Source organism: Meles meles, chromosome 20 (genome assembly GCF_922984935.1).
Source record: "Meles meles chromosome 20, mMelMel3.1 paternal haplotype, whole genome shotgun sequence".
In the NCBI taxonomy this organism is placed as follows: Eukaryota; Metazoa; Chordata; class Mammalia; order Carnivora; family Mustelidae; genus Meles; species Meles meles.
In genome coordinates this window covers 16,198,141-16,320,330 of record NC_060085.1, presented here as the reverse complement: position 1 = coordinate 16,320,330, position 122,190 = coordinate 16,198,141, and the positions used below count along the sequence as shown (strand labels likewise).

General features: G+C 49.2%; 2 protein-coding genes and 1 non-coding gene across 4 annotated transcripts; 2 read left to right on the top strand and 1 right to left on the bottom strand.

Moving 5' to 3' along the window:
• The first annotated feature begins 17,071 nt into the window (after nt 1-17,071).
• On the top strand, nt 17,072-50,587 carry SLC6A20 (solute carrier family 6 member 20). The gene is made up of 11 exons (XM_045991616.1): nt 17,072-17,518; nt 31,122-31,262; nt 33,017-33,108; nt 34,451-34,678; nt 37,378-37,488; nt 38,210-38,451; nt 39,321-39,483; nt 42,630-42,834; nt 44,495-44,654; nt 46,222-46,387; nt 48,044-50,587. Exons 1-11 carry the CDS (start codon nt 17,251-17,253, stop codon nt 48,191-48,193), a joined length of 1,926 nt encoding a protein of 641 aa, XP_045847572.1. The 5' UTR covers nt 17,072-17,250; the 3' UTR covers nt 48,194-50,587.
• A 4,362-nt stretch (nt 50,588-54,949) lies between these two features.
• Nucleotides 54,950-116,177, bottom strand: SACM1L (SAC1 like phosphatidylinositide phosphatase). Of its 2 annotated transcripts, XM_045991618.1 has the most exons (20): nt 116,064-116,177; nt 96,715-96,812; nt 93,556-93,630; nt 92,186-92,313; nt 89,533-89,682; nt 86,828-86,887; nt 85,912-85,945; nt 81,527-81,628; nt 79,116-79,201; nt 78,220-78,306; nt 77,644-77,712; nt 71,210-71,289; nt 67,376-67,474; nt 64,638-64,776; nt 62,400-62,469; nt 62,206-62,278; nt 61,395-61,488; nt 61,187-61,279; nt 60,202-60,259; nt 54,950-56,255 (listed from the first exon to the last, which is right to left on the bottom strand). In XM_045991618.1, the coding sequence occupies exons 1-20, from the start codon at nt 116,093-116,095 to the stop codon at nt 56,119-56,121; spliced, it is 1,764 nt and encodes a 587-aa protein (XP_045847574.1). In that variant the 5' UTR covers nt 116,096-116,177; the 3' UTR covers nt 54,950-56,118. The 2 variants fall into 2 exon arrangements, with proteins under 2 accessions (XP_045847574.1, XP_045847575.1); XM_045991619.1 differs by lacking the exons at nt 92,186-92,313; nt 116,064-116,177 and having other exon boundaries at nt 96,715-96,789.
• Nucleotides 116,178-116,514: 337 nt separating this feature from the next.
• On the top strand, nt 116,515-116,587 carry TRNAR-ACG. The gene has a single exon. It is a non-coding gene; the product is annotated as a tRNA-Arg (tRNA).
• Nucleotides 116,588-122,190: the final 5,603 nt, after the last annotated feature.

Sequence of the window (122,190 nt, the reverse complement as noted above, 5' to 3'; positions counted from 1 at the left end):
CTGGCCCAGCAGCACACTGGCATCCATCACCTCCACACTCAACACCAGGAAGGGGATCCTCTTGTCATCTGGCGGGCATCCAAGCCCAGTAGCTGGGCTCCCCTAAAAGCAGGCCCTGAGATAAGGGTTTGGGATAATTAGTTTGCTTGGGAGGGGACCCCAGGAAGCATGGTGAGGGCAGGGGGGCAGAAGACAGAAAAGGGAGGAAGCCGAGAAAGGGCGTGTTCACGTGCAGGCGACTGCTGTGGGCCACCAAGCTCCATCCCACTCAGGAGCGAGGAGGCCGGGGCGCCCTCCACCAGCTCCTTTATCAAGTTGAGCGTTGCTCCTGGGACGTGAACTCCAGAACCTTCCGCCGGCCACCTCCTGGCAAGGATAAGCAGGATGTGTGGGGCACTGCCAGCACCGGGTCCCATGATGAACCGGGAGGACAGAAGCTCCGCGCGCAGTGGACGTTCTTTACATGCTGTCGGTCCTTCCCAAAGGCTGAACTCAGATGAGGAATCACAGCCCTGCTCAGCCTTTCGAGCCCAGCGTGTGCTCGCGTGGCCAGACCACAGCCACCTCCCCATGGCCATGGCTCTGAGGAAACGCGTATCCCTGGACTGAGCGAGCCCTCAGCCCACAATGCCCCTCGGTGACTCAAGTGTGAGGGCCCGGGACAGAAGCTCCGTGCCAATGTCTGTGAAACCGCACCCTGCGTCCTGCATAAGCACTGCGTAAGCCATGAAAACCTTGGGTAGATTGTTCAAAATTAGATATTACCTCTAAGTTAGCTTTCTGATAACGAAAATTTCCCCATACCAATGACCAAAATTGTTCGAAAACCCGGCCACTAGAAAAAACCTTTCATACACAACATAATTCCCATCCTTTTAAGTGGTGAATCACAAATATAATTTTATCTTTTCCTGACGATCAGAAGTCAGTGCCACAAGGGTCAATGACTGTCTAGCGACCATGGGCTGCTGAAGCGTGGAGTGCTGTTTGCCCCAGTAATAAGTGGTTTGCAAACACTGGTTTGTTTTTAAAAAAAAAAAAAAAGAGAGAGAGCGTGAGTCGGGGGAGAGACAGAGGGAGAGAAACTTAAAGCTGACTCCCTGGCGAATGTGGAGCCCCACGCAGGGCTTGATCCCGTGACCCACAAGCTCACAACGTGAGCCAAAACAGAAAGCTGAACACTCAAGAAACTGAGCCACCCAGGGGGCCCAAGCACCATGTTTTTTGAACGACTGCCTCTTTTCTTAGGGTTTCCCCACGTCCACTGGTGTCCTTTCATCAGGCTGGTAGCTCACATTGTGATTGTGACCTGTGCCTAGCCTCTGCTTTTAAGTGGTACGGGCTTGGAAAAGCTTATTAGAATTATTCCTATCCCCAGAGTGAGGGCTGAAGGGACTCCTCTTCTATGGGTGATGTGCATAGACTTGGCATCTTGGCAGCTCCAAGACCTTTTCAGGTGCTTTATAAGACAATGTTCACTGGCCAGGTTATCTGTGTTGTTACATAGTTGCAGTTTGCAGGTAAATAATTCTGGGTAAGTGGGATACTGTATTATTTCTTTATTTCTCTTGCCTTATTACACTGGCCAGGACCTCTAGTACAGTGTTAAATGGAAGGTGATAGAGGACAGCTTTGCCTCATTCCCAGTCTCAAGGGGAACCCTTTAAATACTTCACAAATAATAATAATGTTTGTTTTTGCAAGGGGCGCCTGATGGCTCAGTCAGTTACGTGTCCACCTTTTGATTTCGGCTCAGGTCATGCTCTCAGGGCTGGGAGAATGAGCCCCACGTCAGGCTCCATGCTGGGTGTGGAGCCTGCCTAAGATTCTCTCCCTCTCCCTCTACTTCCTCCCCAACCAAAAAAAAAAAAAAAAAAGAATAATGTTTACAATATTCTGTATTAGATTAAGGATGTTCTTGTCTATTCCCAGTTAGCTGAGAGCATTTTTTTTAGATTTTTATTTATTTATTTGACAGAGAGAGATCACAAGTAGATATAGAGGCAGGCAGAGAGAGAGAGGAGGAAGCAGGCCTCCTGCTGAGCAGAGAGCCCGATGCGGGGCTCGATCCCAGGACCCTGAGATCATGACCTGAGCCAAAGGCAGCGGCTTAACCCACTGAGCCACCCAGGCGCCCTAGCTGAGAGCATTTATAAAGATTATAAATGGGTATTGAGTTTTGCCAGATGTTGAGATGATACGTCTTTTTCTGTTAAGGTTGCAAAGTACAACACTTAATTTTCTGATATTCAACTATCTCAGTGTCCTGAAACCACTCCTCTCAGTCAGCTGCCTATCCTTTGCTGACTGCCCAGCTAAAGAGAACTGCCTTGGCCAAGTTTGCACGCCCCTCCAGGTGACAGCTTCTGACAAGGGTCAATGCAGAGGTATAAAGACCAGGCCCTCTTGCCCCCTTCACAACCCCCCACAGGGTTGAGAGCCTTTCCATGGGGCCTGTCCAGCCCTGCTCTTCCCCTTCCCACGGACTCCCCCCAACCCCACCCATCTGGGGTCCTGCACACCAATCTGTATGTCATCTGCTTCCTGAGGGACCCCACCTGCAGCAGTCCTGATACTATCCTTTTATATCTTGCTGGTTCCAATTAGTTGACATACTCCTTGGGGGTTTTGCATCAATATTCACATCAGACTTTGCTCTGGAATTTCCTTTCCTTGTAAAACAGCTGTTATTTGAAAGCCACCAACAGTACCTCTGAAAGCGATCACTGGTTCACAGTGAACTAAACCTTTGAATCCTTGAACCAGTGCCCATCCCACTTGGTAACTAACATCCATGATCTGTTGTCAGAGTCAAGCCCGCCCGAAAAAGAACATACATAGATAGGGAGAAGCCTGAGGGAGCCAGGTGGGGGTAACAGGCAACCCCTGGTGTCCCCCAGGACAGCTGCCCGATTAACTCAGTCAAGGGCTCCTCGCTCCTGGTGGAGGCAGCTGGTGGGTTCCAGAGGCCCGAGCTGCAGGTGCCAAGCTGGAGCATTGGGGTTACAGATGGGGACTCTGCCGACAGCGCCGTCTTTCAGGTACGCGCCCTCGGTCAGGCTCCCGACAGTCAGCACTGTCTGTTCTCTGTCCCTTTGGTTTTACATTTTCTGCTTCCTTCTACATTCCGGCCACATAGAGTCTTGGACTCTAAAATCACATCTTCACACCTCCTTCAGGGTCCACAGTGGGGATTTGCTCTAGACAATTATGACATTATTCTAGACAAACCACCTGATGACACCACCTTTTTTGAGATATAATTTACATAGAGTTACCTGCACCCATATCAGGGGTCCGGTTTGATGAGTTCGGACAGACGCAGATGCCCGAGTGTCCACAATGAGGTTGGGCCCTTTTCACCGCCCCCCAAAAAATAGCTCGTGTTCAGTGACCCTCCCGTGCCCTGGGCTCAGAGCCATACTCGTCTGCTTTCTCTCGGGAACGCTCAGCTCGTTTCACACAGCACGCTTTCTTTTATGGCTGGCTCCTTCCACTCATCCAAATGTACTTGACCTTCATCCACACTGCCATGGGCAGCGTCCATTCCTGTTGGCACTGGCCGGCCCTCCAGGGCGCCATGTGTCAACCATTTGTTTAATCGGCTAAGTCTTCGAATACTTCAGCCAGGACTTAGCACGCTGAAATCAATACATCAGTTCCTTTTCAGACTTGAGTGCCTACTAGGTGCCCAGCCCTGGTGTTTGAAACGCATCACGCACAAAATAGTCATTTGTGCCCTCAGGGAGCCAAGAGTGAGAGAACACAGAAAGTAATAATAATAAATCCATGATATGGCATATACATGATTTTCCTAGAGTTGCTGGAGCAAATTACCTCAGCCTCGGTGGCTTAGAACAACAGAGATGAATTCTTGCCCACATCTGGACATCAGGCATCCAAAATGAAGGCGTTGGTAGCCCTGGTTCCTTCTGGAAGCCCGGAGAGAAAATCCACTCCCTGTAGCTCCCGTTGCTTCCCATGGCAGCCAGCAGTCCTTGCTGGTGGACTCATCACCCCCCACCTGCACCCCCGTCTTCGCATCCCCTGGGCCTCTGGGTGTCTTCTCCCCTTCTCTTCTCTTCTGTGGACACTTGCCGTTGGAGTTTGTGCCCTCCCTAACCAGGATGTTCTCATCTCTAGACTTTTAATTATACCTGCAAAGTCCCTTTTCCAAATGAGGTCACACCCATAGGTTCTGGGCGGCGGACATTTCTGGGGGGCTACCCTTCAAACCACGCAGTGTTTTGGAGGAAGAAGTTGCTGGAGTAAAGTCACAAGAGTCATATAGAATGAGGAGGAACAGGAGTGCCGGGGGTGTTGCGTGCAAGGTCAGTAGGCCAGTCAGAACAGTCCTCCTTGTTCCCAGGCTGAGGGAACAGCAGGCAAAGGCCTGTGCCGAGAGTGGCCAGGCATGTGGGAGGGCAGCGAGGAGCCCCGGGACTGGATCCTGCCGGCCATGAGGCTGACTGGGAAGAATCTAGATTTTACTCAGAAGGAACCGTTGCAGAGGTGAGCCTCAGAATGATAAAACCCGGCCACTCTCTGGCCGTGTTGAGCTCAGACCTCCTTGGACAACACTAGGAGCAGGGGCAGCACGGGAGTCACCCAGGTGAGTCCGGGGCTTGGATCAAGGGAGGAGCCGTGCAGGTGGGAAGAGCGGTTGAGTCTGGGTGTTTTGAATCGAGGGAAAACTTGGCAGCAAAGCGCACAGACCCTAGGTGTACACTCCCTGCACCCCCACACGGCAAGCACTTTGTGTAGCCCCCAGATGAAGACTCGCCCGTGATCGGCTCCTGGAGGTCTTCAGTGCTGCTCGGGGGCAGCCCCGCGTCCGCCCAGGGGCAATCGCTCCTCCGCCTTCCAGCCCCTGAGGCTCCTCGTGGCTGCTCTTGAACTTGACACACATGAACTCACCGCGTACCCTGTGTGCTGGTTCCTTCCACACCATGCATGCGATTCCCGTCCCGCCGCAGTCCGTCCTCCTCGTCCTGCCTCCCGTCTGCTCACCTGCATACTCCACGGTTTCCTTACAGTCTCACCGCTGCTGGACAGTGGCGGCTGTTCCAGGGCTGGATTCCAACACGCTGCTGGGGGACTTGCGGTGGAGATCGGTGCATATGGGAGGGCCACTGCCAGATGGTGCCATGCACCCTTGTTCGGCGTGAGACGTTTCCACGTTGCCGGCTGCCACGCCTGCCTGACACTAGGAGAGTCTGACCCCAGATCTGTGTTGAGGATGAAACCAACAGGACATCGGGGAGGATTGGAAGTGCTGTCTGAGAGACAGGAGTCCAGAATGACTCTAGAGGGTCTGGCCTGAGCGACTAACTGCTCGGTAACAGTGGTGAGCAGAGATGAGAAGCAGGTCCCGGGAGGTGAAAGTTGGGAAGTCTGTCTGCGCCTCGCAGACATCCCAGGGAGGACGCTCGAGACACGGCAGACACCCAAGTCTAGACATCTGGGCTGGAGAGATAGCGGTGTAGATGAGATGGCTGTAAACCAAGAGAGAGGAAATCACACCAAAGAGGTGAGTATGGGTGAGAAGCATGGGTGCTGTACTGTATAGTGAGAGCAGGGAGAAGAGGAAGACTCAGCAGAGGGGACAGGGAGGGGGCTGCAGAGAGCCAGAGCCCAGGCCAGAGGAAGGAGCAAACAGCAGGGGGGTGGGGGCCTAGGTAAGGAAGGGACACTGAGGACTAACCTTCAAACTAAGCCATGTGGGGTCACTGGTGACCTTGACCAGACGGTTTCCTTAGACTGGTGGCTGGGAGTGCTAGGTCTGGTGCGGGTGACTGTAAGTAACAGGAGGAGAGAGACTTGGATCTCACTCTTGATGAGTGTTGCTATAAAAGAGCAAATACAAAACCAAAACCAAAAAGCAACAGGGCAGGGGCACCTGGGTGGCTCAGTGGATTAAGCTGCTGCCTTCGGCTCAGGTCATGATCTCAGGGTCCTGGGATCGAGCCCCGCATCGGGCTCTCTGCTCCGCAGGGAGCCTGCTTCCTCCTCTCTCTGCCTGCCTCTCTGCCTACTTGTGATCTCTCTCTCTGTCAAATAAATTAAAAAAAAAAAAAATCTTAAAAAAAAAAAAAAAAGCAACAGGGCAGAAGCCTGAATGGAAAGGGGTATCAAGCGAAGGGACCGTTTCCCTGAGATGGGAGAAGCCCAGAATATTCTGTCTTCCTCCCCACTAGAACATGCGCACGCCGCCGGAGATGGTTTTGTTGACTCTGAAGGCATTTTCGTGAAAATGGGAAAGGCAGGAGAGAGAGTGGGCAGAAGTGGGCAGTTCACCAGGAGCCCCGGGAAGGGCAGGAAAGGGAAGATGTGTGTTAAAGCCGCACGGAGGGTCCTGCTGTTGCAGCCAGGTCTACGACCCCCGAACCCCGTGTGCCCTGCAGGCGTGAACAGGCCTACAAACCCCCCAGGTGGGGGAGGCCACAGCATGGGATTTGACTTGAGGGAGCCTTGGAGGGTGGGGCCCGCATGAGTCTGCATTTCTCCCCGGCTCCCCGGCAGTGCCCACGCTCGGCCCCAGACCCCATTTCCAGGATCGACAGGGGAGAAAGAAATCCCAAACAATGAGACCTGGGGAGCTCTTGCAGAATGACGCACGTGTGTTTCCTGGCAGAGCGAGGTTCACAGGGCTTCTCCCTTCAGGCTGTGCGAGCACAAGCCCAGAACAGCACCGCAGGCACAGTGGGAATCCTCAGGGGGTCCCCGATGGGGACAGCGCGAGCCCCACGGACACTCTGACCCTTGAAAATATTTTCACAGAGCCCCATCTGTTCTCCCTCAGCGGATCAGGCCTTTTAGCTGGTCCGGATTGTTTGTTCCCTGCACAAGTATGTGGGGCCAGAAGCACACGGGCCAACACCAACAGAAAGGACGGAGGGGTTCTCTGTGGCCCGCTGGGCCCGGTATTTGCAGAGCACGCAGCTGCGGGTCCTCAACAGGGATCAGCTGAGTGGCCCCAGGGGGCAGCTGAACTATTTTCCCAATAAACCCATTACTGCCGTGTCTGTTCACTGGGGCCTGTGAAACGTCTGTTTGTTCCCCTCAGGCCTTTCTGAAGGATGCCCTCCCGGCAGTGTCCATGCCCACGAGCCCAGCAACATCTGCGGCAACTTGCAGAAAATCCTTTCAGGTGACTTGGCTGAAGGGGGTCGTTCTTGGGAAGGGGTCACGTGGACAGGAGGACCCCCCCGATGTCGCCTTTGTGGTTTCCTTATATATATATTTTATTTATTCATTTGACATAGAAAGAGAGAGAGACCACAAGTAGGCAGAACGAGAGAGAGAGAGAGAAGCAGACTCCCCGCTGAGCAGGGAGCCCATTTGGCAGGGGGCCTCCATCCCAAGACCCTGAGATCATGACCTGAGCCGAAGGCAGAGGCTTTAACCCACTGAGCCACCCAGGCGCCCCTTTTGGAGGCCCCGGAGTTCGTCCAGGACAGACTCTATAATAGAGTCTGTATATAATAATATATAATAATTCAAACATTCGCTCTAGCGTTTCCCGGCATCGTTTTCCACTTAGGCCTCCTGTGCTGGCAAGCCTTAGACTTCTTTTCATTTTCTTTCCTCCTGTGTCCGTGACTTTGTCACGTCCCTCAGTGGCAGGAGGGCCAGAAACAGTCGCAGCCTGCAGCTGCCCCCTCCCCACCCCGCCTCACCCCCGCCGGGCTCTGTGTGGCCGCCCCGCCTTGGGTCCCAGCTGGCCACTCTCCACCGGCCTGGGGCTTGCCGCTGCTGCACTGGGGTGGGCTGCACAATCCGAAGGGCTCAGCAGGGTTCGGGGAGGAAGGCCAGCAGTCTCTCCCACGCTGCAAATGTAAGACGCCAGCTCAGAAAGGTCACATGCTCACTTTTCTCCCCCAAAGCCCATCCATCAGTACACAGTCTAGTGTCTCAAGTGCATGAGCAGCGCTACCTGTCACAGGTGCTGTGGGAAGACCAAACTGACACATTTTCTACAAGTTAAGAAAAAAAAAACGGTGTTCAATGAGCCCCAGTGAAACCATCTGACAAATCCTAAATGTAGGCCATTCTGCAATGGCCTGCAATTCGCCCGGTCTCTCCAGAAAGTTCATGCCACGAAAATAAAAATGTGGGAAAACCATCTGAAAAGCAGCTCCGGGGACACCTGGGTCGCTCAGTTGGTTAAGCCTCTGCCTTTGGCTCAGGTCATGATCTCAGGGTCCTGGGATCGAGTCCACATCAGGCTCTCTGCTCAGCGGGGAACCTGCTTCTCCCTCTGCTCCCCCTGCTTGTGCGCTCGCTCTCTCTCTCTCTCTAACAAACATATAAATAAAATCTTTAAAAATAAAAAAATTTAATTAAAAAATAAAAGCAGCTCCATTTGCAACAGCCAAATGCAAGGTACGAGTCCTGATTCGCTCCTGGATAGCCATAAAGGGCCCTAGGGACAACCCCCTGAAATGTTCACTTTGGGTATTTTGATGAAGCCAAAAGTTATGTCCTTAGAACATTTTAGCTCCTATCTGGCTTCCAAGTTACATGCCTCAGATTTAAGTTCTACCTTTTTATTTATTTTTTCAAAATCCCACAAAATAAATGTTCCTCAGCGGTGAGATCTTGGTTATGGATTACGGGCTCACTGTGCCGTTCTGGCTCATCCTCTAGTGTATCCTGATACCTATTCTTTTTTAAAATCCTACCTGGGAGTCAGTGGGCTGTGGGAATCTGTAGTGGGAAATGCTGAGCTCTTAGCACTGTAATTATTGCTCTGTCTCCATTTCTCCCTCTTCTCCTTCTAGAATTCTAAGGAAACATATGCCACTTTCCTGCTCTACGTACCGTAACCTTTGTCTCTCTGTGCAGTGTTCCAGAAAATTCCTTCTGATGGATCCTTGAGTTGGATGACTTGTCTAATCCATTTTTTAAAAAGGATTTTATTTATTTGACAGACAGAGATCACAAGTAGGCAGAGAGGCAGGCAGAGAGAGAGGTGAAAGCAGGCTCCCTGCTGAGCAGCGAGCCAGATGCGGGGCTCGATCCCAGGACCCTGAGATCATGAACTGAGCCTAAGGCAGAGGCTTAACCCACTGAGCCACCACTTTTAAACCCATCCACTGAGTTTCTGATTTCCATTACTGCGTTTTTTCATTTCTAGAAATTCCACTCGATTCTTATTGTAATATATCACTTATACATATACATATATATACATATAAAATGTATCATTTTCCAGTCTCCGCTCTTTCTGTTTCCTGCTCTGCCAGCCACAGACAGACGGGCGCGTAGAAGTCTCTCTCGTGATGGCAGCCAGCTCCGGCTCTCCTAGCTGTCCTACCGACTTTTGCTTCCAGTTTCTTAAAGCTGTTTTATTCATTGTATTCCACTTTGAAAACGTCCCATGTTTCTGGTGACAGACATCCATTCTGTCACTAATAACACGTTTTGGGTTTCAAGTCTGTTCTTCTGAAGTAATACACCTCTCCGTGGCTTTCTTGTGGATACTATTTTCCTGGCATTTCCTTTTCATCAATTCACCGTAAGTTTTTCTGTGAGCTTACGTTTAGTATGTGTCTCCTAAATGAAAGTTTTATCCCAGTCTTTGTCCTAGTCCATTTAAGTCACGTATATGTGCCGTAACTCCTGCCACACTGGGATGCATTTCCCCATCTTATTTTTTGCTTCCTCTTTGTTCTGAATTCTTACTCATGCTTCCCCCTCCTTTGTTTGCTTTCATCAGACCATGCAAGAGTATAAAGCAACGAGAACTGCAGGCTGGCGTAGAGTAGTGACGCAATGACCCAGATGCAACCACGGTTAGGGATCGTCTGCCAAAGCTGAAGATATGCACACGGGCGTCCGCGTTAGCAAACGCGCCCATAGAAATGCGCACATGCACCCAGACACATGCACCCGAAGGCCCTGGCAGCTTTCTTCACGGCAGCCAAGCCCAAAGATGATCCAAATGTCCACTGAGAGTAAAGTGGGTAACCGATCTGTGGTTATAATCATAGAGAAAATACAACAGAGCATCCAAAAAAAAAAAAAAAAAAATCAACTACAGCTACACTTACCAACTTGGAGGAAACTTAAAAAACAATAATCAGGTGAACAATAACGAAACCAACCCCGGAAGGATAGCCGCTGTATTTTCCATACTATAGAGTTCAAACACAGATAAGATGAAAGTGTAGTGATCCGCGGATTCACGCCTTAGGAAGGAGGGGAGTAAAATCATAGGGAAAAGCAAGAAAGGCGCCGTCAGCAGAGGGTTCCCTCTGCAAGGAGAGTGGGGGGTCTGACGCGCAGGATGGCTGAAGGGGCCACTTGGGGCTGGCAATCCAGCTCTGGACCTGGGCGAGACGATCATTTGTGAGCCGTAGATCTGATGTGCGTTTGTCTGCCTGGCTGTTCTATTTCACCATGAACGGGGAAAACAGGATTAGGATCCATAAGTATCTCTTTTTCTACTCATTACCATCTTTTGCCAAACTCCCACACTCACTGACAAGGTCGATGTCTTTCCATTGAGGTGTCTCGTCTTTGAAGTCGCTGTACACTCGGTGTTGGCCTGGGGATTCAAGGTCCCAGGGGAGCCTCATTCTTACCTAGGTCACTCCCTGATCAGAGAGAGGTAAAGGAGTGAATGGGTGGATGAGGGACAGAGAATGGGGGACACACACACACACACACACACAGAAGAGCTATCTGCCATGTCAGGGAGAGGAGCAGCATGGCCAGTGGGACAGACATAAGCCCCAGAGGCACAAGGAGGCAGTGGGAGCCCACGCTCAGGGAGGCAGGACAGGAGGGAGAGGGGCAGGAAGGGTCCCACGCTGGAGGGAGAGCCCTCAGCTGGCCAAGGGCTGCTCAGGACCTGGGTTAAGTCATCAGCGGGCTGAGGGGGGGATGGAAAGAGAGGCTTGATAGGCGCCCAGAGAAGATCCGGGACACCGACCCAGGGCCATGAGACAGGACAGAGATCTTGGAGCAACGGCAGCATCAAGGCCCTGCTGAGGATTCACAGCCCGTGGCTGCCGCAGACCCAGTCACAGCTCTGCGAGATCTTTCCAGAAGCACTCACCAGCAGTCTGGTGAACCCCGAGAGGCTCGAGTCTGGGTGGCTCAAGGCCGAGAGACAGCAAAAGGCCTGGGAGTCAAGGGAGTTAGCAGGGCGACACGTGGAAATGGGTGCCCATAAAGTCCAGGCCAGAGACCGTGGTCCCTGGAAACAGAAAGGCCGTGGGAAGGGTGGGGGTGGGGTTTCCGCTCTCGCAGCTGGAGCGGCTTCAGGTGACAGAGCCGCCCAGGGCGTACCCAGCCTCCCAACGGGAAGATGCAGATGCGGGGTCGCATTCAGCAAAAGAAAGTCCCATCTTTTCTGGGGACAGGACGGCATTCAGACATGGGTGCGTCCCACTTCCTTGCTCACGGTCCGGGCCCAGCAGGCGGGAAGCTCTCGTGGCAGCAATTAGCACAGAAACCCCTTTTCAGGTCCCCCAGGCCCCCATCAGGAGTGTCCGGCGGGGCTTCCTGCAGTGATGGGGACACTCCTTGTCCGGCTGCCCAACACGGCAGCCCCCAGCCACACGTACTACCCGACTCTCGGAGCATGTCGAGTATTTAATTCCCATTAGCTCATTTAATGTTAAGTAGGGGACACCAGAGTGGCTCAGGCGGTTAAGCGTCTGCCTTCCAGCTCAGGGCATGATCCCAGGGTCCTGGGATCGAGTCCTGCATCAGGCTCCTTGCTTGGCAGGGAGCCTGCTTCTCCCTCCCCCTGCCAGTGCGCACGCGCTCTCGCTCTCTCTCTCTCGCTCTCTCTCTCTGACAAATAAATAAGATCTTTAAAAAATAAAATAAGGTTAAACAACGGCAGTGTGGCCAGTGGCTGCTCCGTCGGACAGTCCAGCTTCAGCTCCCCTGCCTGAAAACAGAGGCCTGGGTTTGGCAGTGTGGCCCCAGTACATCTGGGGACCTTAACGCTTTTGTCCCAAGTTCTCCACGGAAACCCTGTATCTAGAAACGTGCTGGCGGGGCTGCTCCACGCAGGTCCCACTACTCGGGCTCCCACTACTGCCTACCAAGTCCCGGGCACACCGTGGAATTCTGGGGCTTCATGGGCGCCATCTGTGGGCAAGGGGTGGGGTGCCCTCACTGCACACACAGCACCGGGGAGGATGCGAGGTGGCTCACCGTGGACAGACATTCTGCAGCTGGAATATTTACCAGCTTGTCTTAAAAGCATTAGACAAACAGTAGCCTCGCCCATACGGTAATGATCGAAAGCTTCCTTTGAAAATGCATTTACGTGAAACAGTGAATTTCTTTTAAAGGAAAACGATCCATAGAGAATAGTCCCCATGGTTTGCAAATGGGGCACAATATGGGCTCAAAACCCTGGCAGATGTGGCCGCGGCGTGGGGAGCACTGAAGGCTCTGATCTGGGGGTCCGGGCATTTGGACCAGGGCCAGCGGCGTGCCCTGGCAGCTTGTCAGAAAAGCACCCTAGGAGGCCCCACCCATTCTGGACCTACCAAAGCAGGACCGGCCTTTGAATGAGCCCCCAGGGTATCTATGGGCACACAAATGCTTGAGGGGCATGCTCGAAGGGGCTGGCGACACTAAGAGTTGGGGGCGGGGAGAGGCGGGGGGGGGTGGTGGGGGAGCCGCACAGGAGCTCCACTTGCAGCCAGAAGAGGCTCAGGTCTCCTAGGAGCTCCTGCCTGCTCAGCACGACACACACACACACACACACACACACACACACACACACACACGTGCACACTCAGCCCTAATGTCGGGGGCCCCCAGCCTGGCTCTTGGGAGGACGCTCCCCTTCACCCCCTGACAGCCCCCGCCCCCCGCCGGCCACCCCCAGCAGCTCCCTGGGGCTTCTGTGCTCCCATCTGGGCTAGGCAGAGAGAGCAAGCAGGTACCTCGCGCAGCAGGGTGGGGGCGCTGTTCTGGCCCCGGGTGTGCCTCCAGTCCCCCAGCCCCGCAACCTGCCGGCACGTGGTGCGTGAGCCACAAAAACTCAAATGTCTGAAGAAAACTTCTGAAATGTGGGCACCTCGGTTATCGATGCTAGAGAGCAATAATGAAGAAATGACCCCGAAGTGCTCATTTATCCGCTGGACTTTACGGACACTCAATGTCAGGAATAGGAACAGGGAGAAAAAGATGAATAAGACAGGACACCGGGGCACCTGGGTGGCTCAGTTGGTTAAGCGTCTGCCTTTGGCTCAGGTCATGATCCTGGGGTCCTGGGGTCGAATCCCCATTGGGCTCCTTGCTCAGCGGGGAGTCTGCTTCTCCCTCTCCCTGTGTCGTCCCTCCCCCTGCTTGTGTTCTCTCATGCTTGTGCTCTCTGTTAAATAAATAAATCTTTAAAAAAAAAAGATGCCACTAGCCATGGAGCAGAGGAGACACATATCCTGCTCTCTTCGTGACAAGGCTGCCCAGCCAGTGGACAGGACAGCATCAGAAACCAGATCTGCAGCCCCAGGCTTGGGGCAGGGGGAGGGGCAGGGAAGAGGGAGCAATGTAGCCGGGCCAGGGGCAGGCGTGGTGCTGGGCTTCCAACAAAGGGTAGGGTTTCATCTGGGTCAGGAAGAACCGAGAGGAATCTCTCCCAGGTCAAGAAGGCAGAAGGTGTTCCTGGCTGAGGGAACAGCCCAGGAGTATAAAAATGCACAGCATTGTTGGGAAGGTGAAAAGTCTAGGTGAACAAGGGTCAAATTCCTCTTGGCCCAATTAAAAAATAAATTCCTCAGGGCTGTCGGGACCAGGCTCCGGAGTTTGGACTTTATCTCACGGGGAACTAGGGATTGATGCGGTGGGCAGGGTGGGGGTGTGTGTTAAGTAACAACATTATCAAGCAGGCGAGCCCATTAATTATTGACAGCCGCGTGGCTGGAATTGGTGGGAAAGACCTGGAACCCCCACACAGGGCCATGGCCACACCCGTGCAGTTGAATCAGGACTGTCCCTCCTTCCCCAAATCAGATAACTGGAGCCCGCTGACCCTTGGACCTGATTGACAGGGGGCCTGATAAGACCCGACGGGTGGAAGGGGAAGATTCTATCCTGGCAGCGGGAGCCCCCAGGGAGCACTCAGGGTGGGGCCTCCCTGGCCCTGCCTCCTTGGCCCCCACCACACAGAAGTTGCTCCCCCAGCCCCGGGGCCCTGCGGAGTGCTGGCTACCTGCTCCCACAGGCTTGGGAGGGCCGCCTCTTCCAGAATCTTGTGAGCTGATTGTTAAAGGCAGCCATGATTAAAACTTCAGTTACATAAACCAACAGGGAAACAGCATGAAACAGAAGTGACAAATGCCTTCAAACCCCACCACTTCCTAATGATTTCACTAATTCTCTAATTCGCCAATGATTCCCTGCACCTCAGTCCTGCTCTCCAGGCTATGTCTACTGCAGGTGTCTAATGGAGATCCGGACAACGGCAGGCTCCTCTGCGCCTCTGCCCAACTCCATGTTCAGCGGCAACGTGTTGGAAGCTTGGACTTGGCCACAGGGGGAGTATTTACACCAGCGAAATTGGCGAGCGCTACAACCCAGAGTTCTGTGGAGAGCTGGTCCCTTTAGCATTTGCCGGGGCTCACCTCCACCCCGAGCTTTGCTAGTTCCCCAGGGAAGAGCACCTGCCCCTCCCAGGCCTGTTCTCCCAGCAGCACGACTGGTCTCGTCAGATTAGAGGGAGCTGTCAGAAGACACCAGACGTCAGAAGACACCCTCACCAGGAACCCTGAGCCATCTGTCCCTGAGGATTTACTTAGTCCTACTATGGGGTGTCTCTGTGCACTCCGCCCGGAACTCCCTCCCACCCTGATCAGGCTCCTGCGGGGTCTGGCAGTGTGACCGTTGGGACCCACAGGCCTGACCCCTGGGGCTGGGGAATGGAAGAGGGACCTTGCCTTTGTCACACCAACCCCCTGCAAGCAGGTGGCCAACAACCGTGCTGGACAATTGTCCAGAGTGCCCAGCTCCTGAATGCCACCGTGGGGCCCGCCGCCCTCTAGGGAAAACTCACCCTCGAGAGCTGTTTGTTAAGAGTTTGTTAAAATCAAGAACGTCCGTTCATCCGAAGACACCACTGAGAGAATACAAAGACAACTCGCAGGGCGAGGGAAGGCATTCATCATACCTAAAACTGACACGGGGCTCATATCCAGAAGGAGTAAGGAACTATCAAGGTCAGGAGGAAAAGACAAGTCAATTACAAGGGGGTAAAAGAACACACACTTCATGGCAGAGGGTATCCAGACGACCCAGTTCACCTAGGGAAAGGTATGCAGCCTCCTTCGTGTGCAGGAAATTGAAATTTAAATAAGTCACAGCGAACCATCGCGACACACCCACCAAACCGGGAAGCGCTTTTAAACCAGAATGACAGATATTGCTGAGGATACAGAACAACCAAAACTCTCGTGGGAGTGCAAACTGGTCCTACCTCTCCGGGCAACAGTTTGGCAATATCTGCTCACGCTGAACCTCCAGTTACCGTCCAGCCCAGGAGTTCCCAGCGATGAGCGGACTCGTCTCCCAGTGGCACTAGGATGCTCACCACCGCCTTATTCACGATAGCTCCAAACTGGAGATGGTACCATGTCCTTGAGGCAGCACCTAGAGTCGGTTCATGGCATGGAGGGCTATGCAGCCGGGAGAACAGCCCAGAGAGGCACTCCCTGAGCAGAATGACTTGCGCAAGGAAGCCGGGCATGAAAGTGCACGCGCTGCCCAAGTTCGTGTGCCTAGAGGTCCAAGCGGTGGAAACTAACCCATAGCCATAGACCCCAGGATGATGAGTCCCTCTGGGGAGAGGGCAAGTTGTAGGAAGAACACTCACTAGAATCCCAAAGTTTAAAAAGCAGCAACAGTCGTCCTTGCTGCATTGTAGACCTCCGCTGCTTTGGCTGTTGGAGGTGGAACGTTCAAGGACAGGCTGCCCATCTGAGGAGCCTCCACCTTCCTCGGGAGGCACCGGCTGGCCAGGCAGGGACTCAGGGGGAAACCAGAGTTGTGATCTCATTTTGACTTCAAGGAAGATTTCCACTAGCAATTCCGCTTCTCATCTCTTTATATGTAGGTATCAAGAATTTTCCTACCTGACACCGTTACCAGGCACTGTTCAAAGTCTATCATTATTATTAACTAATTTAGCATGCTACCTTTTCCATTCATCCACACCTCTGGGGACGTCTACCAGCGCCCCCTTTATCGAGCACTTACTATGTGGCAAATAGGAAGCTATCACTTAATTCTCACATGAGCCCATGGGAGGCTGATACGTTGTTTCCATTACAGATTAGGCAACAGAGGCTCAGAGAGGTTCAGTGACTTGTCCAAGGGCACACAGCTCAGCGGTAGAGCTGAGCCCTGAAGCCAGCTTTGGCACTTCTCCAAGCACCAGGCTGAGACAGGTGTAGTGACCACCTTGAACCAAACAACCTTTCCAGACAGGTTTTTTAGGCTTCAACTCCGGCATAATGAATCAGAATCTCTAGCCCTTAGACCCAGCTGAGCAGCGGAGTATCCCACAGAGGTTGTTCAAAACTGGAATCCTGACCCCAGCTGGTACCACAGAGCCAGACTCCATGCTCTGCACACAGTAGGCGGTAGGGCCGGCGGTAGATGGAAGGAAACCTGCCTGCCTGGCTTGCTCTTCCTCCAAGACGTGTGTGTCTGCGCAGGAGTGGAGGCGCCACCGAGTCCCTCCCTTCCTTCCAGTCTCAGGGCAAACTGTTTGTTTCCTCCTCCGGGAAGCCCTCCAGGACCACCCCAGCCCACCCCCGCGGTACTGCTCACCCTTTTGCTTTGCCTTAGTTGCCTTCCTCGTGTCTCAGTCTTTTTTATGGACTAAAATGAACCATAGGAAATTGTCTTCTCCGTAGGTCAACAGTAGTTGAAAATGGGACCTTTTATCCCGGCCAATTTAAGCATTTTCCTCCCCGGAAGTCAGTCCCCACAGGGGTTGGGGATGTGTGCGTGCGGCTCACAGCCGGTCCCCAGACGAAGCCCTGCACCCAGCAGGCACCCAGGAAACGATGGGAGATGGCTGGGAGAACCTGACGGCTCCGAACAGCCGCGCAGCAACACGCGGGCCCCGAACTCGAGCCCGAGGGCCCCGGGCACCACCCCCTGCCCCGCCGTCCCAAGCGCAATCCCGGGCGCCTTCCCGGCGGCGGCGGCCGGGCGGGGTGGGGCTCGCCGTCATCCATTTACCAGCCTCGCCCCTACGGCGGGCGCACGTTAATGAGATTAGCAATTAAAAAGCGAGCGCGCAGCGGCGGCGGAGGCGCGGGGCCACCCCCAGGCCGAGCGGGCGGGTCGTCCGGGCTGCGGCGCTCCGAAGCAGCCCCACGCGGCGCCCGAGGGGGAGCCGGCGCCCAGCTCGCGGCCATGGAGAAGTCGCGGCCGCTGTGGGCCAACCCGCTGCAGTTCGTCTTCGCCTGCATCTCGTACGCCGTGGGCCTGGGCAACGTGTGGCGCTTCCCCTACCTGTGCCAGATGTACGGCGGAGGTGAGTGCGGTCCGTGCGGGAGCCCGACTCCAGGCCGGTGCCCTGAGGCTCGCCGCGAGCGAGGGGCGCGGGGGTGCAGAGCCCGCCGTCCCGGACCCAGCACATCCCTCTGCGCGGCCGAGCTGTGAGCCAAAACCGCCCTCCCGCGGCCTCTGCAACGCCCCAGCCCCAGCCCCAGCCCCGCGGCCAACGAGCCTCCTCCGCACCCGGGCTCAGTGGGCCTCAGGAGGCTCGGGACGGTTTCCCCCTCCCGGGGCAAGAGGCTGACTTCTAGTGAGTAAAGCTGACATTGAAGTGTAAAAAGTGAGCAGGGAATTGTCTTGTTCAACAGAAACTGCTGCTACAGTTTTCAGATACGAAACATATTCCCAGCCGTTTGGTTGGAAACCGGTTCAAAGGGTCTTCAGCAATTCTTCACGTTTTTTTTTTAAATTAAAACACTGGTTTGGATTTGGAGCCGCAGATGGCAGGAAAGGCAAATCGTTCTGTTTCTAATTTTTTCTTGTTGTGTTTTTTGGTTTTGTTTTCTTTTTTGTTGTTGTTTTTGGTTTTTGGGTTTGGTTTTACAAATGTTTCCTCTTTTCCTCTGAAGCATCAGGGCACGTTGACTAGACAGACCCACCCACGCCCATCCTAGTCCTTTAACATTGTGGGGAGCTTGGGAACACCTTGGTGACATGCCAGGGAGCCTCTCTGCAGGACAGCCTGTCATTTTGGAAGGTACTGTGGCGAGAGGGCTTGAAGTCTCAGCATTAAACAAGAGTTTTTTTTTCCTTGGTTCCATTTCTAGAATTCTACCGAAAGGAAATTATCAGAGGTCTGACCAAGGGTGGCGATGGAAGAACAGTCTCAGCCTTTTAATAAGAGTAAAACCGTAGGGGCGCCTGGGTGGCTCAGTGGGTAAAAGCCTCTGCTCAGGTCATGATCTCAGGGTCCTGGGATCGAGCCCCGCATTGGGTTCTCTGCTCAGCGGGGAGCCTGCTTCCTCCTCTCTCTCTGCCTGCCTCTCTGCCTACTTGTGATCTCTGTCTGCCAAATAAATAAATAAAATCTTTTAAAAAAATAAATAAGAGTAAAACGTTAGAAACTTCCCAAGCCCTCAAGGAAAGGGATTTAGTCCAATAAGTTATGGAACGTTGGTGTGCAGCCGCTGGGATGGAGTTTTTGGAAACTTTCATAGGCGTTTTCTCCTATCGTCTATTCAGTGGAGGGAGGGGAAGTTAGATTCAAAACTGTACATAAGGGGTGGTCTCCGTTATGTTTAGAAATAGGCCAGGAAAAGAGAATGAGAACAAAAAATACACCAAAATGTTAACAGTAGTTAGCTCAGGGTGCTTTTTCTTTGCCTTGGACTGTGTGTGTGTGTGTGTGTGTGTGTGTGTGTGTGTGTGTGTGATTATGATGTTTTCTATAATCAGGAATGTTTTTTCACCATAAAGGACAATAAAAGATGTTAGACCAAAGTATTAACAAGATTTAACCCATTTAAGAAAGACCAAGACCTAAAGTACTGCTCCCCTTTGCCTACCCCCACCTGTTCAAAAGAAAAGAAAAGAACAGAACAGAAAAGAAAAACTGGCAAAAGGTTAACTCTCTGATTCCTTTTTTTATTTGAAGGGCATAAACACATCATAATTATGGGAAGGGTATGCTCTACCATGTTGTATAAAGGCTTCATAGCTGACTTTTCAAAGAATTGCTTGTCAGGATGAGATTTCTGGGTCCTTCTGTGCTCAGCACACGTACTGCCCACGATACCTTTGTCCTGGCTGCGTGGTTTCCACCCCTTGGGCCAGGTGAGCCCCACTGTCACATGACCGTTAATTCCTTGTTTCTAACAACACCATCCCCTGACAGCCCGCAGGTGACGTGGGTTGGGTGGAGTAATTTCTGAAATTGTATATATGTAGGGAGTTGCTAGGGGAACCACAGGACCTTCAGGACCCGGAAGAGAAAAGAAGAAATCCTGTGCCTGGTACAGAGTATACTCGGGCTGGCTGGGCTGGGTGGATGGAGAGAGATGGGGGGATGGCCGATGGATGGGTAGACACCAAGGAGAGAGGCAGGATTGGTGGCTCGCTGGGTCCGGGATGGGCAGAAATAGGCTGGGCAGGCGGCACGTTCTCAGGTGTAAGTGTCTACAGAGTAGAGACTCAATAGCTTATCCTGGCCCAGCCAGGGCTTCATCACCTGACACCTGCTCCTCTTTCCACCCCATCTGCCAGCCCCACCGAATGTTCTAGACTATTCTGGACAGTTCTCTGTCAGTGAATGGCTACTCTCTGCCTGCACACTTTCCACGAACTATTTCCTCTACCTGGGAAGCTGTCTGTAGCCTGGAGGCCTCCTTTCTCTGCCTCCCACCGGCCCCTGTGGTGGGGTCAGAGGAGGCACCAAAGAGTATTGGTTGGACTGCTGAGCGGGATCTGTTAGAAACGCATGGGGAGGGGCACCTGGGTGGCTCAGTGGGTTGAGCCGCTGCCTTCGGCTCGGGTCATGATCTCGGGGTCCTGGGATCGAGTCCCGCATCAGGCTCTCTGCTCAGCAGGGAGCCTGCTTCCCTCTCTCTCTCTCTCTCTGCCTGCCTCTCTATCTACTTGTGATCTCTCTCTGTCAAATAAATAAATTAAAAAAAAAAAAAAGAAACACATGGGGAATGTGAGGTGGGGATGTGGGTGCTTTTCCCTGAGCCTTTCCCTGTCCAGGGGTGTTGCCTATTAATAAGTGATTTATGTGGCCCAAAAGCCGGGCCATGTGCCGACCCATTCTTCACCTAAAGCTAAAGGGTAAACCAACCACATCATGAAAGTCTCCAGAGGAGGGTTTTTCTCAACAGCACCATGACCCGCTGCCTACAGCCAACAAAGGGCTTATTTATAAACTACAGGGCCGAGTTGTGCCAAAATACTTCCCAGAATAAAGCGGATTAGGGAATCTCTGCTCCTTTCCACGGGCCTGGCTCTGCGGGCCTGGCTCTGAGGGGAAGGTGGGTGGGGGCTGGGGGGGCGGGGGCTTGTGTCCTTCCTGCTGTCCAAGCCAGGCTCAGCACAAGGAATGTTAATTCTGAAGATTACGTTTCGGGTACCAGCCGCCTCTGTGCAGCATGCCGGCACTAGAGGAAAAATAGCCCAGAACTTCTTCTGGAACGAGTCAGCAGCCCTCAGTGACCGTGTCAGCGTCCAGGGCACTGTTGTTCTATAAGAAATCTGGGATGCGAATGCATGGGTTCGCCCATGTAGAAAAGAAATGGACCAGTAACTGCTTTTTATACAGACGTGCTGGAGTCATGGAAGAGACGCCGACAGATGGGGAACAGTTGTGTGGCTCGTGGCAACGTGGATGGTTTTCCTCCTAAGTTTTCTCTCTGTTATATGGGATCTGTGAAGAGGAGGAAGTCGGAGGACTCCTGCCTGTGTGGGTTCGATGACTCTCAGACGGGATGTCCCACTTCCCCCTCAAAGCCCCCTCTGCTCCTCTCTGGTGCTTATCAGGCTTCCTGGGGAGCCTGATAAATGGCAGGTCTCTGGCCTCAGCCCCCAGAGATTCTGACTCAGGCACCTGCTGTGAGGGGGGGCAGGATCTGCCCTTCTAGCAAGGTCCTAAGTGGTGCTGATGCTGCTGGTCCTTGGAGCGCACCTTAGACAGAGGTCAGGGGTGTTCTCATGCCGCCCCCAGGCCAGCAGCTGCTGGGAGTGAGGTAGCAGTGTGCTGGGAAAACATGGAGCCCCCGGCTTTTAATAGGAGAAGTAAGACCTAACTTGGAGCATCTGATGATTATCGCCGTGCAAATACCCCCACCATGGCCGACTTCACACTCTCATGTCCCGGGACACGGTCCAACCTGAGGTCCCGGGATGCAGGGCTGGCAGCAGTGGGCACAGCCGGCTCCCGTGAGCTGGTCTGAGCTGGCCCTGCAGCCACAGCCCTCCCAGCCAGCGCCTGCCCCCGGACAGAGCCACAGCAGCTCAGCGTGCAGATGGACAGGCAGACGGCACCGCCTTGGCTCGCCATACAGCGTGTGTGTGCATGCGCGTGTGCTCTATAAATGCACATTTGTGTTTCTACAGTTCTCCTCAGTGGGATGGAAACCTGAGGTTCGGAGGTTGTAGTGCATCGAGCCCATAAAATTTCCAAAGTCAACTCCAGATAGTAGATGAGAGCATGTGTTCTGTGCGTCCCTTGAGAAACCCTGTCTGCTGCTGCTGCTGGTGCTGCTGCTGCCACCGCTGCTGGGGCTTCTAGACAAGGTGCTGGGAACCGGCTGGTCTGGGCTCTTGGCCACAGGCCCTCAACATCCTCCTCCCAGCACCCCTGCAGTCTGTCCTGTCTGCCCCACTCAGAGATGGGAGACAAGTCCAGGGAAGAAAAGGGGGCTCCTGGAGGTGGAGCTGGGGCTTGGGCCATTTCCTTCAGGAAGCCTAACTCTCCCCAGACCCCCTGGGGTTGGGGTTTCCTGTTCTGATAAAGGCAAGACGGGAAGTGACTCCTGCAGAGGCCTGGGCCTCCCCCCCCCCCACCCCTCCCCAGGACAGGACTAACCCTGGCTCAGGGCCCTTCCCCACATGGCCTGCTGTGACATTCAACCACAGCTTCCCCTGCACACCAGAGGGGGTCTGGCCAAGCACCTGCTGTCTGCTGTGTCCACCCAAGAGAAGCCCTTGACACTTGCAGGCCAGCCCTCTCTCTCCACCCCTGCCCTTCCCCCAAATGTCAGCGCCTCCCCCCTCCCAGGGGGGATACCCACACTCCTTGCCCTTTCCAGGACACCCCCTACTCCTTAATTTAAAAGTGTCTGTAAAGCCATGTCTTACCATGCACAGCACCGTGGACTCGGACGTGGCTCACGCTGGTCCCCGCCCCACCTCCATGGGGAAGAAAGGCCCCCAACCAGATCACAACGGCCACCTGCCAGTGGGGAAGCCTCTAGCAGCACCCCCCACCCCGAGCTGGACCGCATGCTGACGTCCAGGTCCCACCCCTAAATCCTGAGTTGGTCTCATTCCTGTCCTCACCAGGAGGCATTTTAAAGCTCCGCAGGGGGTCCTACTGTGCCATAGGAATGAGAACCACGATCTGAGATCCGTCCCCAAACAGGCAGGAGCCTAGAACATTATAAACAGTCAATGAGACAAACCTTTTAGGAGTTTAATTTCAGTTCTTCAACAAGCACAGGTCGAGGCTCTGCTGCTGCCGGGGACAAAGATGGTCATCACCCTGGAGGAGCGACAGCATGGGCGGCTTGACCAAGTGCCTCAGGAGGAAGGACTAACCGCCCAGGAGAAGCCAGGAGGGCTTCCGGCTGGACAGTCTGAGCTCATCGGGTAGATTTAGGGACAGGATCATTCTTGGCAGAAGAGACCATGTGTGAAAACGACGCAGGAGGGTGTACATCTGAGGGGAATGGCTGGAAACTCCAGGTGGCTGGGACGTTGGGTGGGGGCCAGGGCGGGAGGGCACATGAGGAAGGGTCCAGCAGGAATACAAACAGAAGGGCCTTGACGAGCAGGTTGGCAAGATGGAACAGGCATAGCGAAGCCGGAGTTCCAGCGGGGAAGGGGCGCCTTCAGACCTTACGGAGCCTGCGGACAGACAGACTGATGGATGCCAGGACCACGTTCACCAGGGAGGGGGTGACTGAGGAAGAGACAGGCGGTGGGGTTGGGTGTGCAGAGAACAGGACCACGCTCCTCACAGGGTGGTCCCTGGACCAGCAGCTTCCGCATCACCTGGGAAGCTGGGCTCTGTACTCCTTAATCACGCGCGCACGTGCACACACACACACACACACACCCCAAAAAAGAAAAAATCAGGGTAAAAAGTCCCTGTGTGGTTTTGGAGAAGCAAAGGCATGGAAGTAGAAAGATGGCATGAGTTTGAAATTCAAGCCTGAGTGAATTTTCCCCTGTAAGTGGCCACCTCTGGCTGTTTGGTGTCTTTGTGGGTCTCAAAGGACAGAGCCAAGATTTGTGGAGATAAATTTCATACAGAGAAGAGTTTCTCTTGTAGGGAGCTTTTTGGGTGTAGCAAACAGATAAGGTACTGGCTGTGATCATTAGAAAAATAAGTAGCGGGTGCCTGGGTGGCTCAGTGGGTTAAGCCTCTGCCTTCAGCTCAGGTCATGGTCTCAGGGTCCTGGGATCGAGTCCTGAAGAGCCCCGCATTGGGCTCTCTGCTTAGCAGGGAGCCTGCTTCCCCCGCCACCACCCATCTGCCTCTCTGCCTACTTGTGATCTCTGTCAAATAAATAAAACCTTAAAAAAAAAGAAAAATAAGTAGCAACATGTTCTAGAAGACGTATTCGTGTGTGTGTGTGTGCACCCGCGTGCATATTGGGGTGTCAAAATGAAGAATACGTGTTCATGGTAGAAAATTTGGAAAACAGAGAAATATATAAAGAAATGAAATACAAAGTCACCCCAATTCCAGTAGCCAAAAAGTCATGACTGTTCTATCTGGAGGCATATTTTATATCTAATTCCATGTCTTAATGATTTTACTTTCCCTGTGACAATCAGCGATTGTTTCCAAAATCATTTAATATTCTTTGAGGCCGTGAACTTACACGGCCCTTCGAGATTCCGTTCACAGACGTGGCACTAACTAATTTGCCCATTCCCCAGAGTGGTATGGGACTTGATCTCACAAACCTTGCAGGCTAGATGTCTGGGTAGCGAGTACATTCTCAACAGTTTTGCCTTGGAGTAGTAGGGCTCCCGACATGGAGGGTGGAGACCCTACCCCGCATCCCCCGCTGATTACTAACATCTCCAGCCAGCAGTTGACCCTCCGGAGGGGGCACCAGAGCTCCTCCTGGGAAGTCAGTCCTTTTTGCAGACATTAGCCCACTTATCCTTGTGAATGGGCTGCTGGGGCTACCCGATGGGCTGGCTGAGGAGGTGAAACCCTTGGGGGTGGGCTTCCCGGGTGAGAAGGTCCAGGCGTCTCCCCTGCTGTCAAAGGCTGCTGTGTCCCTGGGTCCTCTCCTCCCCGCCTTTCTCAGGATCTGGCAGTCAGGTCCGGGCCGGTCACCTGCAGACGGGGCTGAACGACCCGAGTGTTCTGCGGGGCGAATCCTGCAGGCAGGGACACTCAGAGCTGCACGGTTCCCAGGAGCCCACCACTGTGGCTCTCTGCTCTGTGGGACGTGGTAACTCACAAAACTTTTTTCTTTTTTCGCTTACAAAAGTTTTAAAAACATGTTTACTGGGAACTGGTTGGTGAGCCCTTTCTGGGACACAGCTAGGGAAACATCTGGTAGAATTAGTTGTTCCAGCTGCTCTGTCCACAGCCTTCTCTCCTGCTTGGTTCTTTCTAGAGACCCAGGAGATGCACTTGCCGTCCCTGCCTCATCCTCTGTCATTTCCGCTGTATCCTCTTCCCCTGGGCTACGGGGTCATTTTTCACATTTTACTTCTTACAACCTGCATTGGCTTTAAGTTCATCTGCCCTATTTTTTCATCCTCATAAAATCTTTTTTCTCCTTAAATTGTCCTTTTTTCTTCCTCATTTTGCCTGACACTTCCGTAAGTGCCATGTTCTCTTGGCTCTTAGAGACCAGCTCCTAGAAGTTGGCTACAGATTTCTCCTGTGCGTCCTGGCAGATTGCTTCCGGAGGAAGGCAATTGCTCCAGAAGCCTTTAGAGGAGCCCTTGTGTCTTGATCTGCGGCGTATTATCCGGGGGCCAAACTGCCTTCTGAGCGCTCACCCTTCTTGAGGGAGGTGCAGGCCAGTATAGACTTGCCCCAGGTCCGGATGACCTAATGCAGTCACAAAATAAAGTGAGAGTTCAAAGGAACCTTCTATGAAATTTTACGGTTTTAACAACGTGATGGTTTTAGCAACAATGATGAACTTTCCCAGACCTCTCCTGTCATCTCCCTCTGGTAAGAGCTTCACAAATTGCCCACCCACATTGAACCCCCTACAAAACCACTTACCATCAAGTGGCCATTCAGCAAACACTCACTGAACGTGCATTTACTCTGTATCGGGCCCCATGGTGGGAACTGGAGATTTAGCGGTGGGCCAGACAGACCCTGTCTCCGCACTTGGGAGCTGTTTTGGGGAGTGGGGGTGGGCGGGGCAGTAGACTGTGACGGGGGCACCCCCACTTAGCTTCGGGTGATGTGGAGAGGCTCCTGAAGGAAGCTATGTGCGTAGAAGGTCCAGCGAACCTGAGGGACTCCGTCCAGCATCCACCAGACACCCCCTGTGCTGGGCTCTCTGCTCTGTTCCGAGCGGACCAGCGAGCAAGGGCATCCCTGCTGTGGGGAGCCAGGCAGCAGGCAGACGCTAGAATTACAGCATCATGTCACAGGAGTAATTGCTCGGAAGGTCCAGTGGGGTGAGAGTTTGAAGGGTCTCTCTGGTATGGGGGCCGTGGTCGTTAAGGCAGACCAGGAAGGCCCCTCCGAGGGGGGGGCAGGGTGGGCAGAGAAATGAGAAAAGGGAGAAAGCATTCCAGGCAGAGGGAACAGCGAGGACAAGTGGGTAGAGGCTGGACCAGCAGGAAGGGCCACGGGGCTGCAGGAGTGTGAGGGAGGCCACCAGCTTGGAGAGGAGAGTGGAGCCCTGGGTCTCAGAGCCTCAGAGGCCACGGGAAGGAGTGTGGGTGTTGTTCTAGGTGTGCGGAGAAGCCAAACAGGCTTTGACCAGGTATGTGTGGGAAGGGCAGAGAGGGACACAGTTGGGCGATCAGCTGTCAGGGGGCAACTGTGGAGTGGACGGACCAGGAGGACCAGCCGCGGGACACAAGGATGCTCACTGGGGAGGTGGCAGTAAGAGCCCTCCAGGCTCGGAGCTGTCTTTACATCTCAGAATAGAATTGTCCTCTGTGACTGTAACCATTCCCCACGCCCAGGGTCATGCAGACGCACACAAGCCTGTGCCACCTGACCTATCTCGGCACCCCAGAGCCCTCTGAAGCTTAAGGACGTAGAAGGAATGATGGAATTTGAGGGTCGCCATCGGCAGCCAGCACGACGATGGGTGTCTCCTGCAAGAATTCTTAGGGGCCGCTCAGTCTGATGGGCAGGGTTCTGATGGGAAACAGGAGGGCGATCTCAGCTCAGAATACCTCCCAGCAAAGTCACATGCATCATTTCCAAGGGGGCAAACCTGTAACTTTCTGCAGAGAAACCTGGCAGAGCCCACCTTGACCAAGTGAGCCAAGTGATCCCAGCCGAGAACGGGGCATGGCGGCATCAGGTGCCCCTGGACAAAGACCCAGGTGGCTTCGGAGTTCCTGCCAAAACCCAAAGCAAGAGACATTCCACAGAAGAACTGGTTAGGATTCTCTCGCAGGTCAAGGTCATGAAGGACAAAGAGAGCCGAAGAGGCTGTCCCAGGTTGAAGCTGAGTGAGGGGATGTAGCCCGAGACGCCACGCGTGATGGTGAGGCCGGAGGGAGGACGGGGTGGGGGAGTTGGTCAAATTGCAGGAAGGTCTGCGGGCCATGTCACTCTCCTGGTTCTCCTTGCCCTGGGATTATGCAAGAGAATGTCCTTATTTTTAGGAGCTGTGTGATGAAGTATTGAGAGGTTAAAAAGGGGGGCAGGAACAAAAAATGAAGTGGTGTGTAGAGCAGTGAATTCTTTCTCACAGTTCTGTGAGTGCCTGGGGATTTCTCCAGGCTTCATCAGGCCTGGCTATTGTGGGGGTGTCTGCCTACAAGTCTCCCATGTGGGCACTCGGCATGGAGTTCGATGGGCCTTCAGTTCTCCTCCCGTGGCTTCTCATCCCCAGGTCATGGGAGCAAAGGATTTTCATCCATCTCTCCCCGACGATGGGATCTGCTCATACTAAGGCAGGATCAGAGGAGAGAAGTCCGTGGAAGAGGGTTGGCCAGTGGACTCACTTTCAAACTGATCACAAAACTAATTTTTCTTTTCTTGAGATATGCAGGAAAGTACACTTTTTCTGGTGTCCCGTTCTAAGAATTTTGATAAACGTTTGGTTGTGTTACCACCATGGCAGTAATGCCCCTTAGAGTCAGCCCTTCCCTTCCTGACCCCCGTCAACCACAGATCTGTTTTCTGTCCCTATGGGGTTGCTGTTTTCCAGAATGTCCTATAAGGGGAACATACAGTGCGGAGCCTTTCAAATCAGGCATCTTTAATTTAGCGTAACACTTCTGAGAGTCTGTGGTGCTGTAGCATGGATTAGTAGTTTGTTCCTTTTTGCTGGCTGAGTAGTATTTCATTGAATGGATGTACCACAACTTACCCAATGGAGAACCACTAAGTTGTTTCCAGTTTCTGATAACACTGAACGGAGCTGCTATAAACATTCTTGCAGAGGTTTTGATGCAAACATTGTTGCTTCTCTAGAGGAAACACATAGGGGCATGATGGCTGGGGCAGACAGGAAGAGTGTGCTTAACTGTATGAGACTGCCAAACCCCTTTCCAGAGTGGCTATACCACCTTCCAGGCCAGCAACGATGCCCAGGAGTCTCCCCAGGTCCTCATCAGCACTCGATATTGTCAGCCTGGTTTATTTTAGCTGTCCTGATAGGTGTGCAGTGGCATCTCATAGTGGTCCGTATGCTTGTTTTCACAATGAACGCCGACATTGAGCATCTTTTCATGGGCTCATTTGCCATTCATGTATTTTCTTTGCTGAAACGTCTGTTCAGATCTTTTGTACTTTTTTTGAATGGGTTCTTCGTTTGCTCATTGTTCAGTTTGAAGAGTCCTTTACAAATTCTAGATATTGTCTTTGTCAGATACGTGTTTTGCAAATGTTTCTCCCAGTCTTTAGCTTGCCTTTTTCATTTTCCTACCTGTATCTGTCACAGCACAATTTGAAAATGAAATCTGACTTATTGATGCCATCCTTCATAGATAGTGCTTTTGATGGGGTAGATGAGAAATCTTTGCCTAGACCTGCGGTCAGAAAGTTTTTCTCCTGGGCCATATTCTAGAAGTTCTATAGTTTTGAGTTGTGCACACGGGTCTGTGATCCATTTTGAGGTATTGGGCAGGGGGACGTCTAAAATGTGAGATATGGGTTGAGATTCATCTTTTTCTGGATTGGTGTTCAGTTCTAACACCACTTTTTAAAAAGATTTTATTTATTTATTTGATGGGGGCGGGCACAACCTGGGGGGTGGCGGCAGATGGGGAGAGGAAGAAGCAGACTCCCAGCCGAGCAGGGAGCCCGCCCAATGTGGGGCTCGATCCCAGAACCCTGGGATCATGACCTGAGCCGAAGGCAGAGGCTTTAACCCACTGAGCCACACAGGCATCCCTCTAAAACCATTTGTTGAGAAAACGGTTGCAGAGTGAACCCACGGGGATCATGTGTTTGGATAGTTGGTGGATGGGAGAGGAGATAGAAATGTCTGATGGGCAGACCCCAAGTGCCCCTGTGACGCCGCCTGGGCACCAGGTCTTGGATTTCCAGCCTCCCCATGGGCCGTGGGCCATCAGGCAGGCCCTGTCAGAGAGAAAATCCTGCCATGGACCTTGCCAGGCCTCGTGTGGTTGCTGTTTAACACCTTGGGTGCAAATGAGCTTTTCTGATGACAGCTGAGGGTTTGAATGCTGTTCCAAGCAGGTGCTGTCCATGCAACCTTTGTTGTTAGGTTTGTGGTGGGTGGGGACCCCCCCAACAGCCCCCGCCTCTTGAACTCCCTGCTCCAAGAAGAACCTGGGGAGATGCCAAAACACATTTCTGCAGGGCAGGATGGGAGCAGGGCCTGGCAGAGTCGCCAGCGCAGAGTCCAGGAGTGAGAGGGGAGCACGTGTCGTGGGCCCCAGTGTAAGTGGGGAGGACGGAGCCGGGAGGGCGAGGCCTGGTGGTAGTGGCATAGTAGGGGCCTTTCTCTCCATGGTGGGAGATGGCCCTGCTTGGTCTCTGCTTGGTCTTGGTGCCAGCAATCCTCTTTCTGGGATTTCTGCTCCGAGGAAAGAACCAAACACGTGGGCCAGAGTTTGTCCCACTGCTCTGTTTAGGATGACAGAGGATGAAATGAGTCTGGGCACATTTTCCTAGCAGAACACCAGGCAGCTACTGGGGCCGGGGGGTGATGCACACGGACATGTTGCGGTCAGGAGAGGGATCGTGAGATCCCGCCGGGGGAGAAGAGGGACCTCAGGGACTTTGTATGTACAGTGAAGGCGTTGTTGCAAACATTAGACATTCATGTAAGCATCTATATTTCATTCTTTTACCTGAATACTTTTGCAACCGGCTCCTTGTGTAACCAGCCCTTAATCCCCGCAGCTGTAGTGTGAGGGTTTTATTTTAATCAGGAGTCCTGCCCTCTTCTCCTCCTGGAACCTTTTGTCAGGTCCACTGCCAAGGAGCTGGGATCCTAGGGGGAGAGATGAGCAGGGCTTCAGAGAAGGAGGGAAGGAGGGGCAGGTCTTGAGGGAGAAGCAGCAGGGCAGTGCCCTGCAAGCAGGGGTGGAGGGAGCCCCCAGCAGGTGCCAGCAGTGGGGAGGGCTTCCAGAGCTCCGGCCACACCCCTGGCTCCCACTGACAGCTACTCAGGGACCCGTGGGTTTTAAATTTGTATTGGTGATAGTACTCTTCATTAAAATAAAATTTTAGACTGAGGCCCCCCACGTAAAACAGATACACATACAATAGAGGTACTCTGTCGATGAAGATGGTGGCCTAGGCTCTGTCTGTTGGGGACCTCTTGTCTCCCCACACATAGACACCAGGCCCCCGCCTATGTCATTGGTTGGTGCAACAGAAGATGGACTAGGGTTTCTGGCAGAGGAGCTGGGGCAGCTGAGGCATTGAGAAAGGCACTCAAGGGGCTTGGGACAGTGGCAGTTTACTACCCGGGATGGAAGTATTTCAACATTTTAACTAACAAGTCCGCATGTCATCCATGGACAGATGGTTGAACAGATGGATGGATAAGTAGAAAGATGAAAAGATGGAAGAATGGATGGATGGATGGATGATGGATGGTTGGATGGGTGAAAGGATGAGTGGTTGGATGGTAGATGGATGGATGGTAGATGGATGGATGGGCAGGTGGATGGTTGGATTGGGTGGATGGATGGGTGAGTGGATTGATGGATGGATGATGGATGGTTGGATGGGTGAAAGGATGAGTGGTTGGATGGTAGATGGATGGATGGGCAGGTGGATGGTTGGATTGGGTGGGTGGATTGATGGACAAATAGAACACAGATGGATGAATGACAGATGGGTGAGAGGAATGAAAGAACACTGTGTTGGGGACGCCTGGGTGGCTCAGTGGGTTAAAGCCTCTGCCTTCGGGTCGGGTCATGATCCCAGGGTCCTGGGATCGAGCCCCACATGGGGCTCTCTGCTCAGCAGGGAGCCTGCTTCCTCCTCCCTCTCTGCCTGCCTCTCTGCCTACTTGTGATCTCTGTCTGTCAAGTAAATAAATTTTAAAAAATCTTAAAAAAAAAAAAAAACAGGTTGTGGAACAAGGTGGGAGAGAGTGAAGGCAGAGGGTCGGAGGGTGGATGGAAAGGTGGAACGATGAATGCATATGTGGAAAGACTGAAGGAAGGAAGGGAGGGTGGCTGGAAGGACACGTGAATGGAGGTCCTGCAGGCTCCAGAGTGAAACCCGTCAGTGATGGCCTGGTCTTGGCCCTGGATGCCTGCAGGCAGCTTCCTGGTGCCCTACCTCGTCATGCTCATTGTGGAGGGCATGCCTCTCCTGTACCTGGAACTGGCCGTGGGGCAGCGCATGCGGCAGGGAAGCATCGGCGCCTGGAAGACCATCAGCCCCTACCTTGGTGGTGTCGGTAAGTGGGTCCTCTCCCATCTGGAGACCCCCTGCTGTATCCCGGACACCAGGGGGTGGGGGTGGGAGCCCACGGGCAGAGCAGCTGGAGCAAGGAGACTGCACAGTTTCTGAGAGCAAGCCCTTGAGGGTGGACACATGGCCCGGGTTGGGGGGCTGTAGAATGGGCAGGATTTCTTAACTCGTGTGCCACTAAGAAAGGGGGGATGCGTACCCACTGGGGAGCGGATGCCACATTGCTTCTCTTCTCCGGGCCTCCGTTTGCTCTTCGGTAAAAGGAAGCTAGCTGCTCCATCAAGGAGCTATAACGTGGGGTTCAGCTGGCTTCCACTCCGGGAACTCATCTAGGTACCTGTGCCTGCTGATGACTGGGAACAACGTCTCCTCTCCCGCTCCGTGAGCACCTGCTCCGTGCCAGGTGCCTGCCGGTACCATAGATGCTCACGGGCCCACACGCGCTGGGTCATAGCACTGAGAGCCTGCGGGATGTATTGGTCCCTCCATGCACGGAGGCAGAGCCTGCATGCCCCCCTCCCCTGAGCGACTGCCAGCGGGCGTCCGGGCACCTCTCGGAGATCGTTAACCTGCCCTGTGCAACCCTTACGTTTCAGGGATGCCTGGGCACCGCGGGAGGGACTTTGGCCCACATGGGCCATGGTGTCTTGGGCTCCACCCTCTTGCCCCCAGACAGGAAGGCAGGCAGGGGCGCAGAGTGGTGTTTTTGGAGCAGCGGGGACATACATGGGCCTGGGATGTAGCCTTTGTGTGGAAGCGATGCGTCCGTGCCCTCCCAGACCATCTCCAAACACCAGCAGCCTCCTCATCCTGAAGGGCTGTTAATTTTTAACAAGGAAGTGTGCGGTTTTACAGTCGGCCCATGTCATCAATTGCAGAGGGCTTCTCCAGGGTGGCATTTGCTGCCTCAGAGGAAAGCTACCAGATACTTGTGCCAAGCCTGGGTGCTGGCGAATGTTTAACCACTGGCCCTTGAGGAGGGGCGGGGAGGTGGGGGGGGTAGGGAGGGTCTGGCTGTAGCGTTCACCTGTGCCCCTGGTGTAAACATTTGCACTGGGCGGCGGGTGGCGGGGGGGACTGCAGACCTTTCACGCAGTATTCCACAGGGCAGGGGTGCCTCTGGGGGGCTGGTGTGGGTGGGTGTCATGCACCCCTGCCCCGGGCCCTGCAGGCTGGCCAGTTCAGCGCCAACCTGTCCCTTCCCCTCCTCACATACCGTCCCACACCCCTGCTTCCTGCTGCCATGAAGCTGGGCTGGGCATAAGGGACCGCACTTGAGGGGAACCCCAGGGGACATCTGTGACCTCCAGCATCGGGGTGGCACTGGGCAGGGTCAGCAGGCCACTCACACTCCGTGCTGAGCCCATACCTGCCACGTCACAGCTGAGCGCTCTCGGGCCATCTCCCTGCCTCATTTTCTCCTCTGGGAAGTGCAGGTAATAATGCCCACCCCCCCCCCAACCCGTGACCACATTGTTGCCAAGACCTAAAAGCCCAGCAGGTGCTCGACGTCTCACCTGCCACTGAAGTGTGGCAGACTGGCATTGGACTCACGTCCTCAAGGCCGGGGAGTGAGGTTGTGGGGACAGACTGGCTCTTAGGGGCCCATGGGCGCCCAGCCACCGCTGGCCCTCCCGCAAAGTGGCCCGAGGAGGCTTTGCTGTCCTGGTGCAGTCACCGGGGCGCGTCCGGGGCTGGCGGACACGGGCCAGGCCTCAGCGCCCCTCTGCCTCCTCCCAGGCTTGGCCAGCGTGGTGGTGTCCTTCTTCCTGTCCATGTACTACAACATCATCAACGCCTGGGCCTTCTGGTACCTCTTCCACTCCTTCCAGGTGAGTCAGCCCAGGTGGGAGCAGGAGCCACCCCCAGGCGGCAGCCTCCGGGGCTGGGGTTGGGGGCAGGCGGAACACCCCACGCCAAGCGGAGGGCTCCTGCCGTGGTGTGCACGTGCGCGTGTGTGGCTCCGCGTTCCCTCTGAAAGATAGGACCCCTCCACCCTCCACAAAATACTGAGCAGCACCTCTGGAAATCTATGGAGAGAGCCCCTGGGGAGGGATTCGGCCAACCCAGCAAGACAGGAGGGGAGGCCTTCCTCCTCCTCCCGTTCACCCTCCCCCTCCTCCCTGCTCCGGTCACTCGTCCTTCCAGCTTTCCGACTCCAGGCCGAGCCCCCACTTTTCCCTGCAGACCCGAGTTCTCCTAGAAGGACCATTGGCCCCCCTGTAACACAATAGGGTCTGCTCCCAAAGATAAACATTTTAAACACGTACTTCTGAAGATAGTCGCAGCGGATGGCGGACGCTCGTGGTAGTGAGTGGGAGGGGCTGAAAATCACAGAGAAGAGAGAACCCCGATTCCTTGTGAGGTGCTCCTTGTGTCCAAGCCATTCTGCCGCCCGTGCTCAGTGCCTTTCGTGACTGCCTGCCCTTCACTCTCAGGGACCCCCCCCCCCCACCCTGCCAGCCTCTGCCCCCTCTTGCCCTCCAGCAGCCCCTTCTGTCTTGGACAGAAGGTCACTGGGCAGATGCCACACCCTTTGCCCCTGGCCCAGGCCTTCACAGGACAGACACTGTTCCCAAGTCCCAAAAGCAAGGCAGGGCTGGCCATGCACTGTGGACTAACCCCAGCTTGTCGGGCCACTCTCTGGAGCACAGGGGCACAGCCTTGAATCTTTGGCACCCCAAGTAATGCTTGGGTGAATGACCTCAGTGAGCGGGACTTGGCATCTACACTCGGAAGTTGATAGTATGTCCACACCCCACTCTGGCCTCCCCAGTCACCCCGCTGGAAAATTCCCTGTGTACAACCTTGACAGGAAGGACTCCCTGCTCTGAGCTTAGTTGCAGCGGCTCATCATCCTGACTTCACAGCCCTGCCTGTCCTCCACCTTCTGGGTAGAAACAGCAACCGCTTTTACTCTCCCCGCAGGTGACAATTCCTGCTCCTCTGTGCAGACCTGTCATGTGTAGTTGGGCAGGTCACGCACTGCACAACAACCCTCCAGCTAAAGATGTGTACGTTGCCAGTGTTGCAGATCTGTACTGAGCTTGTGATGCCCGTCTGTGCCCCTGACCAGCCCTCCCATTCCCTGCCCAGAGCTCCCTACCAGGGCCATTCCCATCCTTCCCACTCAGTCCTCACCTGTCTGTATAAATGCTTCTTTTGATCCCAAAGGATCCCCTGCCGTGGTCCGTGTGCCCGCTGAACGACAACCACACGGGCTACGACGAGGAGTGTGAGAAGGCGTCCTCCACCCAGTACTTCTGGTATAGGAAAACGCTCAACATCTCCCCGTCCATCCAGGACAGCGGGCACGTGCAGTGGGAGCCGGCGCTCTGCCTGTTCCTGGCCTGGCTGGTGGTGTACCTGTGCGTCCTGCGGGGCACCCAGTCCACTGGCAAGGTGGGGACGGCAGAGCCCCTGCCCGGGGCTGGGCACTGCCAATGGCTGCCTTCTGCCCTCCGGGGGTGGGGCTGGGGGTGCGGGGGACACTGGGTTTGGGGGGGGAAGGGTACCGACATGAATCATCTACCAGGCCACTAGGCACATGGCCAGTGGTGCTCCAAGTTGCCATCTCAAAAGGAGGACTTCGCTGCCTAAAAAGATGAGCGTTTCTGTGCCAGCCAGCCCCACATCCATACCACCCAAGGGGCACCAAGCAACTAGGCAGTGAACTTTCCCTTCCCTGGAGATGTCTCCATGACGCCCTCGCCGCCGGCCCTCCAGTTTAGCGGCACGGTTGGTGTCACCCGGACAGCTCCTAGATCTCTGAGGTCTCCCTCCTCCCTGCCCCCTACACTCCCCTCCCGGGGAAGTCCTGGAGTCATCGGTGTGGAGAGGAACCCGAGCATGGGGTTGATGAAAGCTCCCCCAGGTGATTCTGATCTGCAGCTGCGGCTCAGAACCTTTGCTCTAAGCTGCTGTCAGTGACCTTGCAGAGCTGTCCCGCAGGATGGATGAACCTTCCCTGGTTGGTGCCTCCCCAGGTTTATTCTCCCGCAGGGGCTCGGATGCTCTTTGATCTGCCCCATGGAGAAGGTGTTCCTACAGTCTCTCCAGCACCGGGCATCTTTCTGGAGCTGCAGCAGATGCCTTACCCTCCCCCTCCCGGGGCGTGCCCCGTCCTCATACTCAGGTGCTCGTCCTACCTGATCCCTTGTGGGTTGGGTGTGCACCTTGTCTCCATCTTGGGGAGCCCTTCAAAGTAGGGTTCATCATCCCACTCACGTGAGGCAGCGAGGGGCAGAGGGACCAGCCCAAGGGCACCAACCAGTGAGGGCGGAGCCTGGGCAGACCCAGCTTTGCCCCTGAAACCTCTTGGTTTGGTGAGCTACCTTCTGTTTGTTCTTCCCATGCCTTTCGTGACATAATTCACCCCAACTTTTCCCTTCAGAAGGTCCTAAGAGGCCACCAGTCCTCATCCTCTTGACCACTGGGTTGCCTCCTGAAGCCCCGCCATGTTTCTCTCGAGGCCGCAAGACCAGAACTGCCCGTGATATTTTAGGTGCCCTGCGATGACCTCAGGGCCATGCCCATCCCACGGCCAGGCTGAGGGACTAATGAGTCCTCTCTGGAAGAATTTAGAACCTGCAGCTATCACGTACTCACGCCGTCCCATCTTGAAGCTTGGCTCGTATTTTATGCTCATAAAAAAAAATGTTCTTTGCAGTTTTTCTTTGCCAGATTATTATGAACGCAACAAAGATCTGAGGGCAGCGTCTGTAAACTTGGAGATTTAATGAGGCCATCTCTTTTCCAGATCATTTGTAAATGTGTGAAATGAGGTCATGTCCTGCCATGAACTTTTACTATTTCCTCTGCTCAAGCCACGTCCCCTCTCCACGCAAAAGTACCCCAGCAGCTCTATTTATGGGGGAGTAATTCGGTTAAAAACTGTGTACTATTTCCTGGCCTCTTCTCTTGGAATCTCCTTCCTCCCCAACCCCCAATTTCAAGAGTCGTCATGGATGGGTCAGAAATGGTCTCTCCCCATGGTGTAGGCTGGGTCACCTGTCCAGCTTCCCTGATGGGGGAGAAGTGAGCCCAGAGTGCTCCTGGGAAACTTACTGACCTGAGGGGAAGGAGGGAAGTTCCAAGGGCCTGCCCTCAGTATCCTGGAAGTGTCCACCAGTTACGGACATTGGTTACCCCTCTCCAATTGTCCACAGTGGTCTTCAGCTCACTGGCCCCCTGTCCTCACCCACATCTGTCTCCATCTTGCTCCTGGGTTATTTTCCTATCAAGTCCGTTGGCTTGATGGCTCTTCTCAAATTACAACGGCCTCCTGAGAAGAATCAGTGATGAGACAGGCCCCACCTCTGCCTGCTGTCCTGGGGGATGAGAGCGTGCGAACCGCTCCTCTGGTGGCCTTGGAGGGTTCCGGGAAAGATGGCGCCACACCTCAGTAGGAAATGGAGGCTGAGTGCGAGCCCATCTGGACATGGACCTCCAACCAGATGAACCCAACCTTCAAGCAAACTGCTTTCGCCGAAAGAATTTTGCAAAATACCTCTGTGCTTTCCGTAAAGAGACTCTGGTGCCCATATGAGTTGATTCAGAGAAAAAGCCCCGGGTCTGGATGGACAGGCGTGCACCTGCAGGTCCCGGTTTGAAGGTCGTGTAAGAGTTAGTGTCAGCAGGCCCGGGGCACAACACTGTTGCCGGAAGCACCATGGAAACCAAGAATAAAACATCACTGAGCTCGTGATGCCTGTCAGCAGGGAAGGACTTGGTTGATGAAAGATTCGGCTCATGTGCACTAACAACAAAAAAAGTCAGATGGTTGAATTTCTGTTGATAGGGACTTTGTCCCCACACCAACATCATCTCCTTTCCAGGAGCCCCCATGGCCAAGTTTTTCTTGGGTCTCAGTTCTGAAGAGACATGCCATGAGGTTTGGTTTTGTTTTTTTCCCCAGCCCAAACTCAGAACCATTCCAGCTGTCGATAGCCTGAATGCCCGAGACAGAGTGGCATGCTCTATGGGGACCAGGGGCAAATTCGGGGACATGCTCTATGGGGACCAGGTCGGGCAAAGGGGCCCGATGATCGCGGGTCCCAGCGAGGCTGACGCTGCCCTCTGCCGCCCTCTGGTGCCCGCAGGTGGTATACTTCACCGCGTTGCTGCCTTACTGCGTGCTCATCATCTACCTGGTCCGGGGCCTCACGCTCCATGGAGCCACTAACGGCCTAGCCTACATGTTCACGCCCAAGGTACGGGCTGGAGGGAGGGGGACCCGCCGTCCTGCAGGGTGGGAGGAAAGGTGGGGGAGACCCAGGGAGGTGGGAGCAGTGTGGATTACCTATGCGCGCTGGGTCCCCTCCTCAGCCAGGTGGGGTGGCCTGTTCATGCTGGGGACACTGAGTCTTGTCCACCCATCCCCCTCATTCTCGCTGCACCCCCACCGACTGGCCCTGGCCTCATGTCTGGCCTCGCACCCATCCTCCCAGCAGCCTGTGGACCGTGTGATTTGTCGTCCAACTGTCTCCCGCACCCCTTTCCCTGCAGGGGTGAATCCACACTCTGCAGGGTATTCTGTGATCGCTCCCCTGCGCCCCGCAGCCAGCGCTCCTTTGTCGGCAGGGTGTGGGGAGGTGGGGGGTACTATTGCCTTTGGGACAAAACACGTTCTTCATTTAGCAACTCTGGCCCCAAAAGGACTGGCAGCGCCCCCACCCCGAAATGACCCCCCCCATTCCAGATGGCCCCCAGTGTCTTAAATTAACTTCACACTGGACTTTTCAATTGCGCACATCTGCTGGGAAGGGCGCCACAGGGGACCGGACAGGAGCGATGTGTGCGTGTCAGCCACTGGGGAGTGGACGGGCTCCGGCCGGGGGCACAGGTGCGGTGGGTCCCCTGCTGCCGGGCCTCCTGCCCCCTACCGGCAGGTCACGGGTGGTTCAGTGGCCCCCTGCCCTGCCGGCTTTGCAGCTGGAGCAGCTGGCCAACCCCAAGGCCTGGATCAACGCGGCCACCCAGATCTTCTTCTCCCTGGGCCTGGGCTTCGGCAGCCTGATCGCCTTCGCCAGCTACAACGAGCCGTCCAACAACTGCCAGAAGCACGCCGTCATTGTGTCCCTCATCAACAGCTCCACCTCCATCTTTGCCAGCATCGTGACCTTCTCCATCTACGGTTTCAAGGCCACCTTCAACTACGAGAACTGCTTGAACAAGTAAGCCCACCTTGGGCCACGTCAGGTGGGGGGGGCGCGTCCCCCCAAGCTCCCAGGGCCGCTGGAAGAGGTGGACGCCAGGAAGGCAAGGGGTGAGGGGCAGAGGGCCCCAGCCTGGGCACCCCTGCCTGAGGGTCTGAGGGCAGTTCAACAGACAAGCCTTCGTTTGTTCTGCCTCATCCCCCTGATCTCGGAAGTAGTCGAGCGGCTCTGTGGGTGAGCCCTGAAGAGGACAGAGTCTGCTCTCTGTCTCCCCCTACCCAGAACATGACCACCCTCATCCAGACCCCACGTGGGAGTCACCGGCCACAGCAGGCTACTCATAGATTTAAATGGGGATGGATTAATATAATTAACTCAACTTTTAATTAAATTAATTAGTTGATAAATGTTAATTAATCAAAGCAGTTGTGATTTTAAGTTAAATTAAGTCAGTTAAATTTCTGTTTAAATTGATTTCCACTTACGTGTAAATGAATTCAGGTCGGTTCTCCGTTAGACTCACCACATTCAAGCGCTCAGCCGCCACCACCCCCCCCCGCCCCGTGGTTAGTGGGGGCCCCAGAATATTCCCATCATCCCAAACATTCTGGAGGACCATGCTGACCCAGAGGTGAAGGTGGCTTAGCTGGGTGGGTTGGTTTCTCATCTCTGGTCCTACTTGAGGCTCCTGCAAAGCCATTCAGAATCACACACCCGCCCCCCCCACCCCTGCTAAACTTTAAAAGGCCACGGATCAACAGATTCCCTTTGTTGGAGAAACCCTGCCCCATCAGAGGGGAAGGACCCCCAGCAGCCCAGCTTCAAGAGGGTTCCGTGACCGTGGCCTTTCTAATCAGCCAAGGTCCGCGTGGTCCTCTGCTCTGCAGGGTGATTCTGCTGCTGACCAATTCCTTTGACCTGGAGGATGGCTTTGTGACCGCCAGCAACCTGGAGCAGGTGAAGGGCTACCTGGCGTCCACCTTCCCCGGCAAATACAGCGAGGTGCTCCCCCAGATGAGAAACTGCAGTTTGCAGGCAGAGCTGGCCACGGTAAGGCACGGGCAAGGTCTCGGCCAGCTTCCCTCCGCCGAGAGCCACCCGCCGGGACAAGTGCAAGCTGGGGGCGGCGGAGGGGAGGGGTTCGGCAGTCAGCCACAGTGTCATTTGCCAGGTGGAGTGACACCTTCTTTGCAAATGCCCGTGAGTTGGGGGGCACCTGCCTGTTCATACCCAGCAGGAAGCCTTTGTCATTAAGTTTGGTCCTCCTGAGTCCTTCCCACGGATGCCCCCGCAATGGAGGATCCTGGGTCCTGGAGCTGTTTCCGTCACCGTCACGCTGGGCCTTCTGGTCTAAGCCGTGGTTAGAGCTGCCTGGCTTCTGGCCAGCCGTAGCTAAACAGCTTAAAGCAACTGGGGTATAAGCCCCCAACCCCAGACCCCTTCTCCTGTGGCTCAAGAGCTGGCTGGGCCCACGTCATGGTGGCTGCGCTTGGTGATTGGCCCCTGGCACCCTGTGAACGTGGGCCATCTTCCCGGGGATCCTTGGCTCTGGCTCCGGCAGTCGGCTTGCATCACTGTTCCTGATCAGCTCATTTCGTGCACGCGGCAACACTGTCGTTCCTGGCTCTCTGCTCATCCCGGCCTGTGGCCTGACACCCCCTTCCCATCCCCCACCCCCAGCTCCCCAGACCCCAGCCTTCGAGGCCTTGATCTGTTCCCTTTGGGCCTCAGCTCCTGTTCCATGTTCTCATTTCAAAGTTCCTTTTTGTTTGGGGACCCCTGGGAGCTTTCCTCCCTGACTTCTGGGCTTGGCTCAGTGTCTGGGAATGAAGGGTTGACTGATGGATTCAGACTGTCTTTTTCTATTGCATTCGTTGCTGGTTTTTCCCTCCCCTGGGCTGCCTTATTTTCTGCTGTTTGGAACTGATCTAGTGAATTTCTCCTCTCGAATTTGTCCTCTGCCTTTTTAACTCACCCAGGTCTGAAGTTCAACAGGGTCTTGACTTCCCGCCCAACCGGAACAGGGACCATAGCGCGCATCCATCTCATCCCTCCAGTTTTATCACCTATTCCGCCTCTGTCCTTTCCTCGGCCCCTGTGTTGGAGGCTGTGCTGTTTTACACGATAGTGTGTATCTCTCCTCGCCTTTGTGCCTTTTTAACCTGTTCACCATTTCCTCCAGCACCCCGGACATCTTCCGGGATCGTTTTCTCCCTTAAAACGCATTCCTTTTGAGCAGCTTGCTTTTTTCCCCTTTAGTTTTAATTCCGGTATCACTCCCGGACTGTATTCATTTCCGGTGTGTAGCACCTGCTTCTTGATAAATGTCCTTGGATGTCGTCTGTATGCTAATGCCGATGCTCAGTCCCCTCTTTTTAAGGACTGTCTCCCCTGTGTGGAAGGTCCCAGGTTTATAGTTATCTTCTCTGGACACTTTGGAGACGTTTGCCATGTGATTTCGGTTGCCTTGAAATGTCCTGTCCTCCTTCGAAGCTCTCGGCTGCCCGGTGCTTTCGCTCTGATTTCTCTGGGCCCATCCTTTGGACTCTGGCCTTAGTGACCCAAGCGTGGATGTATTTTTTATTCATCCGACGTGGGTTGGATGAACATGCCAGGACGCCCCCAGCCCCAGGATGGGTTGGGTGAGGTTGGGGCTTCCTGGATCCACAGATCCACATGTCTTTACCTGTTCTGGGAAATTTACACCCCTGACCTCTTCAGCATTGCCTGTACTTCTATCTCTTTGCTCTGGAATTCCTTCCAGACCTCTGTATCCCACCACTGCATGTCCACTCGCTTCTCTTTTATGTTTTCCCAGCTTATCTTTTTTTTTTTTTTTTTTTTCATTGTGGATCCATTCCTGGAATGTGCCTCCCACTTCCCTAATTTTCCCTTCAGCTACAAGTGGTATTTAGCTGTTGATGGAGATTTTTGGTTCGGTGATTTGTTAGACACGATTTTTTTTTTTTTTTCTCAAATTTGCTCCCCAGGCTGAGTTTCCTGTGATATGTTTATCTTTGGCAATTTTATCTTCTGCTTCTTTGAAAAGGTCCTACCTAGCTGTTCCAGGGGTGGCCTTGGGCAGGAGAGTGAGGGCAGTAGGTTTCCTGACTGACACCATGGAGAATTTGTTGGCTCATGATAATGATAAAAAGCAAGCCAACTTTAGCAGGTTTTGTTACTGTTTGTAAATTCTCTACACGGGACCACCCCCTGTTGTCTGCACACAGAGCTGGCGAATCCCACTGTGCTCATTGGTATGCCAGGAGTCTGCCAACCCAACCAGCGTCCGCCATTCTGGGGGAATTATTCCTAACTCTTTCCTCCATGGCTTGTCGTCTTTGGGTTTATGTATCTGTTTGCAAGCTTGCTGCTTGATCCCCTCTGGTGGTTCTGCGGGTCTAAATTGCAGGAGCTTGCCCCAAAGAGGGTTTGCTTCTGCTGCTGGTACCCAGGGGGCACCCCCTCCAACCCCAAGACCTCAAGACCTCTTCCAACCCTCTTGGAGGGTTTGTCTGTAAGCAGGAGCTCCAGGCTCTGGTTCCATAGGTTGCTGTCCCCGCAACAGCGGTATCCCTGCAGGGCTCCAGTGACGGAGCAACCCTGCCCTCCCAGGCCCCGTGGCTTCACCCACCCACCTCGCCTCCCAGCCGCTGGGGCCTCAGAACGCCTTGGCGGCCATTCTGTTAGAAGCACAAATTATCTGAAGCTTGTCTGATTTTATTTCATCCCGAATGGATGTGAGTTGAGGCAGGAGATGGGAGCATTGTTCCGAAGCGATGAAAGTGGCTCCTGACGGCTCATGAGTCTACCCAGCCCCGCTAAGCCCGAGGGGCCCGTGTGCAGATGGCAAACTCTAGCTTGGCCCGTGGCTTCTTCTGGCCACCTCCCAGGTCCCGCAGGTTGCTTTGCATCGGGTGCGCTTAAGAAGTCCCAAGCCCAGGGCGCCTGGGTGGTTCAGCGGGTTAAGCCTCTGCCTTCAGCTCAGGTCATGGTCTCAGGGTCCTGAGATCGAGCCCCGTGTCTGGCTCTTTGCTTGGCAGGGAGCCTGCTTCCTCCTCTCTCTGCCTGCCTCTCTGCCTACTTGTGATCTCTCTTTCTGTGTCAAATAAATAAATAAAATCTTAAAAAAAAAAAAAAAAAAGGAATTCCCAAGCCCCTTGGGTGGGTAACTGCCGTCTTCTCACCATGGGCAGGCGGTCCAGGGCACTGGCCTGTCTTTCATCGTCTACACCGAGGCCATTAAAAACATGGAGGTGTCCCAGCTGTGGTCAGTGCTCTATTTCTTCATGCTGCTGATGCTGGGCATTGGGAGCATGCTGGGGAACACGGCGGCCATCCTCACACCTCTGACCGACAGCAAGGTCGTCTCCAGCCACCTGCCCAAGGAGGCCATCTCTGGTGAGTGGGCCTGTCCATGGGGAGGGCCAGGCATGGGGCACAAGCAGATGGACGAACCTTGTGGTCTTTCGGGGCCGTGTGGGATTCGGAGTGTGTGACTCGCCTGTGCCTCTGGTTCTCCATCACGGGGAAGGGCGGTGGCCACCCCAGCCTTGGGGAAGGCCAGACTTACCAGCATGGTGCTCCAAACTCTTCAGTCTAGGAGAAAAATCTGTTCTGGTCTTTGTTTCAATCGAAGTGTAACACTTAGAGCATGTACATTTCCTAAACACAATCTCCGTGATTTTTACATGTAACCACCCAAGTAACCACCACCTAAGTCAAGATTCAGACCTTTTCCAGCACCCCTGAGAGCCCCTCCCCACCCCTGCCCAGTCCGTACACTCCCAGCCCCAGAAGCCACCTCTTCGTGACTGCTTCCGCTTTAGGATCGTTTTTCCCGCTCTCGAACTTCATATACATGGAATCATGCTGTCTGTGCTCTGTGTGTCTCTTGTCTTCACCAAACTCGGTGTGGCTGTCGGTCTGTCCCTTTCCCCCCTGCGTGATAGATGATCGCCTAGAAGACCACCCAGCACTGTGTATCTTCCCTTCTGCTGTCGGGGCCTGTTTGGGTTGCTAGGGAAGGAACGTGTTCTTCCCTTTCCCCCGCTTCACTGCACCACCCATCTGCTCCACCATCATACCTGGTGGTGTCTGGGGAACCCAGTGGTCCCCACTCCTGCCCACGATGACACCATCCCACCACATCTAGGACGTCCCTTCTCCCAGCCTGCATCCCACCCAGTTCCCATCCCATCCCCTTAAAGTCCTGGCCAGCCAGGTGGAGCCGCCCACCCCTTGTCAGAACCTTCTAGCACTGAGCATCGCTCTTCCCACATGGTCTCTATGGCCGCATGCTACGTGCCGTTAGCTCCCAGCCAGCACATAGTCCCTTTCTCGAGGTGTGTCCCCTCAAGGTGGCATGGGGGCTTGGTGATGGCTGGGACATGGTGTGGCGGTGGGAAGGGCAGGCGGGAGCTTGAGGGTCAAATACTTTGTGGGGTCTGGGACAAGAACATGGGTTCTGGAGGCAGAAGGGCCTCCATCTGAATCCTGACTTCACCTCTTAGATGCTGTGGGATGTTGAGAAAGTTCCTGCATATCTTTGAGTCTTAGTTTCCCCAACTGTGAAAGGGAGCTCCCCAGGCTATTGGATCCAATGCATGAGACATGCAGGGGCACATACAGTGGGAGCTGGGTAAACATTCCTGTCTTCCTCTCCCTTCCCTAGTCCTCCTTCTGGCCAGACATGAGGGGTGCCCTGATTCACCTCCCGTGAGCTCAGAAGCTGAGTTGTAGGGGTAGAGAGCATCACCAGACCCACAGGCTGGGTGGGACCCCCCTCCACCCCCGCAAGACAGCAGTGCCCACAACTTTCTCTTTTCTGCTGAGCTTGGCGCCCCCTGCGGGACAGCTCCCTGAATTAACATCAGTGACTTGTGCAGACACACACTTCTTGGGACACCTTTGTTGTCCCCTGAACACACACACCTGTGGCATACAGAGGCAGAGAGGCCAGTCCATGGCTGAGTCCCCTTGGGGTCCGTGGCTCCACATAGGAAACTGGATGAACGGGTAGGCGTCTCAGGCAAGTGAGCGTGTGGTCTTGTGGCCCCAGGTCTGGTGTGCCTCGTCAACTGTGTCATCGGCCTGGTGTTCACCATGGAGTCTGGCAACTATTGGTTCGACATATTCAATGACTACGCGGCCACGCTGTCCCTGCTGCTCATCGTGCTGGTGGAGACCATTGCTGTGTGTTATGTGTATGGGCTGAGGAGGTAAGGAGGCCCCGCCCCTGACACCTGCTGGGGGAAGGGCCCATGAAGACCACGCCCCCACGAAGCCCTTGCCCCACAAGGAAAGCGAGTCCCTTTCCACAGTAAGTCCCTTACTTTTCTCCTCCAACTTGGCACTGTTTTTCCCTTGGCCCAGCTAATTCTCTGCCTCGCTCCCATCTTCAGCCAGTATCTCGTCTTTCCGCTTTCTGTATTGCAATGGGAGTGGGGAGGACCAGCCATGACCCTAGAAACCAGACCCGTTGAGCCACGTTTCCCTCTGTGTCCCTGGAAGCTCTGGGGTCCCCTGTCACACCAAGGAACTTACATGATCAAGTAATTTCAGGACGTCACAAATAAGACAGAGTCAACATTTCTTTCCTATAGGACTTCTTGGAGCCTCAACGACCACTGTGAGTCTCAAAGAGGGTATAATGTGTAGCATGTCCAAAACGTTTTCGGTCAAGAAAGACTTCGATATCTGTCCCTCCATTTGCTCTCTGTTGAGGACATTCGGGTTAGAGTGGCCCACTCTCCTTGTTTTCCCAGGACCAAGGGTTTCCTGGGACATTTGGTACGAAGACTGGGGTCCTGGGTCAACCGGGACAAGTGGGTCACCTAGATGTGGTAGTCTAGAGGGAGAAACAGATCGGTCCCTGAGAGGGTAGGTGTTCCCAGGAAGAGAGAAGGTTGCGGAAAGAGGACCAAAAGGCAGTGCCCAGGGGAGATGCTGGAGAAGGGACACAAGTCCATGCAAAGGGGTGGTACTAAGTGGTTAGGGTCAGAGGGAGGGAGAAACCAACGATGCCTCGCAGAGCAGAGTTTGTAAGCAGCAGGACCCAGGAATGGCCAGGGGAGGGGAGTCCCTCTGCTCGCCCAGGGGACAGCGCCATCTAGCGACCACTGAGCCACAGTGCCATGTCACCCTTAGTTCCGCAGCCAGCTAGCTCTTCCCACATCTCTCTATCCAGGCGAGTTGGGGGAGGCGGGGGGCGGGGTGGAGCGGGGATGAGCAGGGGATGTGAAGGGACAAAAGAGCATGTCATCTTGAAAAATCTCAGGCATTCACATGAAGCACAGGAGGCTTCTTGGCCTGAAGTACAGCCAGGTCAGCAGCAGCATGGAACAGGTGGCTATCTGCAGGCTTCTGTGAGAACTCAGCACAAGCCACAGGCCCAAGCGTGGCAGGTGGCTGTGGCTGCCGCTGGTGATGGTCCGGCCTCACCCCACTTCACCCCACCCCTTTCCATGCCTGCTTCTCCCACCAGGGGGAGTGGCCCCCTGGTCTACCCCAGCAGCCTTCATTTGAAGGTGGCACCAGGAAGGTATCTTCTGATGTCCCCGTAACCATGAGGTGGTTGCTTTGCCGCCCTGCTCTGTGGCGGCCTCAGCCCTTCTCCCCTCCCCACCCCGCACACCCTCTCCCCAGGTGTCAGAGAGAGGGACCCCAAAGAGGTCATCATCGGTGGTGCTCAGAACGGAATCTTTCTAAGCAAAGGGATATGAAAGCTGGAGCCCTCTTGCCCCAACAGCATGGATAATCCTGACTTTCTCCGCATCTTCCAAACAGATTTGAAAGTGACCTTCAGGCCATGACTGGTCGTGGCCTGAACTGGTACTGGAAGGCCATGTGGGCGGGCGTGAGCCCGCTGCTCATCGTCAGCCTCTTTGTCTTCTACCTGAGTGACTACATCCTCACAGGGACCCTGCAGTACCAAGCGTGGGACGCCTTCCAGGTACCCTCCGGCTCCCAGCCCCCTGGGCTCACTCCCAAGCACTGGCTTTACATTCACTGAAACCAAAGACGCATTTCCCTGGGGTGGGCAGGTCAATTGTCATGACACAGAAACACCACCCAGGTGATGAAAACACTCAGCTCAGGACAGAAGTGGGCTCCGGTTTTGCGCTGCGTACTCCAGTGAAGAGAGTAAGATTCCCTCCCAGGACTTCCCAGGGGGCCTCTGGGGGCCGGTAGAAGGTCTGCCAGGTGCTGGTTCCCGCCCCTGACCTCTGTCCACTTAGGCCTCCTCGAGGAAGGCAGAGGAGCCTGGAGGGCCTGGCCCCTGACCCCTGGAAAGCATGGCCCCTGGAAGGGACATTGCAGGAGCCCGAGGGGACCTGTATCAGCACTTGGGGGCCGGATCCTGGCAGGGTCTGGGTTCGGATGCGGCCGGGACAGCCAGAACAGGCTCCCTTGGGGCTCCATGCAGCTGCTGTGCCCCAACCAGAAGCACGGCGTGTCAGCATGTGAACAGCCAGAGGCCGTACGGGAGCCCTCGGCCTCGCAGCCAGGCCGGCTGTCCCGATACAGACACGCTTTCATAGAGAACGTGACCGATGGTGGCCGGAGGCGCCCCCACCCCTGGTTCCAGCGGCTGCGCTTCTCCAGCCGTGGCTGGGGGACCGGGGTGTATCTTCCCCAATCCACAGCAGCCTGATATGTCCATAAAATGCAAGGACAGTGAAGCACTTGAAAAGTGACATGAGGAGAATATCTGTAGAACACAAGCTCCCATCACTTCTGATACCCAACAGACAGAAGACAAAGCAGTCAAATTGCTACAACAGCTTCTCAGTGTCCCCTGCTCCCCACCTCCCCGCCCCGCCCCAGTTTCTGCACGGGTCAGGATGGAACAAAAAAAGGGAGTAGCCGAGCAAAGAAAGTTCGCGGGCTGGTTTCCCACACCACACCCTAAGCAGTACTGGGTTCACAAACCATGCTTGGGCGACAGCAAACACCTGCTTCCCCTGGACGTAGCTATTCCGTGGCTCCCTCGTGGAAAGGCGGCCTTTACAGACTTTTTGGCCTCGTTTCTCATCAGCTTTAATTCATGTGCATTCAGGGAAACGTCCAGCAACTGAATCCAAAGGTCCCTCAAGGCTTCTCCTGACCAGGGCTGTGCCGTTCAAGATGGCTGCCAACAGCCACATGGGGCTATGCCCATCTGAGTTCACCGCAACTGCATACAATTTAAAATTCAGTTCTTCACTCTCACCGGCCACATTTCCGGGCTCAGTAGCCCCCTGTGTCTGGTGGCTGCCATGTTGGACAAACCATCAGAGAACGTTGTTCTGTCATCACAGAACGTTCTGTTGGGCAGCACTGGGCTCAGGTTAACCCCCTGCACGTAGGGAAGGCCCTTGATTATTCCTGTTGGTGACCCTTCAGAGGCAGGGCCAAAATAGTGGCTGTATGCACGCTAGCTCAAGCTCACAGAAGAGAGAGAAGGCAAGGGGAACAGCAAGGGGGGCCGGTCTATCCAGCATACTTGCTGGTGAGCTGCAGAGCAGGTAGCCCCGGACACCCCCCCACCGCCCAGCACACAGCCTCTCTGCCAGGCCAACCTCTGCCTGCAGCGGTTTCCTCCTGCTGACCCTGTTTCCCCTTGCAGGGTCAGCTCGTGACCAAGGACTACCCCCCATACGCCCTGGCCGTCATCGGGCTGCTGGTGGCCTCCTCCATCATGTGCATCCCCTTGGTGGCCCTGGGGACTTTCATCACACGCTGTCTCAAGAGGGGAGATACGCCCCCTGTGGCCTGAGGACTGGGCTTCCCAGAGACCGTGCTCAGCTGCTCCCTGTCTGGCAGCTACGACTTACAGACGGAATCTCCTTGGCTGCTTGGGACAGTATTTGCTCCAGAAACACTCGGCCTGTCATCTTCCTGAGTTCGTCAAGAAGGACCGTGGAGGAAGGAGGTTCCCTTGAGAGGACCCACACCCCACCCGCGGAGCAGCGCCTGCTCCCCTGTGTGCCCCTCCCTGTGACCAGAGACGTGGGCTTTTCAAGGCCAGTCTGGAAGACAACTGCTTTCTTGACTCTAGGGAAGTCCTAGAATGAGGCCACACTATGAGCTGAAATTTGACTATAATTTTCATGGAATAAAATTTAAGCGACGTTTTTTTCTTCTGAAGAAATCCCAAAACAGGAGAGGGCAGTTGTTTTTTAGATCAGCTGGAAGAGGTTTTCCCCAAGTGCCTGAGATGACAGCCGAATATCCCTGGTACAAAACCAGGTCTTTTTGAGTCCCCGTGAATATGTAACCACTGGGTCCTTCACTAACATGACCGACTGGCCACGTGGAAGGAGGCCTTTGCTGGGGTCCACAAAGGGGCTCACATCTGTGATCTGAGATCTCTCACGGTGGGTCCAGGCCCGGTCCTCCCAGTGACAGTGCGCAACCCCAAACCACCCGAGAAGTCCATGCAGACGGCCCCGACCGCCGGGTGTTGGAAAAGGTGCCAGAACCACTTGTGGGTGAGGGCACAGCCAACTTGGTGTTCTGTTTGGACATGGCGGCCAACTCATTAGAGCAAAGACCATGAACGTCACTTTGTCGTTAGTCCATCTTAAGTTAGTTTAGTCCACCTTAAATTATTTGTACATAGGTTTTCTAGAGTGTATAAAACAGAGCCTCTTGGAACTGAAGACACCATATTTATGATACAGCATCAGTCCACAGTGCCAATGTCTCCTGTCTTTGACCGCAGTAAGTAGGTCAAGGTTATCCCTAAGCGCGGAGAGGGCCGCTTCCTGCCCTAACATTCTGTACTTCCCCGACATAGAGGAATTCAGGGAAGTTTCTTTGGGTAGATTTGTACAAACATCTTCGCAGACACTTAATTGGGGCATCAGTTGGAGGGTTTTTGTTGGTGGTTTTTTGTTTTTTGTTTTTTGTTTTTAACTTCATCTTCATGGCTCTAAGTGTCCTACATAACAAAAATAGGCATTAGGAAGGTCTTTTTCCTTCTTTTATAGCCATCCTATCAATATTTCACAACTTCACCTCATGGCCAGTTATTAAAAAAAAAAAGTCACTTGCCTCTAGAATGCACCAGCATTTCCTAACCACAAATACTCAGTCCTCTGATTTTTTTCATCAGAGGGTTTAGGGCCCACAAACCTTACCTACCAGGCTTGAAGAGTGGGCACGCTCCATGTCAAATGCACAGCACAGTCTGTTCCTGAATCCCTACAGGGAGGAACCACCCCCCCCCCCCCGCCGCAAGCTCACAGGCACAGTCATGGTCTTGTAACATGTGCCACCCCTCCTGGGGTCTGGCGTCAGTGGGGTGTGTCAGCCCGAAATGCCAAGTAGCCTCAGGACCATGGGGGCCGACGCCGTCCTCATTCCTGTATTGAGTTACTGTATGTCCCTGCCGCTACCCCTGGCCGCCCATCCGAACCACCTGGGAGCGAGGCTTGCTGTCTCCCCGTGCGTACGCAGGCCCCCGCCCGGAGCCAGCCCAACCCGAGGGGCCAGGGCCCCAGAATGGGTCGTGCATTTGGGAATACTTACATCAAAAAGAACCTTCAGACGTTTAAAAGCATTTTTGAGTCCTTCGATTGTAATGGAAAAGTCACTTCTACAGAATATTTGCACCCCAAGCTGGATAGATGAAATCCCGCTGTTCTAGAATAATGTGCTTGAGCTAAAGGCCTCGGGTTTGGGTTCAGTTTTATTCTGGTTCCTGTGAACTTCATGAAGGGCAGAACAGTTCTCAAGCATCCTCTTGAAGACGTAGTTAAGTCCTGTCTCAAAAAAAATCTTCGGTTGACCGTTTTCAGGGTATTGCACGGAAGTGGTCATCTGCCGTTTGTCCAGCCGCCTCCCAGAGAGCTGGAGGGAAAAGCAACGTTCCGTCCCTGTCTACGCGACAGTCACCTAGACGCCACAGCCAGCTCGCAGGCTCCAGGGAGCTTTCTGTTAATGCTGGAGACATAATGGCCCTTGTCTTAGCTCTAATAAATCAGGGAGGGAACTATCTGGTTTTTAGCCATTGTCCCCATAAACAAAACCCTAGACAAGTGTATCTGTAAGGTTTTGGTTATGTGCTGGCTGCAGTTTTAAGAGCTCTCCACACAAGAGTTTCCTGCATTATGTAAAGAGACAAGTTGATCTGGGAAACATGACAAATAAAGGAGAATCCAGCCAACGTCTTCTTTCTGTTACCTTCTCCGTGTTTCCCCCACACAGCCAGGGAAGCCACACTGCTGCAGTGTACAAAGACCCTAATGGGATGGTCAGATTCCCTAAGAAAAGCCAGAAAAATGATGTCTAATTTGCTGCATGTAAAACAGGGTGTGACCTCAGAATCTTTTCAACCCTTCTGCTGGGCGGCCTGGGCAGCCTGCCTGTCTCAGGCTCTGGCTGAGGCCATAAGAAACCGCGGTAGGCGTGAGTGTGCCCTTAACCACTGCGCTGGGGGCAGAGGGGGCGTATGCAAACTGCTGTGTTCGACTTCTGTCTGCGTTACATAAAAGATTAATCTGTGGCTGTTCCACTTGATTGGCAGAAAAGCTGGGACAGAGAATTAACTCCCTGATCAGTTTTTACTTGACATTACTCAGGGGAAGAAAAATAGATAACAGATTCAAACATCCACTTGTAAGGCTAAAACATCATTGACAAACAGGAAATTCTCAACCAGAATGCCTTGACCAGTCCCTGACATGGAAACCACTTCTCTTCCTGACTGTGGCTCACCTGCACAGTATCAGTGTTTATTAAGAGCACCAACTGGTGGGTTACACACCAGTCCCGGGGTAGGTGCTGGGGATCGTTTTGAACACAACAGACATCGTCCCTGGCCTTCCTGGCACTTACGTTCTGGGAGGGAAGAGAGACAGTCATGGGCAACAAATGAGTACAGACTGTGATCGTTTCTACGAAGGCAAGAAAGTACTTCAATCAGGTGGTTGAGGAGGAGCTTTGAGGATGGAATGTCTGTCTAGACAGAGTCAACGGCATGTGCAAAGGCCCGGAGGTGAGAAAGAGCAGAAAGGAGGCCAAGAGCTGGAATGGGGAGAGTACTCGAAGGTGGGCTTGGAGGAGTAGGCAGGGTCGAGTCAGTCAGGCCTTGTGGGCCAGGCAAGGGGCTTAAGATTTTTCTTCAAAGAGCAACAGAACCCCACTGAGGGTTTAATGTGGATACCTTGCCCTGTGTGATCTGTGGGAGAAGATTTATATAGCACATGCGACCAACAAACAACTCTAGAATATAAAGAAGTTCAAAACAAATCAAGAAGGACAATCTAACAGAAACCAGCAAAAGACGTCAGCAAGGCACAAAACAGAACACTGATGACCAAAGAAAGAATGACAAAAAGATGGTCAGGGTCATCGGTGATTGGAGAAATGCCAGAATGAGATCGGTATCTCATCCTTACCTGCTAGATGAAAAAAATCAGGAAGTCTGGCATAACGAGCACTGATAGTCACATGGAACCACTCGGCACAGAACTGGCACAAGCCCATTTAGAAAATGATTTCATGTTGTTCTTGTGTTTCTGGCTCCTCGTTCTCCTACTGGGGAGACGGCAGGGAGAGACACACTCCCACGGGAGCCAGGAGGTGTGGAGAAGGTGCACAGCTGCACCGAGTGCGAGAGACCAGAAACCACCGAAATGCCCATCAGCATCAGACCGGACCGGATAAAAAGGAACATGTGATCTATTAAATCCGAATGGACACAGAGACTGTCATAAATTCATTCACTATAAACGAGCTGACAGGAGGGGATGACAGCTGGGACCACCGACGCGGAGGAGTCCTAGAAACATCACGCTGAGTGCGCACACCACGATATTAAGGATATACAGATGGACTCGACTAGTAAGGCAGCAGGAAGAGCACACAAGGCCAGTGGAAAGCTCTCTGGGAGGACGCAGGGGTGGCCCTGGGAAGAACATGGGCCTCCCCAGGGGCAGGGTCTCCTTGACCCCATTCTGTTACGGGCCCCAACAGCACAGGAGGGAAGTCGCGAAACTTTAGACTGAGCTGAGGTACTGGACTTGTCCAGTGAGACACCTTCTTCCCCAGTGCTCCTCCCACAGAGGGAAGGGAGCCGGGAGCTATAGGCAGCACTGGGGAGGTCCTTGCACACCGCGGTGTCTGTCTCCTCCTCCTCCCTCTCCCTTCTCTCCTGCCCCCGGTCCCCTCCTAGGTGAGCGCAAGCTGCTGGTGACGGAGGGCCCCAGGCTCGGAGCCACACAGCCCATGCCCAGTGCAACAGAGATGAGCACTGCCTGCCAGGCCCAGCCCAGACTGCAGGGTTTGGGGAGCAAAGCAAATGGTATTGCTGTTCTGTGCCACTCCAGGGGCTAATGTGGCACGCAGAGTCTAGTTACCAGAACTCGTCGGTCCTGGTCTAAGCTGCACCACCTGGCAGGAGGCCACTGACCTCTCTGGGGCACTAGCCCAGCGTCTCGCTCCTCCCTGTCTGCAGGGGCAGGCCTCCTAACACGGCCCCAGGGAGGCCCACCTCCTGGCACTCATGCCCCACCCCTGCATGAGCTGGACCCAGGGACTGGTTTCGAACCCACGGAGAACAGCAGATGTGATGGGACGACGTTTCTGAGATTCGGTTATGAGAAAGACTGGCACTTCGGTCTTGCTGGCTTCCATGAGCCAAGCGGCCGTGCTGGGGAGCCCACGGGCAATGGACAGGGCATTCTAAAAGCTTATCGTAACACGTCCTTATTGGGCTACTTTCTTCTGACATCGGGACTTTTGGACGATAAAACCCCAAGACCTTGGTTTGTTTAAGCTGCTTCCCGCCACCGCCACCCCCGGCGCACCTCCAATTCCAGTCCGAACTGACCCCACAAGTACAGCCCAGGCCGTTAGAACCGAGGAATCTGGGTCACATGACTCTGGGGACCGGCGCCCCCCTACCCCTAGTCCCAGAATCCTCAACAGGACAAAGCTGGTCATTCTGGAGCGGCAAGTAAGAGCACAGTCACCGTGGCTCGCACACGGACTCACGTCTCACTTGTACTGGATGTAACCAGGCGATGAGAGCACCTCTGACCTTTCTTTTCACCGCACGGAAGCAAGGAGCTAGAGATGAGCCGGCACAGACACCGATTAGTGTATCAGAGGAAGGACAGACGGTCACAGGGGTGGGTGCGTGGGAGAGAATTCCTGAAAACCCCTTGGCAGGAAGCTGCTGGGGCGGCTCACTTCAGCAGCCTGGGCAGGAAAGGCAGCTGCTGGAGCCCAGAGAGCAGACGCCGGGACGGGCACGACACAGCCCGAGGCGGCTCAGCTCAGCTCATGGCAGGGACGGAGGACCCCACAGCCCATCTCCAAGGCCCTTCACGTCACTCCCCACGTGGGCAGGGGGCGTCCAAGGTGCATTCCCACCTGTCATGGACACATTCCCGTGGCCCAAGAGATCAGTTTAATAGGCAAGGCTGTCGCTCTGCGCTGGTGAGACCTGTTATCATTTTGAAAAACAAATTAACTTGGGGGGGGGGAGAGTGCAGGGGACATCTTTTTATGGACAATTACTTCACTAAATAATTCTCTGGTTTTACCTTTAACTAAAAATTCATTATCCACACGGACACAACTTCTCAAGTGATAACTGGAAAGCAGGTTTCAGAAGCTATGAATTTTTTTGCTTCCTTACGCTGTCTACTTTTCTAGAAAGCCTCTGCACGCACTGCTTTGTGTGAGTTCTAAAATTCTAAAACAAAGGGGCGCCTGGGTGGCTCAGTCCACTAAGCATCTGCCTTGGGTTCAGGTCATGATCTCAGGGTGCTGGAATCAAGCCCCGCATGGGGCTCCCTGCTCAACGGGGAGTCTGCTTCTCCCTCTCCTTCTGCTGCTGCCCCTCCATGTGTTCTCGCTCGCTCTCTCTCTCAAATAAAATCTTTTTTAAAAAGCTGTAAAATAAAAAAAGAACCTCCCTTTTAAGACAAAGTATAGGAGTGATACCAACAGTGGTTAGAAAAGAGTATGACATTTATTTTCACTTAAGGATGTACAGTACATGAATTTAGAAATAAAATCACGGCAGGGCTCTGGATATGGACACTTTAGGCGCTGACACACCGGCCTGGTCCCCCCGCTGCAGTGCAGCCACACGAGCCACACGAGCCACACAAGCGGGACAGCTCTCAGTGGGTCTTTGCTGTGGTTGAGGAAGTCAGTTCTTCATGGGAGATGCCCAGGAGCACTTGACTTACTATATTACAGTAGACATGAACCGAGTTTCAAACATTTCATCTTTGGAACAAATTATGTTTATTTACATGTTAAGAACAGGTAGCTGATCACTTGCCCTCCCGGGAGTTTTAATGACTGATTTTAAGCTACAGAGGGCTTCCAGCTATTACCTCCGTTAGAGTTTCTAGAAGCAACGACTCTTATTAATGTTTGTAAAAGATAATGTTGGGAAATAAGAAGTCATGTTGAAATAAAGGCGCTCTGAGAGATACTGAAGGACCACAGAAGGTCTTACTTACTATTGAAAAAAAAACTGTACATATTTTCAAGCACAACACAAATATCGTAGCAGGATTTAATCGAACGGTTTTAAAACAGTGGCAAGAATACTACCCTACACACTTTTCTAATATTTAAACCTCATAATTACAGTTTGAATACACAGTCCAACTTATAATCAGAACTATGCACAGCTTCTAAAGCATATTTTTCAGGCTTGTTTTTGCACATAAATAAACATTGAAGTTGGTCCTTGATTTGGAGAACTCCAACTATGTGGAAGCACGAAATTTCAGACACACTTATTGACACAAACCTTTCCGGAGTGAGAAGGGTTGATGGTGCCATGCGTGGAAAGCAGCTGCTGCCTCCAAGGGCAACACCACGTCCCGCCAAGAGTCTCCCCGAGGCTCACATGGCTCGATGAACGGGCCCGGGGGGAGCAACACAGCCAGGAGGGAGAAGCTGGCCTACCGAGGGGCTTCTCCACGTTGGGGTAAATCCTTAAAACAGAGGTGGCTTTGGACCTTTAGCATAAGACACAGACTTTACATTCTTTGATTTCATTTACACCTTTTAAAAAAGATAAAGTCTATCGGAACGTCCTCCTCTTTACACTCAAGTTCAAGCTGGACTCACAGGGCGGCCCAACCGAAACTCCACCGGAACGCCAGGCCTGGCTCCCCTCCACCCGACCGGGAGGTCACGGACTTCCCCGGCTAACTACCTGACATCTGCGAGAGACTCACGCTGCGTGAACAGAGGTGCGTTAGCTCATTATTCACCTTTTAAGAAAAGTCCAAAGATGTGTGGGGAAGTCTGCTGGCGAACAGGAACCGCCTTTACAGTGACAATAAGGAAACTGAGCTAGAAAAATAATTTTACCATTTTAAATACGGAAAGAAGCTAGATCTCTTAAATATATTACTTATTCAGCAAGAGTTGATTAAATCGACAAGGAACAGATTCCTTCCGTTCCTGGAGCTGGATTCAGGTTACCTTTTAATTACAGAAGAGCTTCCAATTATTACTAGAGCCGTCCCAGTAGTGAAGAGATGGTCAAGGCAGGAACTCTGGGCCGATTGTAGGTCCTCCCCTCAAACGGAGCACAGGGCAGGCTTCTGGAGAAAGGCTTTCGAAAGACCTTGGGCCCATGTGGAAAGCGGGTCAGTAAAGACTCCAGTTCTGCATAATGGAATCTTCCAAGCCAAGCCGCTTTCCACAGACACAAATTCAGTCCATCTTTTCTTTCTGGACCAATCTGGGAGCATCAACAAAATCCTTGCCGTTGTAAAGAATAATGAAAAATGTTCCAATGCTTGCAACTCCCCAGAAGAGCACGTAGGCCAGTGTTTCTGTCCAAGTGTCACCTGTTGATATAAAAAAATCAAAGAATTGGGGCACCTGGGTGGCTCAGTCAGTTGAGTGTCTGCCTTTAGCTCAGACCATGATCCCAGGGTCCTGGGACCAAGCCCCACTTCAGGCTCCCTGCTCGGTGGGGAGCCTGATTCTCCCTCTCCCACTCCCCCTGCTTGTGCACTCTCTCACACTCCCTCTCTCCCAAATAAATAATCTTTTAAAATAAAAAATAGGAAAAAAATTTTTTAAAAACAAAGAGTTGGTAAATAAAAATCATTTTATTGAGGGGCGCCCAGGTGGCTCAAAAGGTCGAGCATCTGCCTTTGGCTCAGGTCATGATCTCGGGCTCCCCGTTCAGCGGGGAGTCTGCTTCTCCCTCCCCCTCTGCCCCTCCCCCACTCGAACGCGCTCTGTCTCTAACGAATAAATGGGATCCCAGATCCAGCTTTCAGCTGCTTAGCAACATTAAAGTCTAGTGTTTAAACATTACAATTTAAAGTTTAAGCTTGAAAACATCAAAGTTGATCAGCACATCTACAGGAAAAATACAACCACCTCTCAATTAAGGTTTGAACGACTGGATCTTGAACTTGGCCGGCATCAGAATCCTTTCCAGAGCTGGGTAAGACATCAGCTGCTGGGCAAGCCCAGAGAGTCTGACTTGGGAGGTTGGGGGCTGGGGGGGGCCCCCAAGATTCTGAATTTCTAACAAGTTCCCAAATCATGTCAAGGCCACTGGCCCAGAGGCCACAGCATGAGAGCCACCTGACTAAACTGTGTGGTATCACACGAAAGATTGTCTACTTTAAGATCAGGTACTTTCCTCTTACAAGAAGCTATCAGTAATACATTCGCCACAATCAAAATGCCTACACAAAAACTAACTTCACAAAACACACGCTTCAGAAAAGCTCTGTATGAAAGCGTATAAGATAAAACTCAGTAACAGATTTTAATGACCTATTGCACACAACACTCCTGATGGGCACTTTTGCAACATCTAGAGTTCAGGAAGGTTAGCAGCCGCGGGAAAAGATCTACTTTGCCCTACTCCTTGCCGAGTTGAACCGAGTGCTGCTTTTCTCCTGCGACAGGACCGGCCGGAGCCACAGATGGGGAGCCCCACGGAGCAGTAGATGGTGGGGGCGCTCGCCAGGGGAGAACAGGCTCCAGGCTCCTTCCTCATCAGCTGTGGGAGTTCACAACACCCTCATCCCCCACTCTCTAAAAACCTGAAGTACAGGCTACTCAGACACTATCCTGTTCCTGTCTAAACATCGCAGGGCTCATCACTTCACGGCGATGAACTGACAGGAGAGGTCGCATCCATCTCTTTGTGCTTAAAAACACACGCAGGGGTACCTGGGTGGCTCAGTTGGTTGAGTGATTCCCTTCGGCTCTGGTCATGATCCTGGAGTCCCAGGATCGAGTCCCCCATAGGGCTCCCTGCTTAGTGGGGAGTCTGTTTCTCCCTCTGACCCTCTCCCTCCTCAAGCTCTCTCTCTCTCTCTCCTCAAATAAATAAATAAAATCTTTAAAAAAAACCCACAAATTTATGTGAGCACTAATGTTCACTACCTTTGAGTTTTAAAATTCTTCTCTGATAAAAAAGAAAGGCAGTCCCTCACAAGCCCCACCGGGGACCATCCCCCAAAGGAACTGTCCACCTGTTCAGGCTGAGCTCTCTGTCTTTTGACTTGCCTGCCTCTCCAGAGGCTCCAAAGGGAAGTCAAGAAAATACAGAACAGATCGAAGTAACGAAACGAATTCAACAGGACACAGGCTCTCAGAAAACGGCATCCGTTAGACAGTGTTTTAAAGAAGTCAGGGAGTCGGGGGAGTGATGAGCGTGGGCCTCAGAGGAATCGTGGCGGCAGGTGCTGGCTGGCCCTGTCCTCTTCCTTCCTGGCCCCGAACTGGACCCAGGACCCAAGTTAGGTCACACAGCTCTGCCTGTGCTCTAGGGCCCCTCAGCCTGTTTTGTACTCAGAGCTAAGAATAGTTTTTACATTTTTAAAGAGTTGTAAAAACAAACAATGGCAACAGAGATGATAGGCAGTTTGGGAAGTCTAAACTAGTTATTATCTTGCCCTTTACAAAAAATGTTTGCTAACTGCTGCCCTAGAGTAACAACAGGATGGCTCCTTCCCCATGTGGTGACTGTCTACAATGCTGAATTCCCGGGGATTACAGGGTTCCAGAGACCAACAGGAAGCCACGGGAGCTTCCTCTCCAGAATGCGCATGGCGGGTGGGGTTAAGGGTCCCTAGCTCAGCAAACCTGTGCCGAGGGCTTACTATATCCTGGACACTGGAGACAAAACTATGAGAAAGACATGGTCTCTGCCCTCAGAGAGTTGCTCATCCAGTGGGAAAGACAAACAAGTAGGCAAATCATGACACGCAAGGAGAAGTACACACAGGGGATGCTGGGGACACCGGAGAGGGACACCACCTCCGAAGAAGAGATCCCCAGGTGCTCATGCGGTCAGAAGACAAAGTGCTGTAAGAAAGGGACACAATGCTATGGAGATGAAAAGGGGGTAAGGTCCATGTGGGAGAAAAAAGGGTCATGGTGAGAGGGGCGCATGGGAATGGGGCCCGGCCAATGGATGGGGCTCAGACAAGACAGCCCCTAGTGCACAACACAGCCAACTCAGACTCCTAGCCCACAGCCCTGGGAAGTACTTAATGCAGACACTTTTATCCTAAATGCTTATTAGCTCAGTAACACAGGAAAATACTGAGAGAAAAACAGAAAAACAGTGAAGACCTTGTTAACACAAGTTCTTATCAATCTACTAAAAAAAAAAAAAAAATTTTTTTTTTTGAGACGGGGAGAGAAAGAATCTTAAGCAGGTTCTGTGCTCAGCATGGAGCCAGGTGTGGGGCTCGATCTCAAGACCCTGAGATCATGAGCTGAGCTGAAATCAAGAGATGCTTAACTGACTGCACCACCCAGGCGCCCCTCAACCTACTAAAATTTGATGGTAAGTAGTATGTTCCTCTACTAACAGCATTTCTTTGTGCAATAACAGGTGGCTGGTTAAATAAATATATATCCATAAATGGATTTTAATGCAGCCATTACAAGTAAAGAACACGGGGAAATGCTTTTATTGCTCAGCGAAAACATTACAAAAAATGTGTATCTCAGGGACGGCTGGGTGGCTCAGTGGGTTAAAGCCTCTGCCTTCCACTCAGGTCATGATTCCAGGGTCCTGGGATCGAGCCCTGCATCGGGCTCTCTGCTCGGCAGGGGGCCTGTTTCCTCCTCTCTCTCTGCCAGCTTCTGTGATCTCTGTCAAGTAAATGAGTAAAATCTTAAAAAAAAAAATGTGTATCTCACTTGTGAAAAAAAAATCCCACACACTACAAAGATTAAAACGTCAAAATGTTAAGAGTAGTTAGCTCATCTCTAGAAGTCAGGATAATGAATAATGTTTTCCTCTTTCTTGCCTAACTGTATTTTCTATAATTCTTATGTATCACTTGAGAGGTAAGAAACGAAAAGTTTAAACGTTAGGTAAAAAAAAAACAAAAAACAACTAAGGGTTGCCAGGGGAAGGGGGTCGGGAGAGGGTGGCTGGGTTGTGGACACTGGGGAGGGTATGTGCTATGGTGAGTGCTGTGAACTGTGTAAGCCTGGCGATTCACAGACCTGTACCCCTGGGGATAAAAATACATTATATGTTTATTAAAAATTTTAAAAATAATTTTAAAAAAGAGTATTAAAAAAACAAACAAAAACAAAAAACAAAAGGACGATTATCAGTATTTGTGAGCCTATGTTCTTCCTCCTGTCACATCTAAGGACTAATCACACCTGCTCACTCTGCTCACAAAATTTAACAGGGAAACAGCAAATGCCGTGTGAACTCGCCATCTCAAGGCGCCGCACAAGGAAGTGGCGCGTTCTCAGAACTCAGGGTGAGGCTGTGAAGAAGAGCAGACTTACCGGCCATCAGCAAACAGATAATGCACATGGAGAAGGCAACAACCATGATAATAGGCAACTGAAAAGAAAAATGAAGAGACACGCCATCACTTAAGAACACTACTCGAAGGCTGTGAAGTCAGCTGAGCTTGGAAAAGAATAAAACCCTTCTGCAACCTGATACACACAATATCTTTTCCCAACAAAACATCATTATTTGGTGGGGTTCAATCACAGCTGCCCCAGTCTTCAGACTGATTAGGACACATCTGAAGAAGCCTGGCTCTGGTCCACACCCGGGAGGGCTAAGTGAGGGGGGCTGCCCATGTGAGAGGCCGGGAGCCAGCCAGCTCCATTCGGGGAAACTGTCCACTGGATGGGACCTCAGAGGGGCTCCTGCAAAGTCTGGTGAGCAGAGGAGTCAAAAAGGAGAGAAGTGTCAGAAACACACTCTTGCCTTCCATGTTACTGGGCCCCAGCAACCCCTGATCGTGACGGGGAGTGGGGTTTTCTAGAAACGAGAAACCTTCCATGCTCCCCAGGCTCCCTTTTGCTCACGTGTTCTCGCATAGCAAGACAATGAAGTGTAGCAGAAAACAAACGCCCCACAGTTGTTTCCCTCCTTTCCCTCATCTTCTCCTTGGGGACACGAAGTTTTTACAGTCCATTTAGAACAACTATGATTGAAAACAGTATGAAGTTTTCAATCAAGGGGAGTCGGCACCATCTACACCTTCAGACATAATGCTTTTAAAAACTTGAAAAACGGGGGCATCTACTTGGTGCAGTCGGTTAAGCATCCGGCTCTTGATTTCAGCTCAGGTCATTTTTTCAGGTCATGGGATCGAGCCCTGAGTCGGGCTCCATGATCTGCGGGGTGGTCTGTTTGAGAGTCTCTCTCGCTCTCCCTCTGCCCCTCCCCATAGCTGCTTGCACACACTCTCTCAAATAAATCAATCTTTAAAAAAAAAAAAAAAAAAAGGCTTGAAAAACAAAGGTTTCTTACAGCCAGGAATTTCAAATCCCGTGGAACACTTAAAGGACTATGAGATTCTAATTCATCCACTGAGTAGTTCCCAAGAAATAAGTCTATGGAATCCTAGAACAGAGGAAGAAAATCAGTAACTTTCAGTGTGATGTAATTCCATTACTCAAGAAAAATACAAAGACAGGACCACCCAAGGCACAAACATGAGCACCAAACACAAACCCACCTGCCTAAAGCCGTCCGAGAAGTTGTTCTTGTAATACCGTATCAGAGAGTTCCAGCCGTCCATCAGAAGTCCCAGCTGGGTTCTCTTCCCGGTTCTGGTTAAAAGACGTGAATTCTGAGTTACAGATCTATATATTAAATTCTCCCACGGTTTTGTGGCCAGTAAGTACGGGGTATGGAGATCAGTGAGTTACAAAGATTTTAAAAATCAGCCCTGAAGGTACAAAGGAGATACTTCACAAAGGAAACCTCTAGCGGGTCCAAGAAATACACATTCTTCTTCTAAAATATTACCTATTATTAGGCACAACAAGAGAAACACTCGGGGGCCAGCTGCAAAGGTAAGAAATGTGAAGAGAAACACCCAGCCCAGATTAGGTGGTCAGAACGCAGCAGAGACTACGAATCCTAGTTTGCTCCCAGGGAATCCCTATGGCAGAGAAAGACCTGCACCTGTAACAAATCCCCAGTGCCTTGACCTCTCCCTGACCAGTCCAGTCCTGGGAAGCCGCAGGGGCAACACCTAGCTGCTTCCCCGAGGTTCAGATCCTCAGCCCCACCAGGAACCACAGCGATCCGGGTGCACCGCGAGCTCCGGGAGGGGTTGTGGGGCCTTGGGTGCCTCCCACACAGTGTAACCACCCACGGAGGCTTGGAACCCTCCAGCACCTGGGCCTCCCCTCCCAGCAAGCCTGACTTGACCACTGTGACCCCAGTCCCTGGGGCTCTGCGGCAGTCCAAAGGCTGCTGGGGCTTCCTGATGGGACGCGAGGCCTGTGGACCTGCAGCGCTACTAGAAAAGCATGGCTTGCCTGGTGAAGTCCGTCTTCAAGGCACCGGTGCCCGCGTACTGCTTGGCACAAGCATTTGCATTGTCAGCCCAGGCTGTGAAAACACGGAGAAGTCAACGGGCAGTGATTTATGTGACAACTAGCGTTCCTAAATCCAAACTATTAATTTATTTCACCATTTGAGTAACTTTGCCTCTATCAAGGAAATTACCTACCGTTTTTGTAGATCTTCTCAAATTCATTTTGTTCTTCAAGCTTCTGTCCCACATGCAGAACTCCTAGTCTCTGGAATAAGAAGCACACCACACGCAAGTGTGACCGATTGCAGCACGCGTGATTCAGGACCAGAGCAGACAGTCCCACACGGTAACACTCGGTCCCTGGCTGCAGGCGGGAGATGCAGTCCTTGCCTATGACACAGCGGGCGGGGGGGCAGCAGCTCACCACGGCCTCCCCTGAGGACTCCTCCCCCTGCGCCCACCTTGTGCCCCAGCCCCACAGGAACAGAGGGGCCAAAAGGAGAGCGGTGGTAGGACCCCAACCGTCACCTCCTCCTTCCCGGCCACCCCCTAACCTCTCACTGCCTCCACCCTCCAGCGTCCCTACCACGCCTGGCCCCAGGCTTCCCTCAGCCCCAGACCCACCCCTCCTGGGGCCTCAGGCCACATGCCCACAGCCACCTCCCCACAAAATGCACACACACGGCACCCCTTGCACATGACCTCAGGACTCCTGGACACGCTGAATCCCCCTGCAGACTCCCCTTCAGGGGTCACTGGGCACAGATTAGGAGCCCCAGCCTGGGTCCTCATCTTGGACCTCAACCACCTCAGAGTCCCCATCGTCCCTGTGCACCTCAGGTGACAGCTCACGATCTCTACCTCAGAGCCACACTCCCACCCAGACAGTGCAGGAACCCCCGTGGTGACCCCCAGCTGGCGGGGGAGGGCACGGCTGGAGGCCCCCCACCAGCTGGCACCAACACCCCAAGACTCTCAGAAGGTTGCTCAGATGTTACAACAGCACATTCAGCCTGTGGAAGAGTTAAGTATAGATTACACAACCCGGTTCAATAGGCTTTTGTTTACTGGGCTGGGAAACCATTCAGGATTTTTTTGCTACTATCATTTCCATTACAAAATATACCCTGACGTCAGTCCCACAGCACGAGGAGGACGGCTACAACACGAACTAGAGCGCGCTCAAGCCGGGAAAGCGCTCGTTTGGCCTGGGCTGCTTAGGAGTCAAGGGCACTTCATTTTAAAGGAGGTGTTCTACCTCCGTAATGGCTTCCTGGTGTCACAAAATGATCCTAAACAAAGCTGAACTGTCATAAACAAAGGTTAGCATTCAGGCAAGAAACCATCTGGCGGGCGTTTTGTGCGCCCCCCGTGATAAAGGCCAATGTGACCTGGAAATCCGGGCTTTACGTTTTTAATTCCAAGGATAAACACAAGAAAATATTTATAGCTCCTCTTCTCAACAGCCCAGTCTTGGTGGTAAAGCAAAGTTGTGCTGGAAACTTCTCACCTGAAGGTCAGTACTGCTAGCCAGTGATAAAACAGATGCACACGAAAACCACCCTGAGGTGCTACTCTGTGCTAAAAGGAAAGAAAGTTTTAAATAAAAACAGCTCAGCGGGCCAGAGTTTGATGAAATGGACTCACTTATCGTGCTCGCTGGTGTCGGGGGGACTGCTACGACCCTCTTAGAAAGTGTATTCTCTTTAACGCAGTAAATTCCACTTCCAGCCGATAACCCAAAGGAAGAATTCACGTTAATACTAACGTGTGCAGATTTGGTCTCTACAGTACAATTTATAAGCCAAAAACATAGCAACTTAGTAAGTGCAACTCTTAAAACAACTATGGCTCCTCAAAATCCTGCAGGAAAAGGCAGAATTAAAACTCTGGAAATGGGCGTCTGGCTGGCTCGGTCGGTGGAGCATGCAGCTCTTGATCTCAGGGTCGTAAGTTCAAGCCCTGTGATGGATGGAGAGATTACTTAAACATAAAATCTTTAAGGGGCGCCTGGGTGGCTCAGTGGGTTAATGCCTCTGCTTTTGGCTCAGGTCATGATCTCAGGGTCCTGGGATCGAGCCCCGCATCGGGTTCTCTGCTCAGTGGGGAGCCTGCTTCCTCCTCTCTCTCTGCCTGCCTCTCTGCCTACTTGTGATCTCTCTCTCGCTCTGTCAAATAAATAAATAAATAAATAAATAAAATCTTTAAAAAAAAAAAAAGCCCCCAAACTGCGTACACATACGCTGACCACAGGTATGGAGACGTGTACACCTATGGACGGGAAGACAAAAACACAAAAGCTGGGTCAGTGTGGGCAGCACTGTGAATGTTTTCTGTCCTTTGCTTCTGTAATGGTTCTTATTAAGATTTTTAAGGATGCCTTCTTTTATTTTGGGCTCTACTGCAGACCGAGAAGAGATAGGGCGTGCGCACCTGGAGCTGGGCCTGCAGCGAGCGGCGCGCCAGAAGGCTCTGGATCACATTGGTTCTGTCCAGACAGTCCATGCAGTTGCTGCGGAACACGCCCTCCTGGCTCGTCACCACCATGCCGGCCGCATCCACTAGAAAATAACTACAACATATTTGTATAAACACCCTCATACCACAGTCAGTCTGACGTACTGACAACCACCTCTCACGTCACGGCTCCCGTCGGAACATCAGAGAAACCGGCACAGTCAAAGGTTGGACGGGAAGCGCGTGGCCCAGGGGTGCGGGATGACCGGAGAGTCGAAGAGAAGTTGGAAGAGCTGAGGCCAGAAGCAGGACCCCCTCTGCCACAGCTGTTCATCCTCGCCCCGTATATCGAGATTTCTCGAAGCATGACCCTACACAGTCCGTATCAGAATTCCCTGAGCTGTTTGCCAGAAATGAACACACTTGGCCTTGAGATGAATTCAAGTCAGAGTCTCTGAAGCATGGAAGGGCTAGAAATTGTGCATTAAGAACACTTTTAGGGGCGCCTGGGTGGCTCAGTGGATTAAGCCGCTGCCTTCGGCTCAGGTCATGATCCCAGGGTCCTGGGATCGAGCCCCACATCGGGCTCTCTGCTCAGCGGGGAGCCTGCTTCCCTTCCTCTCTCTGCCTGCCTCTCCACCTACTTGTGATCTCTGTCTGTCAAATAAATAAATAAAATCTTTAAAAAAAAAAAAAAAAAAAAAAGAACACTTTTAAACCCTTTCTTAAAATGGGTCAATACATGCAAATACTACAAAGTTGAAAAGATTCAACAGGGTATTTGAAAAATCAGGTTTCCTTTCTCCCCTTCACCACTCAGGTGTCTGCACTGGAGGCAACCATGGTCACTGGTTTCTGTGTTTTGTTAATTTTTAACATTTCCCCAGATAATTCTATGAACTAAAAAACCGGACAACACACCCTCTGGCGGAGAAAAGCCAAGGCCCCGAGCCTTAGCTCCTGGGGCAACTTAGCAGCTGGGTAACTTCAAATCATCACCCTCATCTCGCTGAACCGAAGTTTTCATCCACAAACCTGAGGCGGCACTGCCCCAAGGTTGGAATAAGGTCATGCACCATGTGCAAGTGCTCAGCAGAGCTCACGGGACAGAGCACGCCACGAACAGCAGGTAATAGTAGTTTCACTGCAATCACTCCCCAAAATCAAAATGGGCAGGGAAACACAAGAGATTTACCAGGGGCCAAATAAAAATCATGACCTTAAAAGGGCGGGCCCCCAAGAAAGTGCCAAGGCTAAAAATCTAGATGAGGGTCACGCAGAGTTGGTGAGGCTCATCTGGAGCTGGTGTGTGTAGTACGTTTGTGGCCGTGAGTGCAGGGCACCCCATGGGGACCTCAAAAATACATACTAGGTATTTTACAAATATTACTTCTTCAACTGTACATGGAGCCTATAAGGTGGTAATATTATCTCCACTTTGCAAATGGAGAAACCAAGGTTTGAAGGTAACTAACTCGCCCCTGGGTCACACAGCTAAGAAGAAGCTCACAGATTTTGGGGATTTGTGGGTGGCTCAGTCAGTTAAGCACCTGACCATTGACCTGGGCTCAGGTCATGAGCTCAGGGTCATGAGACAGAGCCCCAAGTCAGGCTCCATGCTCAGCGGGGAGTCTGCTTGTCCCTCTCCCTCTGCTCCTGCTCTCGTGTGCTAATACATATAAATCTTTTTTTTAAAAAAGCAGCAAATTTCAAAATGAGATGTGTAAAACCCCGAAGCCCAGATTCTTTCCACTTCCCCAAAAACCCCTGGGAAAAATGTGCAGAGAGGTCATGTGCAGGTCACTGGTGAAAGCTCCACTGTCCCATGGAACACAGCGGGTGGGGAGGGAGAGAGATCCTGGGGTCAATCCTCCTTTCTCACACTCTTGCATGGCAGCAATTAAGGGACAAACCAAAGGAGCCCCCCACCCCCCGACAGTGTCCCAAGTCCAGCTGGTGTCACTCTAGCCCAGTAACAAAGTCAGTCAGTCCCCATTCACTAGCTGCTCCGGACAAAACCTCGTAGGAAAAGAGCAGATTTAACTAACCCTAGTCTACTACTTAATATGCACAAAATATTATTTCTAAAAACAGAAATGCCTAGGGAAAAAGCTCTACTATGTTACTGTGCAACTAACATGAAAAAGTGCCCGTGGGTTGCCAGGGATAGAACTACACACAGGCAGAACAACACGACTTCTTCTGGCTTTAGAGGAAGTGAAGACATGTGCAGAGGCGACCACAAACCCGGGAGCCAACGTGGTAAATAACACGGTAAACACGCATGGAAAGTACCATAAAGTTATTCAGACCCTTTGAACCATTAATCCTACTCTCAAGAATCTATTTTAGGAAATAATTTTCACAGAAGTAAGAATATACATGCCCAGAGTGATTCACTGCGGCTCAATCTTTTGTGGTAGGAAGAGGAAAGAAAACAAGCCAGAAGCTTAGTATGAAAAAGAACACTTAACTGAACCTGTATTATGACACAGAAAAGCCATCAAATACCATCCCTACAGAGACGAAATCAGAGATCTACGACAGAATGCTCAGTGAGAACAACTGAATATAAAAATACTAGTACATGAACTTCAATTAGGTAAAGCTTTGTAAATAGGAGGCAGCTGATTCGAAAAACGTGAAAATACCTGGCTTTGGGTTGCTTTTAAGAATTTAAAAATATTCCTCCACGGGGGAATGATATAGCTTACCTTAGTTCATCCTGTATTTCTGCTACCTGATCCACGAGAATACTTAGTCGATCCCATCTCATATTTTTACATTCTTTATGGAAGTCGAAGGCAACATATCTACCAAAAGAAAAATATGGAGAAACTGACCAAAGAGTAGTCACTTTCCTTCTACTACCACACTCATAAGCTGATTTGCCTCTGTTTGAGCATACGGATTTCTTCTTCACTGCGTGTGGGGTTTACACACACACACACACACACACACACACACACACTCTCTCTCTCTCTCTCTCTTCACATGGTCTTCTACATGCCCTGAGACAGGAATAGAGAAGAAGCCCAGCACAAAGCAGAAGTGAACTCCAGTACGGTAATCGGGTATATAATATAAAGGAGCCGTAGCCAAATGAATAACCAGGGTATATTCCCTACCCTCAGGGACCCCAAGGTCCCTTTTTATTATTTTTCAAATCGGTTAAATGTTCAAAAGGGTCAAACTCAAATCAGTGCGAGGAGGACTTGCCAAATGTCAGATCTGTATTGGGGTTTGTCAGATGCACCGAGGAAGCATGGCCCCCACTCTGGTCACTTACTGTCCATCGCCTTCTTTAACAAACCAAAACATCCGCTGTCTTTGGCACTATGTGTACATCTCACACGGATGCGGCAGAGGGACTCTTCCTGCCCATCGGCAATGGGTTAGTTAACTGCTTTGAGCTATCTGGTATTTAACAGGTCCATTCTGAAGGTCAGAACACATCTGACAGTGAAGGTGTCCTACCATGAGCTGGAAAATGTTGCCAACTGAGAGCGGGGGGAAAAGAAAATCATGAACCCATTCCTGAAAGTCAAGGGAGTCAGGAACCAGGTCAGGTCATACCTAGGAGGACTAGAAGGACAGCGAGCTCTGGCCTACACAGTGAAATTCAGAGAAGGCATCTGCCCTCGTGTCGCTCCCCACATCACTCCCGCGGCTCCGACAGACCGAAGGAGCATCAGGAGGGTGTGGGCTTCTAAGCAGGTCCAGTAGCTCCTGCCACCTTAATGGTTATCTCACTGATGAGGTGAGAACGGTCTCCTTAAAAATCAGTAAGAAAGCAGAGGTTAGAGAACCCCGAGGCTAGAGCTGGTGAAGCTGGAGTGGGGCAAGCTCTTCCAAGAAGCCACTCCCACAAGCGTGACAGAGGTACAGTCACTTTGGGGTACTCCCACAGAAGCGACAGCCTTAGACTGGCTTGAAGGACGTAAGCAGCTAGCCAGCACCTAAATGTGTTGGGATTCTTAGCGACATTCTAAATCTGTGTGATTCTAAAATCACACTGGTATCTCCTAAGAGTGAACTGTGGAGTTACATTTTGGCAATGCAGGACTATAAATATATTATTTTGCTTCTGACCCCAACAGTTAAGCAGTTCTGCTTCTTTTCGAGTTCTAGGAAGAAATGCTCAGAGACACGTCAGCTTACACGGCTCATTTTCTCATTCAGTTCCCAAAAGGAAAACTTCCCATTGCTAAGAGGCTCACATTCCTCAGAAGCGCAACCACACGACCTTTCTCCTTCTGGTCATTCACTTAATTTACTCAAAGTAACAACCACTGAACCACTAAAAAGTGAATCAATCCATATCTGAAACATGACAATAAGTGTACCATTTAATTTCCCTTTAACCAACAGACTAATCTCCCCCCTGCCTTCTAGAATATGGACGTACTAAATTAAGAAATCAAAAATTATTTACTAAAATAAAAAATATACTTCTTTAATATGCTCCTCTGTCTAGTGGTCTTTCGAGCTCACAGAAGGGAAATGACAACAGCTCTGGGTCTTCACTCTCTAGGTGAGGGCTGTGTGTGGCCTCCAAGCTCCAGGAAACACCAAGGGCATTAACTCTAGACCCTGACTGACACTGCACGTTCTCGAAGTCAGCGGCTGCTACAACCCAAGACGACTCTGAGACAAGTGTGTCTCGGGAAGCCCCGGGGGCAGACAGAGGACCTTCACAAGGGCGTACACAGCAGCCAGCAGACAAAGTGCTCTCAGAGTATGCACGCTGGACCCCAAACCCAGAGATTCTCATTTTTCAGGTCTAAGGTATATTCTGAGTTCCTCTAAGTCCTCCAAAGAGTGTTTAAGAAAGTTCCACTGTGAGAAAGCAGAAGTATGCATGGAGTGGGGATCTGATGAATTTGCTAGAGCTTTTGAGTTGGAGGAAAGACACTTAGATTCTTCCCCAAAGGTTCATTATATCATTCTATTTTTGTGGATGCCTAAAATCTCTCATAGGTTAAAAAAATTTCTCCCTAAATAACCCCAAACTATTTCTATGGAAAGTTTCCCCCCCGTGCCTATGACCACTTCCTACCACAGCACCTCACCTCCTGCCCAGTTTCCTGCTGTAGCAAACTCCAAACGGGCTGACTCATGACCTCGCACCTTTCCACAGGGCAGCTGTGGGATGTTTTAGGATTCCCCTCTTTTGACAAGGCCACGCAGAGTCTGCAAGTACAGCCTGGTGACGTACAGAGGCCAATCTGTCGCTCCTGACAAGGCCTCCACGCCAGTGTAAACTTCTCCAGCTCATGTGGGGGTCAGGACCACAGAGATCACACCAAATGATCACGAGGAACCCAAATTCATGACCATGTGGCCACGCGACACACAGCCTCACAGAGGAGATTTTGATCAGGGACTAAACTTTCACAAAATTCAAATTAAAATCTGACCCTTAAGAAGTTATTGGGCAATGTAACTGTGTCAGAGAGAAATTTCATGCCAACAGAATCATGCTTTGATCTAGTAGTGCTCGGGGGAAGCTGAGCTATAATTCAGGACTCCACTACTACCGGAAGGTGGAGTATTCCAATGGAACTTTTCATGAGCTAACGTAACATAAACAAAGAGCGCCCCCTGCTGTCCAAACGTCTGCCTCATGCCACAGGTCACTCTGCTCTTACAAAGACCTCCCCCTCCATCAGCTTGATAATGACCTTCTCAAAAATAGTGAAAAATCAGGGGCACCTGGGTGGCTCAGTGGGTTAAGCTTCTGCTTTTGGCTCGGGTCATGATTCTCAGGGTCCTGGGATCATGCCCCACATCAGGCTCTCTGTTCAGTGCGGAGCCTGCTTCCCCCTCTCTCTGCCTGCCTCTCTGCCTACTTGTGATCTCTCTCTCTGTGTCAATAAATAAATAAAATCTTAAAAAAAAAAGTGAAAAATCGTCTTTGGCTTTCTTTCGGTTGGCGACAACAGGAGGCAATGTGGGTCTTTTGTAAAAGCAAAGCAGTGTGACACAGACTTCTGGAAAGTGGGGGGCACCATATGTCTAGTGAGATCTACGTACTGGTGTATACAGTAGTCTCCCCTTATCCACAGTTTCACCTCCCACAGCTTTAGCTCCCAGTCAACTATGGTCTGAAAGCAGTCGGTCTCCCAACATGCAGTCAGGCTGCCAGTGGCCTGACGCTCCATCACGGTGCCCACGTCACTGGACTTTCTTCATCACATGGGCACCTAGCCCCTTACATCATCACAACACACACAACTACAGTACGGCAAGGTAATTTGAGAGAGACCACATTCGCACAGCTCTTCCTACAGTATATTGTTTTAATTATTCTATTATTATTGTTATTATTCTATTATCAGTTTATCTGCTACTGGGCCAACATTATGTATTAAACTTTATCATAGGTATGTGTGTCTAAGGAAAATCATGGTAAACGTAGGCTTCAGGACCATGTGTGGTTTCGGGCATCCACTGGGGGTGTGGGAACGGATGCCCGTGGGTGAGGAGGGACCCCGGATATGTAAGCGCACATCTAGTCTGAAAAGACCTGATTTGGAGGGAGGTACCTGATCATTCCACTGCCCAAGGAAGACACCATTGTTGCAAACGCCTGTTCAAGTGGTTTTTCTGAGCCCTTCTGATTCACCTGTAAAAGATGAGAAACACCACAGCTTTAAGTTCCTTTAAAAGGAGCAAGCGACATCAGCAAAATGGTGGACCAGGAAGCTCCAAGCTCTTGTTCTTGCACAGAAACACTGAAAACAACAGAAGCTATCTGAGCCAACTTCGTAGGAGCTCTGGAAAACAATCAAAGGTTTAAAGCAATGAAGCAAATGCCCGACTGAAAAAAAAAAGCTATCTTCAAAACTGTAGGACAGTTCTGTGACATTTTTACTTGCCCTTACCCCACCCAGTCCCTGGGGCAGTGATGGTCTCAGTCCTAAGCCACAACCAGGTTCTCCGGTCACCTCCTCAAACCAGAGAGAGGGCCCCAGACCTTATCTGCAAGTTATTGCCTATGTTTTGTTCTGACCTGAAGGATGGGTTTGTCTGTCTCTGCCTTGCACAACTCTGAACACGAGCAGGGCACGACATGGACATGGCTCATACACGCCACAAGAGGACTACAAACCAACAGCCACCTAGAGCAAGGGATCTCAGGAAACATAGAACAAACCATCTAGAGGCTATAGGAGAAGCCAGGGTGATACTCTGGGAAATGAGGACATTCAGAAGCAGCCACATGTAAGGAGGATTCTAGAATGCCACATGTACACCCAGGCAAGAGGCATGTCTGGAAGCTCCTGAGAAGACCTGGAGCCCTGCCCTCAGGCTGAGTGGTATGCTCGGGCTAGCCTGGCCACCCAGAGAAGAACTGCTCCAGCACAGAACCATCTGCAGAGGCTCAGAGATAGGGCTGTTCTCTCTTTTTTGGTTTTTGCCTTTGTCTGTTTTGGTTCCTGGCATTCAAAGAAATCTCTGTCAAAACATTAGTTGAACATGAGCTCAAAGAACAGAGGCTTCATTGAGCATAAACAAGGGAGCCTTTACAAAAATGGCTGGGAAACATCTGAAAACAAATGGATTACTACAGCCTTCAACAATCGAAACAAAAACACCATAAAATCCAGGGAAGGGAGAATGTGACTTCAGAGTTACCGTATCATAACCACCCAGTGCCTGATTTTCAACAACAAAAATACCAAGGCATAACAAAAGACAGGTAAACAAGGCTTATTCCATTGAGAAGCATGAACTGACAGAAACCATCCCCGCAGAAGACTTATCAGAAAAAGGGTTTTAAAAAAACAAGTGTCTTAAATATCCTCAGAGCTAAAGGAAAACACAGGGTACAAAAGGAAAGCAGGAAAATGGTTATGAACAAAATAGGATTACAGCAAACAAACAAAAATCATTCAAAGGAACTAAAGAGTAAGTCTGGAGCTGAAAAGTACCAAACAGAAATTAAACATTCACTAGCAGAGTTTCAAGAGCACATTTGTGCAGGAAGAAAATCAAATCAGCCCACTTCTAGATGAGACGAATGAACTAGCCAAGTCTGAGGAACAAAAGAAAAATGCATAAGGAAAAGTGAGCAGAGCCCTGGAGATGTCTGGGACATCACCAGGGGACAAACACCCATTCTGGGAGTCCCAGAAGGCAAAGAGAGAGAGAAAGGCTAGAGGTCTTTTTTTAAAGGAAAAAAAAAAAAGTCCCCAAACTTCCTGAATTTGATGAAAGACATAAATCTTCAAATCCAAGAAGCTCACCCAGTTCCAAGTATGATAAAAGAAACTCACACCAAACACATTCTATTCAAATTACTGAAAGACAGAGAGGATCTTAAAAGCAACAAGAAGTAAAAAAAAATATTATATACAAAGAATTTTCAATAGGACTACAGGCCCGTTTCTCTTCAGAAAACTTGGGAGGCTAGAGGGCAGTGGACTGATCCATTTAAAGCACTGAAAGAAAAGAACCCTAAACCAAAAATTCTGTATCTGGCAAAACTATCCTTTAAAAATGAGAGAGAATGGCACCCCTGGCTGGCTCAGTCAGTTCAGCGTCTGCCTTTGGTCCCAGGGTCCTGGGATCGAGCTCCGCATGGGGCTCCCTGCTCGGCGGGAAGCCTGCTTCTCCCTCCCCCACTCCCCCTGCTTGTGTTCCCTCCCTTGCTGTGTCTCTCTCTGTCAAATAAATAAATAAAATTTTTAAAATAAATAAATAATTAAGTAAAATAAAATAAAAATAAGGAGAGAAATTAAGACGTTCTTAAGCTGAGAGAGCTCATTATCACTGGGCCTCGGCTACAAGGAAAGCTAACAGGAATCCTTCAGGTTGGAATGAAAGAATGCTATAAACAGCCTGAAGCCATGTGAAGGTATTCAGATTTCCTGTGAAGGTAATATAAAAGGCAGCATTACTATAATCTTGATCCATACCTCCATTTTTTTATATTCCATAGGATTCAGAAGTCAAATGCATTTAAGAAATTATAAATCTATATTACTGGGAACAAAATGTATAAAGATGTAATTTGTGACATTAATAACATAAAGAGGGACAAAGCTTTACAGGAATCAAGTTTTTGTATGCAAACTGAAGTTGGTTGGTACCAATTGAAATTAAATATTACAACTTTATTGATTTATTTTTTATTAAGATTTTATGTATTTATTTGACAGAGAGGAACACAGCAATAGAGGGAACACAAGCTGGGGGATTGGGAGAGGGAGAAGCAGGATCCCCTCCTGCTGAGCAGGAAGCCCGATGCAGGGCTTGATCCCAGGACCCTGGGATCATGACCTGAGCCGAAGGCAGACATTTAGCAACTGAGCCATCGAGGTGCCCCAAATATTACAACTTTAATTAAAACATTATATGTGGGACGCCTGGGTGGCTCAGTGGGTTCAGCTGCTGCCTTCGGCTCAAGTCATGATCTCAGAGTCCTGAGATCGAGTCCCGCATCCGGCTCTCTGCTCAGCAGGGAGCCTGCTTCTCTCTCCACTTCTGCCTGCTTGTGATATCTCTCTCTCTCTCTCTCTGACAAATAAATAAATAAAATCTTTAAAAAAAAAAAAACAAAAACAAAAAAAAAACATTATATGTAACCTTCATGGTAACAGAAAAGAAAATATCCACAGAATATAAACAAAAGAAAATGAGAAGGTAATCAAAATATATAACTACAAAAAAGTTCAACATAAGACAGTAATAGAGGAAAACAAAGGGAAAAAAAACCATAAGACGTACAGAAAACAAAGAGCAAAATGGCAGAACTAAGTCTCTACAAAGAAGTAATTACTTCAAGTATAAATGGATTAACTCTCTATAATCAATAGGCACAGACTGACAGAATGAATTAAAAAACATGATCCAGCCATATGCTGTATAAAACAATCCCTTTAGATCTAAAAACACAAGTAGGGGCGCCTGGGTGGCTCAGTGGGTTAAAGCCTCTGCCTTCAGCTCAGGTCATGATCCCAGGGTCCTGGGATCGAGCCCCACTTCAGGGTCTCTGCTCAGCAGGGAGCCTGCCTCCCCCTCTCTCTTTGCCTGCCTCTGCCTACTTGTGAACTCTCTGTCAAATAAATGAAATCTAAAATAAATAAATAAATAAAAATAAAAACACAAGTAATCTGGAAGTAAAAGGGTTGAAAGATATTCCATGCAAATAATTAGTAATCAAAACAGGGCAGCGGCAGCTCTAGCAACACAAGACAAAACAAACTTCAAGCCAAAAACTGTTACATGGACAAAGAAGAACATTATACAGTCATAGAAGAGTCCACTCACCACGAAGGTAAAATAATGAAGATACACACGCACCAAACATCAGAGCCCAAGAATACAGGAAGCAACACTGAAAGAACTGAAGGGGGAGAGAAACATTCTACAATAGCTGGAGATGTCAACAGCTCCCTTTTAGTAATGGACAGAAGAGACAGATCAGTAAGAAAACACAACCTAAATACCACGAACAAATCAGACCCGACAGACATAAACAAAACACTCCACCCAACAACAGCAGAACACACATTTTTCTCAAGTGTGCACGGAACAGTATCCAGTATCCGAGACAGAGTAGCTGTTAGGCCACAAGACAAGTCTTCATAATATTCAATATTCAAATTCAATAACTGTCATACAAAGTATCTTTTCTACTCACAGTGGAATGAAGCTAACCCTCCATAACAAGGAAAAACCAGAGATTTTATAAATATGAGGAAATTAAAGAGCACATTCTTTTTTTCCTGAAGATTTTATTTATTTATTTGAGAGAATGTCCCAGCGTACAAGTGGGGTGGGAGGGGCAGAGGGAGAGGCAGAAGCAGACTCCCCGCTGAGCAGGGAGCATGGCATGGGACCCCACCCTAGGACCCTGGGATCATGACCTCCAGGACCCTGGGATCATGACCTAAGTGGAAGGCAGACACTTAACTGACTGAGCCACCCAGGCGTCCCTAAACAGCATAAACAATCATTGTATTAAGGAAGAAATCACAAGAGAAATTAGAAAATAAACAGAGACAACTGAAAACACAATACAATATACCAAAACTTATGAAATAAAGCCAAAGCAGCACTAAGGGAAATTTGCAGCTATAAACACATACATTCAAAAATAAGACCAGGGCACCTAGGTGCTCAGTCAGCTGATGGCCAACTAGTGTTTCTGGCTTAGGTCATGATCTCATGGGTTGTAAAATAGGAGGCCCACCTCGGGCTCTGTACTCACACCAGAGTCTGCTTGGGATTCTCTCTCCCACCTCTCCCTCTGCCCCTCCCCCTGCCTGCACACCATCACACTCTCTCTCCCTGTCTCAAATAAATAAATAAATAAAATATATATATTTTTTTTTTTTTATTAAATATATTTTTAAGAAAGACCTTAAATCAAGGACCTCATTTTACACTTTAAGGAATGAAAAAGAGCAGCAAATGAAACTCCAAGTTTGTAAAGAGAAGGAAATGGAGATTAGAGATAAACAAAGTATAGTAAAATAGAGAAAAAATTAATGAAACCAAAACTTGGTTCTTTGAAAGCTCAAAACTGACAAACTATTAGCTATAATGACCAAGAAAAAAGAGAAGACTCAATTTACTAAAATCAGGAATGACAGGGGCACCTGGGTGGCTCAGTGGGTTAAGTATCTGCCTTCCGCTCAGGTCATGATCCCAGGGTCCCAGGATCGAGCCGTGCATCGGGCTCTCTGCTCAGCAGGGAGCCTGCTTCCTCCTCTCTCTCTGCCTATCTGTGATCTCTGTCTGTCAAGTAAATAAATAAAATCTTTAAAAAAAGATCAGGAATGACAGATGGGATATTACTACTGATTTTGAAGAAATAATAAGGATTGTAACAGAATTCAATGAACATTTGTAGGTCAATGAACCAGGCCAGCTAGAGGAAATGGACACATTTCTAGAAACAATCTACCAAAATATTAACCATGAAAATATAGAAAATCTGAATAGACCTATAACTAGCAGTTATCAAAAAAACACAAAAAAATGGGAGAAAACATTTACAAAGCATATCTAATAAGGGATTAGTTGCAGAATATATAAAGAACTACCGTAACTCAACAAAAACCACCCCTTGATTTAAAATGAGCAAAATACTTGAGGAGAGCTATCTCCAAAGAAGACGTACAGCTGTCCAATATACACATGAAAAGAAGCTCAACATCACCAGTCACTAGAAAAATGCAAATCAAAACCGCAATGACACACCACTCCATGCCCATAAAGACGGCTATAATCAAAAACCAACAAAATGAACCCTGAAAATAACAAGTGTTGGCAAGGATGTGGAGAAAGCAGAACCCTGGAGCACTGTGCTGGGAACATACAATGCAGCCACCATGAAGAACAGTAGTGGTTCCTTAAAAAGTTAAACCTAGAATCACCATATGGTCCAGCAATTCAACTTCTAGGTATAGCCCTAAAAGAAATGAAAGCAGGGACTCAAATGGATACCTGCACACCAATGTTCAGAGCAGCATTATTCACAGTAACTACAATGTAGAAACAACCCCATGTCCGTCAAAAGATAAATGGACAAACCAAATATGGAACATACAAAGGAATGTTATCCGGTCCTCAAAAGGAATGAAATTTTGATACAAGCTGTACCGTGGACAGACCTTAAGAACATTAAGCTTGATGAAATAAGCAAGACCCAAAGGAATCAGTATTCTATGATCCTCTTACATGGGGAACTTAGAATAGGAAAATGTATATAGATAGAAAGTAGAATGGTTACCAGGGGCTGAGGGCAGGAGGATAATAGGAAGTTATTTTTTAGCGGACACTGAGTTTCCGTTTGGTGTGATGGAAAGTCCTGGAAATGGTCAATGGTGCCAGGAGCACAACACTGTAAAGCACATTAATGCCACTGAACCGCACACTTCAAAACAGTTAAATTGGTACAGGTTGTATTTTTTCAAATGTGAAGTTTTTTCTTTTGTTCCCCCCAAGAAACAAGTAAGAAACCTACCAGATTGATTATTACTTGTTTTCCATAAATAATTACTTGTGAATCAAAATGCCTTTGGAAACCATCCATCTAGAAAGAGAAAAGAGTTATATGCTTTACCAAATGACACTATATTTATAAAACTTTTTAAAGTATCTCCTTCAATGTCCTGTCTGTATATTTGAGAGAATGACACTAGGACTGGGACCAGGTCTTTAAGGCGTTCTAAACAGCATGTCATACGCAGCCATTACAACCCGCTGGATTCGGAGCTACAATATCATATTTTAATTCGGAGCACGGCCTCAAACAGAACACACCGAGGACTCTAGAATGCCATGAAGCTGCAAATCTTACAGGATCTCTAGAGTCTGAATCTGCCATGCCATCCGATCATCCGCAAGTTTTCCACATTCGCAATGTGCCATCTCTGCAGCCTCTGGGCCAGAGGTTCAGCAGGTGCCGGAACCAAAGAGAACAGCTGCAGAGATGCTGGGTTCTGACTCGTGAGGATTCGGATTCGTGCTCCACGAGCAACCCACAATGACACGAAGCTCCTATTTTTAGCCAAGGAGAAAAAGCACAGAAGATACTCACGTGATTTGCTACTTTGTTGATGAGCGGCCGTGGTTTGTACTTGAGGTTTGGTCTTTGAGACCAGAAAACGGGTATTGATCCTCGAGTCTAAAAGAAAAGAGAGAAATATGAAAAGAAACATACACACAGACTTGTTTCTCTCAGCTTATCTCCTGTCTGGGGTGTGTGTGCATCACTGACCGCAAAGGGAAAAGCGTGACTATAATCTACCAACCATGAGAGCAGTCTGTGGGTACCCACTCCTACAGCTCCTCTTCCGTGGGAATACATTCAGAAAGGACTTTCCTCCCGGCTTTATATACATGTTGACTACCTGGGGAGTGCACAGTTCTGTGTTTCCACTAAGCTCCCAAAGAAATGAATTTATCTACAAGCAATAATTAAGTTGTATCTGTCATGTAGTCGGACATGATGATGAAACTAGAAAACTGCTTTACTGGTCCTCGAATGAGAATGTTCATGAACTTACAAATACGCTGAGTCACTACTGTTCTAGAGAACAAGCGACCCACAGCACCGTAAGGCGGCAACAGGGGACAGACTGTCCCCCAAAGATGTGCAAGGCGCGTAACGCCCTTGCCAGCTACCTTCTGTCCCATCATCACTGCCTTGAAGAAGAGGAGAGGGTGCGGCGGGGAGGGAGCTCCACCTCCATAACCCTTGGTCCTCCTCCCCTCCCCTCTCCGTGGGGATTTAATTGATTCAAGGGCAGGAAATGTGGGCAGGTGAGTGCCAGGTGACAGGAGTAGCTTTGTTCTGAGGGAACGTTTCCCACATCATAGACAACAGCATTACTTTACGAAGCAGGGGGCAGAGGGAAATTTCAACACCAGGGCAGAAAGGCCGATGGAAGCAGAGGAAGGCTGGCAGGCCGCCTCACGGCCACCGCCACTTGCCTGTACAAATGAGGCCCTGCTCCCGTTGTAGTGCACAATTTGTTCTGTTTCTACAAAGTTAGCGGCATGGCCTTCAGAATCAATTCCTAAATTGAAAAAAAGTCAAAGTTAACTAGATTTCTTACATGAGAAACACATCAGAAGCTCAGCAATTCCATTTAAACTTGGAAAGACTTAAGTCAGTTCATATTAGGGGAAAAATACTTGTAAAAATCAATTTCAGGCAAATGCATGGTACACCATCCGAAAGCTACCAGAAGCTCACTCATTACAACAGGCTTAAGGCAGTGTATTAAGGACCTATTAATAAAGAGATGAAGTTGGTTGCTCTTTGATATATCAATTGTTTAGACATACAAAATTCCTCTAAAACAGTGTTTCTCAAACTTGAAAAATATTTTCAAGAAAAGTCAAATTCTCAAGGACCCCCGACAGGATGCCCACAGATCCCAGTTTGAAAAACACTATTTTGAAAGTTAAAACCATTAAACACAATACTAAATGCAAATATGGGTCATTATGTTAACAGTATTTTGTTGTAATAAGGCAAATGGTCCAGCAGATGCTTATAATAATTTTAATTATCAAAATAAAAGCACAAAAATTATATGATCCTAGAATTCTTGTAACTCTATGAACATACCCACAAAGCCTCATTTGAAAAGCACTGCTCTCAAGTGTTCAGTCTTACTGTCAGTTAGTCCTTTCAATCACGTGAAGCAATCCTCTACAATCTGTTCACGTAATCCACGTGTATACGAGAAGCTTGCAGAGGCAACTTTCAAGCTGGTCCCTGACTCAAATTACGCTATCATAAAGAAATCAACAGATTTTTTTAACCCACTCAAATATTTCTTAACACCTTTTCTATCTAGTTCTCAAATACAACATTTTGAGGTGATGGTTTTGTTAATAGTAACGGGGACAGAATTACTGGGTCAAATCAGAAATGAAAAGCTTCCTCAAAACCTTCTAAGATTACTTGTCAGAAGCATCCTCTACTTGGGTTCTTTCCGTAATTCTCATTAAGGAGTATTTTCAGAAGTTAAGAGTGAGACTCGTGTGGGGGTGGGGTGCAAGAAGGGAGGGAGGGAAGGACAGAAGGGGAGATGGGGGCCAGGTGGGGAGGCAAACCTTTATGAACTGATTTCCAAGATATATGAAATTTAAAAAACAGAAAAAACCAAGGTGCAAGAAAATGTGCTCAGTATAGAACCAATGTCTACAAAAGGGGGAGGAGAACACACAACAGTAACAGCATAAAATAATGATCTGGGGGCGCCTGGGTGGCGCAGTGGGTCAAGCCTCTGCCTTCTGCTCAGGTCTTGATCTCAGGGTCATGGGATCGAGCCCCGAATTGGGCTCTTTGCTCAGCAGGGAGCCTGCTTCCCCCCAGCACCCCGCACCACCCCAAGCCTGGCTCTCTGCCTACTTGTGATCTGTCAAATAAATAAAATCTTTAAAAAAAAAACAAACCAAAAACGCTCTGGAAGGATAAATAAGAAGCTAACAACTGAGTAAGACGCAGCAGATGACTCAAAGCCAAGAAGTATTTTTATTGTCTATCTGTTTACATTTCTTGATACCTGAACTATGTGAATGCATTACCTATTTAAAAATTTAATGAAGACTGTATCTCCATCCAAGAAAATCTAGTTATGAAGGAATCGCTAATTCCAATTCTGGTTCTGCGATTTGGGGCCAGGTCACTTACTAAATGCCTTTCTTCTGCTTTATCGCCTATAATAAGGGAATAACCTTAACAACTTTGTGGCCTGAAATGTCTACAGCTGATCAAATGGCCCACAGGATTTTATTCTGATACACCCTGGCTTAGAAAAAAAGAAAAAGAAAAGACAGAAAGAAAAGAAAATAGGACAAGTTAGAAAAAACTTCTTTTCATAAAGCCAGTAATTTTTAATGCAGATTTTAAAAAGCCTGGTTTAAGTCAATTAGCGTGCTGCTAGTACAAATCCTAGGGAATAAATGCTTGAAACGTCAATCTTTACAGTTGAAGGCATAAAGTCAAATGTCTAGCTTTATGCATGCAAAGAAACCAAGGGTAATAAAAGAAAATACTTTCTGGTGTGAGTTTAGGCTGCTGAAACTACACTGAGTTCAACTGGCTTTCAGACATCCAGTGAACAACATGAATAATTCCTCTTAAAGCAGTAAGAAGCAACCTATAGGGTCTCATTAGCGTTTGCCATATTAACTACAGTGGCTGGAGTAAAGCACAGAAAACCTACCTAATTATTATAATGAAGCAGGAGATAATACTTAGTGAGGCTATCAAATGATAATGGGAACAAATGAAATAAAAAGGTTACAGTCATGTCACCGTATGACAAAACATTAATTAGGGACAGATAAAACCCAGTACTGAATCACGCTGACAATATTAATCTCACCTCTTACGTAATAGCGCACACCGGCTCTGAAACAACTCCTCCTCGAGATGAGAATCCAGTCAAAGTATTTTCCATTAATAGAACACGAGTGCATAGTAATAACTTAGCTATGTTAAGAAAAATATTAACATTTATAGAAATCATAGGTATTGTTTCCAGAGGACACCTGAAACTATTTACCCTAGCAAGAACGACATTGTCTTTAAGAGAAAAATGAACCAAGAATGTACAATCTTTTGGGGTTCTTCATGAATGTTCGCAAGCCTTTAGTACTACAATATTCAATTGTGAAGTCTGGTCAAGTCAGTAGTCCTATAATGACATACAGACAGTATGCTCAAGGGGTCCATTATATTGTTTGTATTTTGAAAATACGATTTCCCTTCCCTGCTATCCTCAACCACTTTCTAAAAGTAAATTATCTACATCACCAAAAGACCCTGCTGAGAATGAAAAACATAAAGTAGTTCTGCCTCAAATAAGAAATGGAAAAGGGCAGGGTGCTAGGCTACTGCAATTAAAAAACCACAGAAATATATGTATGATTACAAATACAAATCAGTGATAACAGTTGGTACATATATGAAGATTTACAGATCAAACTGTGATTTAAGGATTATCCAGAAACAAATTCTGACTCTACTTTTTCCTTGAAGCAGGAAAAGCGAAACTGAGTAAGGAAAAAAGCGGTATCTCCCCAAAAGCTTTTCTTAATCTAAACCTACCTAACAACTGGTAAGGGTACCCACTGTCCACCTGCTCACTACCGCTCAGCAACGCACAGGGCGAACCCTCAGGGCCCTGCCTCTCCACCTCCCTGCCAGAATGAAGGGCCACAGAAGCGTCTGGAGACGGCAGATCTCTTAAAACAATGTTATTAGGAAGTATAACAAATAGAAAAGAATACACAAGCTATTGCTTCCCACTGGGGAGAGAGAGATGGCTTGACATTAAGAAGGCAATGCCACTTACTAAACTATATACTCAGAATTGGTTAAAATGACGTGTTTCCGTTAAATATTGTCTGATCATAACAAACACCACTGAACCCACTCAGGCATCCACCCCACACACCGCCGGCAGCTCTGAAGCACCGAGCTCGAGCACCCCTCCGTATCTATTCCACAGGCAGACCGCTAGCCACTCGGTTCACCATTCCCTCCCTGGTCTTTCTAGTTCTCCTGCTGAGCAATCTGCTGGTTAGACTGGATGGTTTACCTTTTTTACCTAAAAGGGATTATACTGTGTATGCCTTTGGCTTGCCCTTGCTCGGCAACACGTGCCTGGGGCTCCCTTGCTGCCGGGGCTGGATTCTATTCCACCGGGATAAGATGGGCTACATTCGTCTGTCCAGCCGACTGCCCAGGTTGTCTCCAGTTTCTGCCGGCAGAAAAGTGCTGCAAACAAACATTCTGGGGAAGGGGCTCTAAGGAGTTAGGACTGCAGGCCACAGAGCAGATTCGTCATCTGATTTTATTAGGAAATGCCAAACTCTCCTAAGAATTACTCTGACTTTTCATCTTTACCGCTTGATAGTGTAAGGGAAAGACACGTTTCTTTCACTATCTCAAAGCCTTATCTTTCCTGCTTTCTCATTTGTTTGGGTTTGCCCTCATCTTATCTTTTACATGTAACACTTTTTCTTAACGCCACTTGAATCATCCATTTGAGATCATAAAGGCACAGTAAATTAAGTATCTATGACCCACCCCTTCCAACTTCAGAACAGTACCAAAACACTGGTCTTAACTATCTGATGACTTCTCCATTCTGTCCAAGTGCCTTCTTGCCCAGAAGCAGCAACTATTCTCAAGAGACCATGCTCCTGCCTCTTTAATTTCACCACAGGCAACCATGACTTAAAAACACGTGGCTTGCTTAGGTTTGAGTTTATAAAAATAGCACCACGTTCCTGACCAACTTCAGTCCTTGTCTATTTCCACCGGTAAGTTCCTAAGATTCATGCTTGGTCAGCACGAGCCAGTAGGCCACTCCTCCCTGGTGCCGTGTGCCATGTGCAAGGACCACACCACGAAAGCCCTGACTCTCCTCGGAGGGAACCCGTGGTGCTGGTTCCATCCAACGGTGGTGCTGTGAACACTTGCAAACACCCGTGGTATGGACATACTGGGTATGCAAGGGGAAGTTCTGGTAAATTCACGAGAGAATGCCAAATCATTCGCAAAGTGATGGTCCTGACGGACACCAGCAATGTGAATTTCCAATGAGTCACCCTTCTCTTTGACCTGGGACCATCAGACTTAACAATGACTCATCCTGAACTCCCAATTCACTTTTCTTTAAAACCCACAGCACTAGAGAAGAATCTAAGGCCGTATTTATTCATTCATTTACCCACTATCTATTTTGGGTCAGGACACAAAGATGAGTAATGTATGAGCCTGCCCTTAGAGAACTAAGGATAGCACAGAATATGAGTGACTGCTTTATGAATCATTTCCTTAGATTACAAGAGAAATAGAGACACACTTTAAAGAATCCAGAAAGCATGGAAGGAGCAAGAAGAAAATAAAAACCAGAGAGCAGCCCAGCACCATGACAGAATAGATACTCCTTCGGTCCGATCAGTGAGCTCCGCGCAGGGCCGCACGCTCCTACTCGGATGCCCCTGCCGTACCTTCTCAGCCTCCAACACTCCTCCCTCATCCCACTCAGCCAAGTGACACAGTTTCCTGGTCCTCTGCAGAAATAAAAGCCACCCCCCTGTCCTCCTGCCACAGCTCTCTACCAACTGGCGTCCACATCCACCTGTCTGCTTCCCTTCCTGGCGGTGGAGGACCTGTGCACCCGTCACACACCACAAGGACGTTACTCCAGCATGTGACTGTGCTCTCCCCTTCTGCGAAACCTTCTCATCTGTCATAGCTGCCATTTGGGGAGGAGGGTCAGGGGAGCACGCACAGAATCTCCCTCTTGAATGTTCACACTGAACCAATCAGCACTCAATCAGCTGATTATCCCCTACGCCTGCAAACAGTCTTTTCATTTGCTTGGGGGACACCACGCTCACCTGGGTGGCTCCCCTCTTCCTCGCTGCCCTTCGCTGGGTCACCTTCATTTCTCCTGTACTTTCAGCTCACTCGCGCCAGCACCCCCTCTCCACCTTTGTCCTCACTGAGGCCTGCAGTGTGTGGCTTTAGCAAGTCTTCACCATCTAGAACTGCCTCAGGCCATCTTCTTTCTCCAAGCCTTTGCTTTTCTCAGATGCATTCCTTCCTCTGAAGAGCTCATCAGCCTCATGGCTTCAATGCCATCTGTGCCCAGACGACTCTCAAATTTATGTCCGCACCATGACCTTCCCTTGTAAACTCCCGCGCCATTACTCCATCTTCTTCCGTGACATCTCGACTTGGAAGCTACAGCAATCTCAAGGTTAGCGTGTCCCGATGGAACAGAGTACCCGATGGGTACTCTGGCCTCACCCCCACTTCCAGACGCTTCCACGCGTCGACGGCTGGCTGGCTGGCTTCCTTACACTTACTCTGGCCAGAAACCTTAGATTCGTACTAAACCTCCTTCTTTCATACCCCTTGTACAATTTTTCAGAAAATTCTGTAAGCTCTACCTTCAAGACAGATCTAGAGCCTGACCATTTCCACCACCATCCCTGCTACCATCCCGGTCCCAGACACCGCCGCCTCTCACACCTGAACTACTGCAACTGCCTCTAGTTAGCCTGGTACCCTCCCACGCTTGCCTCTGGCCTGCTCTCCACACAGCTGTCACAGTGCACCTGTCCATCATGCCGATCCTCCACTCGGATCACCATTACAGCTCACACAGAGCCTGTAGGGCCCTGGATACCCCAGACCTGGCTCCTTCCCTGAGGTGGATCCCACCTGTCCATCCACAGTCGTCTCCTAGGTATGGCCCTGCCTCAAGGTTGCTGTTCCTGCCCAGCTGTCTGTATATACTTCAAACACTGAAACTATGTAACCCAGAAACTTATTTAAAGCATTAGATTAAAGGTAAATGAAGGGGCGCCTGAGTGGCTCAGTGGGTTAAGCCTCTGCCTTCGGCTTGGGTCATAGGACCTTCGGCTGGGATCGAGCTCCGCATCGGGCTCTCTGCTCAGTGGGGAGCCTGCTTCTCCCCCTCTCTCTCTGCCTGCCTCTCTGCCTACCTGTGATCTCTCTGTCAAATAAATATTTACATCTTGAACAAAAAAAAAAGTTGATTTAAAAAATGGAGGGTGGTATCATTTATAACCAGTATTCTAAAATTTTGTGGTAATGGGTTTGATTTTGTTATCAAGAGCAATTTCTGTTCATTCTAAAACACTCTCCTCATCCGACTGGGATTGCTCCTAAATCGGCCTCGTACTAATAGGGAACTGAAGACGGACAGACAACTGGAGAGGATACAGCCGTGCAACACTGGAAGCGCGAACCGATGGACCTGAAATGAAGAGAGACAGCACGCTGAGAAATACGCATGCTCTTCGAATGAAAAGAAACACTGCATAAAACATACTTACACTATGTAACAATATTCGGGTGTTACGGAGATAACATACAAATAAGGTATCTAACTTATGGGTAACTTCTTTAAAAACGTCTCTCACATACTCCTGTCTTTCCAATTAAAACAGGATCTACGCATGTGATACAATCATTTGGGCTGAAGTGTGCAGGTTCCGGAACACTAATCAAACTGCATGAAGCCGCTGGACGTCTACCTCCCTCCCTGTCAGTCTTTGCCTACAGCACCTTCACTGCTCTGGGGAAAAGAGACGCCTGTGCTAAAGTCTGCAGCTCAAACTACTTTTCCAAAAGAAGCTAAATAAAAGAAAAGAAATAAAGATACCAGGCAAATCTATGAACCTAGGTGTGGTATGTTATGCTTCCTGGCTGGGCCTCCCTGCTCCCCCTCATCTGTACCAACGAAGGACAGAGGAAGATGGCATCCGTGCGTGTCTCTCTCGGGTGACTGAAGACAAATGCAGAGCTCTGCATTTGCCCGGGGACCTCCCGGGACCCCTCATTTCTCCACTACTGACCCACCAGGACCCCTTCTCTCTTACTCACAGAAAGCAATGTTCTTTTATGTAAGTATTTCTTCTTTTTTAAGGCTTCTATGGGAGATCAGCATAAAATCATTGGGCTTCTTCAAACCAGAACAATGCAAGGAGGCAGACCTATCAAAGCTCCTAAGTTATAAACTGAATTAAATGAGAAGTATTTACCAAAATCCCTGGTGATTAGGCAGCCATTTTACATGTGTAGTCAATTAGAACTTGGACTGAAACAGATAAGCAGGTTTTATTTTAGGGTCCATTACCTCTGGCTGGGCAGAAAGTTCTCTTAGAAGATGACCATTCCATACAAACCGCTGATCTGCCTGAGAAGGAAGATATAAAATTAATCAAGTAGCTCCTGCCAACCTGAGCTTCTACAGAATGAAAACTCTCCACAATCAGAGTCTCCACCTGGCAGCTACAGGCTGGTCTTCCCCTCAAACCCACCCTCCTCGGGGTGTCCTGTCCCACTGACTCAGGCAGAAACCTAGGAGTCCTCTGGGGTCGGTCTTTCTCTTATCTGTAGTCAACTGCCAAGTCCTACATCTCCTTCCAAATCCGCCCCATCTCCTACATCCGTGCTCCCACTGGCCCCGAAAGCACTTGAGATAGCACTTGATCCGGCCTAACTACTGTGGGCAGCTTCCCCACATCCCCCACCCCCGGCCTCCTGTCTCAGCCTCGCCCCTCCCACCCACCCCTCCACATGCTGCCTGCAGAAGCTCTCCAACACGACCCGTCTCCTGTCCGCTGGGGAGTCTTCATGGGCTCGCTATCGCCTGAAGAACACCCCTCTGCAGGGCCTAACCCTCGCTGGCATCTGGCAGCGCCTCCAGGAATCGCCTGCCAGCATCCCTGGCCGCTCTGACTTTCACACTATAAATACAGGAGAAGTTCCCTCAACAACACGGGAGGTCGACCAACTCTCTGTTCTCTTTACAAAACACACCTAGAGACTGCCACTCCGCCACTCCCCCAGGTCCCGGGAGAGGCCACAACCGGGCTCGGGGCACACTTCGCCGCTCAGGTGTGTGCTCGCCATCGCAGGCCGCCAGCTGCACTTGGTAGCCATCACGACATAACCAACCTCAGGGTCGTCCACATCAGTGAGACAGGACTTAAAAACAAACGACTTTTTTTGGAGAGCTGAACGATAACAGAGCTTAAAGCAATTAAAGGCAAGCTGCTGAACCAACACAGCTGTTGGAGCCACAGGAGGAGCAGCAGCTCTGGAAGGTCCGAGAAACGGTCAAAATCTACAGGATTCGGGGCGCCTGGGTGGCTCAGTGGGTTAAGCCGCTGCCTTCGGCTCAGGTCATGATCTCAGGGTCCTGTGATCGAGTCCCACATCGGGCTCTCTGCTCAGCAGGGAGCCTGCTTCCCCCGCCCCCCACCCGCCTGCCTCTCTATCTACTTGTGATCTCTCTCTGTCAAATAAATGAATAATAAAAAAAAAATCTACAGGATTCTGCCAACAGACCTCTCTGTGGGTGTCTAAACCTCTACCGGCTCAAACTGGAAAAGTGAAAGGGATGTACTTTCCACAGGGATCAAGGAACCCAAAACAAAGAAAAGCTTACAGTTAGTCCTCCATCAAAAAAATCGACCAGCCGGTGTCGAATTTTATGTTTTTAGTCAGACAAAATGTCTAAGATATGTATGGTTCATCTGTCAGCTTCACGATTTCCTACATTAACTCTGACTCTTACGTAGCTGACAAATTCCCTTCCCAGCACGCAGGACCGCTGTCTCAGTTTGCATTACACTGCCTCCGCCTCCCCCTGGAACCCTCCCTCTCCCACTGTCCCCTGACCAGGATGGCCTATTCAGAACAGCATTCGGTCTCCATTCACAAGCACCCTCCTTTGTAAAGTCATCCCCAGCTCCCCCAGACCGAGTGAGACCCAAGTTTCCCTTGGGATCCCACTCCATTTTGGTACAGGCCTCATCACAGCGATGGTCCCTTATTCTGTGACTGCCCAGACTTCTGCTTCCCCAGGAGGCCACAGGCTCCCACAAGGGGCCACCCTTTCCATTCCGTGTCCCTGCTGGCTAGTGAAGCAACTGGTACACAGCAGGCATCTGAGAGACGTTTCGTAAACAAATGGAGAACACAGCACAGCAACTGCTTTTAAAAGCAACCGTCTCTGCAGTTAAAAGACAAATTGCTTGATTGCTTAGCTTACATCTAAATTTACGTCCAAGCCTACATATAATTTTCCTAGATTAGAGTACAAAATCTTAAAAGAGCCAGTCAATGAAAATATTGATTTAGGGTGGACCATATGAAATTATCGTTTTTACTGGTCAAAAATGGTCAGTGACTGGCAATTTCATAGGGGCCAGCCTAACAAGTAACAGACAGCAACCTTTACAATTCGGTCTGCCCCCTAAACACATCTAAAGTCTGCTACTAAAATATCCAGGCAGTAATCATCCAGGTTCCTGAACAGCAGGAGTTTTAGGATGATACCATTTGAGGACCTAGTTTTAAAGGTACGCTCATATTTAAAAAGAAGGGGGGAAGGGCAAAATAACAACCAAAAAACCCACCTTGAGTCAGTATTTTTCAAGTTCTTTTTTAGTAAATTCTTACTTTTTTAGTTGTAAAAACCATAAATAACACCACTGCAGAAAGAATATCACCTGCAGGCATGTTAATTTTATAAGAACAATTATGTTGTTAACACTAATAACTCAGGAAACTACCGGCGTGTCTGTCGAGACTGTACTTCTCAGTTCGTGTACCACTGGTTCTCAGTCCTGTCTGGGCCACACAGACCGATTCTGGGATCCTGAATTTGCAACTGTGACGGGTACTGAGAACACGGTGTGTTTTCAATCCTACACGTGAGTCTGACATAGCCAGGATTGCAAAAAAGCGATAAATATCTTTATGGATGACATAGAGCTATATCCCTTTAAAAAAAAAAAAGGCAAAATAAGGAAAAATAAAGATGAAGCTTACCCTTTCCAAAAGACTCATTTCTTGGAATTCCGGACTAGTGTTAGACAGCCGTTGCAAAGTATGGGTCAAATCATACGTCGTTGAGAAGTAAAACCCATCCACATTCAGGACGTGGTTTATCATCGCTAGGAAAGTTTTATTATCTTGTAACTGTTAACAAAGGGGAGGAAAACATCAGTGTGCCTCAGACTTGAAACGGAATTTGTCCAGATCCGTGAGCCCATCGGCCCTGTTAAATGCCACTGGCACAGGTGAGACAGGAGAAAACTCACCATTTCCCCAGGACCTAGGCCAGCTCCTGCCCACGGAGGAGGTTCAGTGAACAGCATGGGGGTATTATTACATTAACTGATGGGCTGCATCTCTTGCCCTTTAGGGGCAAAACTTAACTTTAACTTCTAATGGGCAGAAGTTACTTTAACAGAACATCACCGCCTTAGGTGATGACCTCCCGCATGCCTGACCCTTTAGAGACTCTCTTTCATCCTCAAAATAAACCCTGCAGTTTAGTGTAATTACTCTCATCTGACAAGTGAAAAACATAAAGTCATGAGAGGCCCAATAACACAGAGAGTAAATAACAAGGGAGTAATATTATCCTCATTCCTAAGAAATTTTACTGGGCTGGATGGGAATTAAATTCTTTTTTTTTAAATGCAAAGATTAGGGGCACCTGGGTGGCTCGGTCTTAAAGCCTCTGCCTTTGGCTCAGGTCATGATCTCAGGGTCCTGGGATCAAGCCCCACATCAGACTCCCTGCTTAGCGGAAGCCTGCTTCTCCCTCTCCCACTCCCCCTGCTTGTGTTCCCTCTCACTGTCTGTCAAATAAATAAATAAAATGAAATAAAATGCAAAGATTAAAGAGAAAAGTCCAGTAAAATAATACTTAGCTTTATTTTCTTTTTTTTTCTTTTTTTTAAAGATTTTTATTTTTTATTTATTTGACAGAGAGAGATCACAATTAGATAGAGAGGCAGGCAGAGAGAGAGAGAGAGAGAGAGAGGGAAGCAGGCTCCCTGCTGAGCAGAGAGCCCGATGTGGGACTCGATCCCAGGACCCCGAGATCATGACCTGAGCCGAAGGCAGCGGCTTAACCCACTGAGCCACCCAGGCGCCCCAGCTTTATTTTCTGATAATCATTTTAGCTGAATACTGGGACATTTATTTTTATCCTTACTTTAAGAAATAATTGATAATGTTTGGTAATGTTTAATGATTATCAGATGATTAACATGTCAATTTACTTGTTACAAATCTATATATTAGAAAATTTTTAATTCGGGCTCAGATATATATATATAATGTCTGATATATATATACATACTTTTTTTTAGAATATATATGTGTGTGTGTGTGTGTGTGTGTGTGTGTGTGTGTGTGTGTGTGTTATTTATTTATTTATTTTTTAAGAACAAAAGGTACCAGCAAAGCACGTGCAGTGGGCAATGTTAAAATAAGTTGCACGGCCTGACAACCAAGTACAGCAATCAGGAAAAAACTGTTCAGGTAAATATTACTGGGCTGTTAAATAAATACAACCATTTTTATTGCCTTAAACACCATGTCTTATAGGGGTGAACATACTGATCTGTGGAGTATCTTTTCTACACCTGTCATACACCTTTCTTTTCTTTTAAAGGTGTATTCATTTATTTAAGAGAGGAAGAGAGAGAGAAAGAGAGGCTCTCTGCTGAGCACGGAGCCCAGTGCCAGGCCCAATCCCAGGACCCTGAGATCATAACCTGAGCCAAAACCAAGAGTCGGCTGCGCAAACTGAGCTACCCAGGTGCCCCTTTGTCTTATCTTACCCTGACACCTTATCCTTGGCACTCTCCAGGTCAAGGAATACCCCGAAGAGTTCCTTTCCTGGGTAGTCTTCCTGTGGGACATCTGCAACTCTCTCATCACAACCACTTCATTACAAATGTCGAGTTCACCTTCACTAAGACCCGGGGCTGCAGACCAAGAGCCTCGTGAAGGGCGAGCACAGGCATTCCCAGGGTCAGCCGGGACGTCTCTACCCCACCCAGGTTCAACCCCGACTTCCCTCCTAGAGCTGCTGCTTTTTCGTTCCTTTGCATTTCCAGCTTGCTGCTCCAGTGCTTGATTCCATGTACCTTGGTAACTGAAATTTAAACCGCTTTGTTGGGGGACTGCATTCCCTATCACCTGACGCAGGGTAACTAACTGAAAGACGCACGTACACGATTTGTGCTAAAGGGGTGCCACATCCACACACACCCCGCTGTCCCCATGCAGCAAACGCAAAGAAAATTCTTTCTCCAGACAAGGTGGGAATGAAGTGGGGTCAGCAGAACTTCAAAGGCATCTCGTATTTTATTTCTTTGCAAAAAGGATACGAAGTTAATTCTGGTTGTTAGCTATAGGGGCTTTTTGTTTTTCCTTTTCTCTACATACGAAATTTCAAAACTTAAGAACGTGAGTCAGTTTAAAAAAAAAAAACGAACCAAGAACAGTAAGATACAGAAAGGACTTTTAGAAAGCATGAGTGTAGAGGAACCCTGCTTGCTAGGCTGTTGAAATCCTTAGGCTTAAAAGAAATCCATCCGGTGTTCCTTGTCCCACTGCCCCCAGCGTCGCCCCGACGGGACGACGTCAGCTTTTGCAATGAGCAAGTGATTTCGGTTCTTACCTGAATATCAGTTAAGTGCAACATCGTCTTCTTATAAGAAAGGATGTCAAAATCTGTTGCTTTCCAGATGACGTGATTGAAAAATTCCCCTATTTTTGTCTTTTTGGTAATAACGATTAGATAGTTACCTGCAAAAAACACACACAACATGACTAGAAAGGAGGCGACTCGAAGGCCAACAGTGGCACTCCACACGGTTAAGCCCCACAGGCCAGCAGTCAGACCACACAGGGTCGCACAGATGAAAGGCCTATGACTTTTTTTTTTTTTTTTTTTAAGGAAATCTTAGGATTTGTGAATAGAAAGAACAGGGCATTATTTAGAAAAGATGCTACTGAAAGCTCAAATCTTTTCTCAAAAGAATACAAGTAAAAGCAGTGATCTTACCAGATGGAGAGTAAAGACAGAAAACGCTTCTTTCCCTCTCTGGCATAGAGACCTCTGCTAATGCGTTTCCCAGCGTGTAGCTTAAAGCATCATGGGTCATGAGATCTGACCACTCCGGGAGAGGGGTAATGTCCCATCTACACCACCACTATGGCCTCTGTGTCATTATAAATGGCAGAGAAATGTGCTGGGGCAATATTACTAACTGATCACGAAGATGAATAGTCCACAATTAAGAAGGCATCACAGTACCAGGAATAATACCCTAACCATGATCCTGCCACCGCCTCCTTCCACAAATAAAACAGGGTAAGCCTTTACCACTAAATTAATTCTTAAGCTCCATTCAAGGCTCCTCGCACAAGTGCCCTTCCAGGATGGCTTTCTGTGAACACCTCTCTCCTGGAACTTGTCACATCATACTACAATGATTTACTACTTAAAAGCATCTCTCACTAGACTGTAAACTGCAGGGGGAAAAAAAGGGGGGCCTGGCATCTTCTAGCATCTTCTATAACTTAGCATCTAGCACACTGCCTGGTAATACAGGAATGTTTTTTAAGTTCAAGGAAATGGAGGTAAACAAAATCTCCTTCTTAGTAACTCAGAACCGGGTAGCATTCTCCCACCCGCACTAGGTCATATCCAACCTCAATACGGGGCAGACAGTAGAGGATACACTGGTTCATCAGTGCATCAGAATGTTTACTTACTTAAACACTCTTAGAATTTATGAAAAATGTCTAGTTGACTAGGGATTTCAACTCCAGTTGAAATAAAACCAAAAACGAAACTTTTTTCAACAGAACCTTTAGGCTAATAGATTTTACCACTTGTCATCTGGAGTATGTGACTTTTAGAAATTAATGACAAATATCTAACCTACAGATTTACTGCCTCAAGCACTATAGGAAGTATGCCTTCATCTTATACTGTGTCAATTTAATTAACTTCTTTGCCCATCTTAGCTTATTTTTTCTTACCTGCCACCAGATGGATTGTGCCCAGTATACCGAATATTGGTCTTGTAACAGCTGAAGGAGGAACATCTTTCTTGACTTTAAATGAGAAAAAAAAAAAAGGAAAAGAGAAAAATCACATAGAAGAAGCTCATCAGTACAAAAGGAGATCTAGTTTGACTTCTGTAGTTACTTGCAAATCAGTAGGCATGATTTGTTCTAAGAAAGCAATAGTCCGGGGTGCCTGGGTGGCTCAGAGTTAAGGTTAAGCCTCTGCCTTTGGCTCAGGTCATGGTCCCAGGGTCCTGGGATCGAGCCCTGCATCAGGTTCTCTGCTCAGCAGGGAGCCTGCTTCTCCCTCTCTCTCTCTGCCTGCCTCTGCCTACTTGTGATCTCTCTCTCTCTCTCTGTTAAATAAATATCTATTAAAAAAAAAAAAAAAAAGGAAAGGAAAGAAGAAAGCAATAGTCCTTCATGAGTGGTAGACCTCCATTTTGGCAAAATATAAAATAAAGATGTCCATGTGACGTATAAAGGCCTCTGCCTGTCTAGAATAAGGTGTCCAAAGTAACATGCTTCTGAATCCTCATCAAGTAAATCATGATGTATCTCTATGGTCATTTTTTAACCAAATTTATTCAACCTCTTGTCATGTCCATTTAAGGGAATTAGAAAATTAATGGCAAAGAAGCCATGAATTTAATACCAACATGCAACTAATGGAACGCAAACAGAGACTTGCCCATCCACCTCTACAAATACGGGAAATGGAGGCAAGACCAAAGGGACGAAGGAGAAGGAAACGCAGGTGTGCAGGGAGCCACCATCATTAACAGTGACTTTACCAATAATGCCCTTAATAATTAAAAAAAGTATATTCGCTTATATGGTTCATTTCATGACTGTTAAAGTCAACGTGTTTACAAAACACATCGATAGAACTCCAGGGAATAATGCCCCAGAGTGGGGGAGGTAAGGGTCCCCATCAAATGCGCTGATTGTGCTGTAGACATGCACATCACCTCTCTTCCCTCTCCCAGAGTCATAAGGCATGGGTCCCTGAGGAGGCCTACAGGGGAACAAAGCTGCTCCGTGGTTTTATTCACGGCTCCCAGACTCACGTGGCTATACAATTTTTCTTTCACAGTTTCATTACTATCCTAGAACTCATTCCACAGTTTCATTACTATCCTAGAACTCATTCTGAAACACTGCTGTCAATCCAAGCGCTGTTTCTTAAAGGCAGTCCTGTTACTCCGCATAAAGTAATTCTGAATAAGGTCTGAAGTTCACTACTGTTTCTCTCCGTGATTCAATTTACTCAGCAATGCTATGCTACAATTAACGAACATGACGAATGGGAATGTCAGTGCAGCGAAAAGCTTAGAGAAAATCCTGAATATACCGAGATCATCTGATAAACCTGAATGTACTATTTATGGATGGAGCTCCAAGTTACACTAACTGGAGTATAATAACAATAAAACTGATAATTCCTAAGAATACATATTAGTTTTTCATGGAAGGAAAAAAAAAAGAATCCTCTTTCCGGGGCAATGGTCTTCATTCCCAACAGCTAAAAAAAAAAGAAAAAGAAAAAGAAAAAAGTTGCAGAGCAACTGTGAGTACTGTGCGTGAGTCAGCCCCTCATCACCGCTGGCTTCGGGTCAAAGTATTTCTTCAAGTGTTTACTGATGACTACTTGGTGTCCTTTTTACATCCAAACTATTGGTGACCTTTAGCACTGTCCCATCTAATGGGTCTGCAATCTCTACCTACAAACAACTGTCACTGAAAGGTCAAAAATAATTGAAAGCACATCCGTGCTAAAGCTTTTATAGGACACCAGGTGGTAACAACATGGTCTAAAGAAGTAGCGTTACTAGACTTTAGAAGTGCCCTAACAGGGGCGCCCCGGTGGCTCAGTGGGTTAAGCCTATGCCTTCGGCTCAGGTCATGATCTCAGCGTCCTGGAATCAAGCCCCGCATCAGGCTCTCTGCTCAGTGGGGAGCCTGCTTCCCCCTCTCTCTCTGCCTGCCTCTCTGCCTACTTGTGATCTCTCTCTGTCAAATAAATAAATAAAATCTTTAAAAAAAAAAAAAAGAAGTGCCCTAACATTGGTTAAAACCAATCAGCTCTCTTGAGAAAGCAGCCACCAACCAACAGACATAGGAAATGCCAAATTATCAAACTAAACCAGACCATTAATTCCATCTGGTCAAAGGAAAACTATATATGGTATTTCCCAGAATAACCAGATAACTAAGAAAAAGACTTCTTATACGTTACTATTCTATTCAAAGTATTTTCATATTTTACTTTATCTATTCAAAGGATATTTACACTGACTGAATTCCTACTCTGTGGTTACTCAAATACTGTACTTAAAAAAAAGATGGAGGGGCGCCTGGGTGGCTCAGTCAGTTAAGTGTCTGCCTTAGGCTCAGGTCATGATCCGGGGGTCCTGGGATCGAGCCCCACATTGGGCTCCCTGCTTGGTGGAGAGTCTGCTTCTCCCTCTCCCTCTGCTGCTTCCCCTGCTTGTGCTTGCTCTCTCTCTCTATCAAATGAATAAATAAAATCTTTAAAAAAAAAAAAGAAAACTCTTTCTAGAGGTGAATATTTAAACACATGAAATATGAAATTCTAAATGTTATATCACGTGGTACACTAATTTATCGCCAAAATCATTTCACTTTTAATCAGAAATCAGTATACCGTTTATTTGGGGGGAAAAATTGTTTTTCACACACCGGAGAAGCAAAACCAAAATATAACTGGAGAGACAGACAAGCTATAGACAGATAAAGCTTAGGAACATTACTTGCCTACAATACAAGTTTTAGTCAATGATACATACATATACATCTTTTTTCATTTATTAAATTATACTCAGAGTCATGAATATTTTCAAAACTTAAACAACTGTGAAGAAATAATTATGTTTTTAAATCCTTACGGATGGTACAACTTTTAAGATCATTCCTCTTTTTTAGAATAAGGAGGAAGCATAAAACAAAAGGCATAAAAATCAAACGAGGCGGCAGGAATTCAAATTTATAAGATGAGACTCAGAACCACACATGGATATACCGCCGATCCGTTTACTTGAATTACTGAGCCAAGGTACAGAGTCTCTCTGGGCTGCTCCTGCCCGCCCTCCCCCCACTGCTGAGAGCTACCTGACAGGGTAACTTCCGTGGACACACGGTCAATGACAAGTACGTCGTCTGCTCCATCATCACAGGCTTCCACATAAAATTTTTCAGGTGTGACGTGCCTAAGAAGAAATTAAAAACCATAAATAACCACAGCAGAGGAAATGCAGGCTTCTTTAAAAAAAAAAAAAAAGTATTTATTGTAACAGTTTCCGCATTGCTTAAATGTGACATCAAACTGATTTCCCAGCTACTGAATAGATGTTTTTGCTGTCCTGACGCATTCTTGGCAACTGTTTTCCCTGGTGCACTAAGCTCACAAGGTTTGCTGTAAAACCAGTTTGACTCACACAAGAAAATCATATGAAATTCTAACTTCCTACATTCAACACAGTGCAGAAGGCAGCACAGTGGTCAGGAACCCGGTCTGTAGAACCAGGCTACCTGTCCTGTGTGAACTCAGGCAAGTTACTCATCCACTCTGTTCTTCAGTTCCCTTATTCACAAAACAGGGATAACATCGGATGATCGAACAACATTGTTGTGAGGATAAAATGAGCTCAGAACAACATCTGACACATAGTAAGGAAGATGTATTTGCTAAAAATACTAAGAAATACAAATAAAATATTTCCAGGAAACTTTTAAAGTAAACTATGTTAAAGGTGTCTAGGGGCGTCTGGGTGGCTCAGTGGGTAAAAGCCTCTGCCTTCAGCTCCTGTCATGATCCCAGGGTCCTGGAATCGAGCCCCCCATCGGGCTCTCTGCTCAGCAGAGGTCCTGGGATAGAGCCCCGCACAGCCTGCCTCCCTTCCTCTCTCTCTGCCTGCCTCTCTGCCTACTTGTGATGGTTGTCTGTCAAATAAATAAATAAATAAATAAAGGTGCCTAGGTGGCTCAGTGGGTTAAAGCCTCTGCCCTAGGCTCAAGTCATGATCCCAGGGTCCTGGTATCGAGCCCCGTATCAGGCTCTCTACTCAGCGGGGAGCCTACCTCTGCCTCTCTCTCTGCTGGCCACTCCCCCTACTTGTTATTCTATCAAATAAATAAATAAAATCACTAAAAATTTTAAAATAAACTACTTTAACATTTGGGCATTTTATTTTTGTTGTTAGAATGCCATATTAAAAAAACAAGAATGAGGGGGGAAAAAAACTCATTCTGCAAAATAAGAAATAAAGGGGGTAAAAATCAGGATTGGGACAGACTACTTGGAGCGGATGCAAGTCTGTAACCAGAGTCCAACAAAAACCACACTTTTTGATTCCTCAGGAGAACACGTGGATAATTCCGGCGAGCAGGGTGCTCGAGGTCCAAGGTCCAGGGCTGCTCCCGGCAATAGTAACCCCCTGCACAAACAAGACAGCGAAAACAATGCAGCCCAGCTGGGGCTGTTGCGACCCTCCAGGAGCTGACCAGGTCTGGGGAAGGATGCAGTTTTCTTTCTGTGGGGTCTTCTGTTTTGTTTTGTTTGTATTTTCCAGGAACTAATATTTACTGTCTTAAGCCTCATTTGAAAGAATTTCTGTCTGTGCAGCAACAAATCTGAGGGCTTTTCCTTTCCTTTTAAATTCTACTTCCTCTATTCCACTGGCCCTTCCTGTGAAAAATCTTACACAGATCCCCACAACCATCACCGACATCGTTTCCTACACACAGATGGCATTTCCGCTACCTGGGATTACAGGAACAAGTCCCACAGCGGAACAGACGGTACTGAACATTTCGGACGACAAGCTCTCAACTCTTAAGGATCCAAATACAACTTACATCCTCTTACAGTTCATCTATAACCAACTCTTTAATATGGGGCTAGTTTCTTCCAGGGGCTGAGGGGTGGGTTGCCAAGAGTATGAAAATCCATCAAGTTCTAATACAAGTCAAGCAAAATACAACAAAGACAAATCTGCTTTAAATATGGGAGTCTTGGAGTGCCTGGGTGGCTCAGTGGGTTAAACCTCTGCCTTCAGCTCAGGTCATGATCTCAGGGTCCTGGAATCAAGTCCCACTTCGGGCTTTCCGCTCAGCAGGAAGCCGGATCTCACCTCTCTCTCTGCCTGCCTCTGCCTACTTGTGATCTCTGTCTGTCAAATAAATAAAATCTTAAAAAAAAAAAAAAAAAGGGAGTCTTTAACTCAAACCAAATACAAGAGTTCATTCCTTTCTATAACACCCAATAGCATTCCAGCGGCTCTGTTTATCCATTCACTTGCTGCTGGACATTTGAGCTGCTTCCGGTTTATGGTATTATGAATGAAGGTTCTGCGAACTTTCCTATACAGGTCTGAGGCAGACGTACCCCTTCATTTCTCCTGGGCGACTCCCTGGAGGTGGAAAGGCTGGATCTCACGGGAGTTATGGGTTTAACTTCCACAGAGGCAAAAAGGGCAGGGCGGCTGGAACTTTCCAGGGTGACGGAGGTGTTCACCATCTTGGTACTGGTGATGTTTTTGTGGGTGTAAAAATACGTCAACATGTGTAATACTACTGTACACTTGAACTACGTGGAGTTTACTGTCTGCCCAAATATACTTCCAATAGAGCTTTTTTTTTTTTTGAGAGGTCCTGAAACCAACGAAAACGAATAAAGCAAATTTCCAGGCAATCAACTCATAAGGTAGTTATCTCTAGTCTCCAATCATGAAAACAAAACCAAACCAAACCAATATGCCAGTCCTTGCCTGCAGATGTCGTGTGCCAGCGTGAATCGCTCGCTAAGAGTAAGTCAATAAATGTGCTGAAAGCTAACCATGTGTGAAGCATTACACAAGCATTAGGGACTGGAACGCAGGGGAGAGATAAAAAATAACAAACAGGAAAAATTTTTCAATAAAAAAAGAGACCTCAAAACCAAGACTTCTTTATTTTATTTTATTTTTTTATTTATTTGACAGAGAGAGAGATCACAAGTAGACAGAGAGGTAGGCAGAGAGAGGAGGAGGCAGGCTCCCTGCGGAGCAGAGAGCCCGACGTGGGGTTCGATCCCAGGACCCTGAGATCATGACCTGAGCCGAAGGCAGTGGCTTAACCCACTGAGCCACCCAGGTGCCCCCCAAGACTTCTTTATAATCTACAAAGGCTTTCAAAGAAAGTGCTGTCTCCCAAGCAGAAGCCATTGTGACAAGCCCCCTCCTGAGGGCCACCCCCATCTTAGAGCGGCGGGCAGCATAGATGCCCGGCGGCATTCTTTGAGGCCCTGAAACAGGCTTAGGGCCTGAAAGAGTGCCCATGGCTGGAGCTACATGGGAACATCCTATCCCACCTCTGATGTCTGAAGAAACACCAGGAGATCTTTTCACAAGATTCAAATGAATAACAAAGAATCTATCCTCTGTTCTCTTACTTCTAAAATGATGATTGCAGCATTGCTAAACCAATGCTGCTTCAGTGTTAAGTCGACCTCAAAGATGTGTTCTAGGCCCAGCAGTGAGCGCCAAAGCAACCACCCACGATCGTGGTCAGTCAACAAACACATGGGGGCCTTGTTTAGATGGGAAATCGAAAATGATGGTTAGGGTTTGAAGCCGAAGGTCCAGAAAGAATTTTTGAGATGTCTTTGGTGCAAAAAGGTGGTTTTATTAAAGCATGGGGACAGGTCCCGTGGGCAGAAAGAGCTGCACTGGGGTCAAGGGGGGGGGGGGGGCGGTGAGGGACAGTGAGACTTACAGAATTCTCTAAGGAATTCTGGAAGCATGGTTTCCAGGATCCTGAGGGGGCTAGCTCTTGTTGGGAAAGGTTATCTATTACTGTTTAGTAAACCCTCAGTCATGAGACCCTTCAGATGTATATTGGTGGGCCATATGATTGGAGGATGTATCTTGGGGGTGGGGGAGGGGAGAGTAAGAGATAAAGGGCCAAATTTAAGCAAGAGGCTTGGAACCTGACCAAGGCAAAGGGCTTACAATGACCAGCAAGCCGAATGCAAAGACGCAATGCAAACAGGTTTATGAAACGGCCCAGTCCGAAACAGCCATAGGGCCTTACTAACCACTGAGCTACTCACAACCAGGCACAGTGATATCCCCATACTCCCTCACTCTGCCCTCACCCCTGCCTTGCAGCAAACAGTCTCTCCTCTACTGCCCTGTCCCCCACTTCACTGTGGTGGACTCGATAAACTTCTCTTTTGTTCTGCCTTGGGTGAATTCTTTCACTGCCCCCCATTGCCAGGCCCCACCTGATGTGGACACCCCACAGTTGCTGCCCTTCATTAAGCCCAGGGACAAGACTGGTCATCTTAACTGCCTCACAGAGAGCAGGAACTAAATGAGCAATTATGAAGTACTTTTGCAAAGAATAAAAGGTCTGCCTCATAGGTGTAATAACTCTATCATTATCAAAAACATCCTTTAACAGAGAAGAAGGGAGAAAAGTTGCAAATTTTCATGACAGGACCAGAAAAGTTATTTACTTCACACTTTAAAGAAATAATACTTTTGAAGGTTCTGATATCTTCGCCACATGGGCCACCTCTGAACAATCTGGTTTTGATAGGAAGATACTGGAATCATACTTTATCTTTTAAATATATATCCCCAAAGTTCAAGGCCATATGAAACAGAGCTCTGATTTATCAAAAAACAAATATTCCAGAGTAATAATGTGAACAAAAATTACGAATGAATGTCTTTCTTGATTTATTTGTAAATATGACTCTATAACAAGAAAAAAGCTTTTAGTACAAAAGACAACGTTAGCTCTAAGAAGCCAGCATGAAATGCTGGTTATCCCTTGCTGCTTCTTCCAGTAATCATTTTTACATTGCATAGTTAAGAGTTTAAACAATTAGGGGCACCTGGGTGGTTCAGTCTGTGAAGTGTCTTCATGATCCCAGGGTTCTGGGATGGAGCCCCTCATGGGGCTCCCTGCTCAGCACAGAGTCTGCTTCTCCCTCTCTCCGCTCATGCGTGCGCTCTCTCTTTCTCTCTCTCTCAAATAAATATTTTTTAAATATTGAGTTTGAACAATTAAACCAGATACAGAATATGCTGGAATTTAAACTGTATCACAGAACTGTCTGTGGTAGGACTGCGTCCTAAAGATGTCCCCGGCCAAGACTCCCATCTCCTGATTATTCATTCACTCTAGGTACTGCCCTGCGGGTGGAATAAGGTTACTGATCAACTGGCCTTAAAACAGGATTATCTTGGGTAGTCAGGACCCAGTGGAATCACAGACATCACAGGAGCCCATAAAAGCAGAAGAGGAAAGAAGAGCCAGTCAGAGAGGTGCAGCAGAAGGGGAACAAGAAAGTTCGGGCAGGAGATGGATTTGATCAACTGTTGACAGCTCCTGAGATGATGCGGCCACATACAAGGACAGCAGAGAAGTTTCTAGAAACTAAGAGTGGTCCCTATGCTGACAGTCAGCAGGAAACAGGGACCTCAGTCCCACAACAGTTCCTGGGTATTACTTTAACTATGCTCTGCATCCTGCTTAGGGGCCTAGGCTCCTCTCCGGTCGCAGCTATGTTTGGGGGCACAGGGTTGGCACGATTCTCCCTGTGAAGGGTGTGTCACTTCTTGAATAACCAATGTTCCTTTTCGTCCAAAAAGATGACTAATCGACATACAACCTCAGAAATCAAATTCCTCCGTGTTTTAATACAATGCATAAAACATGGAGCTTGTAGCTCAACAAACAGCCAACAGAAAAAGGCATAGTGTTGGGGCACCTGGGTGGCTCAGTGGGTTAAAGCCTCTGCCTTTGGCTCAGGTCATGATCCCAGGGTCCTGGGATCGAGCCCCGCATCGGGCTCTCTGCTCAGCAGGGAGCCTGCTTCCCCCTCTCTCTCTGCCTGCCTCTCTGCCTACTTGTGATCTCTGTCAAATAAATAAATAAAATCTTTAAAAGAAGAAAAAGGGGGACTCCTGGGTGGCTCAGTTGGTTGAGCCGCTGCCTTCAGCTCGGGTCATGATCCTGGGGTCCTGGGATCAGGTCCCGCATCGGGCTCCTTGCTTGGCGGGAGCCTGCTTCCTCCTCTCTCTCTGCCTGCTTGTGTGTACTCTCTCTCTGACAAATAAATAAAATCTTTAAAAAAAAAAAAAAAGAAGAAGAAGAAGGCATAATGTTTTCCCTCAGTGGCTCACCCTCTTATACTTTGACCACCTTTAGCTCTCTTTTTTTTTTTTTTTGAAGATTTTATTTATGTATTTGAGAGAGAACACATAAGCAGGGAGAGGGGCAGAGGGAGAGGCGGAAGCAAACTCCCCACTGAGCAGGGAGCCCCACATAGGGACCCTGGGACCTGAACCGAAAGCAGATGCCCAACTGACTGAGCCACCCAGGCGCCCCTGACTACCTTTATCTACATAAATGCATTTAAGCTCCTCACCTGCAAAACTTCTATAATGAAAATAAATTATTTGAATGAAATCAACTTAAAAGTCACACCTGTTTCCATATACAAGTTGTGGTGTTAACCTAACAGATAACCTTTCAATTACTGATAAAGTATACATTGTAAAACCCAGTGTTTACAGGAGTAGAAGAGTCTATTAAAATGTATGTATGTATGTATGTATGTATTTATACAAAATTATACAAAATGTGCATGTATGTATCTTTTTTTTTTATTTTATTTATTTGACAGAGAGAGATCACAAGCAGACAGAGAGGCAGGCAGAGAGAGAGAGAGAGGGAAGCAGGCTCCCCGCTGAGCAGAGAACCCGATGCGGGACTCGATCCCAGGACCCTGAGATCACGACCTGAGCCGAAGGCAGCGGCTCAACCCACTGAGCCACCCAGGCGAAATATATATGGAATAGGAATGCCTGGCTGGCTCAGTTGTAGATCATGCAACTCTTGTCTCAGGGTCGTGGGTGTGAGCCCCATACTGGATATAGAGATTACCTTAAAAAAATAAAAGGTTAGGGGCGTGTGGGTGGCTCAAGTCATTTAAGCTTCTCACTCTTGATTTCAGCTCAGGTCATTACCTCAAGGTCATGAGATAGAGCCCCACATCAGGCTAGGCACTGGGCATGGAGCCTGCTTAAGATTCTCCCTCCCTCTCTCTCTCCCACTGACCCTATTGGCCTCTCTACCCCACCTACTTTCTCTCTTTCTCTCTAAAAATAAAATAAAATAAGATAATAAAAGGTTTAAATTATATATGAAATTAAAAGTATCCCTATTATAAGCAATTCAAGTTTTTCCCCACTTGGTATTTAAACTTAAAACTGATGTGAAACGTTGTGGGAACACTGATTAAATACACACATCTTGGATTAAGACTTTCAAGCATATACCAAAAAAAGTAGAGAGCTATTACACTAAGCCCTTACTAACTGTCACATTCCTGATCATCACAAGGTTAGTGACTTCACTGTGTCCTTAGAATCCTAAAAATTATAAAGTCAGAAGCTGAAATCTCTTTCAGAAGATGAAACTGCTATAACACTCCTAGTCTGGACAGACACATTGAAATGACAGATCGACTCACTGAAATTTTAACTGAAGCAGAAAGAAATGCATTTCCAAGAGTAAATTCCATCCATTAAAAAAAGCTCTGATATTCTTTCAGAACACGGACTCTGGCGGGTACCAAGAGGAGGGCGCAGTGCATGGGGCAGAACCTCATTCAAATGCAGGTCTGGAAGAGGGAAAGTGCTTGGAAATAGGCTAACTCACTAAGTCACCACAGAGACTCATCCCCTGTGGGGTGAGAGCCAACAAAGCAAGCCAATTCCCGCAGCAGAATGCTGAAAAGCCTCAAGGACCGGAAGGAAAAGGTAATAAGGACTGGGGTAGATAGGGGCTAGGTGGCTCACAGTCTGTGTAAGTCGCTCAGATCCCTACCCAAACCTACAGCAGCACCTGCCCACATGCCCCCACGCCCCACCCCGACCCTGGGATTTAATGCTGAGAACAGTTCAACAGAAGATGCTCTAAGGCCTCCAGACATGAGGCACAGCTGAGGGCCAAGGAAAGAGCCAAGTCAAGTCAAGAGACAAAGAAGGTCTACTTAGAGACTGGAAAACTCATCCAACCCTCTTTCTCTGCTAGATTCCCAGAATGCTGGCAGCCCAGCTCACACCATCCCTCTCCCGGAGCCCTCATAGAAGCTCTGAATACTATCTCTGAAGGAACTCGTTGTCCTGAAAGCAAAGACCAGCAACTGCTGACCTTCAGCTGCACCCCCTTTCGCTCTAAGAAAGAGCTGAGGTCCTGTGCGGTCACTCTAAAGCAAAGGCCACCGGTTTTTAAGTCCTGACCCACAAGCAGACCCTCCGATCAATTTTTAGTGCCTCCTTCTTCAACATGAAATGACAACCAAGGATCACCAGATATTAGGAAAGTTTCCGTCACATAAGAGAGAGTCTAAAACAAACAGTATAATAACTCTGGATAAAAAAGCTACGCCGAGAACAGAATACAACCTCAAAAAACATTTATAATTGATGTGGCCTCAGACAGAAGACCTTGTATTCATGAAATAAGAACAAGAAGAGCACATTCAGAAAGCAAGAACATATTCTTGGACTGAGAGCGGAAGTAATAATTTGACTATTCGACAGAAAAGACTGGAAGATAAAACTGAAGAACTCTCCATGAGAACAGAATAAAAAGATAAGAGCTGTAAAACAGGAAAGCACAGGAAGAAAGGGGAGGAAGGATAGGGAAAGGGGGGAAGGAGGGAGGGAAGAAGGGGGAAAGAGAGAGGAGCCTGATCCGTGAGAGTCAACAACAATTCAGCAGGAATTCCAAAAGAGCACAAAAGGAAAAAAGAAAAGAAAATATTTCAAAGAAATAGGGAAAACAAAAACAAAAATAGTGAAACACACACACACACACACACACACACAGGGCACATTAAGCATTAAAATTCAAAACACCACACAAAGACAATCCTAAAGTTTCCAGAAAAAGAAAAATAAAAAAGAAAGAAAGAAGCACTGAAATATTCAACAGTCACACTACTGGATTATTCAGCAACAACACACACTGCACGATTCAACAGCAGGTCTTCAAAATTCTACAGGATAATAATTTCTAATTGAGAATTCTATTAACCACACTATCTGAGTATGAGGATAGAATGAGAACAACTTCAGATGTACAACATCTCAAGACACCTTTCTTAGAAAGAAGGAAAAGCTTGTTTCACCAAAATGGAATGAATCAAGAGGTAGACTGAGAATTCAAAATAGGACAGAAGTGAAAAAAATTCTCCTGACGAAGGGATTGTCCGGGACCACAACTATGCAATGAGCCTAAAGAAAAGCCAGTATGAATTAAAGCAGGGCGTAAAGGGCTCCCAGAAGAAAATCTCAGAGAGGAAAATGAATTCATAGTTACTCAACATGCTTCAGAGGAATTTTACTGCTGTCCCAGAGACTGAAGATTCATTAGCAACAGGAACATTTTTTTTAAAAAGTCATGCAAAGGAGTGCCTGGATGGCTCAGTGGGTTAAGCCTCTGCCTTCGGCTCAGGTCATGATCTCAGGGTCCTGGGATCGAGCCCCGAATCGGGCTCTCTGCTCCGCGGGGAATCTGCTTCCCCTCTCTCTCTGCCTGCCTCTCTGCCTACTTGTGATCTCTCTCTGTCTGTGTCAAATAAATAAATAAAACCTTTAAAAAATAAATGAATAAAAAGTCATGCAAAGAAAAAGGAAAAAGGCACTTTTCATTCCTGGAAAAGCAAACATTTTTACTGACTTCATTCGAACCCTACTACATGAGCATAGTAATGTGAACACTTGAGTATCTTACTATAAATATACTGAGAGAAGAAGGGAGGAAAAGAGGGAGAGGTATAAAAGCTAAAGTCTCATCCTCAGAAGTAGGAAGTCATCAGATAACTAAAACTGAAAAAACTCAGGAAACAGCAGTACAAGCACACTGTTTAGAAACGTGGAGTAGAGGGGCATCTGGCTGTCTCTGTCACTGGAACATGCGACTCTTGATCTTGGGTTAAAGTTCAAGTCCCACACTGGGTACAGAGATCACTTAAAAAATATCATCTCTAAAACAATAGGAAGGAAGGAAAGAAGGAAGGAAGGAAGGAAGGAAGGAAGGAAAAAATACTAGAAGAGGGGTGCCTGGGTGGCTCAGTGGGTTAAGCCTCTGCCTTCGGCTCAGGCCTTGATCCCAGCGTCCTGGGATCGAGCCCCACACCGAGCCCCATATGGGGCTCTCTGCTCAGCAGGAAAGCTCTCTGCTTCCTCTTTCTCTCTCTCTCTCTGCCTGCCTCTCTGCCTACTTGTGACCTCTCTCTCTGTCATAAATAAATAAATAATAAATAAATAAAATCTTTTTTAAAAATAAAATACTACAAAGAACTGCTTAAAATGCTGAAAGTCAATGTCCGTGGGACAGGGGGAATTAGGAGTGCAGAACAGTGTTCTCTTTTATTATAAGCTCTGTATACTGATGACTTTTAAAACACCCACAGGTATTTTATTAAAATAAAAAAGAAGTTTAAAAAATATGTTAAGGGGTGCCTGATGCTTTAGTCAGTTAAGTATCTGCCTTCGGCTCAGGTAACGATCCTGGGGTCCTGGGATCAGCCTGGTGCCCCTCCCACTTAGTGGGGAGTCTGCTTCTCCCTCTCCCTTCCCCCCATCCCCCTGCTCTCTCACCAGCTCTAATAAATAAAATCTTTTATAAGTACATAAATAATGTGTTAAAATAACAAAAACAAAAGTAAGAGCAACTGTGGATAGAAATAGGGAGTTTGGGCCCAACAAAGGCTCTAGGACGGTTGTTGGATCCTGCCGCTCAGAGAGATGCTGCTGGAATCCTGGTTGCTGGTGCTCCACCAGCCTGTTCTGCTAATGCTGTTGAAAACAGCTCAAGAACTGGAGCAGTGAAGATATGAACAGTGACCGCCACCTAATCAACATCTCTGAGCAGTCATGGTAAGTGATGACTCAGAATCCCACTGAAGATCACAGCAGGTGTCCTCTCAACTCAGAGTCCTCTACATATCCCTTCGCTGTCGTCTTCTTCCCAACACTCTTTAACTGCCCTTACTACTGACCTGAAGTATATGCACTTTACCCAGTAAAATGTATTCTGTAAGTTTTATGCTCCCCAGGTTTCACTTCAAAAGCTAGTGAAATCAGAGGCGCCTGAGTGGCTCAGTCGTTACGGGTCTGTCTTCAGCTCAGGTCATGATCCCAGAGACCTCCTTGCTCAGTGAGGAGTCTGTTTCTCCCTCCACCTGCTTGTGTTCCCACTCTCACTGTCCTTCTCTCTGTCAAATAAATAAAATCTTTTTTAAAAATCCGTGAAATTAGCTTCAGCTCTCTAGCACTCACCATCAGAAACACTGGAGTAAGCCATCCAGTGGTGTAAGCTTTGCTGGTGCCCACGGTCTTCTTGTTATTTTTGTTTGGGGAGCCTCACCAAATAGGCTACCAGGTGGACAAGGACTCTGCTTATCCATTCTCCTTGGTGTTTCTCACCCAAGAAGACCGCAGAAGCTCAAGTACTATTCTTAGAGAATACTACATAATCAGTCAGCAAATATCTACCTTAAGTTGGGTTTTTTCCTACGGATCTTAACTAATGTTTTCTTTGGCTCAGTGACAAAGGATGAAGGATTTAAAAAAAGCTGTTTTCCTCTCTCCTAGCTAAGGAAAGATCTCGGTGGGTCACATGTTAAGCGGACTGGATGGTATGGTGTACCTAAGGAGAGGGCAAAGAGGCAAAGCAGTGCTTCTCCGATTAGAAAGCCTACAAAGTGTCACTGGTGCCAATTTCCGCCTAGAGCTTTTCAAAATTAACCAGTCAGTGGGCTATACTGAATTCTCAACATAGTAAATACATGGAAACCAAGACAGAAGCCTCCATGATAACCAAGAATCTGGGAGGAAATCCGTCCTCTACAGCCAAAAGAATGGCCCTCAATTGCTGTCAAGTATCTGATTTTAATAAACTCTCTCACGTTACTTTTTTTATGCAATAGATTTTAGAAGCTAAGACATGGAGAGTCCATCCAAGAAGATTATTTGGTCATTAACTATGCTGCTGATATCAAGCTCTGAAGTTCAGAGCAATACCAGAGAGTAAAAAGAGCTCTGGTCCTATATAAACCCGCAAGGCTGTTCGAATCCAACAGGCCTGAAACCATGAACCCTAACCGAACAAGACTACTGCCTCGTTTCTCTCAAACCTGCGTTCTGCTCTCTGTTCAGAGGACACATATTCTGGAAGATACACTGAAACAGCAGAATAGTTAAATAACAACTACTTCCTACTCTGACCGCTTTCATCTGGTTGACTATTTTGCTTTTATAGATTGCTGACCAAGTAGGAGATAAAAAAGAAAATTCCGAGGACTAGGAGTTTAACTCAACGCAGGTAATTCCATTATACTTAATAGAAATGCATTTAATGTTATAGCTACCTGGGATTCACTGGCTCCTAAGAGTGCCTTTTAAAAATTACTCTTGTCAAATTTTAAGAAAAGCAACATATTTAATTATAGCATAAACACAAAATATATTTTTTCAGACTTGGCAATATGATTTTCGAGCGGCTGAAAACATCCCTTTCTCCCCCGTGTAACATTTACATCTCTAGGCAACAAAGCTCACCTCTTCAAAATCCTGTCCCATCCTGGGAGCAAAATCAACCCACTTCAAAAATATTACTATTTGCTGACCTCCACCCATCACAAGGGCTGTTATGAAAAACAAACAGAGAATAATGAGTGTTGCTGAGGATGTAGAGAAACTGGAAAACCGGGCGCTGTTGGCAGGAATATAAAATGCGGTGAAGTGTAGCACTGCAAGAAAACAGCATGGGGGGTCCTCCATGAAACTAAAAATAAGATTAGCTCATGATCCAGCAATTCCACCCCTGGGTTTATGGTCAAAAGAACGGAAAGCGAGGTCTCAAAGAGGTATTTACGCACCCACGCTCACAGTGGTATCATTCACAACAGCCAGAAAGATGGGAGCAACCTAAGCGCCCATCAACAGATGAACGGGGGAGACAAAATGCAGTGCATACGTAAAATGAAAATTGTACAAAAACATACAAAAAGGAAAATTCTGACCCCTACCATTACATGGATGAACTGAGTACATTATGCTAAGTGGAAATAAGCCAGTCACAAAGGGACAAAGACTAGATGATTCCACTTCTATGATGTACTTAGAGGAGTCAAATTCACAGAGACAGAAAGCAGAATGGTGGCTGCCCGGGACTAGGGGGAGGAGGACTGGAGTTTTTGCTAGAGCCTCAAAACTCTGCCAAAAACATGTATCCTCGGGGCGCCTGGGTGGCTCAGTGGGTTAGGCTGCTGCCTTCGGCTCAGGTCATGATCTCAGGGTCCTGGGATCGAGCCCCGCATCGGGCTCTCCGCTCAGCGGGGAGCCTGCTTCCCTTCCTCTCTCTCTCTGCCTGCCTCTCTGCCTACCTGTGATCTCTGTCTGTCAAATAAATAAATAAAGTCTTAAAAAAAAAAATGTATCCTTAAAAAAAATCTTATGTAAGAATTAAATCAAAGTCTTAATAATCAAACCTATCCTACCTCTGGTTCAAACCCTACAGGAGGAACATTTTACTAGCCCTGACTAGCAAAAAGTAAAAACTCAAGACAGTAAAGAAGGGTCCTCTGAGTCCACTACACCTCCACCCAGAAGGCGCTCCCACCACCCCTCATCCATCCACCCTCCAGGTTCCAGGGGTTCCAGCCTTGCGGAGCCCTGCTAGGGTACCTTTGGTACAGCCCAGGTTCATCCCAGACAACCCAGGAGCGCAACCCAATCCCAAACAGTTGCTATTTCCAGGAAGCTAATGCACTTTAAGATTTTATTTATTTATTCGACAGACAGGCAGAGAGGCAGGCAGAGAGAGAGAGAGGAGGAAGAAGGCTCCCTGACAAGCAGAGAGCCCGATTCGGGACTCGATTCCAGGACCCTGAAATCACAACCCGAGCCGAAGGCAGTGGCGCCCAAGCTAATGCACTTTAATTCCATCTTCTTCCTCAAAACCTTGACATCCCACCTACTTCCTATTCTCTGCACCTCCTAAAACCCATTATCTCCAAACCCCAGACTCTTCCAGAATAGTACCAAGTCTAACGACCACCTAATCCGAAGCTCTAATCCACAGCAAAATCCTCCAAGGCCCCCAAGCCTTCCAGAGAACGCTCTTCTACTCTTCTACCCCAGTGTGCTTTGTTTCTCACTTGGCTCTAGAGTGTGTAAGAACCACTGGGACAGCTCAGGTTAAACATCGCAGATTCTCAGCCGGCCCCTCCCCCGAGAGGTTTTTCACTGACTAGGCCTCCTGTGAGGCTCTGGGAGACGCACAAGCACCGCTAGTAATCTGACGCAGCCCAGCACTAACCCAGGCTCCAGCTCCAGCCCCCAAGCCAACCAGTACCTTGGACATCAACTCTGCGTTATCTGTGCCCATATTTATAACCTTCCCTTCCCTCCATCCTTCCTTGCAAAGAGATGAGTGAACATGCTTTCTGTTGCTTGTACTGGACAGACCACGTATGTCTTCATCACTGTGTGACTCAGTTTCCATCTGGTCAGGGCTGTATCATGGCCGTCCCGCTGACCTCACAACTCTGGCCACCTCTTACAAAGAAAGGTGACTTCCTAACAGGGAACAATGCTTCAGAAGCAAGCTGCAGCCTAATTCACTTTCTAAAGGACTTCCTGTCTTTAACACCTGTTTCAGCTGACTTTTTAAAGGCAGGGGTCCTTTAAATATTTCCAGTAATGGACTTCTGGTGTAATTGTGTCGTAATTTCAAATTTATCATTGGCTGACATTCTCTATGCTTTATCCAAGTAACTTAAAAAGAAAAAAGGAGTCACAAAATAGATTATTTAGAACTGCCTAGATTTTTTTTAAAGATTTTATTTATTTCTTTAACAGAGAGAGATCACAAGTAGGTAGAGAGGCAGGCAGAGAGAGAGGGAGGGAAGCAGGCTCCCCACCGAGCAGAGAGCCCAATGTGGGGCTCGATCCCAGGACCCTGAGATCATGACCTGAGCCAAAGGCAGAGACTTAACCCACTGAGCCACCCAGGCGCTCCAAACTGCCTGGATGTTTCAGAAGAATTTTAAATTCTAAGCACATCAATATTCTGTTTTCCATATTAAAAATCCATATGGACATATCGACTATTTTCAAATATAAGTGACCCGCTTCTATACCAGGCACATCCAAGAACCCAGGTGAAAGCAATCTGATAAGAAAAAAAGCAGTGTGAATAACGCAGTGTAATGGAAAGATCTCTGATCTCCGGACTCTGACCCTGCTATGTTCCAAGGCCAGTTCTGCCATGGCTGGGCTGTGTGACCTGCCTGTGGGGCCAAGGGCAATTATTTCTGTCTTCAACAATGATGGAGGATATACGTCAATGCGTGACTTCACAGAGGCACTGGAAGACAATCACCTACACAGAAGGACTTAAGCAGCTGCTACTTCAAAAGAATACAATCCAAAGTACCCTGGGTGTGTCATTTTCAGATGCTGGTGGCATCTCTACATTGGAAAGTGCATTTACTTAGGTGATTCACCGAGGATCTCTCTGCACAAGGCCTTATGCGAGGTACTGAGGAGGAGCAGAGAAGAAATCAATGTTGGGATGGTTGGAATCTGTTCTACACACGTGCAACCTAGCGGGAGAACCAAAGCATAAGCACTACGATTTTTCATCATTTCTCGGTGGTGAAGCGCGTAGGAGGAGCACCTGGGTGGCTCAGTCGGTTGAGCGTCCAACTCTCGATCTCAGCTCAGGTCTTGATCTCAAAGTAGTGAGTTCAAGTGCCATACGGGGCTCCACACGGAGCCCACTTAAAAAGGGGGGGGTGCCCCACGTGGTGAAGTCAAGTAAGTGTCTGACTCCTGGTTTCGGCTCAGGGTCAGGAGGCTGATCTCAGGGTCAGGAGGCTGAGCCCCACATCGGGCCCTATACTCAGCACAGAGTCTGCTAGTTTCTCTTTCCCTCTGCTCTCTGCTCCTCCACCCTCCCCTGCAAGCCCATGCATGGACGTGCACTCTCTCTCTCTCTGGTTCTCAAGTTAATTAACTAATTAATGTTCTTTAAAAAGGCAAACAGTGCTACGAATTGATCATTCTACTTCCAGTCTTCCACACTGCACATCAATCCTAAGAGACAGAATGTGCAAGCCAGATGGACGTCTGGTGTCCAGTCCCTGTGATGGTGAACTCTTCTGGGAGCTCAGTGAAGGGAAAGATGCGGGGAAAAGGCTTCTCAGAGAAAGTGAGTCTCTCTGTCAATTACACCGGGTATCTCCTCCACACTCTTTTTTTCCCCCCACACTCTCTTTCAATCGTCATAATAATCCTGTGAAGTAGGACCGTTCTCATTTCACAGATGAAAAACGGATTCAGAGATAAGTAACATGGCCACGACACAAAGCGAGTAACAAGTTCAGGATCTGAATCAAAGTCTCCTCTAACCAAAAATGCCTGCATCTCTCAGCTCTACCATGGGTCCACGATCGTGATTAGCATGTAAAGTCGGGAGAGAAGGCGGCATTTTCGTTGAAGGATCAAAATAAAATAAGCGCAAGCTTTAGCTTAAAAGAGCATGGCCGAGTTGGTGGAAAGGGGAAAGAATGCACTGAGCAGTTAGAGGAAATACGGTTAAGGGTTAGCTTAGGAAGAGGCTGGAATCCAGATGACTAAGAAATGTGGGCTCAATCCTATTGGCAAGATGGAACTGGGGACTGTAAGCAGGAGAGCAGCTGATAAAATCAGGGCAGTAATGAGCAAGGTGAACTTCACAGCAGGACAGAGATGGACTGCAAATGGGTGACATAATGCAGAACAAATTATCATTTAACATCCCGGGCATTTCAATATTGTGACACACTCAGCAGCAGCAGTTTTGTAATAAATGGTCAAACTGCCTCTTGGATGGCTCTCTCTTAAAACATCTCTAGGCATGTTTTTTAAAATGGCCATTACTGGGGCATCTGGTGGCTCAGTTGGTAGACATCTGCCTTCCGCTCAGGTCATGAGCCCAGGGTGCTGGGATCAAGCCCCACATAGGGCTCCCTGCTCAGTGGGAGGCCTGTGTCTCCCTCTCCTACTCCCCATGCTTGTGCTCCCTCTCTTGCTGTCTCCCTCTGTCAAATAAATACAATCTTTTAAAAAAAAAAAAAGGCTATTATTAGGGTGCCTGGGTGTCTCAGTCAGTTAAGTGTCTGCCTTCGGCTCAGGTCATGATCCCAGGGTCCTGGAATTGAGCCCCATGTCAGGCTCCCTGCTCAGCGGGGAGCCTGCTTCTCCTTCTCCCTCTACCTGCCACTCTGCCTACTTGTGTGTGCTCTATCTCTGTCAAATAAATTAAAACCTTTAAAAATAAATAAATAAATAAATATGGTTATTATGTCCTATTCATTCTTACATGAGTCAGAAACTACTGCCATGTCCAAATGCATCTAAAAAATAAACAACACCCCTTAGGTCAGAGGCCACATATAAGAACCTTGGACAGCATGCCTCAGAGCAGTAAGGCCCAAAAAGAGAGATTCCAACTCACAAACTTCTTGGTAAGAAAAACAACATTACACAAAAGCCGGCTCTTCACATACAGACCGGCACGCAAAACTTCTACTGGGGGAATAAAGTTAAGGACTGACACATTAGAGACCGGCTTTCACATAACCCCAGATTTACTTTCTCAACTCAGATTCATAGTCTCCACTTCTACAAAAATCAATACAAAAGCATCAACCGCCCCACTTAAGGGCCCTTCTCTTTAGTGGATCTAGAACATTTTTTTTTCTTTTTTTAAGGTTTAGACTGATGAATTTAGTGACTCCCTAGCAGCGTATAAGCAATCATGAGAATTCTCAAGTTCTCCACCTCTGCCACATTCAAGGAAAATTTAACTGCATTCCATAACCCAATACCGAGCAGCATCGAGCCAACGCTCCATCCTGCTTAAATACAGATGAAACTCGGTGCAGGATAGCACCAAGCCCTTCAGTGACTATCAGATAGTCAGCGATAACCTAATTAGCCAGCAGAGGACACGTGACACCGGCCTAGCCAGTACTCTAGTCAAAGACATTTTGCAGGATCCATTCACCACCAAGGTGATCACCTTGCAGAGGGAAACTGGGAGAGAAGACGGAAACCCGGCAAAGGAAAATGTGAACGGAAGTGTGCAACTGGGCTTTCAAAGAGAATTACAGTACACAAAAGTGGCAAAGGAGGGGACTGAAAAAAAATAATAATAATGTTTTCTGCAAAACAACTCACGTCAAGGAGATGACCTCACTCCCAATTTTGCACCCAAACTTTAAATTGAACCTTCCAGAAAGTTAAGTGAGTTTGAGGTTCCAGAGAGCACAGGAAGTGCCCAAACCACATTTTAATGTCCTCATATCCCTACAAAGGAAATACGATCCCTCTGCCTAAGTCCCAAGGTATTTTAGCTCACTTAGGGATAGGTAAGCTTCCCCAAAATTACATTTGCTTCTGAGGCCAAGTACATTCTGAGACTAGGGCAACTGGCTTTTCAGTCTAGAGGTAAAGTATTAAACCCAAAGTAGTACAAAGTTATTCAGAGGCAAGAAAACCAAGGGGCTGATAGTAATGCTCAAATGAATGCATGTTTTTATTCAGGACAAATGAAAAGAACCTACAATTACTCAATTTCCAACTCTAACAACCAGAGTCTATTTCTCAAAGTCTCAAGAACTTAGCTTTACCGGGAAGTCCATCTGCAGTGCCAAAATTCTCGAGAATGGCCTCTGGCCGTCAACAGGAACTTAACCCGCTTTGTGCTTAAGTTGTATAATATTTAAAACCAAGCAAATCCTTCAGGAGCTCAAGAGTATGGACGCTTCTTTTTATCTGCACCTTCAAAGCTGGTCAGACAGGCATTGGTGCCCAGATAAGATACGTCGATTTGTGTGGGGACTCTAACGTGCTGTCATGGGTCCATTACACAAGAGGGCGGGGGGTGGGGGGACGACAACAAACTTCTCTTTCCTCTGCTAAGCAATAAAGATAAATTCAGCCGCCACCTCTCTAACAAACAAAGTGGGTGGGGAGGAACGCGCCCGGAGCATGCCGCATCGCAACGCCGACCCCGGCTCGCTGGAAGCCGGTCTGCAGCTTCGCTCTCCCGCCGTGGGCGCTGAGGCCGAGCAGGGCGAAGAAAGGCCGGCGACGCTGTCATTCCCGGGGTCCCCGGCCTGTGGCGACTCCCGCCGGGCCTTCCGGCGGCCGCGACCTACAAGCTCCCGGACGGGCCGCGCCGGGAGAGGAGGGCGGGGACCGCCAGGGGCTCCCACACCCGGCCCGCAGCCCCGGGACTCAGGAGCCCTGCCGGAGGCCGGGGTCCCGCACCTGCCGCCCCGTCCCGCCGCCCAGCAGGCCCCCTTCGCTCATCGGACTCTGGCCCGCGGGACTCACAGCTTCAGCCGCTCATAGGTCGTCGCCGCCATCGTGCACCACTAGCTCCTTCTTCCTCTTTCCGCCCGCCCCGCCCCGCGCCACCACCTCCGCCACCGCGGTACCGTTCGCCCAGCTCCGCGGCCGCAGCGCCTGGGTCGCCCCACCCCTCTCCCCGCCCCGCCCGGCCCCCAGCGGACGGGAGACGGCCGTGGACAAACTTAGTAGGCGCGCTAAAGAGCGCGAAAGCAGCTGTCGGGAGTGTGGATTGGAGCGCGCCGAAAAGCGCCGTGACGTACACGCTGCGGATTGGCGGAGAGCTTTTGCTTGAGAAAGGCGGAGCCGTGGGAGCTGTGGGCGGGAGCCGCGGTGCGGCGGGGCGGGGGCGGCCAGAAAGGCGGCGCTGCTGTGGGAAACCTGCCGAAACTGCGTCAGGGCTGATCTACATCACTGCGAAGCCCTTTCTAGCACAGGGCCAGTGGCGCAATGGATAACGCGTCTGACTACGGATCAGAAGATTCTAGGTTCGACTCCTGGCTGGCTCGGACAGTGCTTTTTACCGCATCTGGTTGAATAGTACAGGGTTCCCGTGGAAGGGGCTCCGGCTAGAGTGTGAGGGTTAAATAGCTGAGTTTTACCGCCACTTTCCCCGAAATGTCGTCTTTTCGGCTGTGTGTGGCATCGCGAGTTGTGTGAGATGGTTTGTAAATGACGAGGAGCTCCTCTTGATGATGCAGGAGTCCCTGTGAATGGGGTACATATAGGAAGACATGCCCGAAAAGGCGGCCGTTTGGAGTCGGGGGCGCGCGGTGGCCGGAGGCTGGACACCGAAGCGCTCTCCCGGCCGCGGTGCTGGCTTTCTTCCCTGGGGCAGAGAGCCCCGTAGTGACGGGAAAAGCGGCGCCGCCCGTTTCCCCGGACGGCGTGGGCTCCCCCGCTGCGGAGAGCGAGTGCTGCGCTGCGTGCAGGCCCCGCAACCGTGTCCTCGGAGGGGTCCGCGTGCAAAGGCCACCTGACCCCCAGATTTCCCCGGATGCCCTCAAACACGCGTGTTTTTTACGGTGAGATCACCCCTAGGTTACCTGGCGTATTAGATTACGCCTGGCTCGAAGACCTCGAAGGCAGGAAACCTCTGCGGGGGAAAGCGGACTCGAACCCGCGGACTCGCCAAGATAATCTTTCCAATATAACATTCTTTTTCCTCCTTTTCATGGAAAATTTGTGAATTACAGAAAACTACTTGGAATAAAAATAATGTGAGTTCCCATCCCGAGATCACAGCTATGAATAATTTTTTTTTCCCCGGGTCGCCTGGGTGGCTCAGTTGGTTGAGCAACTGCCTCAGGCTGGGGTCATGATCCCAGAATTCTGGGATGGAACCTTACATCCATCCGGGCTCCCTGCTCAGCGGAGAGTCGGCTTCTCCTTCTGCTTCTCCTTCTCCCCTGCTTGTGCTCTCCTGCCCTCTCCCCGTAAAATAAAGAAATACTTTTTAAAATTAAATATTTTTTTCCTTTTAGATATTTTTGCTTCCAGCCTTTTAAATATGGCTATACCTGCCGACGTATTTTTCCAGATTTGGGGTTGTATTAGAAATGCCTTTGTGGTCCCATTTTGTCCCCTTTGATTTCTGTCTGAGATTTCAGGTCATTAAATAGACTTTGAAGCTACCCCGTCCAAGAACTAGATAATTTTAAGCATTATCCTCTTGTTGGAAATTTGGGGTGTTGTTAGCTTAACACTTTTTAAAGATAATGCTGTGTGGATTATTTCGGATGTGGCTTATAAATTTCTAGATCTGGAAGGATCAAGTGGACATTTTTGAGACCTCGAACATATTTTCAAATTGCCCTCTAAGAAAATAAAATGGACACATTTCCATTAACAGCATCTGTTTTCTTGCTTGCTAATCAACACTGAGTGTTATAGATCGCATTATGATTTCTTTGCAATTTTCATAATAGAAAAATGGAACTTCTTTTTACACACATTACTTAATGTATCTAGTCTCTTGATGTATGTTGTATGTATTGTTGTTCTTAGATCTGTTGGGTTTTCTTTTTAACGTTATTTATTTATTTGACAGAGAGAGAGAGATCACAAGTAGATAGAGAGGCAGACAGAGAGAGGGAGAGGCAGGCTCCCCGTTGAGCAGAGAGCCCTGATGCGGGGCTCTATCATAGGACCGGAGATCATGACCTGAGCCAAAGGCAGAGGGTTAACCCACTGAGCCTCCCAGGCGCCCCTCTTAAGTTTTTTAGTATATAAAGGACACTAATTCTTTGGCTATCAAACACAATGCAATCTTCCAGTTACCTTTTTTTAAATTTTTGTTTATTTATTTATTTGACAGACAGAGATCACAAGTAGGCAGAGCAGCAGGCAGAGAGAGGGAAGAAGCAGGCTCCCTGCTGAGCAGAGAGCCTGACGTGGGGCTCCATCCCAGGACCCTGGGATCATGACCTGAGCAGAAGGCAGAGGCTTAACCCACTGAGCCACCCAGGCGCCCCATCACTTACCTTTTCCTTATAGTATTTTTGAACCTAACATAATTTTCACAACTATATATTCGAATTTACCAATATATCACTTTATGGTATCTTCTGTGGCATAGATGGTCTTTTAAAAAATTTTTGTGTGCTTGTATTGTTTTTCCCATTTAATCCACTTGTAATTATTTTTGTCCTCCCAATGGAAAGATGAATTAAGTCTTAAAGCCTATCACTCTTATTGAGCAATTAATTACGAGCTCTAAACTCTTTGCTTGGACTAATTCAATCAATCCTACAACAATCCTATTAAACAAGTTCAGTTATCCCCGTTTTTACACGTGCCAGAGCTAAATTTGCTTAAGGTTATTGAGCAATTAGGTGGTGGAGCCTGAGTTAGAGCTTGGGTCTGGGCTCTTGATCCCAAAGTCATCCTGGCCTTGAGCTTACTGTGCACCAGAGGGTGACAAGGTGAGTGGACTCAGGGTCATTCCGTATCTGGGTGTGAATGACAATCAAGTGCGTGCCTCAGCTTTCAATCAGATCTCGTCTGTTTAAGTCCGGATGACGCTTCAGCTCACCAGCTGTGGGCTCTTGGATGTTTCCTCTCCTTTAATAAGATGGGAATATAAATTGCCGCCTATCTCTTCAGGCTTTAAGAAAAGACTGCTTTCAGCTGCACAACCACCACCCTGCAGAGAGCTCCTGACACTCTAATCATGTCACCATATAGAAGTTCTATTCACCGCAGAACAAAGACACAAAAGGTTGAACTTTCTTTGCCAGTTGTGTAATACAAGCCAAGGCCTTCGTGAGCACTCAGCGAGAATGGAAAATGGAAACTAATCCAGGCAGAAACAAACATTCTTCCGGGGCTTTTCAGTGCCTAGCAAGCCCAAATCCGATCTAAGGAGAACAATGTTCAGGATAAGAAATCAGGCAAAAGGGGCGCCTGGGTGGCTCAGTGGGTTAAAGCCTCTGCCTTCGGTCGGGTCATGATCCCAGGGTCCTGGGATTGAGCCCCACATCGGGCTCTCTGCTCCGCGGGGAGCCTTCTTCCTCCTCTCTCTCTGCCTGCCTCTCTGCCTAATTGTGATTTCTCTCTGTCAAATAAATAAAATATTTAAAAAAAAAAAAAAGAAAGAAATCAGGCAAAGGGTAAGTAATATGAGTGGACACCTTTAGCCAAGTTTTTCCTATCGTGAAATTATGTTACCTGTGTAAATACAAATATAATTTTTTATAAAATCGGCCAAGGGGCTTCCCATAGAAGCAATCCTATAGCTGTAGATGAGGGTTTTGGCACCATATAAATGATCTCTGTTGCCCGATTTTATGTCCATGCTTCTGTAGGGGAGTGTGGCTCCCAAATGTAGCTCATACATACTTTTTTTTTTTTTTAAGATTTTATTTGACAGAGAGACATCACAAGCAGGGGGAGCAGCAGGCAGAGAAAGAGAAGGAAGCAGGCTCCCCGCTGAGCAGAGAGCCCGACGCGGGTCTCGATCCCAGAGCCGTAAGATCATGACCTGAGCCGAAGGCAGAGGTTTTAACCCACTGAGTCACCCAGGTGCCCCCTCTTACCTACTTTTGATCCGTTATGTCTGTTGCGTGGGGCTCCGCCTTACTGCCAAGTCTCCAAATTGGGTGTATTTCCTCACTTCCCCTCTATCACCTGCTGTGGGCCAGGTCCATGGGCAACTCAGGGCCCACAGCCACCTGCCCTTGTGGGCTTGGGTCAGGTGGAGGGACGTTCGGATAACCCAAGTGATGGGAGTGCCTTAGGTAACCAGGGCTTCTCCTAAAACTGTTCCATCTGCAGCAGTCACATACCTGGAACCTTCTCCTGGACCAGACCACTGGCTTATGTCCCTCCTCTCCCCCTCCCCGCCACCCCACTGCAGAGTATGCCAATTCTGCAGTCAAATGCTCTACCACCAGAGTGTGTCTATTCTGATTTGTTTTTACACCCAGAATCCGAGGTTCAAATCACTTTTATATATGAAGCTTTTCTGTTGTCAATCCAGGGAAAATGTGAACCCCATTTCTAGCAATGCTTGAAGAAAATGCACTTAATAATCCCAGGATATTCTTTCATTCTACCTTAAAAGTTTGTTGGACTCTGTAGTAAGCCTGAGTAGTACTCCCCCACCAAGAAATCTACGGCCTAATCCCCAGAACCCGTGAATAGCTTATCCCACAAAGTAAAAGAGATTTCGCAGATGGGATTAGTTAAGGGGCTGTGAGATGAGCCCGGGATTATCCTAGACCACATGGGCGTGCCCAGTGTCATCACAGGGGTCCTCACAAGAAAGCAGCAGGAGGGGGAGAGAGAGAGAAGGTGTGCCAACAGACTTCAGTGACAGAGCCGTAAACCACGGAGTGTAGGTGGCCTCTAGTAGCTGAAAAACGGCAAGGGACAGATTCGCCCCTAGAGCCTGCAGAAGGAACTTTGGTTCTACTGACACCTTGATTCAAGCTTTAGAAGACCCATTTCTCCAGAATCATGGGACATGTGTGGTTTTAAGCCACTAAATTTGGTTATTTGTCCCAGAAGCGATGAGAAACCAAGGGGCGCCTGGGTGGCTCCGTCGGTTAAGCATCTGCCTTCGGCTTTTGTCATGATCCCGGGGTCCTGGAATTGAGCCCCGCATCAGGCTCTCTGCTCCGTGGGGAGTCTGCTTCTCCCTTTCCCTGCCCCCGGCTTGTGTTCTCTCTCTCTCGCTTAAATAAATAAAAAGAAACCAATACAGACACCAGCAGAGAACAGCGACAGGCGACAGGCTCCTCCCCACCAACCCACCCATGAGTGTTTCAGGCTAAATGGCTCTAACAAGACAACCTGGGATAGACTCTCGGCTTGGTTTACCAGGTCCTCAATGCTCAGAGAGTAACTTTATCCTTCTGTGACTCGGTTGCCTTATCCATAAGCTAAAGGATTATAAAGAATATGGTCCTTAGAATAGACCTAGTACCTGCTGACCCCACAAAGAAGGTCAGCTACACCTGTTGTTACTGCTTTAATCACAGAACTTAAGACCAAATCCGATTTCCTCACCGTTTCAGACCCAAATGGCCCAAAACCTGAGCTGGCTGGTTGGTGTCTGTTCCTGATTGTGCCATCTCCACCCAGGACCAGGTTCGGGGATGTCACGTGGATCGCCTGAAATTGGCCATGAGGGGAATATGTACATTACAGAAACCAGCAAACACCACAAATCGGAGCCTCGTCCCCACCGCCCACCCCAAAGCTGGGCCACCAGCACACCTTGGCCCAGGCCACCTTTCTCCCTGACTATATAGTTTCATCCCTTATGGAATCAGGGTCACAGGAAAACTGATTTATGAAATCAGTACATGTGCTCTTTCACCATTAAAGAGGTTTTATTTTCCAGTAAGACACCCAGCCCCACCCTGTCAGTATCCTTGGGCTCAATTTTCCTGCGTCCCTGGCGGCCACGAGAACTAACCTGAAGCCTGAAGCAGCCCATGGACTGAGTGATGGAAGGTGAAGGAGTCCCTGGACCTGCTCTGCCACCCCAGGGACTCCAAGCACACACTCAGCCCCTCCCTCTGCAAGCCCTCATCTCTGGGACTCTGATCAGAAACTCATTAGAAAAAAACTATAGGGCGCCTGGGTGGCTCAGTGGATTTTAAGC

Excerpts from the sequence above, each read along its gene's own strand:
- SACM1L (XM_045991618.1), bottom strand. The coding sequence starts at position 116,095 with ATGGCGGCGACGACCTATGAGCGGCTGAAGCT. Across the intron at positions 77,713-78,219 it reads TCAACAAAGTAGCAAATCAC|ATGGATGGTTTCCAAAGGCA; the intron begins GTGAGTATCTTC and ends TTCTCTTTCTAG. Across the intron at positions 56,256-60,201 it reads TATCTGTTTGCTGATGGCCG|GTGACACTTGGACAGAAACA; the intron begins GTAAGTCTGCTC and ends TTATATCAACAG.
- SLC6A20 (XM_045991616.1), top strand. The coding sequence starts at position 17,251 with ATGAGATTAGCAATTAAAAAGCGAGCGCGCAGCGGCGGCGGAGGCGCG. Across the intron at positions 37,489-38,209 it reads CCTACATGTTCACGCCCAAG|CTGGAGCAGCTGGCCAACCC; the intron begins GTACGGGCTGGA and ends CCGGCTTTGCAG. Across the intron at positions 39,484-42,629 it reads TGCAGGCAGAGCTGGCCACG|GCGGTCCAGGGCACTGGCCT; the intron begins GTAAGGCACGGG and ends CACCATGGGCAG.